General features: G+C 47.6%; 1 protein-coding gene across 1 annotated transcript; it reads right to left on the bottom strand.

The window, feature by feature from the left end:
• Nucleotides 1–21643: 21643 nt before the first annotated feature.
• On the bottom strand, nt 21644–104672 carry WDR54 (WD repeat domain 54). Its single transcript, XM_088466014.1, has 10 exons — nt 104591–104672; nt 96654–96886; nt 72669–72731; nt 72500–72566; nt 66766–66822; nt 66183–66310; nt 66016–66116; nt 37483–37645; nt 22639–22713; nt 21644–22555 (listed from the first exon to the last, which is right to left on the bottom strand). Exons 2-10 carry the CDS (start codon nt 96876–96878, stop codon nt 22424–22426), a joined length of 1011 nt encoding a protein of 336 aa, XP_088322140.1. The 5' UTR covers nt 96879–96886; nt 104591–104672; the 3' UTR covers nt 21644–22423.
• Between the last annotated feature and the right edge of the window lie 37828 nt (nt 104673–142500).

The following is a 142500-nucleotide window of genomic DNA, read 5'->3' as shown; positions in this document are numbered from 1 at the left end:
CCAGGGCAATTCCCTTGATAGCGCTGGGGGAAGGGAGTATCCTGTGAGGGATGTAAGGAAGGAACCACTGCAACACACTTCTAGGATATAATAAACAAAACAGAGCATTGCATGTTTTCCTCTTTTACTGATTATTTTTATTATAACAGTTAATTATATAGCTCCAGCATTTTCAGTTATACTATACAACCAGCGAGATGGAGCCGCTCCCAGAGTGTATTACAGATGCAGCAACACACCCCTCACAGCGTATCACAGAGGGGGCAACACACCCCTCACAACGTATCACAGAGGCGGCAATACACCGCTCACAGCGTATCACAGACGCAGCAACACACCCCTCACAGCGTATCACAGAGGCGGCAACACACCCCTCACAGCGTATCACAGAGGCGGCAACACACCCCTACCAGCGTATCACAGACGCAGCAACACACCCCTCACAGCGTATCACAGACGCAGCAACACCCCTCACAGCGTATCACAGAGGCGGCAACACACCCCTCACAGCGTATCACAGATGCGGCAACACACCCCTCACAGCGTATCACAGACGCAGCAACACACCCCTCACAGCGTATCACAGAGGCGGCAAGACACCGCTCACAGCGTATCACAGATGCGGCAACACACCGCTCACAGCCCCGGCAACACACCCCTCACAGCGTATCACAGACGCGGCAACACACCCCTCACAGCGTATCACAGACGCGGCAATACACCACTCACAGCGTATCACAGAGGCGGCAACACACCCCTCACAGCGTATCACAGAGGCAGCAACACACCCCTCACAGCGTATCACAGACGCGGCAACACACCCCTCACAGCGTATCACAGAGGCGGCAACACACCCCTCACAGCGTATCACAGACGCGGCAACACACCCCTCACAGCGTATCACAGAGGCGGCAATACACCCCTCACAGCGTATCACAGAGGCGGCAAACACCCCTCACAGCGTATCACAGAGGCGGCAACACACCCCTCACAGCGTATCACAGAGGCGGCAATACACCCCTCACAGCGTATCACAGAGGGGGCAATACACCCCTCACAGCGTATCACAGAGGCGGCAATACACCCCTCACAGAGTATCACAGAGGCGGCAACACAGCGTATCACAGAGGTGGCAACACAGCGTATCACAGAGGTGGCAACACACCCCTCACAGCGTATCACAGAGGCGGCAACACACCGCTCACAGCGTATCACAGAGGCGGCAACACACCCCTCACAGTGTATCACAGAGGCGGCAACACACCACTCACAGCGTATCACAGAGGCAGCAATACACCCCTCACAGCGTATACCGCTCACAGCGTATCACAGAGGCGGCAATACACCCCTCACAGCGTATCACAGAGGGGGCAATACACCCCTCACAGCGTATCACAGAGGGGGCAATACACCCCTCACAGCGTATCACAGAGGGGGCGACACACCTCTCACAGCGTATCACAGAGGGGGCGACACACCCCTCACAGCGTATCACAGAGGGGGCAATACACCCCTCACAGCGTATCACAGAGGGGGCGACACACCTCTCACAGCGTATCACAGAGGGGGCGACACACCCCTCACAGAGTATCACAGAGGCGGCAATACACCGGAAATGGTAAATGACTTTCATCCTTTGATACATTTATCACACAGTGACAGAATATCTATGTAGAATAACCAGCGATAGTAATCGCTTTCCTCTTCCTGCAATATTCAGGAAATCAGGAAAAACAAACACTTTATCCCCAGAAGTGAAGACACACAAGAGACAGTCTCAGGGACATATCACAGGAAGCGCAGACACACAAGAGACAGTCTCAGGGACCTATCACAGGAAGTGCAGGCACACAGGAGACAATCTCAGGGACATATCACAGGAAGTGCAGACACACAGGAGACAGTCTCAGGGACATCACAGGAAGTGCAGACACACAGGAGACAATCTCAGGGACATATCACAGGAAGTGCAGACACACAGGAGACAGTCTCAGGGACATCACAGGAAGTGCAGACACACAGGAGACAATCTCAGGGACATATCACAGGAAGTGCAGACACACAGGAGACAGTCTCAGGGACATCACAGGAAGTGCAGACACACAAGAGACAGTCTCAGGGACATATCACAGGTAGTGCAGACACACAAGAGACAGTCTCAGGGACCTATCACAGGAAGCGCAGACACACAAGAGACAGTCTCAGGGACCTATCACAGGAAGTGCAGACACACAAGAGACAGTCTCAGGGACCTATCACAGGAAGCGCAGACACACAGGAGACAGTCTCAGGGACATATCACAGGAAGTGCAGACACACAAGAGACAGTCTCAGGGACATATCACAGGAAGCGCAGACACACCAGAGACAGTCTCTGGGACCTATCACAGGAAGTGCAGACACACAAGAGACAGTCTCAGGGACCTATCACAGGAAGCGCAGACACACAAGAGACAGTCTCAGGGACCTATCAAAGGAAGTGCAGACACACAAGAGACAGTCTCAGGGACATATCACAGGAAGTGCAGACACACAAGAGACAGTCTCAGGGACCTATCACAGGAAGCGCAGACACACAGGAGACAGTCTCAGGGACATATCACAGGAAGTGCAGACACACAAGAGACAGTCTCAGGGACATATCACAGGAAGTGCAGACACACAAGAGACAGTCTCAGGGACCTATCACAGGAAGTGCAGGCACACAGGAGACAATCTCAGGGACATATCACAGGAAGTGCAGACACACAGGAGACAGTCTCAGGGACATCACAGGAAGTGCAGACACACAGGAGACAATCTCAGGGACATATCACAGGAAGTGCAGACACACAGGAGACAGTCTCAGGGACATCACAGGAAGTGCAGACACACAAGAGACAGTCTCAGGGACATATCACAGGTAGTGCAGACACACAAGAGACAGTCTCAGGGACCTATCACAGGAAGCGCAGACACACAAGAGACAGTCTCAGGGACCTATCACAGGAAGTGCAGACACACAAGAGACAGTCTCAGGGACCTATCACAGGAAGCGCAGACACACAAGAGACAGTCTCAGGGACCTATCAAAGGAAGTGCAGACACACAAGAGACAGTCTCAGGGACATATCACAGGAAGTGCAGACACACAAGAGACAGTCTCAGGGACCTATCACAGGAAGCGCAGACACACAGGAGACAGTCTCAGGGACATATCACAGGAAGTGCAGACACACAAGAGACAGTCTCAGGGACATATCACAGGAAGCGCAGACACACCAGAGACAGTCTCTGGGACCTATCACAGGAAGTGCAGACACACAAGAGACAGTCTCAGGGACCTATCACAGGAAGCGCAGACACACAAGAGACAGTCTCAGGGACCTATCAAAGGAAGTGCAGACACACAAGAGACAGTCTCAGGGACATATCACAGGAAGTGCAGACACACAAGAGACAGTCTCAGGGACCTATCACAGGAAGCGCAGACACACAGGAGACAGTCTCAGGGACATATCACAGGAAGTGCAGACACACAAGAGACAGTCTCAGGGACATATCACAGGAAGCGCAGACACACCAGAGACAGTCTCTGGGACCTATCACAGGAAGTGCAGACACACAAGAGACAGTCTCAGGGACCTATCACAGGAAGTGCAGACACACAAGAGACAGTCTCAGGGACCTATCAAAGGAAGTGCAGACACACAAGAGACAGTCTCAGGGACCTATCACAGGAAGTGCAGACACACAAGAGACAGTCTCAGGGACCTATCACAGGAAGCACAGACACACAAGAGACAGTGTCAGGGACCTATCACAGGAAGCGCAGACACACAGGAGACAGTCTCAGGGACATATCACAGGAAGCGCAGACACACAAGAGACAGTCTCAGGGACATATCACAGGAAGTGCAGACACACAAGAGACAGTCTCAGGGACATATCACAGGAAGCGCAGGCACACAGGAGACAGTCTCAGGGACATATCACAGGAAGTGCAGACACACAGGAGACAGTCTCAGGGACATATCACAGGAAGCGCAGACACACAAGAGACAGTCTCAGGGACATATCACAGGAAGTGCAGACACACAAGAGACAGTCTCAGGGACATATCACAGGAAGCGCAGGCACACAGGAGACAGTCTCAGGGACATATCACAGGAAGTGCAGGCACACAGGAGACAGTCTCAGGGACATCACAGGAAGTGCAGACACACAGGAGACAGTCTCAGGGACCTATCACAGGAAGCGCAGACACACAAGAGACAGTCTCAGGGACCTATCACAGGAAGCGCAGACACACAAGAGACAGTCTCAGGGACCTATCACAGGAAGTGCAGACACACAAGAGACAGTCTCAGGGACCTATCACAGGAAGCGCAGACACACAAGAGACAGTCTCAGGGACCTATCAAAGGAAGTGCAGACACACAAGAGACAGTCTCAGGGACATATCACAGGAAGTGCAGACACACAAGAGACAGTCTCAGGGACCTATCACAGGAAGCGCAGACACACAGGAGACAGTCTCAGGGACATATCACAGGAAGTGCAGACACACAAGAGACAGTCTCAGGGACATATCACAGGAAGCGCAGACACACCAGAGACAGTCTCTGGGACCTATCACAGGAAGTGCAGACACACAAGAGACAGTCTCAGGGACCTATCACAGGAAGTGCAGACACACAAGAGACAGTCTAGGGACATATCACAGGAAGCGCAGACACACAGGAGACAGTCTCAGGGACCTATCACAGGAAGCGCAGACACACAAGAGACAGTCTCAGGGACATATCACAGGAAGTGCAGACACACAAGAGACAGGTCTCAGGGACACATCACAGGAAGTGCACACACACAGGAGACAGTCTCAGGGACCTATCACAGGAAGTGCAGACACACAAGAGACAGTCTCAGGGACATATCACAGGAAGCGCAGACACACAAGAGACAATCTCAGGGACATATCACAGGAAGTGCAGACACACAAGAGACAGGTCTCAGGGACTTATCACAGGAAGTGCAGACACACAAGAGACAGTCTCAGGGACATATCACAGGAAGTGCAGACACACAAGAGACAGTCTCAGGGACATATCACAGGAAGTGCAGACACACAGGAGACAGTCTCAGGGACCTATCACAGGAAGCGCAGACACACAAGAGACAGGAAGCGCAGACACACAAGAGACAGTCTCAGGGACATATCACAGGAAGCGCAGACACACAAGAGACAGTCTCAGGGACATATCACAGGAAGTGCAGACACACAAGAGACAGGTCTCAGGGACACATCACAGGAAGTGCACACACACAGGAGACAGTCTCAGGGACATATCACAGGAAGTGCAGACACACAAGAGACAGTCTCAGGGACATATCACAGGAAGTGCAGACACACAAGAGACAGTCTCAGGGACATATCACTGGGAGTGCAGACACACGAGAGACAGTCTCAGGGACATATCACTGGGAGTGCAGACACACGAGAGACAGTCTCAGGGACATATCACAGGAAGCGCAGACACACAAGAGACAGTCTCAGGGACATATCACAGGAAGTGCAGACACACAAGAGACAGTTTCAGGGACATATCACAGGAAGCGCAGACACACAGGAGACAGTCTCAGGGACTTATCACAGGAAGCGCAGAAACACAGGAGACAGTCTCAGGGACATATCACAGGAAGTGCAGACACACAAGAGACAGTCTCAGGGACCTATCACAGGAAGCGCATATACACAAGAGACAGTCTCAGGGACATATCACAGGAAGATTTGGCCATTGACTCTCTTCACAGCTTCCATCCTGGTGTCTCTGGAATGCACTTCAAAGAAAGCTTTGTTACACAAAGGGTCTGACCACTATCATAGGTCAGGATAATTAACAGGAGGGTAATCCCCAGTACAATAATATACTCCTAAACCATATTCCTATAAGTGCATAGCCTATTAAATATACTCTGCTTTGAGCATTGCAGATCAGCTGCAGTGCATTACAGCAATATAAATATACTTTAATACAGTTTATTATAAGCCATGTGCAGTGTGCTTTTACACTGTGTCCTGTGACTGTAACTGTTTCTGCGCTGGTCATGGTGGGAGCTGGCTCACCCCGTCTCCCAGCATCCAGCCACACACTACCTACACTCCCCCAGTGCAGCCACACTCTACCCACACTCCCCCAGTGCAGCCACACTCTACCCCCACTCCCCCAGTGCAGCCACACTCTACCCGCACTCCCCCAGTGCAGCCACACTCTACCCGCACTCCCCCAGTGCAGCCACACTCTACCCGCACTCCCCCAGTGCAGCCACACTCTACCTGCACTTCCCCAGTGCAGCCACACTCTGCCTACACTCCCCCAGTGCAGCCACACTCTATCCACACTCCCCCAGTGCAGCCACACTCTACCTACACTCCCCCAGTGCAACAGGTCCAGGCCGCGGCATATAGAACACTAAAAGCACACTTATCAAAACTCATCACCTAGCGCAGAGTACACGTTTACAATGGGCGCCTGGCGCCTTTTGTCCTTTTAAAAATTGTGCCACAGTACGGGGGTTAACCCCTTCAGTGCTGCGGCCGCCATTATACACGTGGGGCCAGCCTACGGGCACACTACACATAGACCGTGTTCCCTGTGTATCGCCGGTCAGGAACGTGCGTCACTGAATAATTAATGATAGAGAGACGTGGAGACAGAAGAGACAACTCACTGAGATGGAAAGAGAAACTAATTCCAACAATACAACATAGAGACCTGAGAGAGGGCAAAGTGACCGGTCACCCTGATGATTCGGCACACAGCCCACATGGTGATCAGAATGAGCGACCAAAAGCATCTGTGTATTAGAGCTTCAGGGATATTCCCCAATTCTGTCATTGTGATGCAAATTCTACATACAGGGCTGGTTGTGGCCTAAGCCGTATTATATGACTTATTATCAATCCAAATCCAGATACTGAGAGGACAGAGCTGAGGATACTGGGATCTGACTGTCCAGAACTTTTCAGTTATAAAAAAGGGCTGGATAACCCGGGCTATGCAACACCTCTGGCGATTGTCCAACGAGGGATGATCCGGTCTCAAAGTGCCTGCGCACACTGCAATCTACATGGACAGTTAGGACACCGTTCTCCATCAGCCACTGATAAGGCACCATCAGATTTTAGGGTGGCTGGTAAATGTGACAGTAAACAGGCCTTGTATGGGGTCACTGTGTTAGGCCATACAGCAGAACCTGAGGTCTGTTCCCTCCGTATCGTACGGACAAATGGGACAGTAAACAGGCCTTGTATGGGGTCACTGTGTTAGGTCCTGCTGTGCGGCCTGAGGCTGGATCTTTCCCTATTGTACAGACATATGTGACAGTAAACAGGCCTTGTATGGGGTCACTGTGTTAGGTCCTGCTGTGCGGCCTGAGGCTGGATCTTTCCCTATTGTACAGACATATGTGACAGTAAACAGGCCTTGTATGGGGCCACTGTGTTAGGTCCTGCTGTGTGGCCTGAGGTCTGTTCTCTCCGTATCGTATGGACAAATGGAACAGTAAACAGGCCTTGTATAGGGTCACTGTGTTAGGTCCTGCTGTGCGGCCTGAGGTCTGTTCTCTCCGTATCGTACAGACAAATGTGACAGTAAACAGGCCTTGTATGGGGTAACTGTGTTAGGTCCTGCTGTGCGGCCAGAGGTCTGTTCTCTCCGTATCATATGGACAAATGGGAAAATAAACAGGCCTTGTATGGGGTCACCATGTTAGGTCCTGCTGTGTGGCCTGAGGCTAGATCTTTCCCTATTGTACAGTGTGACTGGACGCCTTTTCGCCTAGGCCGGCCCTGGTCACAAGTTAGCGCTTTTGGACTCCCAATCACCGCCAGTGACCGCCTGTCACTGACTCCGCCCACTGCGGCGTGGGCGTTTAACGATGCTGCCACCACCAAACTCTGCCATCGGCGTTTGGAACCGCTTTTTAAGTTACCCTCAGGCTCCTCCCTCGGCACCTGGAACCGCTTCTGCTGCGTATGCGTTTGACTAGCTGTGGCCACACCTACTGTTTGGTATCGGCTGTTCCCACCTGATCCCTCACAATGGCCCAGGTCTGCAGGGTAGCTTGGCAGAGGGCTTGAACTTGGAGACACGGAGCTCTTACCCAGAACAGCTGGAGAACGGAATAGCGTTTGGCGCAATTCTTTTGGTCGCAGGATCAAGGCAATTGAAGTAAAGGCAAACAGTGTTTTATTGCTCAATGTCTTAAAGAAGACTCAACCTTCCAAATGAAGGGGTACATTACATTGCATACAGGAATCTTATCAGCAGCTCTTCTCCTCAAAGAAGTTACAGGGGTGTACACATACAGGGCTCACAGTCCCTCTTTTTATGTCATTCTTACACACAACATCACAGGGGGGCAAATCCACCCGGTGTTCCTTCTAGCCAATCAGGCTAAGAAAACATAAATAAAGACGTCTTACATTTCACAGAAATTAAATCAATTTCCTTGATACCACCCAAAAACATTTGGTTTCCTAAGCACAAACAGCTTGTCTTTTACAACTTTGCTTGGTATCGTACACAGACACACAGGAGTCTCCCTAGCACGCATTACATAGGAAAGGCTTCTTCAGTCACCACCTAACCCTCCACTGCCAGGCTAGGGTAATTACCATATCCATCCCCACTGCCAGGCTAGGGTAATTACCATATCCATCCCCACTGCCAGGCTAGGGTAATTACCATATCCATCCCCACTGCTAGGCTAGGGTAATTACCATATCCATCCCCACTGCTAGGCTAGGGTAATTACCATATCCATCCCCACTGCTAGGCTAGGGTAATTACCATATCCATCCCCACTGCCAGGCTAGGGTAATTACCATATCCATCCCCACTGCTAGGCTAGGGTAATTACCATATCCATCCCCACTGCCAGGCTATAGGGTCATTACCATATCCATCCCCACTGCCAGGCTAGGGTAATTACCATATCCATCCCCACTGCCAGGCTAGGGTAATTACCATATCCATCCCCACTGCTAGGCTAGGGTAATTACCATATCCATCCCCACTGCCAGGCTAGGGTAATTACCATATCCATCCCCACTGCCAGGTTAGGGTAATTACCATATCCATCCCTACTGCCAGGTTAGGGTAATTACCATATCCATCCCTAGGTGAGGACGTCTAACCAGCAGTTTGTCTCCAAAGGTCAGGACATGTTACATTTCTATAAGTGCATTTAAACCCAGTTTACATTTACATCATACATTTTAAATACATATCCTGGCTCAGTGCTGCACATACCATCTTGAATACGTTTTTATGTATAAACACTTGGCGCCTAGCGCCGATAATACATTTAAACATGGCGCCAAGCGCTCTGTCTCTTTAAATATGACGCCGCAGCACAGGGGGTTAACCCTTTCAGCATCGTGGCAAACATTTTAAACACGTGTGGTCAGCCTCCGGCCACACTTCTCCCCTCCCCCTCAAGCGGGCTACCAGAGGGCCATGTCCCAACGATTTGGCTTCTGGTCCCGCAGTCTCTTGGGGGGTTCAGGGAAGCTACCTTGGGGGCTTTGGCTCTGGCCTTGACAGATCATCCATATTGCAGTGGGCCTTTCCTTGTCTGTGCACAAGGTTCAAATAGTCACACTGAAGTCCAAGGCTCCACCACAACAGTCTGTCCGTTACCCTTTTGGGGGACCAGTCGCACACATAGTGCTGAAGGTGGTCCAATGCCCAAACAATTGCCAACCACTGTGTTCCAATTGTGGCATACCCCACCTCCCACCGTAGCAATATACGGCTCAAACAAGCCAAAGGCTGCTCCTGCCCATCTGGCTCCTCCTGGCTCCATACTGCTCCCGTCCATGCAATGACGCATTAGTTCGTACCACAATGTCCTGGTCCTGAAATTGCGCCATCTGCACTGGAGCTGGTATCAGAGCCTCCTTCAATGACTGGAATGCCAACTCACAAGCACGTATCCAGTCCACTGACTTGGGAAGTCCCTCTCTGGTCAACTCTGTAAGGTGTGTCACTACATCACTAAAGTAAGGGACAACTCGTCCGTAGGGCCTTACAGTTTCTAAGGTCAGTACCTGTCTTGGGGTTGTGGGCTGGGGACAGTTTCTGGTTGCCTCCACCCCCACTGGTCTAGGCCTACCACTGTCTCCCCCCACACTATACCCTGGGCACTGCACCTCGGTCATCTCCACCTGGCATCTGTCTGCACTACCTGTCAGACCTGCCCTACAATCCTCCTCCAATGACCTATGACTAGGGGAACCTACCCTGTCACCTAGGTCTTGTCTCACCACCTCGTCCGCTACCTGTTCCACAGTGATGGCGGACAGATCACCATCCTCTGAACTCCGTGTGACATCCACCATGGGTAGGCTGCGTGTCTTCCCCAATCTACTTGGCACAAGCAGGGGACCTTGCTCCCTAACTGGCCTATCCGCCTCTACCTTCCTGGCTACCCTGTACCTTAACCCTCCCCACCAGGTCACACTCACTGCCGCTATCCCTGAAATGCCGCTGTCAGCTTGGCACGATATGCCTTCCAGATATGGATCAGCAAGCTGAGCTTCCCTGAACTCCTGTCTGGGGCCCTCACTTCCTTCTAAGTAGGGACAGTCTACAGGGGGATATGGGTTGGGATCGCTAGGGTCAGTCTGGTTGAGGTCAGTCAAAGGGAAGTCAGTGTGGTCATTCCTAGTCACCACCGGAGTTGGCAAACCACTAGGGACAGGAGCATCACTGGGCACCCCCACAGGATCCAACGTGTCGGAACCAACATCCTCTGCGTTGCTAGGGGAAGTAGGCATACCAGAGGCAAAAGGCATGCTGGGTAGATGTGCTGATCTAGCCGCTGTAATCTTTTCCTCTGGGCTGGTTGATGCTGTGGTAAGCTGCGCTGGCAGTTGTCTAGTCGCTGTGGTCTTTTCCTCTGGGTTGGGCTGTTCTGGTGCAGTTGATGTAGACTGTGATCCGGAAACTTGACTCCGGGCGATGGCGTCAGCAAACGTGGTAATGATTCCACCACCAAGGTCATTCCCCAGGACCACATCAGTTGGAAGGCCATCCAAGACAGCAACATCCCTCAACTCTGGGCCAGCTCCCCAGTCCAGGTAGACTCTCGCCACAGGTACCTCTCGCTTTGGGGGGTGATGAGCAGAAGAGGGGTGTTCCCCTGGTTGTACAGTCCATTGGGGTCGGCTACAAGTTGGGTGCTTCTGCCCTTGTGGCCGAATTGCCGCATACTTGTCCGCTAACTGGGCCGCCATCTTCAAGCTGGGTGGCTCCCGGTCTAACACCCACTCCACCTCTGGGGCGCACCTGCGGTAGAACTGCTCTTGACACAGCAGATCAATCAGTGTGTCCCAGGTAGTGGCACCAGATCCCTTCACCCACTTCACCACGTACTGCCTTAGCTGGGTGGCGAACTGCTCATGGGTGCTGGTAGGGTTCTTGGGCAAGTCCCTGAACTTTTTCCTGTAGGACTCAGGAATGACAAAGTATCGCTGTAGGAGGGCCCTTACGACTTTGTCATAGTCACCGCAGTCCTCGGTGGCCACTCCCCGATAGACCTCCAGGGCCTCTCCATGCAGTGTGGGCACCAGGTGTCTGACCCACTTCTGCTTGGGTAAATCGTGTAGTTTACAAGTCCTTTCAAATACTTGGCAAACTGTATACGATCTGATCCCAGTACAGCAGTGTGCAACGGTGCTTGGGGTACCACGGCCCGTGGTGCCCGCTCGTCATGCCACATCCGAATGATGAGCATACGTTCTTGTTCCATTGCCTTTTCTCCCAATTCCGCTAGCCGTTCCACTAGGGTATCCATTCGTTGAGATCCCTGCCATGCTGGGGAATGCTGAGAAACATAACTGCTATGAGAGGGGGCGGGACTTGTTGCTCTCACCACGTTCTGAGGGGCGTCCATTGTTACGCTGGCCGCACTTTCCACCTCCGTCTGATGCAACTCCATTCCGCTGTTATCAGTCATCCTGCGCGTTCTCCTGAACTGCAGTTACTCCTCTCCAGAGTAACTCGGCTTCTCTCGTCGGGTGACCGAAAAGCCTCCTGGGATTATCCTACCGCTATGCCACCAGATGTGACCGGACGCCTTTCACCTAGGCCGTCCTGGTCACGGGTTAGCGCTTTCAGACTCCCAATCACCGTCAGTGACCGCCTGTCACTGACTCCGCCCACTGCGTCATGGGCGTGTAACGATGCTGCCACCACCAAACTCTACCATCGGCGCTTGGAACCGCTTTTTACATTACCCTCAGGCTCCTCCCTCGGCACCTGGAACCGCTTCTGCTGCGTATGCGTTTGACTATGTCATTCTTACACACAACATCACAGGGGGGCAAATCCACCCGGTGTTCCTTCTAGCCAATCAGGCTATCTCAGAAAACATAAATAAAGACGTCTTACATTTCACAGAAATTAAATCAATTTCCTTGATATCACCCAAAAACATTTGGATTCCTAAGCACAAACAGCTTGTCTTTTACAACTATGCTTGGTATCGTACACAGACACACAGGAGTCTCCCTAGCACGCATTACATAGGAAAGGCTTCTTCAGTCACCACCTAACCCTACACTGCCAGGCTATAGGGTCATTACCATATCCATCCCCACTGCCAGGCTATAGGGTCATTACCATATCCATCCCCACTGCCAGGCTATAGGGTAATTACTAGGGGTGCGCAACGGCCACTTTTCGTGTTTTGTGTTTTGGTTTTGGATCTGGATCTTTCTTCGTGTTTTGGATCTGGATTGGTTTTGCCAAAACCACCCTTCCGTGTTTTGGGTTCTGGGTTTTGTGTTTTGGATCTGTATTTTTTTTTAAAAAAGCATAAAAGCAGCTAAAATCACAGAATTTGTGGGTTTTTCTGCTCCTATGCTATTACTAACCTCAATAACCTTAATTTCCACTCATTTCCAGTCTATTCTGAACACCTCACAATAGTGTTTTTATGTCCAAAAGGTTGCACCGAGGTAGCTGGATGACTATGCTAAGCGACACGAGTGGGCGGCACAAACACGTGGCCCATCTAGGAGTGACACTGCAGTGGCAGACAGGATGGCAGTTAGAAAAACTAGGCCCCAAACTGTACATAATGCAAAGAAAAAAAAGAAGTGCAAGATGGAATTGTCCTTGGGCCCTCCCACCCACCCTTATGTTGTATAAACAGGACATGCACACTTTAACAAATCAATCATTTCAGCGCCAGGGTCTGCCACACAACTGTGGCTGAAATGATTGGTTCGTTTGGGCCCCCACAAAACAAGCTGGCAATTAATGTGTCCCTGCACAAACTGGCTCTACGGAGGCAAGATGTCATCCTCATCCTCCTCATCCACCGATTCCTCACCCTCTTCAGTGTGTACATCCTCATCCTCACAAAGTATTAACTGGTCCCCACTTGAATCCACCACCACAGGTCCCTCTGTACCTTCTGGAGGCTGGTCTCCCTGGAAGAGCTGATAATTCATTTTGATGAACATCATCTTCTCCACATTCTGTGGAAGCAACCTCCTACGCCTTTCGCTGACAAGGTTCCCGGCTGCACTAAACACTCTTTCGGAGTACACACTGGAGGGGGGGCAACTCAGGTAAAATAGAGCCAGCTTGTACAGGGGCCTCCAAATTGCCTCTTTTTCCTGCCAGTACAGGTATGGACTGTCTGACATGCCTACTTGGATGCTGTCACCGATGTAATCCTCCACCATTCTGTCAATGGTGACAGTATCATATGCAGTGACAGTAGACATGTCAGAAATTGTTGCCAGGTCCTTCAGTCCGGACCAGATGTCCAAACTTGGTCCTGCCTGCCCTGCATCACCGCCAGCGGGTTGCTTAGGATACCTAAGTTTTTTCCTGGCAGCCCCAGTTGCGGGAGAAAATGAAGAAGGAGCCGTTGATGTGTCACGTTCCGCTTCAGCTGACAGTGTGTTCACCAGCAGGTCTTTGCACCTCTGCAGGCTTGTGTCGGCCGGAAAGAGAGACACCACATAGGCTTTAAACCTAGGATCAAGCACGGTGGCCAAAATGTAGTGGTCTGATTTCAACAGATTGACCACCCTGGAATCCTGGCAAAGCGAATGAAGGGCTTCATCCACAAGTCCCACATGCCGAGCGGAATCGCTCCGTCTTAGCTCCTCCTTCACTTTCTCCAGCTGCTTCTGCAAAAGCCTGATGAGGGGAATGACCTGACTCAAGCTGGCTGTGTCTGAACTGACTTCACGTGTGGCAAGTTCGAAGGGCTGGAGAACCTTGCACAACACGGAAATCATTCTCCACTGTGCTTGAGTCAGGTGCATACCCCCTCCTTTGCCTATGTCATAGGTGGATGTATAGGCTTGTATGGCCTTTTGCTGCTCCTCCATCCTCTGATGCATATAGAGGGTTGAGTTCCACCGCGTCACAACCTCTTGCTTCAGGTGATGGCGGGGCAGGTTCAAGAGTGTTTGCTGGCGCTCCAGTCTTCGGCACGCAGTCGCTGAATGGCGAAAGTGGCCAGAAATTTTTCGGGCCACCCAAAGCGTCTCCTGCACGCCCGTCGCTTTTCAGAAAATTCTACACCACCAAGTTTATTGTGTGAGCAAAACATGGGACGTGCTGGAATTTGCCCAGATGTAATGCCCGCACAATATTGGTGGCATTGTCAGATATCACAAATCCCCAGGAGAGTCTAAGTGGGGTAAGCCACTGGGCGATGATTTCCCTCAGTTTCTCTAAGAGGTTGTCGGCGGTGTGCCTCTTACTGAAACCGGTGATACACAGCGTAGCCTGCCTTGTAACGAGCTGGCGTTTCTGAGATGCTGCTACTGGTGACGCTGCTGCTGTTGCTGCGTAAGGTGATACATCTACCCAGTGGGCTGTCACAGTCATATAGTCCTTAGTCTGCCCTGTTCCACTTGTCCACATGTCCGTGGTTAAGTGGACATTGTGTACAACGGCATTTTTCAGGACACTGAGGACACTTTTTCTGACGTTTCTGTACAGTCTCGGTATCGCCTGCCTAGTGAAGTGGAATCTAGACGGGATTTGGAACCGGGGACACACTACCTTCATCAATTGTCTAAATCCCACTGCACTAATGGCGGATACCGGACGCACGTCTAACACCAACATAGCAGTCAAGGCCTCAGTTATACGTTTTGCTTCAGGATGACTGCTGTCGTACTTCATTCTCCTCGCTAAGGACTGTTGGAGGGTCAATTGTTTAGTAAAAGTAGTGGTGTTCCTACTTCCTCTCTGGGATGATGAACGACTCCCAGCAGCAGCAACAGCAGCAGCAGTAGGCGTAGCAATGCAGGATCCTCCAGAGGAATCCCGGATAGGAGAGTCAGTCATGCCAGTGACATGGCCTGCAGGACTACTTCCGATCCTGACTAAGGAAGAAATTGACGAGGAGGGAGTTGACGGTGTGGTTTGCAGGCGCTTGGATACAACAGGACAACGGGATTTAGGTGTCCCTGGACTGCTTACGGTCTTAGCCAAAGTTTCTGAACTTGACAGTAACTTTTTATGAACGCGCTGCAGGTGCCGTATAAGGGAGGATGTTCCTAGGTGGTTGACGTCCCTACCCCTACTTATTTCACCTTTACATATGGTACATATGGCAAGACAGTTGTCCGGATTTGGATAGAAATATTGCCAGACCAAAGAGGTGGAATGTTTGGTCTTCTGCCCAGGCATGACCGTGATGGGCTTTTTCATCCCACGGACAACAACTGTCTCCCCCGGAGCCTGATTTAAACAAACCACATCACCATCAGAATCCTCCTCTCCAACTTCCTCCTCAGCGCCAGCTACACCAGTATCCTCATCCTGTTGTACTTCAACAGTGACATCTTCAATTTGCATATCAGCAAGTGGACTGTGGGTGCTCCTTTCAGCACTTGCAGGGGGCGTGCAAATGGTGGAAAGAGCCACCTCTTCCCGTCCAGTGCTGGGAAGGTCAGGCATCGCAACCACCACCACACTTGGACTCTCCTTGGGGATTTGTGATATCTTCTTAGAAAGCACAGTTCTTCGCTGTGCTTTTGCCAGCTTAACTCTTTTGATTTTTTTAGTGGGAGGAGGGCTTCCATCGTCATGTGAAGCTGAACCACTAGTCATGAACATACTAGGGATCGACCTTAGCCGTTCCTTGCCACTCCGTGTCGTAAATGGCATATTGGCAAGTTTACGTTTCTCTTCAGCTGATTTAAATGTCTTTTTCAAGGTCATTTTCCTGAACTTTGCCATTTGGGATTGTATGTGCCCTCTACTATGACATTGGGCATCGGCCTTGGCAGACGACGTTGATGGCATGTTATCGTCTATATGTCATGACTAGTGGCAGCAGCTTCAGCACTAGGAGGAAGTGGTTCTTGATCTTTCTCTATTTTATTTTTATCGGAGAAAGTTTGGTCCTCCATTTATGTTATATCGATTTGATATATACGTGCGGCTAAACACAGAAAATAATTTTTTTTTTGGTTTGGACTGGAGTGTACTTTCGGGGGTTACAGCACCCTTTAACGGTCAAGCCAGCCGGCCCTTTACTTATGACACAGGCGCACGCTTGGCACTACTTTGTTGATGCACGTGCGGCTACTGCGCACACAATTCACAAACACAGAAAATAATTTTTTTTTTGGTTTGGACTGGAGTGTACTTTCGGGGGTTACAGCACCCTTTAACGGTCAAGCCAGCCGGCCCTTTACTTATGACACAGGCGCACGCTTGGCACTACTTTGTTGATGCACGTGCGGCTACTGCGCACACAATTCACAAACACAGAAAATAATTTTTTTTTGGTTTGGACTGGAGTGTACTTTCGGGGGTTACAGCACCCTTTAACGGTCAAGCCAGCCGGCCCTTTACTTATGACACAGGCGCACGCTTGGCACTACTTTGTTGATGCACGTGCGGCTACTGCGCACACAATTCACAAACACAGAAAATAATTTTTTTTTTGGTTTGGACTGGAGTGTACTTTCGGGGGTTACAGCACCCTTAACAGTCAAGCCAGCCGGCCCTTTACTTATGACACAGGCGCACGCTTGGCACTACTTTGTTGATGCACGTGCGGCTACTGCGCACACAATTCACAAACACAGAAAATATATTATTTTTTTAGCACTTGGGGGGAGCACCCCTGATGGACAGAGCACCCCCTGGACAACACTACAGCACCTCTTTAGGACTGGGACACTGCACAGGACTTTGGAGTGGACACAGCCCCTATGGAGAACTGACTGCACAACACAGTCCAGCCAGCCCCTATGGACTTTGAAGTAGTGGACACAGCCCCTATTAACAACAGCAGCACAGCACAACACAGCCAGCCCCTATGGACTTTGAAGTAGTGGACAACAGCAGCACTACACTACACTACACTACACAGCCCTTACTCCCACCCTCCCTCTTCACTGTCCACAGCCGAGTGAGAAAATGGCGCCGACGCGGGTACCTTATATAGGATCCAAAACCCGCGAGACTCGGAAGGCGGGATGATGACGTTTTGCCTCGATTTCAGATCCGAGTCAGGCGGGAAAAGTCGAGCCTGACTCGGATTGGACTCGGATCGGGGGGGCTCGGGGGGGGTTCGGATTTCAGAAATCCAAACCCGCTCACCCCTAGTAATTACCATATCCATCCCCACTGCCAGGCTATAGGGTAATTACCATATCCATCCCCACTGCCAGGCTAGGGTAAGTACCATATCCATCCCTAGGTGAGGCTGCCAGGCTATAGGGTAATTACCATATCCATCCCCACTGCCAGGCTATAGGGTCATTACCATATCCATCCCCACTGCCAGGCTATAGGGTAATTACCATATCCATCCCTAGGTAAGGCTGCCAGGCTATAGGGTAAATACCATATCCATCCCTAGGTGAGGCTGCCAGGCTAGGGTAATTACCATATCCATCCCCACTGCCAGGCTATAGGGTAATTACCATATCCATCCCCACTGCCAGGCTAGGGTAATTACCATATCCATCCCCACTGCCAGGCTATAGGGTAATTACCATATCCATCCCTAGGTGAGGCTGCCAGGCTATAGGGTAATTACCATATCCATCCCTAGGTGAGGCTGCCAGGCTATAGGGTAATTACCTTATCCATCCCTAGGTGAGGCAGCCAGGCTATAGGGTAATTACCATATCCATCCCTAGGTGAGGCTGCCAGGCTAGGGTAATTACCATATCCATCCCCACTGCCAGGCTATAGGGTAATTACCATATCCATCCCTAGGTGAGGCTGCCAGGCTAGAGTAATTACCATATCCATCCCCACTGCCAGGCTATAGGGTAATTACCATATCCATCCCCACTGCCAGGCTATAGGGTAATTACCATATCCATCCCTAGGTGAGGCTGCCAGGCTAGGGTAATTACCATATCCATCCCCACTGCCAGGCTAGGGTAATTACCATATCCATCCCCACTGCCAGGCTAGGGTAATTACCATATCCATCCCCACTGCCAGGTTAGGGTAATTACCATATCCATCCCCACTGCTAGGCTAGGGTAATTACCATATCCATCCCTAGGTGAGGACGTCTAACCAGCAGTTTGTCTCCAAAGGTCAGGACATGTTACATTTCTATAAGTGCATTTAAACCCAGCTTACATTTAAAATCATACCTTTTAAATACATGTCCTGGCTCAGTGCTGCACATACCATCTTGAATACGTTTTTAGGTATAAACACAATTGGCGCCTAGCGCCGATAATACATTTAAACATGGCGCCAAGCGCACTTTGTCTCTTTAAATATGACAGGGGTTTACACTTTCAGCGCCGTGGTAAACATTTTAAACACGTGTGGTCAGCCTCCGGCCACATACAGACAAATGTGACAGTAAACAGGCCTTGTATGGGGTCACTGTGTTAGGTCCTGCTGTGCAGCCTGAGGCTGGATCTCTCCCTATCGTACAGACATATGTGACAGTAAACAGGCCATGTATAGGGTCACTGTATGAGGTCCTGCTGTGCAGCCTGAGGATGGATCTTTCCGTATCGTACAGACATATGTGACAGTAAACAGGCCATGTATGGGGTCACTGTGTTAGGTCCTGCTGTGCGGCCTGAGGCTGGATCTTTCCCTATCGTACAGACATATGTGACAGTAAACAGGCCTTGTATGGGGTCACTGTGTTAGGTCCTGCTGTGCGGCCTGAGGCTAGATCTTTCCGTATCATACAGACATATGTGACAGTAAACAGGCCATGTATGGGTTCACTGTGTGAGGTCCTGCTGTGTGGCCTGAGGCTGGATCTTTCCGTATCATACAGACATATGTGACAGTAAACAGGCCTTGTATGGGGTCACTGTGTGAGGTCCTGCTGTGTGGCCTGAGGCTGGATCTTTCCCTATCGTACAGACATATGTGACAGTAAACAGGCCTTGTATGGGGTACTGTGTTAGGTCCTGCTGTGCAGCCTGAGGCTGGATCTCTCCCTATCGTACAGACATATGTGACAGTAAACAGGCCTTGTATGGGGTCACTGTATGAGGTCCTGCTGTGCAGCCTGAGGCTGGATCTTTCCGTATCGTACAGACATATGTGACAGTAAACAGGCCATGTATGGGGTCACTGTGTTAGGTCCTGCTGTGCGGCCTGAGGCTGGATCTTTCCCTATCGTACAGACATATTGACAGTAAACAGGCCTTGTATGGGGTCACTGTGTTAGGTCCTGCTGTGCGGCCTGAGGCTAGATCTTTCCGTATCGTACAGACATATGTGACAGTAAACAGGCCATGTATGGGTTCACTGTGTGAGGTCCTGCTGTGTGGCCTGAGGCTGGATCTTTCCGTATCATACAGACATATGTGACAGTAAACAGGCCTTGTATGGGGTCACTGTGTGAGGTCCTGCTGTGTGGCCTGAGGCTGGATCTTTCCCTATCGTACAGACATATGTGACAGTAAACAGGCCTTGTATGGGGTACTGTGTTAGGTCCTGCTGTGCGGCCTGAGGCTAGATCTTTCCGTATCGTACAGACATATGTGACAGTAAACAGGCCTTGTATGGGGTCACTGTGTGAGGTCCTGCTGTGCAGCCTGAGGCTGGATCTTTCCCTATCGTACAGACATATGTGACAGTAAACAGGCCATGTATGGGTCACTGTGTTAGGTCCTGCTGTGCAACCTGAGGCTAGATCTTTCCGTATCGTACAGACATATGTGACAGTAAACAGGCCATGTATGGGGTCACTGTGTTAGGTCCTGCTGTGCGGCCTGAGGCTGGATCTTTCCGTATCGTACAGACATATGTGACAGTAAACAGGCCTTGTATGGGGTCACTGTGTTAGGTCCTGCTGTGTGGCCTGAGGCTAGATCTTTCCGTATCGTACAGACATATGTGACAGTAAACAGGCCATGTATGGGGTCACTGTGTTAGGTCCTGCTGTGTGGCCTGAGGCTGGATCTTTCCGTATCGTACAGACAAATGTGACAGTAAACAGGCCATGTATGGGGTCACTGTGTGAGGTCCTGCTGTCTGGCCTGAGGCTGGATCTTTCCCTATCATACAGACATATGTGACAGTAAACAGGCCATGTATGGGGTCACTGTGTTAGGTCCTGCTGTGTGGCCTGAGGCTGGATCTTTCCCTATCGTACAGACATATGTGACAGTAAACAGGCCTTGTATGGGGTCACTGTGTTAGGTCCTGCTGTGTGGCCTGAGGCTGGATCTTTCCTTATCGTACAGACATATGTGACAGTAAACAGGCCATGTATGGGGTCACTGTGTTAGGTCCTGCTGTGTGGCCTGAGGCTGGATCTTTCCGTATCGTACAGACATATGTGACAGTAATCAGGCCATGTATGGGGTCACTGTGTGAGGTCCTGCTGTCTGGCCTGAGGCTGGATCTTTCCCTATCATACAGACATATGTGACAGTAAACAGGCCTTGTATGGGGTCACTGTGTTAGGTCCTGCTGTGCAACCTGAGGCTGGATCTTTCCGTGTCGTACAGACATATGTGACAGTAAACAGGCCTTGTATGGGTCACTGTATTAGGTCCTGCTGTGTGGCCTGAGGCTGGATCTTTCCCTATCGTACAGACATATGTGACAGTAAACAGGCCATGTATGGGGTCACTGTGTTAGGTCCTGCTGTCTGGCCTGAGGATAGGACTCTCACATATTGGCCAATGATCTAAAAAAAAAAATCATGATTAGAATTTGATTTCCCCTCACTGACACCGTACATAAATACACTGCATATATAGTATATACGTAGCCCGGTGGAGAGATGGTAGTAATATAGGCATATATATCACTGAGATTACAGGTGCGCATTTTGGCACATCATCCCAATGATTATCCCCGCTCAGCTTCCTATGGCAATTGCTCAGCGAAACGCGTTGAGACTTTTTACCCTTTATCCGCACTCCTAGGACCTGTTGGACGTGTGCTGGACTCTTTCTTCTCCTCTTGGAAGTCTTTGCAGCTTTGGATGACACCTTGTGGATTGTGCTTCAGCCCATACATCGTTGGATGGCAGAGGACTTCCTGAAAGCTATTTAAGCCATCTATTGGTAATGTTATGCCACTAAATACACCCTGAGGCGAGAGCCCTAATTTCAATACCAGTAATACAGGAGCGCATTTTAGTGGATTCATATTATTTTAATTCTTATTTATTTTCTATATGTCTATACACTAGTATGTCGTTTTTACACAAACATTATACGAGATATTTTCTTGCAGATTTTAGTGAATTAAACCGTCCATCACTTCAGATTTTTTTGTAGCGCTGGTCTTTTTTGATTATTATTGGGACTGACAACCCCACTTACCAGCAGCATTTATGACAGCGCGTTAGAACTGTGTATTCATTATAAATGCACATATCTGATAGTCAGTAATCGTAAATGCTGTGAACCTAAATAGGAATACTGTATGTCCGGTGTGTAGATGTCCTATCTATCTCAGGTGGATCATAGTCCTGTCATCCTAGATGTTCTATCCTGTAATCCTAGATGTTCTCTCTACTCCAGGTGGCTCAATGTTCTGTAATTTTAGATGTTATCTTTATCCTAGGTGGATCATAGTCCTGTCATCCTAGATGTTCTCTCTATCGCAGGTGGCTCATTGTTCTGTAATCATAGAGGTCATCTCTATCCCGGGTGGCTCATAGTCCTGCAATTCTAGATGTCCTCTTTACTGCAGGTGGCTCATATGAATGTGAATTAGAATATGGTCAGTGTCTACATGTTCTAAGTCTATCTATTCCAGGAGGCTCCAGAGCTGGTATAGCCTCTAGCCGATCAATGTTCTGATGGTAACAGCATGAATATGGTCAGTGCCCACATGTTGTGACTCCAGGTGCTCCAGTTACAGCTCAGTGTCCTCCATGGCCACCCAGTAATCCTTCCTATACACGCAAAAGTCTATGGGACTCAGACCTGGATGTATCGAATAATTTCACTCAGATCATAGCCAGTCACAGCGAAGGAGGTTCCCTGAGGGTCGCAGAATCGTGCCCCACATATCTGGGTGTCTGTCACACACTCCGAGTGACGGTGTTGTACCTGTATACAAGGAATGACCAGGTGACTAGAACAAGGAAATGTCAGATACAATAACCAGTACGAGCACAGTAACGAGAACTCACCTCAATGGTGTCCGACTCTGTGCAGCGACTCAACTGCCAGATCTGCACAAACGAATCCTCTGCCCCAGACAGCAACTGCAGGAATAAAGTACAGAGTGATGATACATACAGATACAGGAGTGATGCTACATACAGATACAGGAGTGATGATACATACAGATACAGGAAAGATGATACATACAGATACAGGAGTGATGACACATACAGATACAGGAGTGATGCTACATACAGATACAGGAGTGATGCTACATACAGATACAGGAGAGATGATACATACAGATACAGGAAAGATGATACATACAGATACAGGAGTGATGATACATACAGATACAGGAGTGATGCTACATACAGATACAGGAGTGATGCTACATACAGATACAGGAGTGATGCTACATACAGATACAGGAGTGATGATACATACAGATACAGGAAAGATGATACATACAGATACAGGAGTGATGACACATACAGATACAGGAGTGATGCTACATACAGATACAGGAGTGATGCTACATACAGATACAGGAGAGATGATACATACAGATACAGGAAAGATGATACATACAGATACAGGAGTGATGATACATACAGATACAGGAGTGATGCTACATACAGATACAGGAGTGATGCTACATACAGATACAGGAGTGATGCTACATACAGATACAGGAGTGATGACACATACAGATACAGGAGTGATGCTACATACAGATACAGGAGAGATGATACATACAGATACAGGAAAGATGATACATACAGATACAGGAGTGATGATACATACAGATACAGGAGTGATGACACATACAGATACAGGAGTGATGATACATACAGATACAGGAGTGATGATACATACAGATACAGGAGTGATGACACATACAGATACAGGAGTGATGATACATACAGATACAGGAGTGATGCTACATACAGATACAGGAGTGATGATACATACAGATACAGGAGTGATGATACATACAGATACAGGAGTGATGATACATACAGATACAGGAGTGATGCTACATACAGATACAGGAGTGATGACACATACAGATACAGGAGTGATCATACATACAGATACAGGAGTGATGATACATACATATACAGGAGTGATGATACATACAGATACAGATACAGGAGTGATGACACATAACATACAGATACAGGAGTGATGACACATAACATACAGATACAGGAGTGATGCTACATACAGATACAGGAGTGATGCTACATACAGATACAGGAGTGATGATACATACAGATACAGGAGTGATGACACATACAGATACAGGAGTGATGCTACATACAGATACAGGAGTGATGCTACATACAGATACAGGAGTGATGCTACATACAGATACAGGAGTGATGCTACATACAGATACAGGAGTGATGATACATACATATACAGGAGTGATGACACATACAGATACAGGAGTGATGCTACATACAGATACAGGAGTGATGATACATACAGATACAGGAGTGATGCTACATACAGATACAGGAGTGATGATACATACAGATACAGGAGTGATGATACATACAGATACAGGAGTGATGATACATACAGATACAGGAGTGATGCTACATACAGATACAGGAGTGATGACACATACAGATACAGGAGTGATCATACATACAGATACAGGAGTGATGATACATACATATACAGGAGTGATGATACATACAGATACAGATACAGGAGTGATGACACATAACATACAGATACAGGAGTGATGACACATAACATACAGATACAGGAGTGATGCTACATACAGATACAGGAGTGATGACACATACAGATACAGGAGTGATGACACATACAGATACAGGAGTGATGCTACATACAGATACAGGAGTGATGATACATACAGATACAGGAGTGATGATACATACAGATACAGATACAGGAGAGATGATACATACAGATACAGGAGTGATGACACATACAGATACAGGAGTGATGACACATACAGATAGAGGAGTGATGATACATACAGATACAGGAGTGATGATACATACAGATACAGGAGTGATGATACATACAGATACAGGAGTGATGATACATACAGATACAGGAGTGATGCTACATACAGATACAGGAGTGATGCTACATACAGATACAGATACAGGAGTGATGACACATACAGATACAGAAGTGATGCTACATACATATACAGGAGTGATGCTACATACAGATACAGTAGTGATGATACATACAGATACAGAAGTGATGCTACATACAGATACAGGAGTGATGATACATACAGATACAGGAGAGATGATACATACAGATACAGGAGTGATGATACATACAGATACAGGAGTGATGATACATACAGATACAGGAGTGATGACACATACAGATACAGGAGTGATGATACATACAGATACAGATACAGGAGTGATGATACATACATATACAGGAGTGATGATACATACATATACAGGAGTGATGATACATACAGATACAGGAGAGATGATACATATAGATACAGGAGTGATGATACATACAGATACAGAAGTGATGACACATACAGATACAGGAGTGATGACACATACAGATACAGGAGTGATGATACATACAGATACAGATACAGGAGTGATGATACATACAGATACAGGAGAGATGATACATACATATACAGGAGTGATGATACATACAGATACAGGAGTGATGCTACATACAGATACAGGAGTGATGATACATACATATACAGGAGTGATGCTACATACAGATACAGATACAGGAGTGATGACACATACAGATACAGAAGTGATGCTACATACATATACAGGAGTGATGCTACATACAGATACAGATACAGGAGTGATGACACATACAGATACAGAAGTGATGCTACATACATATACAGGAGTGATGCTACATACAGATACAGATACAGGAGTGATGATACATACAGATACAGTAGTGATGATACATACAGATACAGAAGTGATGATACATACAGATACAGTAGTGATGATACATACAGATACAGGAGTGATGACACATACAGATACAGGAGTGATGACACATACAGATACATACAGATACAGTAGTGATGATACATACAGATACAGGAGTGATGACACATACAGATACAGGAGTGATGCTACATACAGATACAGGAGTGATGATACATACAGATACAGGAGTGATGATACATACAGATACAGGAGTGATGATACATACAGATACAGGAGTGATGATACATACAGATACAGTAGTGATGATACATACAGATACAGAAGTGATGCTACATACAGATACAGGAGTGATGATACATACATATACAGGAGTGATGCTACATACAGATACAGATACAGGAGTGATGACACATACAGATACAGGAGTGATGATACATACAGGTACAGATACAGGAGTGATGATACATACAGATACAGGAGTGATGATACATACAGGTACAGGAGTGATGACACATACAGATACAGGAGTGATGATACATACAGATACAGGAGTGATGATACATACAGATACAGGAGTGATGATACATACAGATACAGGAGAGATGATACATACAGATACAGGAGTGATGACACATACAGATACAGGAGTGATGATACATACAGGTACAGATACAGGAGTGATGATACATAACATACAGATACAGGAGTGATGATACATACAGGTACAGGAGTGATGACACATACAGATACAGGAGTGATGATACATACAGGTACAGGAGTGATGACACATACAGATACAGGAGTGATGATACATACAGATACAGGAGTGATGATACATACAGATACAGGAGTGATGATACATACATATACAGGAGTGATGATACATACAGATACAGGAGTGATGATACATACAGATACAGGAGTGATGATACATACAGATACAGGAGTGATGATACATACAGATACAGGAGTGATGATACATACAGATACAGGAGTGATGATACATACAGATACAGGAGTGATGATACATACAGATAGAGGAGTGATGATACATACAGATAGAGGAGTGATGATACATACAGATAGAGGAGTGATGATACATACAGATACAGGAGTGATGATACATACAGATACAGGAGTGATGCTACATACAGATACAGGAGTGATGATACATACATATACAGGAGTGATGATACATACAGATACAGGAGTGATGACACATACAGATACAGGAGTGATGATACATACAGATACAGGAGTGATGATACATACAGATACAGGAGTGATGATACATACAGATACAGGAGTGATGATACATACAGATACAGGAGTGATGATACATACAGATACAGGAGTGATGATACATACAGATAGAGGAGTGATGATACATACAGATAGAGGAGTGATGATACATACAGATACAGGAGTGATGATACATACAGATACAGGAGTGATGATACATACAGATACAGGAGTGATGACACATACAGATACAGGAGTGATGATACATACAGATACAGGAGTGATGATACATAACATACAGATACAGGAGTGATGATACATACATATACAGGAGTGATGATACATACAGATACAGGAGTGATGATACATACAGATACAGGAGTGATGATACATACAGATACAGGAGTGATGATACATACAGATACAGGAGAGATGATACATACAGATACAGGAGTGATGACACATACAGATACAGGAGTGATGATACATACAGGTACAGATACAGGAGTGATGACACATACAGATACAGGAGTGATGATACATACAGGTACAGGAGTGATGACACATACAGATACAGGAGTGATGATACATACAGATACAGGAGTGATGATACATACAGATACAGGAGTGATGATACATACAGATACAGGAGTGATGATACATACAGATACAGGAGTGATGATACATACAGATACAGGAGTGATGATACATACAGATACAGGAGTGATGATACATACAGATACAGGAGTGATGATACATACAGATACAGGAGTGATGCTACATACAGATACAGGAGTGATGCTACATACAGATACAGATACAGGAGTGATGACACATACAGATACAGAAGTGATGCTACATACATATACAGGAGTGATGCTACATACAGATACAGTAGTGATGCTACATACAGATACAGAAGTGATGCTACATACAGATACAGGAGTGATGATACATACAGATACAGGAGAGATGATACATACAGATACAGGAGTGATGATACATACAGATACAGGAGTGATGACACATACAGATACAGGAGTGATGATACATACAGATACAGATACAGGAGTGATGATACATACATATACAGGAGTGATGATACATACATATACAGGAGTGATGATACATACAGATACAGGAGAGATGATACATACAGATACAGGAGTGATGCTACATACAGATACAGAAGTGATGCTACATACAGATACAGGAGTGATGATACATACATATACAGGAGTGATGCTACATACAGATACAGATACAGGAGTGATGACACATACAGATACAGAAGTGATGCTACATACATATACAGGAGTGATGCTACATACAGATACAGATACAGGAGTGATGACACATACAGATACAGGAGTGATGATACATACAGATACAGTAGTGATGATACATACAGATACAGTAGTGATGATACATACAGATACAGAAGTGATGATACATACAGATACAGAAGTGATGCTACATACATATACAGGAGTGATGACACATACAGATACAGGAGTGATGACACATACAGATACAGGAGTGATGATACATACAGATACAGTAGTGATGATACATACAGATACAGGAGTGATGATACATACATATACAGATACAGGAGTGATGACACATACAGATACAGTAGTGATGATACATACAGATACAGAAGTGATGCTACATACAGATACAGGAGTGATGATACATACATATACAGGAGTGATGCTACATACAGATACAGATACAGGAGTGATGACACATACAGATACAGGAGTGATGATACATACAGGTACAGATACAGGAGTGATGATACATACAGATACAGGAGTGATGATACATACAGGTACAGGAGTGATGACACATACAGATACAGGAGTGATGATACATACAGATACAGGAGTGATGATACATACAGATACAGGAGTGATGATACATACAGGTACAGGAGTGATGACACATACAGATACAGGAGTGATGATACATACAGATACAGGAGTGATGATACATACATATACAGGAGTGATGATACATACAGATACAGGAGTGATGATACATACAGATACAGGAGTGATGATACATACAGATACAGGAGTGATGATACATACAGATACAGGAGTGATGATACATACAGATACAGGAGAGATGATACATACAGATACAGGAGTGATGATACATACAGATACAGGAGTGATGATACATACATATACAGGAGTGATGATACATACAGATACAGGAGTGATGATACATACAGATAGAGGAGTGATGATACATACAGATAGAGGAGTGATGATACATACAGATACAGGAGTGATGATACATACATATACAGGAGTGATGATACATACAGATACAGGAGTGATGACACATACAGATACAGGAGTGATGATACATACAGATACAGGAGTGATGATACATACATATACAGGAGTGATGATACATACAGATACAGGAGTGATGATACATACAGATACAGGAGTGATGATACATACAGATACAGGAGTGATGATACATACATATACAGGAGTGATGATACATACAGATAGAGGAGTGATGATACATACAGATAGAGGAGTGATGATACATACAGATACAGGAGTGATGATACATACAGATACAGGAGTGATGATACATACAGATACAGGAGTGATGACACATACAGATACAGGAGTGATGATACATACAGATACAGGAGTGATGATACATAACATACAGATACAGGAGTGATGATACATACATATACAGGAGTGATGATACATACAGATACAGGAGTGATGATACATACAGATACAGGAGTGATGATACATACAGATACAGGAGAGATGATACATACAGATACAGGAGTGATGACACATACAGATACAGGAGTGATGATACATACAGGTACAGATACAGGAGTGATGATACATAACATACAGATACAGGAGTGATGATACATACAGGTACAGGAGTGATGACACATACAGATACAGGAGTGATGATACATACAGATACAGGAGTGATGATACATACAGATACAGGAGTGATGATACATACAGATACAGGAGTGATGATACATACAGATACAGGAGTGATGATACATACAGATACAGGAGTGATGATACATACAGATACAGGAGTGATGATACATACAGATACAGGAGTGATGATACATACAGATACAGGAGTGATGATACATACAGATACAGGAGTGATGATACATACATATACAGGAGTGATGATACATACAGATAGAGGAGTGATGATACATACAGATAGAGGAGTGATGATACATACAGATACAGGAGTGATGATACATACAGATACAGGAGTGATGATACATACAGATACAGGAGTGATGACACATACAGATACAGGAGTGATGATACATACAGATACAGGAGTGATGATACATACATATACAGGAGTGATGATACATACAGATACAGGAGTGATGATACATACAGATACAGGAGTGATGATACATACAGATACAGGAGTGATGATACATACAGATACAGGAGTGATGATACATACAGATAGAGGAGTGATGATACATACAGATACAGGAGTGATGATACATACAGATACAGGAGTGATGATACATACAGATACAGGAGTGATGATACAGGAGTGATGATACATAACATACAGATACAGGAGTGATGATACATACATATACAGGAGTGATGATACATACAGATACAGGAGTGATGATACATACAGATACAGGAGTGATGATACATACAGATACAGGAGAGGTGATACATACAGATACAGGAGTGATGATACATACATATACAGGAGTGATGATACATACATATACAGGAGTGATGACACATACAGATACAGGAGTGATGCTACATACAGATAAAGGAGTGATGCTACATACAGATACAGGAGTGATGATACACACAGATACAGGAGTGATGATACATACAGATACAGGAGTGATGATACATACAGATACAGGAGTGATGATACATACAGATACAGGAGTGATGATACATACAGGTACAGGAGTGATGACACATACAGATACAGGAGTGATGATACACACAGATACAGGAGTGATGATACACGCAGATACAGGAGTGATGATACATGCAGATACAGGAGTGATGATACATACAGATACAGGAGTGATGATACACACAGATACAGGAGTGATGATACACACAGATACAGGAGTGATGATACACGCAGATACAGGAGTGATGACACATGCATATACAGGAGTGATGATACATACATATACAGGAGTGATGATACATACATATACAGGAGTGATGATACATACAGATACAGGAGTGATGATACATACAGATACAGGAGTGATGATACATACATATACAGGAGTGATGATACATACAGATACAGGAGTGATGATACATACAGATACAGGAGTGATGCTACATACAGATACAGGAGTGATGACACATACAGATACAGGAGTGATGATACATACAGATACAGGAGTGATGATACATACAGATACACACAGATACAGGAGTGATGCTACACACAGATACAGTAGTGATGATACATACAGATACACACAGATACAGGAGTGATGATACATACATATACAGGAGTGATGATACATACATATACAGGAGTGATGATACATAACTAACAGATACAGGAGTGATGATACATACAGATAGAGGAGTGATGATACATACAGATACAGGAGTGATGATACATACAGATACAGGAGTGATGCTACATACAGATACAGGAGTGATGATACATACATATACAGGAGTGATGATACATACATATACAGGAGTGATGATACATACAGACACAGGAGTGATGATACATACAGATACAGGAGTGATGATACATACAGATACAGGAGTGATGATACATACAGATACAGGAGTGATGACACATACAGATAGAGGAGTGATGATACACACAGATACAGGAGTGATGCTACACACAGATACAGTAGTGATGATACATACAGATACAGGAGTGATGATACATACAGATACAGGAGTGATGACACATACAGATACAGGAGTGATGCTACATACAGATACAGGAGTGATGATACATAACATACAGATACAGGAGTGATGCTACATACAGATACAGGAGAGATGACACATACAGATACAGGAGAGATGATACATACAGATACAGGAGTGACGATACATAACATACAGATACAGGAGTGATGACACATACAGATACAGGAGTGATGCTACATACAGATACAGGAGTGATGATACATAACATACAGATACAGGAGTGATGCTACATACAGATACAGGAGAGATGACACATACAGATACAGGAGAGATGATACATACAGATACAGGAGTGATGATACATAACATACAGATACAGGAGTGATGACACATACAGATACAGGAGTGATGCTACATACAGATACAGGAGTGATGATACATAACATACAGATACAGGAGTGATGATACATACAGATACAGGAGTGATGCTACATACAGATACAGGAGTGATGATACATACAGATACAGGAGTGATCATACATACAGATACAGGAGTGATCACACATACAGATACAGGAGTGATGATACATACAGATACAGGAGTGATGATACATACAGGTACAGGAGTGATGATACATACAGATACAGGAGTGATGATACATAACATACAGATACAGGAGTGATGATACATAACATACAGATACAGGAGTGATGCTACATACAGATACAGGAGTGATGATACATACAGATACAGGAGTGATGATACATACAGATAGAGGAGTGATGATACATACAGATACAGGAGTGATGATACATACAGATACAGGAGTGATGATACATACAGGTACAGGAGTGATGATACATACAGATACAGGAGTGATGACACATACAGATACATACAGATACAGGAGTGATGACACATACAGATACAGGAGTGATGATACATACAGATACAGAAGTGATGCTACATACAGATACAGGAGAGATGATACATACAGATAGAGGAGTGATGATACATACAGATACAGGAGTGATGATACATACAGATACAGGAGTGATGATACATAACATACAGATACAGGAGTGATGATACATACAGATACAGGAGTGATGATACATACAGATACAGAAGTGATGCTACATACAGATACAGGAGTGATGATACATACAGATACAGGAGTGATGACACATACAGATACAGGAGTGATGATACATACAGATACAGATACAGGAGTGATGATACATACAGATACAGGAGAGATGATACATACAGATACAGGAGTGATGATACATACAGATACAGGAGTGATGATACATACAGATACAGGAGTGATGACACATACAGATACAGGAGTGATGATACATACAGATACAGAAGTGATGCTACATACAGATACAGGAGAGATGATACATACAGATACAGGAGTGATGATACATAACATACAGATACAGGAGTGATGATACATACAGATACAGGAGTGATGATACATACAGATACAGGAGTGATGATACATACAGATACAGGAGTGATGATACATACAGATACAGGAGTGATGATACATACAGATACAGGAGTGATGATACATACAGATACAGGAGTGATGATACATACAGATACAGGAGTGATGATACATACAGATACAGGAGTGATGATACATACAGATACACACAGATACAGGAGTGATGATACATACATATACAGGAGTGATGATACATACATATACAGGAGTGATGATACATACAGATACAGGAGTGATGATACATACATATACAGGAGTGATGATACATACAGATAGAGGAGTGATGATACATACAGATACAGGAGTGATGATACATACATATACAGGAGTGATGATACATAACATACAGATAGAGGAGTGATGATACATACAGATACAGTAGTGATGATACATACAGATACGGGAGTGATGATACATACAGATACACACAGATACAGGAGTGATGATACATACAGATACAGGAGTGATGATACAGGAGTGATGATACAGGAGTGATGACACATACAGATACAGGAGTGATGATACATACAGATACAGGAGTGATGATACATACAGGTACAGGAGTGATGATACATACAGATACAGGAGTGATGATACAGGAGTGAAAATACATACAGATACAGGAGTGATGATACATACAGATACAGGAGTGATGATACATACAGATACAGGAGTGATGATACATACAGATACAGGAGTGATGACACATACAGATACAGGAGGAATGATACATACAGATACAGGAGTGATGACACATACAGATACAGGAGGGATGATACATACAGGTACAGGAGTGATGATACATACAGATACAGGAGTGATGATACATACAGATACAGGAGTGATGATACATACAGATACAGGAGTGATGATACATACAGATACAGATACAGGAGTGATGACACATACAGATACGGGAGTGATGCTACATACAGATACAGGAGTGATGATACATACAAATACAGGAGTGATGATACATACAGATACAGGAGTGATGATACATACAGATACAGGAGTGATGCTACATACAGATACGGGAGTGATGCTACATACAGATACGGGAGTGATGCTACATACAGATACAGGAGTGATGATACATACAAATACAGGAGTGATGATACATACAGATACAGGAGTGATGATACATACAGATACAGGAGTGATGCTACATACAGATACGGGAGTGATGCTACATACAGATACAGGAGTGATGCTACATACAGATACGGGAGTGATGCTACATACAGATACAGGAGTGATGATACATACAAATACAGGAGTGATGATACATACAGATACAGGAGTGATGATACATACAGATACAGGAGTGATGCTACATACAGATACGGGAGTGATGCTACATACAGATACAGGAGTGATGCTACATACAGATACAGGAGTGATGATACATACAGATACACACAGATACAGGAGTGATGATACATACAGATACAGCAGTGATGATACATAACATACAGATACAGGAGTGATGACACATACAGATACAGGAGTGATGATACATACAGATACAGGAGTGATGATACATACAGATACAGGAGTGATGATACATACAGATAGAGTAGTGATGATACATACAGATACAGGAGTGATGACACATACAGATACAGGAGTGATGATACATACAGATAGCGGAGTGATGATACATACAGATAGAGGAGTGATGATACATACATATACAGGAGTGATGATACATACAGATACAGGAGTGATGATACATACAGATACACACAGATACAGGAGTGATGATACATACAGATACAGGAGTGATGATACATACAGATACACACAGATACAGTAGTGATGATACATACATATACAGGAGTGATGATACATACAGATACAGGAGTGATGATACATACATATACAGGAGTGATGATACATACAGATACAGGAGTGATGATACACACAGATACAGGAGTGATGATACATACATATACAGGAGTGATGATACATACAGATACAGGAGTGATGATACATACAGATACACACAGATACAGTAGTGATGATACATACATATACAGGAGTGATGATACATACAGATACAGGAGTGATGATACATACAGATACACACAGATACAGTAGTGATGATACATACATATACAGGAGTGATGATACATACATATACAGGAGTTATGATACATACAGATACAGGAGTGATGACACATACAGATACAGGAGTGATGACACATACAGATACAGGAGTGATGCTACATACAGATACAGGAGTTATGATACATACAGATACAGGAGTGATGACACATACAGATACAGGAGTGATGACACATACAGATACAGGAGTGATGATACATACATATACAGGAGTGATGATACATACATATACAGGAGTGATGATACATACAGATACAGTAGTGATGATACATACAGATACAGGAGTGATGATACATACAGATACAGGAGTGATGATACATACAGATACAGGAGTGATGATACATACAGATACAGGAGTGATGATACATACATATACAGGAGTGATGCTACATACAGATACAGGAGTGATGATACATACAGATACAGGAGTGATGACACATACAGATACACACAGATACAGGAGTGATGCTACACACAGATACAGGAGTGATGATACATACAGATACAGGAGTGATGATACATACAGATACAGGAGAGATGCTACATACAGATACAGGAGTGATGCTACATACAGATACAGGAGAGATGCTACATACAGATACAGGAGTGATGCTACACACAGATACAGGAGTGATGATACATACAGATACAGGAGTGATGATACATACAGATACAGGAGAGATGCTACATACAGATACAGGAGAGATGCTACATACATATACAGGAGTGATGATACATACAGATACAGTAGTGATGATACATACAGAAACACACATATACAGGAGTGATGATACATACAGATACAGGAGTGATGACACATACAGATACAGGAGTGATGCTACATACAGATACAGGAGTGATGATACATACAGATACAGGAGTGATGACACATACAGATACAGGAGTGATGCTACATACAGATACAGGAGTGATGATACATACAGATACAGGAGTGATGATACATACATATACAGGAGTGATGATACATACAGATACAGGAGTGATGACACATACAGATACAGGAGTGATGATACATACAGATACAGGAGTGATGCTACATACAGATACAGGAGTGATGATACATACAGATACACACAGATACAGGAGTGATGATACATACAGATACAGGAGTGATGATACATACAGATACAGGAGTGATGCTACATACAGATACAGGAGTGATGATACATGCAGATACAGGAGTGATGATACACACAGATACAGGAGTGATGATACATACAGATACATGAGTGATGATACATACAGATACAGGAGTGATGATACATACAGATACAGGAGTGATGCTACATACAGATACAGGAGTGATGATACATACAGATACAGGAGTGATGATACATACAGATACAGGAGTGATGCTACATACAGATACAGGAGTGATGATACATACAGATACAGGAGTGATGATACATACAGATACAGAAGTGATGATACAGGAGTGATGATACATACAGATACAGGAGTGATGATACATACAGATACAGGAGTGATGATACAGGAGTGATGATACATACAGATACAGGAGTGATGCTACATACAGATACAGGAGTGATGATACATACAGATACAGGAGTGATGATACATACAGATACAGGAGTGATGACACATACAGATACAGGAGTGATGCTACATACAGATACAGGAGTGATGATACATACAGATACAGGAGTGATGATACATACAGATACAGGAGTGATGACACATACAGATACAGGAGTGATGACACATACAGATACAGGAGTGATGCTACATACAGATACAGGAGAGATGATACATACAGATAGAGGAGTGATGATACATACAGATACAGGAGTGATGATACATACAGATACAGGAGAGATGATACATACAGATACAGTAGTGATGATACATACAGATACAGGAGTGATGATACATACAGATAGAGGAGTGATGATACATACAGATACAGGAGTGATGATACATACAGATACAGGAATGATGATACATACAGATACAGGAGAGATGCTACATACAGGTACACACATACATCACCCATGTACAGAGTATCGATGCACACAGGAACGGGAACATACTCTGCCAGATTCTGGAGCTATGTCCAGAGTGTAGATCCACCTGGCATGGGCATCAAGCTCTGCAGTTATATCCCCAGTGGCGGCATCATACAACCGGATCTGTCCACTCCCATAGGCTGCGGCAACCATCCCGTCCCACAGCTTCACCGAGGAGCAGGTGACGCTGCAGAACATAAGGGGGGGGTGAGGAGAAATGCCTGACTAATGGCAAATTTACAGAAAGAGGATATAAAAGTTATAAAGTTCATGAAATCTGCCCATTTCTGGCTCCATCACCTCATTCCTGACCATTGCCCAAGGCTCTGTATACATGGCGCTTATATAGAGCACGGGCACTTTGGCCAATCAGAAGCACATAATGAAGCTGAAATGACTCCAAGGCTCATTGATTAAGCTGTAACATGTCAGGGCTAATAATCTGCTCATCTTCATGTGACTGTCCCCATCTCTATGGTCACATATAGCGGCCAAAGAAAGAGGAAATGGTCAAAAAAAATGCAATGTAGCGGTAATAACAGTATCAATAATAATTATATACAGTAACATTAGAAGACTCAAAGGAATAGACCAACCTGAGAGCCAATCACAGCACTGCAACACTCACAGGAATAGACCAACCTGAGAGCCAATCACAGCACTGTAATACTCACAGGAATAGACCGAACAGAGGGCCAATCAAAGCACTACAACACTCACAGGAATAGACCAACCTGAGAGCCAATCAAAGCACTACAACACTCACAGGAATAGACCGACCTGAGAGCCAATCATAGCACTGCAACACTCACAGGAATAGACCGACCTGAGAGCCAATCACAGCACTGCAACACTCACAGGAATAGACCAACCTGAGAGCCAATCACAGCACTGCAACACTCACAGGAATAGACCAACCTGAGAGCCAATCATAGCACTGCAACACTCACAGGAATAGACCAACCTGAGAGCCAATCATAGCACTACAACATTCACAGGAATAGACCAACCGGAGGGCCAATCATAGCACTGCAACACTCACAGGAATAGACCAACCTGAGAGCCAATCATAGCACTGCAACACTCACAGGAATAGACCAACCTGAGAGCCAATCATAGCACTGCAACACTCACAGGAATAGACCAACCGGAGGGCCAATCATAGCACTGCAACACTCACAGGAATAGACCAACCGGAGGGCCAATCATAGCATTAGAACAGTGACAGGAATAGACCAACCCGAGGGCAAATCAGAGCATTAGAACAGTGACAGGTATAGACCGACCCGAGGGCCAATCAGAACACTACAACACTCACAGGAATAGACCAACCCGAGGGCCAATCATAGCACTGCAACACTCACAGGAATAGACCAACCTGAGAGCCAATCACAGCACTACAACACTCACAGGAATAGACCAACCTGAGAGCCAATCATAGCACTGCAACACTCACAGGAATAGACCAACCGGAGGGCCAATCATAGCACTGCAACACTCACAGGAATAGACCAACCCGAGGGCCAATCATAGCACTACAACACTCACAGGAATAGACCAACCTGAGAGCCAATCACAGCACTGCAACACTCACAGGAATAGACCAACCCGAGGGCCAATCATAGCACTACAAGACTCACAGGAATAGACCAACCGGAGGGCCAGTCATAGCACTGCAACACTCACAGGAATAGACCAACCTGAGAGCCAATCACAGCACTGCAACACTCACAGGAATAGACCAACCTGAGAGCCAATCATAGCACTGCAACACTCACAGGAATAGACCAACCTGAGAGCCAATCACAGCACTACAACACTCACAGGAATAGACCAACCCGAGGGCCAATCATAGCACTGCAACACTCACAGGAATAGACCAACCTGAGAGCCAATCACAGCACTACAACACTCACAGGAATAGACCAACCCGAGGGCCAATCACAGCACTGCAACACTCACAGGAATAGACCAACCGGAGGGCCAATAATAGCACTGCAACACTCACAGGAATAGACCAACCTGAGAGCCAATCATAGCACTGCAACACTCACAGGAATAGACCAACCGGAGGGCCAATCATAGCACTGCAACACTCACAGGAATAGACCAACCGGAGGGCCAATCATAGCACTGCAACACTCACAGGAATAGACCAACCGGAGGGCCAATCATAGCATTAGAACAGTGACAGGAATAGACCAACCCGAGGGCAAATCAGAGCATTAGAACAGTGACAGGTATAGACCGACCCGAGGGCCAATCAGAACACTACAACACTCACAGGAATAGACCGACCTTAGAGCTAATCACAGCACTACAACACTCACAGGAATAGACCGACCCGAGGGCCAATCACAGCACTGCAACACTCACAGTAATAGACCAATCAGAGCATAATTGTGCGCAACAAAGCGAAACAACTATAACCATAGACACTAGAAAGTACTAATATATATATATTGGAGGCAGGCATAGTGACCACAGGTAAGGTGAGGTGGTAATCAGAGGAGGGGGCACTGCGGGAGAGATATTGGAGGCAGGCATAGTGACCACATGAGAGGTGAGGTGGTAATCAGAGGAGGGGGCACTGCGGGAGAGATATTGGAGGCAGGCATAGTGACCACAGGAGATGTGAGGTGGTAATCAGAGGAGGGGGCACTGCGGGAGAGATATTGGAGGCAGGCATAGTGACCACAGGAGAGGTGAGGTGGTAATCAGAGGAGGGGGCACTGCGGGAGAGATATTGGAGGCAGGCATAGTGACCACAGGAGAGGTGAGGTGGTAATCAGAGGAGGGGGCACTGCGGGAGAGATATTGGAGGCAGGCATAGTGACCACAGGAGAGGTGAGGTGGTAATCAGAGGAGGGGGCACTGTGGGAGAGATCTTGGAGGCAGGCATGGGAGGAGGTCACCAGAGTAGAGGTGAGGAGGGGGCAGTGATGGGACCCTGCATCGGCAAGTGAGATATAGGATGCTGTGCTGTAATATTAAGGCGCACATCCACTAGATGATTAAATTGAGCAATTGAACGTTAACAATATTGTTATCATTCCATCGTTCGATAATCATTTGCAGATTGTTTAAAAAATGTCTCAAATGACCATCGATGCACCCTCCCGCTGGTCATTTAGACATCTATCATCGGGAAAACATGATAGGAAATGATTGATGAGCCTACGCTGAGCGACTGCTCGTCACATCACAGACAAACGACTGCTCGTCACATCACAGACAGACAATCGACTGCGCGTCACATCACAGACAGACAAACGTCTGCGCGTCACATCACAGACAGACAAACGTCTGCTCGTCACATCACAGACAGACAAACGTCTGCTCGTCACATCACAGACAAACGACTGCTCGTCACATCACAGACAGACAAACAACTGCTCGTCACATCACAGACAGACAAACGACTGCTCGTCACATCACAGACAGACAAACGACTGCTCGTCACATCACAGACAGACAAACGTCTGCTCGTCACATCACAGACAGACAAACGACTGCTCGTCACATCAAACAAGACAAACGACTGCTCGTCACATCACAGACAGACAAACGACTGCTCGTCACATCACGGACCGACAAACGACTGCTCGTCACATCACGGACCGACAAACGACTGCTCGTCACATCACGGACCGACAAACGACTGCTCGTCACATCACGGACCGACAAACGACTGCTCGTCACATCACAGACAGACAAACGACTGCTCGTCACATCACAGACAGACAAACGTCTGCTCGTCACATCACAGACAAACGTCTGCGCGTCACATCACAGACAGACAAACGACTGCTAATTACATCACAGACAGACAAACGACTGCTCGTCACATCACAGACAGACAAACGACTGCTCGTCACATCACGGACCGACAAACGACTGCTCGTCACATCACGGACCGACAAACGACTGCTCGTCACATCACAGACAGACAAACGACTGCTCGTCACATCACAGACAGACAAACGACTGCTCGTCACATCACGGACCGACAAACGACTGCTCGTCACATCACGGATCGACAAACGACTGCTCGTCACATCACAGACAGACAAACGACTGCTCGTCACATCATAGACAGATGACTGCTCGTCACATCACAGACAAACGACTGCTCGTCACACCACAGACAGACGACTGCTCGTCACATCACAGACAGACAAATAACTGCTCGTCACATCACAGACAAACGACTGCTCATCACATCACAGACAAACGTCTGCGCGTCACATCACAAACAGACAAACGACTGCTCGTCACATCACAGACAGACAAACGTCTGCTCGTCACATCACAGACAGACAAACGTCTGCGCGTCACATCACAAACAGACAAACGTCTGCTCGTCACATCACAGACAAACAACTGCTCGTCACATCACAGACAGACAAACGACTGCTCGTCACATCACAGACAGACAAACGTCTGCGCGTCACATCACAGACAGACAAACGTCTGCTCGTCACATCACAGACAGACAAACGTCTGCTCGTCACATCACAGACAAATGACTGCTCGTCACATCACAGACAGACAAACAACTGCTCGTCACATCACAGACAGACAAACGTCTGCTCGTCACATCACAGACAGACAAACGACTGCTCGTCACATCACAGACAAACGACTGCTCGTCACATCACAGACAGACAAACGTCTGCTCGTCACATCACAGACAAACGTCTGCGCGTCACATCACAGACAGACAAACGACTGCTCGTCACATCACAGACAAACAAACGACTGCTCGTCACATCACAGACAGACAAACGACTGCTCGTCACATCACGGACTGACAAACGACTGCTCGTCACATCACGGACCGACAAACGACTGCTCGTCACATCACAGACAAACGTCTGGTCGTCACATCACAGACAAACGTCTGCGCATCACATCACAGACAGATAAATAACTGCTCGTCACATCACAGACAGACAAACGACTGCTCGTCACATCAGACATACAAACGACTGCTCGTCACATCACAGACAAACGACTGCTCGTCACATCACAGACAGACAAACGTCTGCTCGTCACATCACGGACAGACAAACGTCTGCTTGTCACATCACAGACAGACAAATGACTGCTCGTCTCATCACAGACAAAGGACTGCTCGTCACATCAGACATACAAACGACTGCTCGTCACATCACAGACAAACGACTGCTCGTCACATCACACAGACAAACGTCTGCTCGTCACATCACAGACAGACAAACGTCTGCTCGTCACATCACGGACAGACAAACGTCTGCTTGTCACATCACAGACAGACAAATGACTGCTCGTCTCATCACAGACAAAGGACTGCTCGTCACATCACAAACGACTGCTCATCACATCACAGACAAACAAACGTCTGCTCGTCACATCACAGACAAACGACTGCTCGTTACATCACAGACAAACGACTGCTCGTCACATCACAGACAAACAAACGTCTGCTCGTCACATCACAGACAGATGACTGCTCGTCCCATCACAGACAGACAAACGACTGTTCATCACATCACAGACAAACGTCTGCGCGTCACATCACAGACAGACAAATGACTGCTCATCACATCACAGACAGATAACTGCTCGTCACATCACAGACAGACAAACGTCTGCTCGTCACATCACAGACAGACAAACGTCTGCTCGTCACATCTCAGACAGACAAACGTCTGCTTGTCACATCACAGACAGACAAACGACTGCTCGTCACATCACAGACAGACAAATGACTGCTCGTCTCATCACAGACAGACAAAGGACTGCTCGTCACATCACAAATGACTGCTTGTCACATCACAGACAAATGACTGCTCGTCACATCACAGACAAACGACTGCTCATCACATCACAGACAAATGACTGCTCGTCACAGCACAGACAAACAAACGTCTGCTCGTCACATCACAGACAAACGACTGCTCGTCACATCACAGGCAGACAAATGACTGCTCGTCACATCACAGACAGACAAACAACTGCTCGTCACATCACAGACAAATGACTGCTCGTCACATCACAGACAGACAAACGTCTGCTCGTCACATCACAGACAAACGACTGCTCGTCACATCACAGGCAGACAAATGACTGCTCGTCACATCACAGACAGACAAACAACTGCTCGTCACATCACAGACAAATGACTGCTCGTCACATCACAGACAGACAAACGTCTGCTCGTCATGTCACAGACAGACAAACAACTGCTCGTCACATCACAGACAGACAAACGTCTGCTCGTCACATCACAGACAAAGGTCTGCTCGTCACATCACAGACAAACGTCTGCTCGTCACATCACAGACAGACAAATGACTGCTCGTCTCATCACAGACAGACAAAGGACTGCTCGTCACATCACAGACAGACAAACGACTGCTCGTCACATCACGGACTGACAAACGACTGCTCGTCACATCACAGACAGACAAACAACTGCTCGTCACATCACAGACAAACGACTGCACGTCACATCACAGACAAACGACTGCTCGTCACATCACAGACAAACGACTGCTCGTCACATCACAGACAAACGACTGTTCGTCACATCACAGACAAACGTCTGCTCGTCACATCACAGACAAACGACTGCTCGTCACATCACAGACAAACGACTGCTCGTCACATCACAGACAGATGTCCGTACGTCACATCACAGACAGACAAACGTCTGCTGGTCACATCACAGACAGAGAAACGACTGCGCGTCACATTACAGACAGACAAACGACTGCTCGTCACATCACAGACAGACGACTGCTCGTCACATCACAGACAGACAAACGACTGCTCGTCACATCAAACAAGACAAACGACTGCTCGTCACATCACAGACAGACAAACGACTGCTCGTCACATCACGGACCGACAAACGACTGCTCGTCACATCACGGACCGACAAACGACTGCTCGTCACATCACGGACCGACAAACGACTGCTCGTCACATCACGGACCGACAAACGACTGCTCGTCACATCACAGACAGACAAACGACTGCTCGTCACATCACAGACAGACAAACGTCTGCTCGTCACATCACAGACAAACGTCTGCGCGTCACATCACAGACAGACAAACGACTGCTAATCACATCACAGACAGACAAACGACTGCTCGTCACATCACAGACAGACAAACGACTGCTCGTCACATCACGGACCGACAAACGACTGCTCATCACATCACGGACCGACAAACGACTGCTCGTCACATCACAGACAGACAAACGACTGCTCGTCACATCACAGACAGACAAACGACTGCTCGTCACATCACGGACCGACAAACGACTGCTCGTCACATCACGGATCGACAAACGACTGCTCGTCACATCACAGACAGACAAACGACTGCTCGTCACATCATAGACAGATGACTGCTCGTCACATCACAGACAAACGACTGCTCGTCACACCACAGACAGACGACTGCTCGTCACATCACAGACAGACAAATAACTGCTCGTCACATCACAGACAAACGACTGCTCATCACATCACAGACAAATGTCTGCGCGTCACATCACAAACAGACAAACGACTGCTCGTCACATCACAGACAGACAAACGTCTGTGCGTCACATCACAGACAGACAAACGTCTGCTCGTCACATCACAGACAGACAAACGTCTGCTCGTCACATCACAGACAGACAAACGTCTGCGCGTCACATCACAAACAGACAAACGTCTGCTCGTCACATCACAGACAAACAACTGCTCGTCACATCACAGACAGACAAACGACTGCTCGTCACATCACAGACAGACAAACGTCTGCGCGTCACATCACAGACAGACAAACGTCTGCTCGTCACATCACAGACAGACAAACGTCTGCTCGTCACATCACAGACAAATGACTGCTCGTCACATCACAGACAGACAAACAACTGCTCGTCACATCACAGACAGACAAACGTCTGCTCGTCACATCACAGACAGACAAACGACTGCTCGTCACATCACAGACAAACGACTGCTCGTCACATCACAGACAGACAAACGTCTGCTCGTCACATCACAGACAAACAAACGACTGCTCGTCACATCACAGACAGACAAACGACTGCTCGTCACATCACGGACTGACAAACGACTGCTCGTCACATCACGGACCGACAAACGACTGCTCGTCACATCACAGACAAACATCTGCTCGTCACATCACAGACAAACGTCTGCGCATCACATCACAGACAGATAAATAACTGCTCGTCACATCACAGACAGACAAACGACTGCTCGTCACATCAGACATACAAACGACTGCTCGTCACATCACAGACAAACGACTGCTCGTCACATCACAGACAGACAAACGTCTGCTCGTCACATCACGGACAGACAAACGTCTGCTTGTCACATCACAGACAGACAAATGACTGCTCGTCTCATCACAGACAAAGGACTGCTCGTCACATCAGACATACAAACGACTGCTCGTCACATCACAGACAAACGACTGCTCGTCACATCACAGACAGACAAACGTCTGCTCGTCACATCACAGACAGACAAACGTCTGCTCGTCACATCACGGACAGACAAACGTCTGCTTGTCACATCACAGACAGACAAATGACTGCTCGTCTCATCACAGACAAAGGACTGCTCGTCACATCACAAACGACTGCTCGTCACATCACAGACAAACAAACGTCTGCTCGTCACATCACAGACAAACGACTGCTCGTTACATCACAGACAAACGACTGCTCGTCACATCACAGACAAACAAACGTCTGCTCGTCACATCACAGACAGATGACTGCTCGTCCCATCACAGACAGACAAACGACTGTTCATCACATCACAGACAAACGTCTGCGCGTCACATCACAGACAGACAAATGACTGCTCATCACATCACAGACAGATAACTGCTCGTCACATCACAGACAGACAAACGTCTGCTCGTCACATCACAGACAGACAAACGTCTGCTCGTCACATCTCAGACAGACAAACGTCTGCTTGTCACATCACAGACAGACAAACGACTGCTCGTCACATCACAGACAGACAAATGACTGCTCGTCTCATCACAGACAGACAAAGGACTGCTCGTCACATCACAAATGACTGCTTGTCACATCACAGACAAATGACTGCTCGTCACATCACAGACAAACGACTGCTCATCACATCACAGACAAATGACTGCTCGTCACAGCACAGACAAACAAACGTCTGCTCGTCACATCACAGACAAACGACTGCTCGTCACATCACAGGCAGACAAATGACTGCTCGTCACATCACAGACAGACAAACAACTGCTCGTCACATCACAGACAAATGACTGCTCGTCACATCACAGACAGACAAACGTCTGCTCGTCATGTCACAGACAGACAAACAACTGCTCGTCACATCACAGACAGACAAACGTCTGCTCGTCACATCACAGACAAAGGTCTGCTCGTCACATCACAGACAAACGTCTGCTCGTCACATCACAGACAGACAAATGACTGCTCGTCTCATCACAGACAGACAAAGGACTGCTCGTCACATCACAGACAGACAAACGACTGCTCGTCACATCACGGACTGACAAACGACTGCTCGTCACATCACAGACAGACAAACAACTGCTCGTCACATCACAGACAAACGACTGCACGTCACATCACAGACAAACGACTGCTCGTCACATCACAGACAAACGACTGCTCGTCACATCACAGACAAACGACTGTTCGTCACATCACAGACAAACGTCTGCTCGTCACATCACAGACAAACGACTGCTCGTCACATCACAGACAAACGACTGCTCGTCACATCACAGACAGATGTCCGTGCGTCACATCACAGACAGACAAACGTCTGCTGGTCACATCACAGACAGAGAAACGACTGCGCGTCACATCACAGACAGACAAACGACTGCTCGTCACATCACAGACAGACGACTGCTCGTCACATCACAGACAGACAAATAACTGCTCGTCACATCACAGACAAACGTCTGCGCGTCACATCACAAACAGACAAACGTCTGCTCGTCACATCAGACATAAAAACGACTGCTCGTCACATCACAAACAGACAAACGTCTGCTCGTCACATCAGACATACAAACGACTGCTCGTCACATCACAGACAGACAAACGTCTGCGAGTCACATCACAGACAGACAAACGTCTGCGAGTCACATCACAGACAGACAAACGTCTGCGAGTCACATCACAGACAAACGACTGCTCGTCACATCACAGACAAACGTCTGCGCGTCACATCACAAACAGACAAACGTCTGCTCGTCACATCACAGACAGACAAACGACTGCTCGTCACATCACAGACAAACGACTGCTCGTCACATCACAGACAGACAAACGTCTGCTCGTCACATCACAGACAGACAAACGTCTGCTCGTCACATCACAGACAGAGAAACGACTGCTCGTCATATCACAGACAGACAAACGTCTGCACGTCACATCACAGACAGACAAACGACTGCTCGTCACATCAGAGACAGACGACTGCTCGTCCCATCACAGACAAACAAACGTCTGCTCGTCACATCACAGACAGACAAACGACTGCTCGTCACATCACAGACAGACAAATGACTGCTCGTCTCATCACAGACAGACAAAGGACTGCTCGTCACATCACAAATGACTGCTTGTCACATCACAGACAAATGACTGCTCGTCACATCACAGACAAACGACTGCTCGTCACATCACAGACAAATGACTGCTCGTCACATTACAGACAAACAAACGTCTGCTCGTCACATCACAGACAGAAGACTGCTTGTCACATCACAGACAGACAAACGACTGCTCATCACATCACAGACAAACGTCTGCGCGTCACATCACAGACAGACAAATGACTGCTCGTCACATCACAGACAGATGACTGCTCGTCACATCACAGACAAACGACTGCTCGTCACATCACAGACAGACAAACGTCTGCTCGTCACATCACAGACAGACAAACGTCTGCGAGTCACATCATAGACAAACGACTGCTCATCACATCACAGACAAACGTCTGCGCATCACATCACAAACAGACAAACGTCTGCTCGTCACATCACAGACAAAGGACTGCTCGTCACATCAGACATACAAACGACTGCTCGTCACATCACAGACAGACAAACGTCTGCTTGTCACATCACAGACAGACAAACGTCTGCTTGTCACATCACAGACAGACAAACGTCTGCTCGTCACATCACAGACAGACAAACATCTGCTCGTCACATCACAGACAGACAAACGTCTGCTCGTCACATCACAGACAGACAAACGACTGCTCGTCACATCACAGACAGACAAATGACTGCTCGTCTCATCACAGACAGACAAAGGACTGCTCGTCACATCACAGACAAACAACTGCTCATCACATCACAGACAAACGACTGCTCGTCACATCACAGACAAACGACTGCTCGTCACATCACAGACAAACGACTGCTCGTCACATCACAGACAAACAAACGTCTGCTCGTCACATCACAGACAGACAAATGACTGCTCGTCACATCAGACATACAAACGACTGCTCGTCACATCACAGACAGACAAACGTCTGCTTGTCACATCACAGACAAACATCTGCTCGTCACATCACAGACAGACAAATGACTGCTCGTCACATCACAGACAGACAAATGACTGCTCGTCTCATCACAGACAGACAAAGGACTGCTCGTCACATCACAGACAAACAATTGCTCGTCACATCACAGACAAACGACTGCTCGTCACATCACAGACAAACGACTGCTCGTCACATCACAGACAAACGAATGCTCGTCACATCACAGACAGACAAACGTCTGCTCGTCACATCACAGACAGACAAACGACTGCTCGTCACATCACAGACAGACAAAGGACTGCTCGTCACATCACAAATGACTGCTTGTCACATCACAGACAAATGACTGCTCGTCACATCACAGACAAACGACTGCTCATCACATCACAGACAAATGACTGCTCGTCACAGCACAGACAAACAAACGTCTGCTCGTCACATCACAGACAAACGACTGCTCATCACATCACAGGCAGACAAATGACTGCTCGTCACATCACAGACAGACAAACAACTGCTCGTCACATCACAGACAAATGACTGCTCGTCACATCACAGACAGACAAACGTCTGCTCGTCATGTCACAGACAGACAAACAACTGCTCGTCACATCACAGACAGACAAACGTCTGCTCGTCACATCACAGACAAAGGTCTGCTCGTCACATCACAGACAAACGTCTGCTCGTCACATCACAGACAGACAAATGACTGCTCGTCTCATCACAGACAGACAAAGGACTGCTCGTCACATCACAGACAGACAAACGACTGCTCGTCACATCACGGACTGACAAACGACTGCTCGTCACATCACAGACAGACAAACAACTGCTCGTCACATCACAGACAAACGACTGCACGTCACATCACAGACAAACGACTGCTCGTCACATCACAGACAAACGACTGCTCGTCACATCACAGACAAACGACTGTTCGTCACATCACAGACAAACGTCTGCTCGTCACATCACAGACAAACGACTGCTCGTCACATCACAGACAAACGACTGCTCGTCACATCACAGACAGATGTCCGTGCGTCACATCACAGACAGACAAACGTCTGCTGGTCACATCACAGACAGAGAAACGACTGCGCGTCACATCACAGACAGACAAACGACTGCTCGTCACATCACAGACAGACGACTGCTCGTCACATCACAGACAGACAAATAACTGCTCGTCACATCACAGACAAACGTCTGCGCGTCACATCACAAACAGACAAACGTCTGCTCGTCACATCAGACATAAAAACGACTGCTCGTCACATCACAAACAGACAAACGTCTGCTCGTCACATCAGACATACAAACGACTGCTCGTCACATCACAGACAGACAAACGTCTGCTCGTCACATCACAGACAGACAAACGTCTGCGAGTCACATCACAGACAGACAAACGTCTGCGAGTCACATCACAGACAAACGACTGCTCGTCACATCACAGACAAACGTCTGCGCGTCACATCACAAACAGACAAACGTCTGCTCGTCACATCACAGACAGACAAACGACTGCTCGTCACATCACAGACAAACGACTGCTCGTCACATCACAGACAGACAAACGTCTGCTCGTCACATCACAGACAGACAAACGTCTGCTCGTCACATCACAGACAGAGAAACGACTGCTCGTCATATCACAGACAGACAAACGTCTGCACGTCACATCACAGACAGACAAACGACTGCTCGTCACATCAGAGACAGACGACTGCTCGTCCCATCACAGACAAACAAACGTCTGCTCGTCACATCACAGACAGACAAACGACTGCTCGTCACATCACAGACAGACAAATGACTGCTCGTCTCATCACAGACAGACAAAGGACTGCTCGTCACATCACAAATGACTGCTTGTCACATCACAGACAAATGACTGCTCGTCACATCACAGACAAACGACTGCTCGTCACATCACAGACAAATGACTGCTCGTCACATTACAGACAAACAAACGTCTGCTCGTCACATCACAGACAGAAGACTGCTTGTCACATCACAGACAGACAAACGACTGCTCATCACATCACAGACAAACGTCTGCGCGTCACATCACAGACAGACAAATGACTGCTCGTCACATCACAGACAGATGACTGCTCGTCACATCACAGACAAACGACTGCTCGTCACATCACAGACAGACAAACGTCTGCTCGTCACATCACAGACAGACAAACGTCTGCGAGTCACATCATAGACAAACGACTGCTCATCACATCACAGACAAACGTCTGCGCGTCACATCACAAACAGACAAACGTCTGCTCGTCACATCACAGACAAAGGACTGCTCGTCACATCAGACATACAAACGACTGCTCGTCACATCACAGACAGACAAACGTCTGCTTGTCACATCACAGACAGACAAACGTCTGCTTGTCACATCACAGACAGACAAACGTCTGCTCGTCACATCACAGACAGACAAACATCTGCTCGTCACATCACAGACAGACAAACGTCTGCTCGTCACATCACAGACAGACAAACGACTGCTCGTCACATCACAGACAGACAAATGACTGCTCGTCTCATCACAGACAGACAAAGGACTGCTCGTCACATCACAGACAAACAACTGCTCGTCACATCACAGACAAACGACTGCTCGTCACATCACAGACAAACGACTGCTCGTCACATCACAGACAAACGACTGCTCGTCACATCACAGACAAACAAACGTCTGCTCGTCACATCACAGACAGACAAATGACTGCTCGTCACATCAGACATACAAACGACTGCTCGTCACATCACAGACAGACAAACGTCTGCTTGTCACATCACAGACAAACATCTGCTCGTCACATCACAGACAGACAAATGACTGCTCGTCACATCACAGACAGACAAATGACTGCTCGTCTCATCACAGACAGACAAAGGACTGCTCGTCACATCACAGACAAACAATTGCTCGTCACATCACAGACAAACGACTGCTCGTCACATCACAGACAAACGACTGCTCGTCACATCACAGACAAACGACTGCTCGTCACATCACAGACAGACAAACGTCTGCGAGTCACATCACAGACAAACGAATGCTCGTCACATCACAGACAGACAAACGTCTGCTCGTCACATCACAGACAGACAAACGACTGCTCGTCACATCACAGACAGACAAATGACTGCTCGTCTCATCACAGACAGACAAAGGACTGCTCGTCACATCACAGACAGACAAACGTCTGCTCGTCACATCACGGACAGACAAACGTCTGTTTGTCACATCACAGACAGACAAATGACTGCTCGTCTCATCACAGACAAAGGACTGCTCGTCACATCACAAACGACTGCTCGTCACATCACAGACAAACAAACGTCTGCTCGTCACATCACAGACAAACGACTGCTCATCACATCACAGACAAACGTCTGCGCGTCACATCACAGACAGACAAATGACTGCTCGTCTCATCACAGACAGACAAACGTCTGCTCGTCACATCACAGACAAACGACTGCTCGTCACATCACAGACAAACGACTGCTCGTCACATCACAGACAGATGTCCGTGCGTCACATCACAGACAGACAAACGTCTGCTGGTCACATCACAGACAGAGAAACGACTGCGCGTCACATCACAGACAGACAAACGACTGCTCGTCACATCACAGACAGACGACTGCTCGTCACATCACAGACAGACAAATAACTGCTCGTCACATCACAGACAAACGTCTGCGCGTCACATCACAAACAGACAAACGTCTGCTCGTCACATCAGACATAAAAACGACTGCTCGTCACATCACAAACAGACAAACGTCTGCTCGTCACATCAGACATACAAACGACTGCTCGTCACATCACAGACAGACAAACGTCTGCTCGTCACATCACAGACAGACAAACGTCTGCGAGTCACATCACAGACAGACAAACGTCTGCGAGTCACATCACAGACAAACGACTGCTCATCACATCACAGACAAACGTCTGTGCGTCACATCACAAACAGACAAACGTCTGCTCGTCACATCACAGACAGACAAACGACTGCTCGTCACATCACAGACAAACGACTGCTCGTCACATCACAGACAGACAAACGTCTGCTCGTCACATCACAGACAGACAAACGTCTGCTTGTCACATCACAGACAGAGAAACGACTGCTCGTCATATCACAGACAGACAAACGTCTGCGCGTCACATCACAGACAGACAAACGACTGCTCGTCACATCAGAGACAGACGACTGCTCGTCACATCACAGACAAACAAACGTCTGCTCGTCACATCACAGACAGACAAACGACTGCTCGTCACATCACAGACAGACAAATGACTGCTCGTCTCATCACAGACAAAGGACTGCTCGTCACATCACAAATGACTGCTTGTCACATCACAGACAAATGACTGCTCGTCACATCACAGACAAACGACTGCTCGTCACATCACAGACAAATGACTGCTCGTCACATTACAGACAAACAAATGACTGCTCGTCACATCACAGACAGATGACTGCTCGTCACATCACAGACAAACGACTGCTCGTCACATCACAGACAGACAAACGTCTGCTCGTCACATCACAGACAGACAAACGTCTGCGAGTCACATCACAGACAAACGACTGCTCATCACATCACAGACAAACGTCTGCGCGTCACATCACAAACAGACAAACGTCTGCTCGTCACATCACAGACAGACAAAGGACTGCTCGTCACATCAGACATACAAACGACTGCTCGTCACATCACAGACAGACAAACGTCTGCTTGTCACATCACAGACAGACAAACGTCTGCTTGTCACATCACAGACAGACAAACGTCTGCTCGTCACATCACAGACAGACAAACATCTGCTCGTCACATCACAGACAGACAAACGTCTGCTCGTCACATCACAGACAGACAAACGACTGCTCGTCACATCACAGACAGACAAATGACTGCTCGTCTCATCACAGACAGACAAAGGACTGCTCGTCACATCACAGACAAACAACTGCTCGTCACATCACAGACAAACGACTGCTCGTCACATCACAGACAAACGACTGCTCGTCACATCACAGACAAACGACTGCTCGTCACATCACAGACAAACAAACGTCTGCTCGTCACATCACAGACAGACAAATGACTGCTCGTCACATCAGACATACAAACGACTGCTCGTCACATCACAGACAGACAAACGTCTGCTTGTCACATCACAGACAAACATCTGCTCGTCACATCACAGACAGACAAATGACTGCTCGTCACATCACAGACAGACAAATGACTGCTCGTCTCATCACAGACAGACAAAGGACTGCTCGTCACATCACAGACAAACAACTGCTCGTCACATCACAGACAAACGACTGCTCGTCACATAACAGACAAACGACTGCTCGTCACATCACAGACAGACAAACGTCTGCGAGTCACATCACAGACAAACGTCTGCTCGTCACATCACAGACAAACGACTGCTCGTCACATCACAGACAGACAAACGACTGCTCGTCACATCACAGACAGACAAACGTCTGCGAGTCACATCACAGACAAACGTCTGCTCGTCACATCACAGACAAACGACTGCTCGTCACATCACAGACAGACAAACGTCTGCTCGTCACATCACAGACAGACAAACGACTGCTCGTCACATCACAGACAGACAAATGACTGCTCGTCTCATCACAGACAGACAAAGGACTGCTCGTCACATCACAGACAGACAAACGTCTGCTCGTCACATCACAGACAGACAAACGACTGCTCGTCACATCACAGACAGACAAACGACTGCTCGTCTCATCACAGACAGACAAAGGACTGCTCGTCACATCACAGACAGACAAACGACTGCTCGTCACATCACAGACAGACAAACGACTGCTCGTCACATCACAGACAGACAAATGACTGCTCGTCTCATCACAGACAGACAAAGGACTGCTCGTCACATCACAGACAGACAAACGACTGCTCGTCACATCACAGACAGACAAACGTCTGCTCGTCACATCACAGACAGACAAACGACTGCTCGTCTCATCACAGACAGACAAAGGACTGCTCGTCACATCACAGACAAACGACTGCTCGTCACATCACAGACAGACAAACGACTGCTCGTCACATCACAGACAGACAAACGACTGCTCGTCACATCACAGACAGACAAACGACTGCTCGTCACATCACAGACAGACAAACGACTGCTCGTCTCATCACAGACAGACAAACGACTGCTCGTCACATCACAGACAGACAAACGACTGCTCGTCACATCACAGACAGACAAACGTCTGCTCGTCACATCACAGACAGACAAATGACTGCTCGTCACATCACAGACAGACAAATGACTGCTCGTCTCATCACAGACAGACAAAGGACTGCTCGTCACATCACAGACAAACAACTGCTCGTCACATCACAGACAAACGACTGCTCGTCACATCACAGACAAACGACTGCTCGTCACATCACAGACAGACAAACGTCTGCGAGTCACATCACAGACAAACGTCTGCTCGTCACATCACAGACAAACGACTGCTCGTCACATCACAGACAGACAAACGACTGCTCGTCACATCACAGACAGACAAATGACTGCTCGTCTCATCACAGACAGACAAAGGACTGCTCGTCACATCACAGACAAACAACTGCTCGTCACATCACAGACAAACGACTGCTCGTCACATCACAGACAAAAGACTGCTCGTCACATCACAGACAAACGACTGCTCGTCACATCACAGACAAACAAACGTCTGCTCGTCACATCACAGACAGACAAATGACTGCTCGTCACATCAGACATACAAACGACTGCTCGTCACATCACAGACATACAAACGTCTGCTTGTCACATCACAGACAAACATCTGCTCGTCACATCACAGACAGACAAATGACTGCTCGTCACATCACAGACAGACAAATGACTGCTCGTCTCATCACAGACAGACAAAGGACTGCTCGTCACATCACAGACAAACAACTGCTCGTCACATCACAGACAAACGACTGCTCGTCACATCACAGACAAACGACTGCTCGTCACATCACAGACAAACGACTGCTCGTCACATCACAGACAGACAAACGTCTGCGAGTCACATCACAGACAAACGTCTGCTCGTCACATCACAGACAAACGACTGTTCGTCACATCACAGACAGACAAACGTCTGCTCGTCACATCACAGACAGACAAACGACTGCTCGTCACATCACAGACAGACAAATGACTGCTCGTCTCATCACAGACAGACAAACGACTGCTCGTCTCATCACAGACAGACAAAGGACTGCTCGTCACATCACAGACAGACAAACGACTGCTCGTCACATCACAGACAGACAAACGACTGCTCGTCACATCACAGACAGACAAATGACTGCTCGTCTCATCACAGACAGACAAAGGACTGCTCGTCACATCACAGACAGACAAACGACTGCTCGTCACATCACAGACAGACAAACGACTGCTCGTCACATCACAGACAGACAAACGACTGCTCGTCACATCACAGACAGACAAATGACTGCTCGTCACATCACAGACAGACAAACGACTGCTCGTCTCATCACAGACAGACAAACGACTGCTCGTCACATCACAGACAGACAAACGACTGCTCGTCACATCACAGACAGACAAATGACTGCTCGTCACATCACAGACAGACAAACGACTGCTCGTCTCATCACAGACAGACAAACGACTGCTCGCCACATCACAGACAGACAAACGACTGCTCGTCACATCACAGACAGACAAACGACTGCTCGTCACATCACAGACAGACAAACGTCTGCTCGTCACATCACAGACAGACAAACGACTGCTCGTCACATCACAGACAGACAAACGACTGCTCGTCACATCACAGACAGACAAACGACTGCTCGTCACATCACAGACAGACAAATGACTGCTCGTCTCATCACAGACAGACAAAGGACTGCTCGTCACATCACAGACAGACAAACGACTGCTCGTCACATCACAGACAGACAAACGACTGCTCGTCACATCACAGACAGACAAATGACTGCTCGTCACATCACAGACAGACAAACGACTGCTCGTCTCATCACAGACAGACAAACGACTGCTCGTCACATCACAGACAGACAAACGACTGCTCGTCACATCACAGACAGACAAACGACTGCTCGTCACATCACAGACAGACAAACGTCTGCTCGTCACATCACAGACAGACAAACGACTGCTCGTCACATCACAGACAGACAAACGACTGCTCGTCACATCACAGACAGACAAACGACTGCTCGTCACATCACAGACAGACAAACGACTGCACGATAATAATGTCTTCTAGTGGATGTGCGCCCTTACACGATATCTTGTGATTGGCCAAGCAGCACAGCCACAACATATCACATGCGACTGCGGGAGCGCGCAAATTCGCCATACACACTTGATGATACGCTCAGCTTGTCCTGATTTTCACGGAAATTACAATTTGAGCTGATATCGTTTTAGTGTGAACCCACCTTATTGTAATAATAGATTGTAATAGACACTACCGAACATTCTTATTATATTTATCTACTATTATACAGGTCAGAAATTAACACTTTTTATGTTAACGATATGATTTATATTATTAAAAGTAAAGTGCCCCAATAAGAGACCTCAGGGGACTTTCTGGTGTTGAGGTTTTGAATGTCGTCATTTTGTTATAAGAGAACTACAGAGAAATAAACACGTATGGAGCTAAAACACGATAGAAATAAGGAACAGGTGCGATAAGAGGACAGTTTCCGGGGACTATATAGTACATAACACCTGGGCTGAAGGTGTTACAGTGAATAACGAGCAGAAATCCTCCATAATAAAGAGCTCAAGCGCCTGAAGAGATAAAATATCATTATTCTATAACAATAGACCTAATCGGGATGTGAGGAGCAGGAATTATTACACAGACTGATTGTATTTTATACTAAACTTTGCAGACAGATTATCAGGCAGCACAGAGTGTATATACTGCACTAAGCTTTGCAGACAGATTATCAGGCAGCACAAAGTGTATATACTGCACTAAGCTTTGCAGACAGATTATCAGGCAGCACAAAGTGTATACACTGCACTAAGCTTTGCAGACAGATTATCAGGCAGCACAAAGTGTATATACTGCACTAAGCTTTGCAGACAGATTATCAGGCAGCACAAAGTGTATATACTGCACTAAGCTTTGCAGACAGATTATCAGGCAGCACAAAGTGTATATACTGCACTAAGCTTTGCAGACAGATTATCAGGCAGCACAAAGTGTATATACTGCACTAAGCTTTGCAGACAACCACTCAGCACAAAGTGTATATACTGCACTAAGCTTTGCAGACAGATTATAAGGCAGCACAGAGTGTATATACTGCACTAAGCTTTGCAGACAGATTATCAGGCAGCACAAAGTGTATATACCGCACTAAGCTTTGCAGACAGATTATCAGGCAGCACAAAGTGCATATACTGCGCTAAACTTTGCAGACAGATTATCACTCAGCACAAAGTGTATATACTGCGCTAAGCTTTGCAGACAGATTATCAGGCAGCACAAAGTGTATATACTGCACTAAGGTTTGCAGACAGATTATCACACAGCACAAAGTGTATATACTGCACTAAGCTTTCCAGACAGATTATCAGGCAGCACAAAGTGTATATACTGCGCTAAGATTTGCAGACAGATTATCACACAGCACAAAGTGTACATACTGCGCTAAGATTTGCAGACAGATTATCACACAGCTCAAAGTGTATATACTGCGCAAACATTTGCAGACAGATTATCAGGCAGCACAAAGTGTACATACTGCACTAAGCTTTGCAGACAGATTATCACTCAGCACAAAGTGTATATACTGCACTAAGCTTTGCAGACAGATTACCAGGCAGCACAAAGTGTATATACTGCACTAAGCTTTGCAGATAGATTATCAGGCAGCACAAAGTGTATATTCTGCAATAAGCTTTGCAGATAGATTATCAGGCAGCACAAAGTGTATATACTGCGCTAAACTTTGCAGACAGATTATTAGGCAGCACAAAGTGTATATACTGCGCTAAGCTTTGCAGACAACCACTCAGCACAAAGTGTATATACTGCGCTAAGCTTTGCAGACAGATTATCACACAGCACAAAGTGTATATACTGCACTAAACTTTGCAGACAGATTATCAAGCAGCACAAAGTGTATATACTGCGCTAAGATTTGCAGATAGATTATCAGGCAGCACATAGTGTATATACTCAACTAAACTTTGCAGACAGATTATCAGGCAGCACAAAGTGTATATACTGCGCTAAGATTTGCAGACAGATTATCAGGCAGCACAAAGTGTATATACTGCACTAAACTTTGCAGACAGATTATCAGGCAGCACAGAGTGTATATACTGCACTAAATTTTGCAGACAGATTATCACACAACACAAAGTGTAGATACCGCACTAAGCTTTGCAGACAGATTATCAAGCAGCACAAAGTGTATATACTGCGCTAAGCTTTGTAGACATTATCACACAGCACAAAGTGTATATACTGCGCTAAGCTTTGCAGACAGATTTTCACACAGCACAAAGTGTATATACTGCGCTAAGCTTTGCAGACAGATTATCAGGCAGCACAAAGTGTATATACTGCGCTAAGCTTTGCAGACAACCACTCAGCACAAAGTGTATATACTGCACTAAGCTTTGCAGACAGATCAGGCAGCACAAATTGTATATACTGCACTAAGCTTTGCAGACAGATTATCAGGCAGCACAAAGTGTATATACTGCGCTAAGCTTTGCAGACAGATTATTACTCAGCACAAAGTGTATATACGGCGCTAAACTTTGCAGACAGATTATCACACAGCACAAAGTGTATACACTGCACTAAGCTTTGCAGACAGATTATCACTCAGCACAAAGTGTATATACTGCGCTAAGCTTTGCAGACAGATTGTCACTCAGCACAAAGGGTATATACTGCACTAAACTTTGCAGACAGATTATCAGGCAGCACAAAGTGTATATACTGCACTAAGCTTTGCAGACAGATTATCACACAGTACAAAGTGTATATACTGCGCTAAACTTTGCAGACAGATTATCAGGCAGCACAAAGTGTATACACTGCGCTAAGCTTTGCAGACAGATAATCAAACAGCACAAAGTGTATATACTGCACTAAAGTTTGCAGACAGATTATCAGGCAGCACAAAGTGAATACACTGCACTAAGCTTTGCAGACAGATTATCAGGCAGCACAAAGTGTATACACTGCGCTAAGCTTTGCAGACAGATTATCAGGCAGCACAAAGTGAATACACTGCGCTAAGCTTTGCAGACAGATTATCAGGCAGCACAAAGTGTATATACTACGCTAAACTTTGCAGACAGATTATCCAGCAGCACAAAGTGTATATACTGCGCAAATTTTGCAGACAGATTATCAGGCAGCACAAAGTGTATATACTGCACTAAACTTTGCAGACAGATTATCAGGCAGCACAGAGTGTATATACTGCACTAAATTTTGCAGACAGATTATCTGGCAGCACAAAGTGTATACACTGCACTAAACTTTGCAGACAGATTATCACACAGCATAAAGTGTATATACTGCGCTAAGATTTGCAGACAGATTATCACACAGCACAAAGTGTATATACTGCGCTAAGATTTGCAGACACAAAGTGTATATACTGCACTAAGATTTGCAGACAGATTATCAGGAAGCACAAAGTGTATATACTGCACTAAGCTTTGCAGACAACCACTCAGCTCAAAGTGTATATACTGCGCTAACATTTGCAGACAGATTATCAGGCAGCACAAAGTGTATATACTGCACTAAGCTTTGCAGACAGATTATCACTCAGCACAAAGTGTATATACTGCACTAAGCTTTGCAGGCAGATTACCAGGCAGCACAAAGTGTATATACTGCACTAAGCTTTGCAGATAGATTATCAGGCAGCACAAAGTGTATATTCTGCGATAAGCTTTGCAGATAGATTATCAGGCAGCACAAAGTGTATATACTGCGCTAAACTTTGCAGACAGATTATTAGGCAGCACAAAGTGTATATACTGCGCTAAGCTTTGCAGACAACCACTCAGCACAAAGTGTATATACTGCGCTAAGCTTTGCAGACAGATTATCACACAGCACAAAGTGTATATACTGCACTAAACTTTGCAGACAGATTATCAAGCAGCACAAAGTGTATATACTGCGCTAAGATTTGCAGATAGATTATCAGGCAGCACATAGTGTATATACTCCACTAAACTTTGCAGACAGATTATCAGGCAGCACAAAGTGTATATACTGCGCTAAGATTTGCAGACAGATTATCAGGCAGCACAAAGTGTATATACTGCACTAAACTTTGCAGAAAGATTATCAGGCAGCACAGAGTGTATATACTGCACTAAATTTTGCAGACAGATTATCACTAAGCACAAAGTGTATATACTGCGCTAAGCTTTGCAGACAGATTAACAGGCAGCACAAAGTGTATATACTGCGCTAAACTTTGCAGACAGATTATCACACAACACAAAGTGTATATACCGCACTAAGCTTTGCAGACAGATTATCAAGCAGCACAAAGTGTATATACTGCGCTAAGCTTTGTAGACATTATCACACAGCACAAAGTGTATATACTACGCTAAGCTTTGCAGACAGATTATCAGGCAGCACAAAGTGTATATACTGCGCTAAGCTTTGCAGACAACCACTCAGCACAAAGTGTATATACTGCACTAAGCTTTGCAGACAGATCAGGCAGCACAAATTGTATATACTGCACTAAGCTTTGCAGACAGATTATCAGGCAGCACAAAGTGTATATACTGCGGTAAACTTTGCAGAAAGATTATTACTCAGCACAAAGTGTATATACAGCGCTAAACTTTGCAGACAGATTATCACACAGCACAAAGTGTATACACTGCGCTAAGCTTTGCAGACAGATTGTCACTCAGCACAAAGGGTATATACTGCACTAAGCTTTGCAGACAGATTATCAGGCAGCACAAAGTGTATATACTGCGCTAAACTTTGCAGACAGATTGTCACTCAGCACAAAGGGTATATACTGCACTAAGCTTTGCAGACAGATTATCAGGCAGCACAAAGTGTATATACTGCACTAAGCTTTGCAGACAGATTATCAGGCAGCACAAAGTGTATATACTGCACTAAGCTTTGCAGGCAGATTATCACACAGTACAAAGTGTATATACTGCGCTAAACTTTGCAGACAGATTATCAGGCAGCACAAAGTGTATACATTGCGCTAAGCTTTGCAGACAGATTATCAAACAGCACAAAGTGTATATACTGCACTAAGCTTTGCAGACAGATTATCAGGCAGCACAAAGTGAATACACTGCGCTAAACTTTGCATACAGATTATCAGGCAGCACAAAGTGTATACACTGCGCTAAGCTTTGCAGACAGATTATCAGGCAGCACAAAGTGAATACACTGCGCTAAGCTTTGCAGACAGATTATCAGGCAGCACAAAGTGTATATACTGCGCTAAACTTTGCAGACAGATTATCAAGCAGCACAAAGTGTATATACTGCGCTAAATTTTGCAGACAGATTATCAGGCAGCACAAAGTGTATTTACTGCACTAAACTTTGCAGACAGATTATCAGGCAGCACAGAGTGTATATACTGCACTAAATTTTGCAGACAGATTATCTGGCAGCACAAAGTGTATACACTGCACTAAGCTTTGCAGACAGATTATCACACAGCACAAAGTGTATATACTGCGCTAAGATTTGCAGACAGATTATCACACAGCACAAAGTGTATATACTGCGCTAAACTTTGCAGACACAAAGTGTATATACTGCACTAAGATTTGCAGACAGATTATCAGGCAGCACAAAGTGTATATACTGCACTAAACTTTGCAGACAGATTATCAGGCAGCACAGAGTGTATATACTGCACTAAATTTTGCAGACAGATTATCACTAAGCACAAAGTGTATATACTGCGCTAAGATTTGCAGACAGATTAACAGGCAGCACAAAGTGTATATACTGCGCTAAACTTTGCAGACAGATTATCACACAACACAAAGTGTATATACTGCAGTAAGCTTTGCAGACAGATTATCAAGCAGCACAAAGTGTATATACTGCGCTAAGCTTTGTAGACATTATCACACAGCACAAAGTGTATATACTACGCTAAGCTTTGCAGACAGATTATCAGGCAGCACAAAGTGTATATACTGCGCTAAGATTTGCAGACAGATTATCAGGCAGCACAAAGTGTATATACTGCACTAAGATTTGCAGACAGATTATCACTCAGCACAAAGTGTATATACTGCGCTAAGCTTTGCAGACAACCACTCAGCACAAAGTGTATATACTGCACTAAGCTTTGCAGACAGATCAGGCAGCACAAATTGTATATACTGCACTAAGCTTTGCAGACAGATTATCAGGCAGCACAAAGTGTATATACTGCACTAAGCTTTGCAGACAGATTATCAGGCAGCACAAAGTGTATATACTGCACTAAGATTTGCAGACAGATTATCACTCAGCACAAAGTGTATATACTGCGCTAAACTTTGCAGACAGATTATTACTCAGCACAAAGTGTTTATACTGCGCTAAACTTTGCAGACAGATTATCAGGCAGCACAAAGTGTATATACTGCACTAAGCTTTGCAGACAGATTATCACACAGCACAAAGTGTATATACTGCACTAAGCTTTGCAGACAGATTATCAAGCAGCACAAAGTGTATATACTGCACTAAGCTTTGCAGATAGATTATCAGGCAGCACAAAGTGTATATACTGCGCTAAATTTTGCAGACAGATTATCACACAGCACAAAGTGTATATACTGCGCTAAAATTTGCAGACAAATTATCACACAGCACAAAGTGTATATACTGCACTAAGCTTTGCAGATAGATTATCAGGCAGCACAAAGTGTATACACTGCTCAAAACTTTGCAGACTGATTATCACTCAGCACAAAGTGTATATACTGCGCTAAACTTTGCAGACAGATTATCAGGCAGCACAAAGTGTATATACTGCACTAAGCTTTGCAGACAGATTATCACACAGCACAAAGTGTATATACTGCACTAAGCTTTGCAGACAGATTATCAAGCAGCACAAAGTGTATATACTGCACTAAGCTTTGCAGACAGATTATCACACAGCACAAAGTGTATATACTGCACTAAGATTTGCAGATAGATTATCAGGCAGCACAAAGTGTATATACTGCGCTAAGCTGTGCAGATAGATTATCAGGCAGCACAAAGAGTATATACTGCGCTAAACTGTGCAGATAGATTATCAGGCAGCACAAAGTGTATATACTGCACTAAGCTTTGCAGACAGATTATCACTCAGCACAAAGTGTATATACTGCGCTAAACTTTGCAGACAGATTATCACTCAGCACAAAGTGTATATACTGCGCTAAGCTTTGCAGACAGATTATCACTCAGCACAAAGTGTATATACTGCGATAAACTTTGCAGACAGATTATCAGGCAGCACAGAGTGTATATACTGCACTAAGCTTTGCAGACAGATTATCACTAAGCACAAAGTGTATATACTGCACTAAGCTTTGCAGACAGATTATCAGGCAGCACAAAGTGTATATACTGCACTAAGCTTTGCAGACAGATTATCAGGCAGCACAAAGTGTATATACTGCACTAAGCTTTGCAGACAGATTATCACACAGCACAAAGTGTATATACTGCACTAAGCTTTGCAGACAGATTATCAAGCAGCACAAAGTGTATATACTGCACTAAGCTTTGCAGATAGATTATCAGGCAGCACAAAGTGTATATACTGCGCTAAATTTTGCAGACAGATTATCACACAGCACAAAGTGTATATACTGCGCTAAAATTTGCAGACAAATTATCACACAGCACAAAGTGTATATACTGCACTAAGCTTTGCAGATAGATTATCAGGCAGCACAAAGTGTATACACTGCTCAAAACTTTGCAGACTGATTATCACTCAGCACAAAGTGTATATACTGCGCTAAACTTTGCAGACAGATTATCAGGCAGCACAAAGTGTATATACTGCACTAAGCTTTGCAGACAGATTATCACACAGCACAAAGTGTATATACTGCACTAAGCTTTGCAGACAGATTATCAAGCAGCACAAAGTGTATATACTGCACTAAGCTTTGCAGACAGATTATCACACAGCACAAAGTGTATATACTGCACTAAGCTTTGCAGATAGATTATCAGGCAGCACAAAGTGTATATACTGCGCTAAGCTGTGCAGATAGATTATCAGGCAGCACAAAGAGTATATACTGCGCTAAGCTGTGCAGATAGATTATCAGGCAGCACAAAGTGTATATACTGCACTAAGCTTTGCAGACAGATTATCAGGCAGCACAAAGAGTATATACTGCGCTAAGCTTTGCAGACAGATTATCACTCAGCACAAAGTGTATATACTGCACTAAGCTTTGCAGACAGATTATCACTCAGCACAAAGTGTATATACTGCGCTAAACTTTGCAGACAGATTATCACTCAGCACAAAGTGTATATACTGCGCTAAGCTTTGCAGACAGATTATCACTCAGCACAAAGTGTATATACTGCACTAAGCCTTGCAGACAGATTATCACTAAGCACAAAGTGTATATACTGCACTAAGCTTTGCAGACAGATTATCAGGCAGCACAAAGTGTATATACTGCACTAAGCTTTGGGTTATTTAGCAGAAACAGGTGTAAAAGTAAATTTATTAAAGTTACAGAACACTGCGCAGTAATAGCGTAGCGAACATTCCTCGGATCTCCCCGTCTCTGGCACAGGGGCACCTCTATATACACTCACCCATAGGCCGATATCTTTGTCACCAGTTTGAAATCTTCTCCAGACTTCCAGACACAGAGGACCCCGGAGTCATCGGCAGTCACCAGGTCGGCTGCCCTGTCCTGCGGGAGAGACAGGGTCAGTGCAGGCTGGGTGACAGGGCTGCAATGTGGGGTCTGGTCTCTCACCTTGCCCTGGCAGGTCTCACACGCTATGTCAGTAATGGGGTCTCTGTGCTCCGCCAGCACCTCAGCCAATGTAATGTTAGTGCCCTTAGCTGGAATGTCAAACACCAGGACCAGGCCGGAGGAGGTTCCTGCGGAGAGATGGAGACGCTCACAATTCTCCTATCCCGGCGTTACTGGGGGCGCCGCTAATAAAAGTCTATGGGGACGGATAGGAGAACCGGTGTAATGATTTGTGCTGCGATTGTTCCTAAATCTGGCCACAGCGATTATGGGTGTGCTGGGCGTAATATGCAGGGTTACCGGGCTGTGATCATCCTGTGTGTGCTCTCACTCTCTCCTAATACAGGTATAATATATATATATATATATATATATATATATATATATATATTATACACACACACACATTTATGTGTCCTACACAGCAGAAGCAGAGATGTATGGCCCAGAAGCTAGCATAGTCTGTTGTGCACACGGGAATAAGTAGACTCTCTGGGACATGTTTAATTTACTAATAACATAGTGCACAATACGTTATGTAATACAGGAGGTAATACAGGAGATGATACAGGAGAGTACAGACCTACACAGATATACCGTCCTCCAGCCGGGGCAATACCACGAGCAAACACGGCCTGAGCTGTACAAAGAGCAGAGAGAACATGTAACACATCCTGCTGTATGACCAACGTCCCCATACTGACTCCCACTGCAGGGTGACACAGACAGAGATAGGAGCTATGAGACATGCAGGCTGCCCCTCCCACTGCAGGGTGACACAGACAGGAGGGAACTACGAGACATGCAGGCTGCCCCTCCCACTGCAGGGTGACACAGAGGGGAGCTATGAGACATGGAGACTGCCCCTCCCACTGCAGGGTGACACAGACAGGAGGGAGCTATGAGACATGCAGGCTGCCCCTCCCACTGCAGGGTGACACAGACAGGAGGGAGCTATGAGACATGCAGGCTGCCCCTCCCACTGCAGGGTGACACAGACAGAGATAGGAGCTATGTGACATGCAGGCTGCCCCTCCCACTGCAGGGTGACACAGAGGGGAGCTATGAGACATGGAGACTGCCCCTCCCACTGCAGGGTGACACAGACAGGAGGGAGCTATGAGACATGCAGGCTGCCCCTCCCACTGCAGGGTGACACAGACAGGAGGGAACTACGAGACATGCAGGCTGCCCCTCCCCCTGCAGGGTGACACAGACAGGAGGGAGCAATGAGACATGCAGGCTGCCCCTCCCACTGCAGGGTGACACAGAAAGGAGGGAACTATGAGACATGCAGGCTGCCCCTCCCACTGCAGGGTGACACAGAAAGGAGGGAACTACGAGACATGCAGGCTGCCCCTCCCCCTGCAGGGTGACACAGACAGGAGGGAGCTATGAGACATGCAGGCTGCCCCTCCCACTGCAGGGTGGCACAGACAGGAGGGAACAACGAGACATGCAGGCTGCCCCTCCCCCTGCAGGGTGACACAGACAGGAGGGAGCTATGAGACATGCAGGCTGCCCCTCCCACTGCAGGGTGACACAGAAAGGAGGGAACTACGAGACATGCAGGCTGCCCCTCCCCCTGCAGGGTGACACAGACAGGAGGGAGCTATGAGACATGCAGGCTGCCCCTCCCACTGCAGGGTGACACAGACAGGAGGGAGCTATGAGACATGCAGGTTGCCCCTCCCACTGCAGGGTGACACAGACAGAAGGGAACTACGAGACATGCAGGCTGCCCCTCCCCCTGCAGGGTGACACAGACAGGAGGGAGCTATGAGACATGCAGGCTGCCCCTCCCACTGCAGGGTGACACAGACAGGAGGGAGCTATGAGACATGCAGGCTGCCCCTCCCACTGCAGGGTGACAGAGGGGAGCTATGATACATGCAGGCTGCACCTCCCCCTGCAGGGTGACACAGACAGGAGGGAGCTATGAGACATGCAGGCTGCCCCTCCCACTGCAGGGTGACACAGACAGAGGGGAGCTATGAGACATGCAGGCTGCCCCTCCCACTGCAGGTTGACACAGACAGGAGGGAGCTATGAGACATGCAGGCTGCCCCTCCCACTGCAGGGTGACACAGACAGAGAGGAGCTATGAGACATTCAGGCTGCCCCTCCCACTGCAGGGTGACACAGACAGAGAGGAGCTATGAGACATGCAGGCTGCCCCTCCCACTGCAGGGTGACACAGACAGAGGGGAGCTATGAGACATGCAGGCTGCCCCTCCCACTGCAGGGAGACACAGACAGAGGGGAGCCATGAGACATGCAGGCTGCCCCTCCCACTGCAGGGTGACACAGACAGAGGGGAGCTATGAGACATGCAGGCTGCCCCTCCCACTGCAGGGTGACACAGACAGGAGGGAGCTATGAGACATGCAGGCTGCCCCTCCCACTGCAGGGGGACACAGACAGAGGGAGCTATGAGACATGCAGGCTGCCCCTCCCACTGCAGGGTGACACAGACAGGAGGGAGCTATGAGACATGCAGGCTGCCCCTCCCACTGCAGGGTGACACAGACAGAGATAGGAGCTATTTGACATGCAGGCTGCCCCTCCCACTGCAGGGTGACAGAGGGGAGCTATGAGACATGCAGGCTGCACCTCCCCCTGCAGGGTGACACAGACAGGAGGGAGCTATGAGACATGCAGGCTGCCCCTCCCACTGCAGGGTGACACAGACAGAGGGGAGCTATGAGACATGCAGGCTGCCCCTCCCACTGCAGGTTGACACAGACAGGAGGGAGCTATGAGACATGCAGGCTGCCCCTCCCACTGCAGGGTGACACAGACAGGAGGGAGCTATGAGACATGCAGGCTGCCCCTCCCACTGCAGGGTGACACAGAGAGGAGGGAGCTATGAGACATGCAGGCTGCCCCACCCACTGCAGGGTGACACAGACAGGAGGGAGCTATGAGACATGCAGGCTGCCCCTCCCACTGCAGGGTGACAGACAGAAGGGAGCTATGAGACATGCAGGCTGCCCCTGCCCCTGCAGGGTGACACAGACAGGAGGGAGCTATGAGACATGCAGGCTGCCCCTCCCCCTGCAGGGTGACACAGACAGGAGGGAGCTATGAGACATGCAGGCTGCCCCTCCCACTGCAGGGTGACACAGACAGAGGGGAGCTATGAGACATGCAGGCTGCCCCTCCCACTGCAGGGTGACACAGACAGAGGGGAGCTATGAGACATGCAGGCTGCCCCTCCCACTGCAGGGGGACACAGACAGGAGGGAACTACGAGACATGCAGGCTGCCCCTCCCCCTGCAGGGTGACAGACAGGAGGGAACTACGAGACATGCAGGCTGCCCCTCCCACTGCAGGGTGACACAGACAGAGGGGAGCTATGAGACATGCAGGGTGCCCCTCCCACTGCAGGGTGACACAGACAGAGAGGAGCTATGAGACATGCAGGCTGCCCCTCCCACTGCAGGGTGACACAGACAGATGGGAGCTATGAGACATGGATCTGCCCTCCCACTGCAGGGTGACACAGACAGGAGGGAGCTATGAGACATGCAGGCTGCCCCTCCCACTGCAGGGTGACACAGACAGAGGGGAGCTATGAGACATGCAGGCTGCCCCTCCCACTGCAGGGTGACACAGACAGAGGGGAGCTATGAGACATGCAGGCTGCCCCTCCCACTGCAGGGTGACACAGACAGAGGGGAGCTATGAGACATGCAGGCTGCCCCTCCCACTGCAGGGTGACACAGACAGGAGGGAGCTATGAGACATGGAGACTGCTCCTCCCACTGCAGGGTGACACAGACAGGAGGGAACTACGAGACATGCAGGCTGCCCCTCCCACTGCAGGGCGACACAGACAGGAGGGAGCTATGAGACATGCAGGCTGCCCCTCCCACTGCAGGGCGACACAGACAGAGGGGAGCTATGAGACATGCAGGCTGCCCCACCCACTGCAGGGTGACACAGACAGAGGGGAGCTATGAGACATGCAGGCTGCCCCTCCCCCTGCAGGGTGATACAGACAGGAGGGAGCTATGGGACATGCAGGCTGCCCCTCCCACTGCAGGGTGACACAGACAGAGGGGAGCTATGAGACATGCAGGCTGCCCCTCCCACTGCAGGGTGACACAGACAGAGGGGAGCTATGAGACATGCAGGCTGCCCCTCCCACTGCAGGGTGACACAGACAGGAGGGGAGCTATGAGACATGCAGGCTGCCCCTCCCACTGCAGGGTGACACAGACAGGAGGGAACTACGAGACATGCAGGCTGCCCCTCCCCCTGCAGGGTGACACAGACAGAGGGGAGCTATGTGACATGCAGGCTGCCCCTCCCACTGCAGGGTGACACAGACAGGAGGGAACTACGAGACATGCAGGCTGCCCCTCCCACTGCAGGGTGACACAGACAGAGAGGAGCTATGAGACATTCAGGCTGCCCCTCCCACTGCAGGGTGACACAGACAGAGAGGAGCTATGAGACATGCAGGCTGCCCCTCCCACTGCAGGGTGACACAGACAGAGGGGAGCTATGAGACATGCAGGCTGCCCCTCCCACTGCAGGGTGACACAGACAGGAGGGAACTACGAGACATGCAGGCTGCCCCTCCCCCTGAAGGGTGACACAGACAGAGGGGAGCCATGAGACATGCAGGCTGCCCCTCCCACTGCAGGGTGACACAGACAGAGGGGAGCTATGAGACATGCAGGCTGCCCCTCCCACTGCAGGGTGACACAGACAGGAGGGAACTACGAGACATGCAGGCTGCCCCTCCCCCTGAAGGGTGACACAGACAGAGGGGAGCTATGTGACATGCAGGCTGCCCCTCCCACTGCAGGGTGACACAGACAGGAGGGAACTACGAGACATGCAGGCTGCCCCTCCCACTGCAGGGTGACACAGACAGAGGGGAGCTATGAGACATGCAGGCTGCCCCTCCCACTGCAGGGTGACACAGACAGGCGGGAGCTATGAGACATGCAGGCTACCCCTCCCACTGCAGGGTGACACAGACAGAGAGGAGCTATGAGACATTCAGGCTGCCCCTCCCACTGCAGGGTGACACAGACAGAGAGGAGCTATGAGACATGCAGGCTGCCCCTCCCACTGCAGGGTGACACAGACAGGAGGGAGCTATGAGACATGCAGGCTGCCCCTCCCACTGCAGGGTGACACAGACAGAGGGGAGCCATGAGACATGCAGGCTGCCCCTCCCACTGCAGGGTGAAACAGACAGGAGGGAGCTATGAGACATGCAGGCTGCCCCTCCCACTGCAGGGTGACACAGACAGGAGGGAGCTATGAGACATGCAGGCTGCCCCTCCCACTGCAGGGTGAAACAGACAGGAGGGAGCTATGAGACATGCAGGCTGCCCCTTCCACTGCAGGGTGACACAGACAGGAGGGAGCTATGAGACATGCAGGCTGCCCCTCCCACTGCAGGGTGACACAGACAGGAGGGAGCTATGAGACATGCAGGCTGCCCCTCCCACTGCAGGGGGACACAGACAGAGGGAGCTATGAGACATGCAGGCTGCCCCTCCCACTGCAGGGTGACACAGACAGGAGGGAGCTATGAGACATGCAGGTTGCCCCTCCCACTGCAGGGTGACACAGACAGGAGGGAGCTATGAGACATGCAGGCTGCCCCTCCCCCTGCAGGGTGACACAGACAGAGGGGAGCTATGAGACATGCAGGCTGCCCCTCCCACTGCAGGGTGACACAGACAGGAGGGAGCTATGAGACATGCAGGCTGCCCCTCCCACTGCAGGGTGACACAGAGAGAGGAGCTATGTGACATGCAGGCTGCCCCTCCCACTGCAGGGTGACACAGACAGGAGGGAGCTATGAGACATGCAGGCTGCCCCTCCCACTGCAGGGGGACACAGACAGAGGGAGCTATGAGACATGCAGGTTGCCCCTCCCACTGCAGGGTGACACAGACAGGAGGGAGCTATGAGACATGCAGGTTGCCCCTCCCACTGCAGGGTGACACAGACAGGAGGGAGCTATGAGACATGCAGGCTGCCCCTCCCCCTGCAGGGTGACACAGACAGAGGGGAGCTATGAGACATGCAGGCTGCCCCTCCCACTGCAGGGTGACACAGACAGGAGGGAGCTATGAGACATGCAGGCTGCCCCTCCCACTGCAGGGTGACACAGACAGGAGGGAGCTATGAGACATGCAGGCTGCCCCTCCCACTGCAGGGTGACACAGAGAAGGAGCTATGAGACATGGAGACTGCCCCTCCCACTGCAGGGTGACACAGACAGAGGGGAGCTATGTGATATGTATATGTCCCTATGGGTTATATGTCACAGTGAGCGACTTACCCTGTGGGGTCTCTAGAGCGTCCAGTGCATGCCAGTACACCATTATGGAGCCGTCAGACTCGTACATCTACACAGAGACAATGGGAAGAAAAGACGTAACATGTATGTGACATGTATGTGACATGTAAGCTGTACGGTACACACAGCATATAAGCCCCATTATCTTTACCTGAATCCCTTTCTGTGATGTGAGTACCAGCAGCACCCGGGAGGGCAGAACGCACCAGGATGCCTGCAATGGGAGACACTGGTTAATGAGCACAGATCTCGGAGAATGACAGACTACTCAACATTACACTTCACTTGCATAAAGTCCTAGCTGGGGCCACTGGAGATGATGAGAGTTATGGTAAAACTTACATTTTATTTATAATAATATTATATATAAAACAGATGCAAAAAGAATGAAAAACACACAATGGAGCCTACACAGAGGATCTAAATTACAAAATACAAACTTGAGATCTCGTGTAATAAATCTTCTTATACACAACATTCTCATCCAGATTTTTTTGTAGTTAACAAAGGTAAAAAGAGACAAAAGTAAGTAGAGAGAAGAGCGTCGTGTGGTGACCACATAGGGAAAAGGAGAGACGTAAACCCAAATGGACTGTGGTTCAATTCTCTCTGTGTCTGTAGGAGTCCTTTATCGGAATGCTGAGGGTGTTTGGAAACTCGAGGTCCCATATTTTAATAAAACTTTTGGAGGAGTTATGTAATATACTTGTCATATACTCCATAGAATATACAGTACTCCATAGAATATACAGTACTCCATAGAATATACAGTACTCCATAGAATATACAGTACTCCATAGAATATACAGTACGTGCCATACCTTAGTTGTGAGCTCATGTATCGCGGGGACTTCAGATGTTTTCCACATTGTTGCAATACTACAGGCAGCAGCCGAAATAACATGTCTAATAAGTTTGTGCTGGTGATGAGTGGCATCTGGGGCATGAAGGGGCAGTAAAAAATATTGAGGACTAAACGGGATATGTAACCCGACCAAGGGGTGAAGGAGAGATCTAATTTCCTCCCAAAAAGACACAAGTTTTGTACAGGACCACAAGGTGTGTAAAAAAGTTCCAATATCAGAATCACATCTCCAACACAAATGTGAAGTATCAGGGAACATTTTATGCAGTCGTGATGGTACATAGGCCCTGATTCAGAGCCGGACGCTCTGAGCAGAGCGCACGCTCTGAATGAGTGCCGGCCTCCATGAAAATGGAGCGTCCTCCTGGACGCTCGTATAGCTGTGGGTTACCACCCACAGGCTATACGAGTGTGCAGTTTGATGGCCGCGATGGTCTTGACCATCGCGACCATCGAAACTGCGAGCCGGAGCCTGCGGTTGAGGTTTTCAACCGCAAGCTCCGGAGTGATTTTGGCTCTATCAGAGCCAAAATCACTCCCACTGACATCACTAGTGATGTCAGTGGGCCGGCTTCTGACGGGAGGCGTTCCCGTGGGAACGCTCCCGTCAGGGAGGCACGCCCCCGGCACGCCTACCAAAGGGGGCGTGCTGTCAAACAACATCGACAGCACGCCCCCTTTGATCAGACACAACGAGCGAAGGACTTTCCTTCGCTCGTCGCATCTGGCGCATGCGCACGACGGAGCTCCCTCCATCGTGCGCATGCTCAGTCCAGAACATCGACCCACTTGCGAGCAGACAGCCGCTCGCGAGTGGGTCTGAATCAGGCCCATAGGCCCTGATTCAGAGCCGGACGCTCTGACTAGAGCGCTCGCTCTGAATCAGGGCCCTCCTCCATTAATATGGAGCGTCCTCCTGGACGTTCGTATAGCTGTGGGTCACCACCCACAGCATATACGAGCGTCCAACAAGATGGTCGCGATGGTCTTGACCATCGCGACCATCGGACTTGCGAGTGAAACCCTGCGGTCGGGTTTCTCAACCACAAGCCCTGGAGTGATTATGGCTCTATCAGAGCCAAAATCACTCCGTCTGACATCACTAGTGATGTCAGTGGGGCCGGCTTCAGACGGTAGGCGTTCCCATGGTAACGCCTCCGTCTGGCAGGCACGCCCCCGGCACGCCCACCAAAGGGGGCGTGCTTTCAATCAACATCGACAGCACGCCCCCTTTGGTGCGAGACCCCGAGCGATGGAAAGTCCTTCGCTCGCCGGGTCTCGCGCATGCGCACGACGGAGCTCCCTCCGTCGTGCGCATGCGCAGTGGGGAACATCAACCCACTTGCGAGCGTACTGCCGCTCGCGAGTGGGTCTGAATGACCCCCATAGTACCATCGGTAGAAAAGTTTATAAGCATTTTCCTTTATGCAGACACATATAGAGCTAGACTACATTAGCAGGAATGTCTGCCCAATCCTCACTATCTAGAGTTCCGTCTATATCCGCCTCCCAGGCTAATTCATGTGGGTCTATTAAATCAGTGCTAGACTGTGAGACCTGAGTATAACGTTGAAATAAGACCTTTGGAACTCGTGCTATGAAGGGATAATGATTCGCAGATGGTTAATGATCTACTAATGAGCTGATTTTTCATAATGGAATGAAAGTGTCTTAGCTGTAAATACTGATAGAAGAGCTTAAGTGGAATGTTAAAATTGGTTTGTATGTCCGTAAATGTAGGGAATATTGAATCATGGGTAATAAATCCCCTTGTCTTGCCAGTGCCTAAAGGAAGCAGGACGACAACCTGGTAAAAAAAAAATCAGGGTTATCGAACAGAGGAACTATGGGGCTTGGATACGGAGCAATGTGAAATCGACGATTGTCAAAATCCAAAATTTCTAAAGAAAGTGAGATGACTGGGTGGGCTGAGACGAGTTTAGGTCTAGATAACCGAGGAAGCCATAATAAAGTAGAAAGCGATTCTACTCTGATAGCATTTGCTTCGAGTAAAACCCATATTCTTTCCGATTTTGGTTGACTCCACATGAAACATTCAGCAAGCCTGGCAGCGATGTAATAAAGTTTGAAGTTTGGGAGACCTAAGCCACCTCTAGATGTATGTTTTTGCAAAATGTCACGTCTGATCCTTGGACGTTTTTTGGACCATATAAATTGGTCAGAGACTTACTGATATGAAGTAATATGAAGCAAATATTTAAATACATATGGAGGAATCCGCACCGGTAATGTTTGAAATAAATACATTAAGCGCGGCAATAGGTTTATCTTCACTGCGTTGATCCGAAAAATCCATGAAATATAGCAGCCATCCCAAATGTCAATATCTTTCTTAAATTGTGTTAGAAGCTTGGGATAGTTAGCTTGGAATAATTGATGATCATTTTTAGTAAGATTAACACCTAAATATCCGATATGCCGTCTGTGCCATTGATATGGGTAACTACGCTCTAGTACATGTTTAAGATCTCCAGGAATATAAAAGTCAAGAGCCTCCGTTTTTTGAGTATTGACTTTGTAACCAGAGTGGCTCCATATTCTAGATGAGGGAGGGAAAAGATCGGATCAGAAACAGTCAAAACATCATCAGCGTATAACACAATTTTATGTTCAACATTATTTACTCTAATACCCTTGATATTGGGATTAGACCGAATTTTAGCTCAATGACTAGTGCAAATAGAGGAGACAAGGGGCAACCTTGTCTTGTACCATTGGAGATGTCAAAGACAGGCGAGGCCACCCCGTTGGCCAACACTGAAGCTTTAGGAGCAGCATAAAGTGCCGCAGTACCATCATAGAATCTCCCTCCGAAGCCCATCGATCTGAGGACACCAAACATTAACGGCCAAGAAATACGGTCAAATGCTTTTTCTGCATCTAATCCTAGTGCCACAGCTGGGAGCATTTGACCGTGTATGGAGTGGATCAGATCAATGGACCGTCGAGTGTTATCAGATGCTTGGTGACCAGATATAAACCCCACCTTGTCCGGGTGAATCAGAGAAGGCAAGAGGGGGCTTAATCTATTTGCTAAAATTTTTGCGTATATTTTTATATCCACGTTCAATAAAGAAATGGGTCTAGAGTTGGTACAGAGTTCCGGGTCTCGGCCCGGTTTAGGAATAACCACAATGTTAGCCAAGGAGGTCACTGCATAAGAAGAGTTCCCATCAAGAAGTTTATTAAAGAAAACTTTCAGGAAGGGAGTTAAAGAATTAGCAAGTTTTTTTGTAATATTGTGGTGTAAAACCCATCAGGGCCTGGGGCAGCTGAGGGTTTACGCTCTTTAATGGCTGTCAAAATCTCTTCATTAGTGATATCAGCGCTGCTGTTCATGAATAGATGGAAGTAGGCTATCAGATAGGTATGATCAGGAAGAGACATCTAAGTGAGCCATAGGAGAGAAATGTTGGGGTAAATTATAAAGACTTTTATAGTAATCAAAGAACTCTTTCACTATGTCTTCCGGATCATAAGTAGAGGAGCCTGAGTGACGAAGTTTGAGCTTATTACTCAACCCCGAAGCTCTCTTTTGTCTAAGGATGCTCGCCAAGACGGAATCTGCCTTATCTGACTTATCATAAAATTTTTGTTGCAATTCTTTTTAGTGTAGGTGCAGATCTGCGCTAAAGAATGGTGTTTAAACGACCTTTGAGAGACCCAGGGGGCCCCCCACAGAGCATGCGCACGACGACGCCGTCGTGCGCATGCGTGAGACCCGCTACGACCGACAGCGCCGGTCGTAGCGGGTCTCGATCCAAAGGGGGCGAGCTGTCGATGTTGATTGACAGCTCGCCCCGTTTGGAAGGTGGGCCGGGGGGGTGGCAGCCCAAACGGAGGCGTTTCCATGGGAACGCCTACCGTTTGGGGGCGGCCCCACTGACATCACTAGTGATGTCAGTGGAGAGCTCATACATCACTAGTGATGTCAGTGGAGAGCTTCCCGCTCAGACAGAGCCAGAAGCTCTCCGGGGCTTACGACAAGGGAGACCCTACCCTAGGGTCTTGTCGTAAGCCCCAATGGTTGCGATGGTCAGAGACCATCGAGACCATCACCGGAGCGGTCGTTAGAGCTGTGGGTGTTAACAGAGACGGGCGGTCAGGATGCAAGTGGCCGCCCAGTTTCTGAGTGACCACTTGCATCCTCCGACCGCCTCTGAATGAGGCCCTCAATCCGCACAAGCTAGCCAGACGAGGGCCGTAACTTGTGCTGCGTTAAAAGTTGAACAATCTCCTCTTCCAAAGAAGAGATTTTGCGCTGTGATTGCTTTTTAAGAAAAGTTGCCTTGCCTCTTATTGTGGCCTTGTGAGCTTCCCAGACCGCACCACAAGATACTTCCTCTGAGGAGTTACACTCAAAATAGTCAGCGATGGCGGACTTTATATCATTACAAATAGAAGCGTTTAGCAGTAAAGCATCATCTAGCCGACATTTCATTATTCCCCGAGAAAACTTACATAGATCAACCGTTATATATGTGCCAGCATGATCCGTCCATGAGAATGGTGTGATGCCAGCTCGGGTAGTAATGTGGGCAAGAAAACGTGAAATTAGTACCATATCTATTCTAGAGTAAATTTGATGCGGGCCGGAGTAGTGAGCGTAGTCCCTTGCTGTGGAATTTTTAAGTCTCCAAGAATCTATTAAGTCCAATCTAGTGATACCATTACACAGAGAGCGAGTCGCACAAGGGGTGTCTTGAGCTTTCTTAAGGTGAAAGGGGGGAAGACTTATCTAAAGCAGGATCAAGTTCTGTATTAAAATCACCTCCAATGATGAGGTGACCTTGAGGAACTCGCTCGATACGCTTGAAAATGTCAGCGAAAAAGGCACATTGACCACTAATCGGGGCATAAATATTAATAAGAGAAATTGTTTCAGAGCGAAGTGTACAAACCAGGATAAGATAACGACCCTCAGGATCAGCTATGGACTTGGAAGGTACAAACGGAACCTTGCTACCAATCAGAAGAGCTACCCCCAGTTTTTTACAGTCTGTAGAAGCAAAATAAGTTTGGGAGAAGCGCTAACCTCGTAACAAAGTATGTGCACCAGTCAAATGAGTCTCTTGAAGTAATACAATATCTGCTTTCTCTTTTCTACAGGCCCCTAAAACTTTTATGCGTTTTCTAGGAGAATTTAGACCATTAATGTTAATGGAAAGAATTTTTAGAGACGTGTGTAGGAAAATGTATTAACTGCTCAGTCAAAAACACAATTGGTTGTATAAATGTAGAGAGGAAGATCCAAATGGGCTTAGAAAAAAAAAATGCCACAGAAGAAGAGAGAAAAAAAAGAAAAGAAAGGCCTAAGAAGGCCATAACCCTCAAAGAAACAGACCCCAATAAGGAATCTATACATTAGAGATGCTACATAAATTGCTAACATGTAAACATGGGGGGGGCGCGGTGGAAAATAATTTTTCAGTCAGAGGCCATTCAAGACCCAGGGCCCTAAAACAGATAATAATATATCTCAAAATAGATGAAAAATAAAAAATAAATGAAAATAAATGGATCTGTGTCGATCCCGTAAATATAATTTACCAAAACTTTGTAGATCTAATAATAAAAAGAAAAAGAGCAAAAACAAAAGACAACCTTCACATTAGACATATTAAATCTAACACTAAAATAGAATTATAAAAATATCAACAACAAAAAAAATGGGCAATACTATTCTAAGTTACCTAAAGTACAATATCTGCCATTTGAACCATGAAAAGCGGATTCTATGTTTAAACCCATACTCAATCCGCTAGGAAACTAAAACCATACTATTAAATCTAGGCGGAGTAAGAGAACATATCAAATAGATTGTAAGAGTCAAAACATATTCAGATATGGAAACTAGAAAGAGACAATATTCCAAACATATTAATCAACCTGAATTATTTAGCCTCAAGGCGGGTGAGTGTGTCCATCACGACGACCATTAACCGTAGACCAGTCCGCTGAAGGTGGCCTAAGTCGTTGAGGCTTAGGAGATGCATTTGAGGCAGAGATGGCAGTGGGGTCTGGAAGTATTTCTAAAGTTTCCAAAATTTTTTGGCCCTTGCTCCACTGTTGAGTTGTGTCATTAGCAAAAACCTGTAACTGAAAGGGAAAGACATTATGTTGTCGTAAGACTTTAGCGATTGGTTGAAGGTTCCTACGTTTCTGGATCGTTGACGAAGCAAGGTCCTGAAAGATCTGTATATCTTGGAAGTCAATAAAGGGAGTATCCCTTGTGGCGGCAACAATTTTCTCTTTGGTGCGAAAGTAGTGCAATGTCACACTATGTCTTGGGTTTTGCCCAGGAGACGGTTTGGATCGTAAGGCTCTGTGTTCTCTGTCCAGGAGTAGGTCACAGTCTGTAAGGTCAGGGAGTTTATGTTGGAAAAGTCCCCTCAAAAAGGATGGTAGAGATGGTGGTAAAAATGTCTCCGGTACATTTCTGATCCTGAGATTGTTTCTCCGAGATATCATTGATCTCAGTCCTTAATAGGGTGAGCTCCCTGTCCACCACAGATTGATAGCTACAAAGATCGTCCGTTTTGAACTCAAGCGCATCTGTTCGGGTACCCAGAGCGGTGAGTTCGGATTTGAAGTCATCTACAGCCTTTTTTAATTCTTGTTGGAAAGTTATCCTAATACCATCTACCAGGGTGGAAAGGACTGCTTGTATGTTAGGGTCTACAGTATATCCATCTCTGAAGATGAGGCTCATTATGGTGAGCCTGAGTGATCAATAGATTGAGTAGATGCCCTAGCCCTGGTATTGAAAATACTCGGTGTCGTCGTTGCCGCCGATTTCTTGTTTTTGTGAGACATTGCACTAGAGACTTCTGGGACAAATTGACAAAATGAAATTGCTAGGATAAGTAAAGACCGTAATGATAGCTTTAAATGAGACACGGATCCACAGCAGAGATTAAGGGGAAGGGCCCATTGAGTCCAGAATCAGGCCATCAATGACCAAACATCTTTTATACAGCAAAAGTGATTAACTTTAGTCCAGTTAATAAAGGTGTTTTCAGGAGCTGTGTGTGTAGTATGGAGTAATTACTAGACGAGAAGTTGGTAATATAATAATCACATATACTGCAACATAGAGAATATTGGAAAATGATAGTTTGGTGCCCTCCAGTGGTGAAAAAGCTATGGTGCAGCTGTTGGAGAGTCTGAGGAAGTTCTTATAATCAAAAACAAAATGTGGCTAAATAAATAGATAGAGCCCACCAGGTACAACAAGCTCTGACTGTGTATCCTAAGTGGGGATTCCAGCCGCTAAATGCTGACAGGTAAGAGAACTGCACAAATGCTGACAGCCAGGCAGGCACAGCCAACACAGCAGTGGACTCCCTCCAAGATGGCCGCCGCTCTGCCTCCTCCAGCACCACACCACTTCACAGGTACTACTTGTTACGTTCTGGGTTGTTTGTGGACCCGGGGTGGTAGCAGGAGCGATCACAGAAGCAGATTTGAAAATAAAACTAGGATTTTTAATAAGTGCTCGAGTAGACATATAATGTGGCAGTAAATAAAAGTCCAGGAATATATAATGTGCACAAGAGTTCTGTGGTGGGAGCAAAAGGGTTAATGTCCAAGTAGAAACAATTAGAGCTGTCCAGGTGTGCAGGTAGTGAACTGAAAATAATCAAGCCAGGTTTGCAGGTAGTGAACAGAAGCGCAGGATGTCAGCAGGCTCAGGCACTCAGGTATGGGCAAGGGTGGTGGAGGAAGCGGGGTAGTCCAGTGGGAGCTAGGAGCTGACATGCAGACTGGCAGACAGCGGATTCACAGGAACAGGAAAGCACAGAGAACTCCCTCTCAGCTAGGCTGAGATACACGTTGCACTGGCAAAGAAGGAAGGCACTGACCCTTCCTAAATACCCCATGCCGTGCTGTTACTGGCCAGAGGGAACATGTGACTCACCAGGATTGGCCAGCCGCATCGATTGAGCAGCTGCCATTTTTGTTTGTTTGTTATGAGTTGCATGAAGGAGCCAGCATTAGTAGGGCATGCTGGTTCTAGTAGTGCTAGTTGGAGTTCCCAGGGGTGACTCCCAAGTAAGCTGGCTCTCAATTTGGATGCACTTATGTATGTGCCTTTATCATGAGGCCTTACATTTGTCAAAATTATATATGTACCTTTATCATGAGGCCTTATAATTGGTATATTTTACATTTGGGGTGAGCGTTTGGGCGTAGGGCCCCCGGGACTGGTCTGGCTGGGCCTCCTCAGGGCATCACCACTTAATACACATAGTTGCTTTTCACATCACCTTTTAAGTTTGTTTATTATTCATGTATTTTTTCACATATATTTTAACCTCTCATTCCACACTTAATGATTACTCACACACAGCTATACTTTACACTGCACTGTCACTCTTTTTCCATTTTCGTGTGATGCCCTGGGGGGGTCCTGGGCTGGACGTTTTTTGGGGTGCACTGCGCCCCGGACGTGAACCCCTTAGTGTTAGGGACTGCTGGTAACAGAGAAGCCGTGACGTGGCCCAGCAGCCTCCCATGTATTTGCAAATGCATGCAACTAATATCTCTGAATTTCTATGACCATATAGTCTTCATATATTGTTGCAGGTATTATTCAGTGTGCTGAGGTACAATAGGGGGTTAAATCCCCCTCCTTTTTCTACTTGGCCAGCCGCATCACATGGCCAGAAGGCAAGATGGCGGCGCCCATGCCAAACGGAATGCAGACGCCGCCAGGCCTTACCAGCGCAGAGTGACAACAGGCCCGCACAACAACGCACGCAGCCAAAGCCCCCCTCCAGACACCAGCTCCGCCACCAGACATCCCGCGCCACAATGACCTCACAGGTAACACTCGCCTAGCGCCATGCCGAAATACCCTGGCCGTGACAGTACCCCCCCCTTTTGGGGTGGCCTCAGGACACTCAACAGGCTTCTCCGGATGGGCAGAATGGAATCTCCTGATGAGCGTGGACATCACGAGCATCGGTCCAGCAACGTTCCTCTGGACCGTAACCTTTCCAGTCCAGCAAATACTGTAGATGACCTCTGCGTAGACGAGAATCCAAGATCTGGGCGACCTCAAACTCAACTCCTCTCTCCGTCTGGACTCGAGGAGAAGCAGGTAGAGCACTATGGAATTTATTCAGGACCAGGGGCTTCAATAAGGAAATATGGAAGGAATTAGGGATTTTTAGGTATGGGGGTAACTGTAGACGATAGGCCACTGGATTAATGACTTCTGTTATGGAGAAGGGACCAATGAAGCGTGGTGCAAATTTCATAGAAGGAACCCTCAGACAAAGATTCCGGGTGGATAACCAGACCTGGCTTCCAACTTGCATGCGTGGAACTATTCTACGCTTTCTATCGGCCTGGGTCTTATAGCGAGAGGATGCCTTCAACAAATCAGACCGTACTTGAGTCCAGATGGCAGCAAAATTCCGCACCGTGTCCTCCACGGCCGGAACATCGAAAACAGGCAGGCTTCGGAATTCGGGAACACGAGGATGAAGGCCATATACAACCTGAAATGGCGTTTGGTTAGTTGACGAGTGGTAGGAAGCATTATGTGCAAACTCAGCCCACGGCAGCAAGGCAGCCCAATTGTCCTGGGAAGATGACATAAAAATTCTTAAGAGAATAGATCAGTATATGTATATGGAAGACCTCTCATTGTCTAAATCCTCTCCCCTAGATTTTACTGACATTTGGTATTGCTGGCTGAATTTTAAAGAGACTGCTGAGTACAAAATAAATATTTAAATGCTTCTTAGGATATTGCGACATCCTCTTTTATTTTTCCCTATTATTTTGTTATCTTTCTATATATTATTATTTATTTAGTTATTTTGATTTTTGTTTTTATATTGTTTATTTTTGTTTTTATATTGTTTATGTTTGTTTATCATTCTATTTCAGTTAGTAATATTTGAAAGCACGTTCAAAATTAAGCGATTTGAGACTTATTCTTTCTTGCTCCTATATTTCATGTTGTATGAGTATATTTGTCCACTGAATCCATATTGTTATTTGATTTTATTTGCTGTTTTTGTGGGACGTTGTAGGCCATATATGTACTGTGCTTTTTTCATTTTCAATAAAAATAGATTACATAAAAAAAAAAAAAAATTCTTAAGAAAGTCTCTAGCTCTTGATTAACTCTCTCGGTGGAGCCGTTGCTTTGCGGATGGTAGGCCGTGGAAAAGTTTAACTTCACTTGAAGAACAGAACACAAAGCCCTCCAGAATTTTGCAGTAAACTGCACACCACGGTCAGAGACAATTTCAGCAGGAAGGCCATGTAGACAAAATATGTGTTGGACAAACAACTGTGCCAGGTCAGGGGCAGAAGGTAACTTCTTCAACGGTACATAGTGGACCATCTTAGAAAATCGGTCTATTACAACCCAGATAGATAGTGTTGAAACTTTGAGAGACTGGCAGGTCTGTGACGAAATCCATGGAGAGATGCGTCCATGGACGTGATGGAGTAGGTAATGGAAGCAATTCCCCAGCTGGAGCTTGTCGTGATGATTTATGCTGGGCACAGGAGGAGCAGGAAGAGATGAACTCCATTATATCTGCCTTCATAGAAGGCCACCAATAGTGTCTTTTCAGGAACTCCAAGGTCTTCCGAGTGCCTGAGTGCCCTGCGAAGCGAGAGGAATGTGCCCAAGTGAGAAGCTGCTTCCTTAATTCCGGGGCCACAAATGATTTTCCCGTAGGAGGCTGAAGTTGTAATGCGGCGAAAACTCTTGATTCCAAGACAGGGGTATTGCTTTGATTTTCAGATTGATGATCACAGAGGAGAGCTCTCGATAGGGCATCAGCCTTCTGATTAAGTGCTCCAGACCGGAAGGTCAGGGTGAACTGAAACCTGGCAAAGAATATTGCCCAGCGGGCCAAACGAGGACTCACACATTGGAGGTTTTTGAGAAATAGGAGATTTCTATGGTCCGTAAATACAGTAAATGGAAACTTGGCGCCTTCTAGCAAATATCTCCATTCCTTCAACGACAACTTTACAGCTAGTAGTTCTTCCTCACCTATGGCGTAGTTCCTTTCGGCAGGTGAGAATGTTTTAGAAAAGAACCCACATGGATGGACTCGGTTGTCCTCATAACGTAGAGACAAGACTGCTCCCACAGCTTAAGATGATGCGTCTACTTCCAACAAAAAAGGCCTGGTTGTCGAAGAACTGGTGCTGAGATAAAGGCCTGTTTTAGAAGATGAAAGGCAGACTCTGCCTCAGGTGACCATTAGGCAGGATTAGCACCTTTGCGGGACAAGGCTGTAATGGGAGCCAGCAGTGTAGAAAATCCCTTAATGAAGCGTCTATAATAATTGGCGAAGCCCAACAATCTCTGGATGGCCTTCAGTGTCTGAGGTCGGGTCCAATCCAGAATTGCCTGTACCTTCTTGGGGTCCATTTCTAAACTGGAGCCAGATATTACATAGCCGAGAAAAGGTACACTGGGCACTCCAAAGACGCACTTCTCCAGTTTGCAGTAAAGGTGGTTTCTCTCAAACGGGTCAGAACTTCTTTAACATGTTCTTGATGTTTAGCCACAGAGGGTGAAAAAATCAGTATGTCATCCAGATAGACAACAACCGAAATATATAACAGATCCCGGAAAATCTCATTAACGAAACTTTGAAAGACAGCAGGGGTGTTACACAATCCAAAAGGCATTACTAAATACTGGAAATGTTCATCTCTGGTATTAAAAGCGGTCTTCCATTCATCGCCAGCTCGGATACGAATGAGGTTGTAAGCCCCTCTCAGATCTAATTTAGAAAAAATGACAGAGCCCTTGACCCTATCAAACAACTCAGTAATCAGGGGAAGAGGGTATAGATTCTTTACAGTAATGTCATTAAGGCCTCGATAATCGATATATGGTCTTAGACCACCGTCCTTCTTGCCAACGAAGAAAAACCCAGCTCCGGCAGGTGAAGTAGAGGGGCGAATGAACCCCTTTGCCAGATTGTCCCGGATGTACTCGGTCATGGCTTGAGTCTCAGGCAAGGACAGCGGATAGGTACGACCACGAGGTGGTATCTTATCAGGTATCAATTCAATTGGACAGTCCCATTCCCTATGAGGGGGTAAGATATTTGCTTGTTGTTCAGAGAAAACATCGGCGAACATCTGATATTCCTTGGGAATGGCAGAAGAAACTAATGGAACTGTCTTTCTCACAGGTCGAATTTTTGGAAGACAGGATTTCTGACAGTCCATACCCCATGACAGAATCTGCATAGAACTCCAATCAATCCTGGGATTATGTCGACGTAACCAGGGTAGACCAAGAACAATTTCTTGAGAGGCCTCTGATATCACCAGGAATTTTAAGGACTCAGAATGAAGTGCCCCAATTCGGACCAATACTGGTTGAGTCTCTTTGGTGACTATCCCGTTAGTTAGAGGGCGTCCATCTATAGAGGTCAGAGAGATGGCATGGTTGAGAGACAAACAAGGAATCTGAAATTTATCTATGAAACTAGACGTTATGAAATTTCCGGCTGCTCCCGAGTCAAGTAGAGCAGTAGCAAAGACAGGTTTGGGTTTAAGATCCAAGGCTAGGGTAATCGTGAAATCTTTAATTTTTGGAGACGGGTTCATAACTCCTAACTGGATGTCTCCAGGGTCAGTTAGGATTTGGCATTTCCCGGTTTACTGGGGCAGGAGATCAGCAGGTGACCGGACTCTCCGCAGTACAGACAGAGGTTCTTTTGCATTCTTCTCTGACGTTCTTCTTTGGAGAGGTGTGTATGATTCACCTGCATAGGCTCCTCTTCAGTAGGAGAAGGAATGGGACGGGTAGAAATGGAGGGGGTAAATGACCTTTGCCGGTCAGTTCTGTTTTTTTCAGCCTGACCTTCTCTGCAGTGTAGGTCAACTTTGATACACAACGAAATCATGTTGTTCAGATTAGTAGGAAGCTCTTGAATGAGTAGATCATCCTTTAGTCGGTCTGACAACCCATGCCAGAAGGCCGAGGTGAGGGCTTCCTCATTCCATTTGAGCTCTGAATCTAAAATTTGAAATTGCACGGCATATTGACTGACAGGACGGACCCCTTGTCTCAGTGTCATGATGTTTGATGATGCTGATCCGTGGCCGGCTCCGTGGGGCCAGTGCAAACTGTTATGTTCTGAGTTGTTTGTGGACCCGGGGTGGTAGCAGGAGCGATCACAGAAGCAGATTTGAAAATAAAACTAGGATTTTTAATAAGTGCTTGAGTAGACATATAATGTGGCAGTAAATAAAAGTCCGGGAATATATAAATGTGCACAAGAGTTCTGTGGTGGGAGTAAAAGGGTTAATGTCCAAGTAGAAACAATTAGAGCTGTCCAGGTGTGCAGGTAGTGAATCTGAAAATAATCAAGCCAGGTTTGCAGGTAGTGAACTGAAAATAATCAAGCCAGGTTTGCAGGTAGTGAACTGAAGCGCAGGATGTCAGCAGGCTCAGGCACTCAGGTATGGGCAAGGGTGATGGAGGAAGCGGGGTAGTCCAGTGGGAGCTAGGAGCTGACAGGCAGACTGGCAGACAGCGAATTCACAGGAACAGGAAAGCACAGAGAACTCCCTCTCAGCTAGGCTGAGATACACGTTGCACTGGCAAAGAAGGAAGGCACTGACCCTTCCTAAATACCCCATGCCGTGCTGTTACTGGCCGGAGGGAACATGTGACTCACCAGGATTGGCCAGCTGCATCACATGGCCAGAAGGCAAGATGGCGGCGCCCATGCCAAACGGAATGGAGACGCCACCAGGCCTCACCAGCGCAGAGTGACAACAGGCCCGCACAACAACTCGCGCAGCCAAAGCCCCCCGCCAGACACCAGCTCCGCCACCAGACAGCCCGCACCACAATGACCTCACAGGTAACACTCGCCTAGCGCCATGCTGAAATACCCTGGCCGTGACACTACTGAGGCTAGAGGACAGGTATAGGGATGCCAGGGAGCTCACCTACAGGGAGAGGAAGGCATCCATCATGTCAGGGTGCAGGGGAGCCGCGATCGCACCGGCGCTGACTTCCGGTTGCTCCAAAATTTAGTCCCCGGCTTCTGCCTAGGTATAGGCCCCGAACATGGAGCTCACTCACAGCCGCGGTTCCAGACTCCAGATGGACGCTGGGTGAGTGCAGGGACAGCAGGAGCCTGGGAGACCCGTCTGCCAGTAAGCCTGTGAGATAGCCATGAGAATTCATCTGGCCAGGGTCTGTTTGTTAGCTGGCCAGCCCTTCTTGTGGAATCCATAGGAGGACAAATAGAGAATCTGTTTTCCTAAAAGAACAGGTACGGTCCATGTAGATCCTGAGGGCAGAGACCACATCCAAGGAAGCCTCACCAGCCGAAAGGTCGGGTGAACAGAATGCCGGGACTACAATTTCCTCATTGATATGGAACTGAGAGACCACCTTGGGAAGAAAACTAGGGCGAGTACGAACAACTGCCCTATCTGGATGAAAATTCAGAAATGGAGAGCGACACGACAGTGCCCCGAAGTCTGACACCCTACAGGCAGAGGCAATAGCCAGAAGATAGTCTTCGCTGTTAATTATTTGAGATCCATTGATTCCAGGGGTTCAAACAGAGGGTCCTGCAAGGCCTGAAGAACCACAGACAAATCCTGGAGAACCACAGACAGGAGCCACTGGAGGGACAAAGAGAGGTTGAATGCGGAGAACACCCTGTACAAAAGGTGTGAACATCCGGTAGTGTAGCAATTTTGCATTGGAACCAGATGGACAAAGCAAAGACATGAACTTTAAGTGAGGTCAGGCGAAGTCCAAGGTCCAGTCCAGCCTGAAGAAAGGCAAGGACTCGAGACCCTAAAAATATGCGGGTCATAACTTCTGGAGTTACGCCACTGGAAGTATGCCACACTCTGTGATAGATCCGGGCATAAGCTGGTTTATGCGCCCTGAGCATAGTCTGTACTACTGCTCAAGAAAATCGCTTAGATATTAAGAGGAATGTCTCAAGAGCCACGCTGTCAAAGACAGACGACCCAAGTCCGGGTGTAGACAAGGACCCTGAGATAACAGATCCGACCGTTTAGGCAGCAGAAGAGGAGCATCGATGGAGAGGCTCTGAAGGTCTGAGTACTAATGTCGTCTGGGCCACGCTGGAGCCACCAGAAGGACAGTACCTCCATCTTGTTTGAACTTCCGAAGGAATTGAGGAAGGAGGGAGACCAGTGGAAACAGATATGCCAACCGAAAGGTCCACCGAAAGGTCTACGAAGGCTGCCGTGGCATCCCTTGTTCTTGATCCGTAGCACCATCAATTTGTGATTGTGACGAGCGGCCATGAGGACCTCTGGTAGGCTCCACTTGTCCACAAGGAGTTGCAACACATCTGGGTGGAGAGACCATTCCCTGGCATGTACATCGTGATGGCTGAGGAAGTCCGCTTCCCAATTCAGAACTCCGGGAATGAACACGGCTGAGATTGGCGTAAGGTTTTTTTGTTTTTTTTCTGCCCATGTGAGAATGTGAGCCACATCTGACATGGCTGCCTGACCTTGAGTGCCTCCTTGGTGATTGAGGTAGGCTACTGCCGTGGCGTTGTCAGACTGTACCTGTACAGGTCGTCCCTGAAGAATATGTTTCGCCAGAGTGAGGGCTTTGTATAGTGCTCGGAGTTCCACGTTCATTGGTAGAGCTGCCTTGACCAGTGTCCAGCGGCCCTGGAAGGAGTGCGGCCTGGTCATCACGTCCCTTCCCCGGAGACTGGCATCCGTCGTCAGGATCACCCAGTCCAGGTCCCATAAGGGGTGTCCTCTGGTTAGGCGAGACGTCTGTAACCACCATGAGAGGGACAGACGACCCTTTGTTTGGGACTTTAATCGTTCCACCTGGAAAGGATCAGGAGTTGCAGAGATCTTGAGTGGAATTGCGCATATTCCACCATGTCGAAGGCGGAGACCATGGATCCCAGGACCTGCATTGCTGAGTGAATGGACACTCGGCGACTGTGGAGTAGTCTGCGCACACGTTGTTGCAGTGCGGAGATCTTGTCTGCTGTTAGGAAGATTCTTTGAGCAAGAGAATCTAGGAGAGCCCCCAGATGGACCATTCTTTGTGAAGGAACCAGGGAGGATCTCTTCCAATTGATTAACCAGCCGTGATGCAGCAGAAAGGCAATGGTAACCTGCAGATGTTGTTGAAGAACCTCTGGGAAGCGTGCTAATAGCAAGAGGTCGTCCAGGTATGGTAGCAGTCTGACTCCCTGACAACGCAGGTGAGCTGCCATAAGTGCCATAATCCTGGTAAAAACCCGTGGGGCTGTAGAAAGTCCAAAGGGCAGAGCCTGGAACTGGAAATGTTGCTGTAGAACAGCAAACCTGAGAAATATCTGGTGAGAAGGCGCTATAAGTACATGTAGGCAAACGTCCTGAATATCCAGCGACACCATAAAGTTCCCAGGCTCCATAGCTAGGACTATAGAGTACAGGGTATCCATCCGAAATCTGGGCACCCTGATGAATTTGTTCAGGGATTTGAGGTTGAGAATAAGCCAGTAAGACCCATTTGGCTTCTGAACCAGAAACAAGGCGGAATAATACCCTGTCCCTCTCTGAGATAGAGGGACCGGAACTATCACTCCCGCCTGCAGTAATGACTGAATAGTCTTTTGTATAAGCAGGGCCTTGATTGGGTCAGAGTAAGGGCCTATGCAGAAAAACTGGTGGGGTGGTCGTCTTAGTAAAGAGAGGGCATACCCGTAAGAGACCACTTCCTGTACCCAAGCATCTGAGGTAATTTGACGCCAGCGTTGGGCAAAGAAAAGGAGTCAGCCTCCTACCCTGGGATCCCCCAGAGGGAGGCCCGCCCTGTCAGACGGCCAGTTTATCCTCTGAATTTGCAACAGGACAGCGGGTGGCCCAGGCCTGCTTGGACCGAGGTTTGGCTGACTTAGTGGAAGCCTGCTGTCGAGTAAAGGACTGACCTCCAGGTTTTCCTTGGGGATGAGACTTCCAGATGTTGTTCATTTAGCAGCCGTTGCAGATGGCAGAAAAGCACTCTTGGAGGCCGCGAAAGAGGTGACAATCTTGTTCAAGTCAGGTCCAAAAATGAATGTCACCCATGTAAGGGAGCAATTCTAAGGCCTTCTTAGAGTCTGCATCCGCCTTCCAGGACCATAGCCAGAAAGAACGATGGACAGACACTGACATGGATGATATTCTGGAGGTTAGGAGACTCACATCCAGTGTAGCATCCCCTATGTATGAAGCTGCATCTCTAATGTGAGCCACCAGGGAAATCATGTCCTGAGAGGCATCCTCAGGGAGGAGCTCCTCGAGGGTGTCTGTCCAGCCTTTAATTGCTTTAGTCACACCAGCAATAGCCATGGATGGGCCAGCAGAGGCTCCTGAAAGAGAATACATACATTTCAGGCCAGCTTCTACCTTTTTATACGAGGGATCCTTCAGCGAGGAAGCAGACGGAAAAGGTAAAGTAGAACTCTCGATCAACCGCATGATATGTTTAGAGAAGGCGCCTAGGCCGTTTAGGCTGTTAGGACGTTTAGTTTCTGAAGTGTTTAGTTCTAAAGTGTATTGAGCATTTAAAATTAATATCAGCGTTACATCGGTGTTAAACTGAAGGAAAACATACCGGAAGCCAACACTTACACAGATGGACTACACTCAAGGAACTCAGTAAATCAACAAAATAACTCCAGCAGTCTGCATACCCTGCACACTCTACACTGATCACCCTGGTATGGACACTGCATAACCTACACACTCTACACTGATCTCCCTGGTATAGACACTGCATAACCTGCACACTCTACACTGATCACCCTGGTATGGACACTGCATAACCTGCACACTCTACACTGCTCTCCCTGGTATGGACACTGCATAACCTGCACACTCTGCACTGATCTCCCTGGTATGGACGCTGCATAACCTGCACACTCTACACTGATCTCCCTGGTATGGACGCTGCATAACCTGCACACTCTACACTGATCTCCCTGGTATGGACGCTGCATAACCTGCACACTCTACATTGATCTCCCTGGTATGGACACTGCATAACCTGCACACTCTGCACTGATCTCCCTGGTATGGACACTGCATAACCTGCACACTCTACACTGATCTCCCTGGTATGGACACTGCATAACCTGCACACTCTGCACTGATCTCCCTGGTATGGACACTGCATAACCTGCACACTCTACACTGATCTCCCTGGTATGGATGCTGCATAACCTGCATAACCTGCACACTCTACACTGATCTCCCTGGTATGGACACTGCATAACCTGCACACTCTACACTGCTCACCCTGGTATGGACAATGCATAACCTGCACACTCTACACTGCTCACCCTGGTATGGACGCTGCATAACCTGCACACTCTACACTGATCTCCCTGGTATGGACGCTGCATAACCTGCACACTCTGCACTGATCTCCGTGGTATGGACACTGCATAACCTGCACACTCTGCACTGATCTCCGTGGTATGGACACTGCATAACCTGCACACTCTGCACTGATCTCCGTGGTATGGACACTGCATAACCTGCACACTCTGCACTGATCTCCGTGGTATGGACGCTGCAGAACTTTTCTCCTCAGTAGCAGCTAATTGCATTTGAAATTTCAGTTTCTGAGAAACATCTGCTTGCACATCCCAAACAATGTAATTTTGCTCTTTATAAATGTGATTTGTCTGAATTTCCTGCCAGCTTATTATTTACTACTCTTCATTTGACTTTTATTCCTCCAACACTATTTACCTACTCTCTTTCACTACTTCACCGCCGTATTACACCGCCTTATTGTCTGCCTCCCCTCTAATTGTCTGCATCCTCTGCTCTGCTTTCCTGCCCACCTCCTATTGCTCACTTGTCATCCTTCGCTCTCGCTTTCCTACCTCCACCCTGAGTCAGCCACCATAGCTCCTCACCCCTGCCCCATACCAACCATCTCAAACCTTCTCCATAGATCTAGCCCACCTTCGCTCACCTACAACCCAGCCAATCTCATCCACATATCCCCCATCCCCTCCTTCCCATTCTCTTGTGCTCTCTGAAATACCAGATCCATCTGCAATAAACTGCCCGCTATTCACGACCTCTTTATTTCCTACTCTCTAAATCTTCTCATCATCACCGAAACCTGGCTCTCCTCCTCGGACACTGCTTCCCCTGCTGCCCTCTCCTATGGGGGTCTCGCCTTCACCCACTCTGTCAGACCTGACAACCGCCAAGGTGGCGGAGTGGGCATCCTCTTATCCCTCAACTGCACCTTTCACATTATCCCACCTGAGCCCTCCCTTTCTTTCTCCACCTTTGAGGTCCACTCTATCCGTCTCTTCTACCCATTCATCTCCATGTTGCAGTCATCTATCGTCCCCCAGACTCCCCCACCCAATTCCTCAGCAACTTTGCTGCCTGGCTTCCCCACTTCCTCTCTGCTGACCTTCCCTCAATAATCATTGGTGACCAACATCCATATTGACATTACGAATCCTGCATCCACCAATCTTCTTCCCCTCTCCTCATCTCTTGGTCTTTCTCAATGGACCTCCGCCACTACCCACTTTCTCGGCCACTCCCTTGACCTCGTTTTCACCCATCTGTGTGCTCTCTCGGACTTCTCCAACTCTCCCTTCCCCCTCTCTGACCCCCATCTACTCTCCTTCACTCCCTGAACTCCTCCACCTCTCCTCACCCAAAGCCACCATCACCAGACGCAATCTTGAGACTCTTGTCCTGTCTTCCTCACTTGACACTCTCCCCTATCAACCATGGCCTGCCCTAACCAGGTGGCCTCCTTCTACAACATCACCCTCACTTCTGCACTTGACTCCGTTGCCCCCACCTCCTCTGTCCCCCTTCGTCAGTCCAAACCCCAACCCTGGCACTCCAAACTGACCCGGTTTCTCAAAAAAATGCTCACGCACCGCCGAGCGCCTCTGGAGGAAATCTCGCTCTCTGGCGGACTTCCTTCGCTTCAAGTTTGTCCCCTCTTCCTACAGCTCGGCCCTCTCCCTCACCAAGCAATCCTTCTTCCGGCCGCTCATCTCCTCTCAGTCCTCCAATCACTGCTGCCTCTTTGGTACTTTCAATACTCTCCTTCGCCCCCCCCCCTCACTCCATTTGACTTTGCCTCCTTCTCTTTTAAAATTGAGGCAATCCATCACATTATATCCTCCAATCTTCCTGCTGCAACCCCACCTCCCCCACCATCCGCACCTCCCGATCACCCCACAATGTGCTCCCACAGCCCCACCAACGGGTGATGAGGTCCACTCCCTCATCTTGTCCTCTCCCCCCTCCACCTGCTCCCTTGAACTCCTCCCTCCTCGCCTTCTATGCTCCCTCTCCTCCACCGCCTGCTCCCACCTTGCTCACCTTTTCAACTTATCTCTCTCCACCGGCATCTTCCTCTCCTCATTCAAACATGCTCTTGTCACACCTATTCTTAAAAAACCCAACCTCGACCTGTCTTCACCCGCCAAATACCGCCCCATTTCTTTTCTGCCTTTCGCCTCCAAACTACTTGAGCGGCTTGTCTACAGCCGCCTCACCAGCTATCTCTCTGACAACTCCATCCTTTCGCCCACTTCACTCCACTGAAACTGCCCTGGCCTAAGTCACCAATGACCTGCTTGCAGCCAAATCCAGGGGCCACTTCTCTCTGCTCATCCTCCTGGACCTCTCTGCAGCCTTCGACACTGTGGATCATCCTCTTCTCCTCTGCACCCTTCAGACCTTTGGCATCTCTAACACCGTCCATGCCTGGTTCACATCTTACCTCACCAACCGCTCCTTCTCTCTGTCTGCCTCCGGCTCCACCTCCCCCCCTTCCACCCTTTCCATTGGTGTCCCGCAGGGCTCTGTCCTGGGCCCGCTGCTCTTCTCCCTGTACACCTCTGCACTAGGAGAACTAATCAGCTCCTTCGGCCTCCAATATCACCTCTATGCCGATGACACGCAACTATACATCTCCTATCCTGGACTCTCCCCTTCTGTCCTCTCTCAGGTATCGAGTTGCCTCTCCGCCATCTCTTCATGGATGTCCGAGCACTCTCTGAAGCTCAACATGGACAAAACCAAACTCATCATCTTTCCCCCTAATAGTCTCCACTCCAACCAATCTCTCTATCACTATTGATAACACCATCATCTCTCCTCTCCCCCAACTTCACTGTTTGGGTGTCACCCTTGATTCCACACTCTCCTTCACCCCCCACATTCAATCTCTGACTCAAACCTGTCGGTTCCAGCTATGCAACATCGCTCGCATTAGGCCTTTCCTCTCCCAGAATGCTACCAAACTGATTATTCATTCATTAATCATTTCTCGGCTCGACTACTGCAACCTTCTCCCTACTGGCCTCCCACATTGCCATCTTGCCCCCCTCCAGTCTGTTCTCAATGCTGCAGCTAGACTTATCTTCCTCTCCCGCTGTTACACTTCCGCTGCTCCCCTCTGCCAAAACCTGCACTGGCTCCCATTCCCCTACAGAATCCTTTTCAAACTCCTCACCCTCACATACAAGGCCCTCTCTAACTCTACTGCTCCCTACATCTCCAACCTCATCTCCTTACACACTCCCTCCCACTCACTCCGGTCTGCCAATGACTGTTACCTCTCCTCTACCCTGGTTACTTCATGTCATGCTCGTGTCCAAGATTTTGCCCATGCAGTCCTCTTCACTGGAATGAGCTCCATCGCTCGATCAGGCTCTCCCCGACCTTGCAGAGCTTCAAACATGCAATGAAAACCCACCTGTTCACCAAAGCATACCCTTCCCCTACATAACCGTGTCACCAGGTCTCTGTCCCTCCCACCTCAGCCATCTCTACCTCGGATCGAATCTGAGAGGAGTGTGGACTGAGGGGGAACCAGAGGACGCTTATTTTTACTGGGTAGTGATTTCTCACCCTGTAATATATTTTTAACAGCCGTGGATACCATAATTTCTAGGGTAGTGGGCAGAGGAGGCACTGGTGTAGTCTGTACCTGCTGTGGTAACCCCAAAGGAGAAACTACTGCCGGGACCGTTAGATGGTCCACAAGTGTATTTAGCACCTTAGTAAAGGAAGCCCCGGGGGGCTCTTGGACAGGGGCTGGGGGACCGGATGGGCCAGGTGTGTTATAACAGGTGGCACAAAGTCCCTCTTGGATTAAATGGGTGCAGCAGCTATTTTGTTACTCTTGCCTGTGGAATGGCGCCCTGAGCTGGGGGAGAGGCCACTTAAACAGGGAAACCTGGCCTCTCTGACTGATTACTGACCCCAGGGACGCTGGTTTCCCGCACTATGTGTACCCTGGTGGTCTAAGTGGAGCACACGGACCACCCCGGTGTACACACTCAGCATCCTCCGGTCCATCCCCTGAGACCGGAGGAAAGACTGCCCGCAAGCAGTATCCCGCCTTACATGTCCCCTGTGTCCGAGTTGCAGTCTATGGTCATCCCGCAGGGCCAGCTAGCAAGGTCCCCGGAGAGCCCGTCGAGAGTACCAGACGGAACTGGAGTGGCAACGCCCGTGTGGTGATGGAGTGCCAGCACAGACGTGTCATGGACAGTCTGATGCTGGACACTCAGTGGTAAAATAAATAAAAACTACAAATCAAATAAATAAAAGCTTATAGGCTACCTAACGCACCCACTGTCTAATGGCGATCTGACTCTGCAGACACCAGAACTAACTACAGGGCCTCTGGCTTAGGGGTGGGGTATAGGGGGAAGGACCAGTGCATCCTGGGAGTCAACAGCTTTAACTGTCTGGTCCTAACCTCCACCTAAACCCCCAAGGTATCCCTATGGTCCCTGAAGAAGAAATATAGGAGGGAGCAGTACCTATGTCTGACCTCTAGGAGGACAGGTAATCATAAGATGTAGGGTGCAGTACCTATGTCTGACCTCTAGGAGGACAGGCAATCATGAGATGTAGGGTGCAGTACCTATGTCTGACCTCTAGGAGGACAGGCAATCATGAGGTGCACACCTATGTCTGGCCTATAGGAGGACAGGTAATCATGAGATGTAGGGTGCAGTACCTATGTCTGACCTATAGGAGGACAGGTAATAATGAGATGTAGAGAGCAGTACCTATGTCTGTCCTCTAGGAGGACAGGTAATAATTAGGGATGTGCAGGCTCGGATAGGTTCGAGTTTGCACGTTGAGTTCGGATTTTTCCCTCCAAAAAAACGGAACTCAGAACGAGGCAAAACGTCATCTTACATGGACGAACATCATCATTCCTGGACTGACCTGGGTGATTAGGGATGAGCTGAGGGCCACACTTTCCTCCTTGGATTGCAGCTGACGGTGGGAGAAGTTGAGGCCATCGGCAGAGGCGCTGACCATGTTGACGGTGTTGCCATGGACGACAGTAAAGTAGGTGAGACTCTTGTTGCCGATCGGCAGTACGCTGAGGTTATTGTATAGCGCGGAGGCGCTGCTCTTCATCTGTATACTCTTGTCTTTACGGTACATGGCGATCTCTGCAAACCAGATAACAATCGTTACCCACCTACAAGATTTACGGCCTGTCAGACCCATGCGGGTTATTGCGCCCCAGCAGTGCGTGCGAACACCAAGCAACGTTATCCTACCGTACAGTGATAACCCGATATGTGCGCAGCTGCGTGGGAACCTGGCGCTCGACTAAATCAGCCTCTACGGGTCGTTTACTAACTGCAGAATGAGAAAGTCACTACAAAGCGCGTCCATGGTGTACAGTGCGGCCGAATGTGCTGAGACGCCCGCAGTCAGCGCCCGTGCACGCAGTAATACCGTCTGGTGCCTCTTTACATGCCATCATCAGTCGCATCTGCAAATTATATGCTAATTGTTGCTTACCCGCGTATAAGGACGCCCACTGCTGCCTTCTTACATGCGTACAACGTCATTTACCTGCGTAAATATCGGTAACAGCAACGCCATCGAGCAGCCATCTTGCCTTGCAGCAGGACTCACCAGCTCTATTCACACGCCGAGAGCTCTCACGCTGCGTAGGAGATCGCAGTGACCATGATACAGCGATCACACGGACAGACGCGCCTGCATTTTTCTAACCACCCCCGTACGCTGACAGCCGGTCGCTCACTCTGCGATGGGATCCCCTGTGCAGCCGTAATCACAATGAGACCGCTGCGTACGTGCAATCTATATGCTTGTGCAATGGCAATCGCTCCATCTGCGTCTATAATCGCCATTTGCATCCAGCTCTGAACCAGGACGAGTGAGAGACAGAGATATATATATATCACACACGGGAATGTGGACATGGTATAGATGTAGGTACACACAGACGTGGTATAGATGTAGGTACACACAGACGTGGTATAGATGTATGTACACACAGACGTGGTATAGATGTAGGCACACACAGATGTGGTATAGATGTAGGCACACACAGACGTGGTATAGATGTATGTACACACAGACGTGGTAGAGATGTAGGCACACACAGACGTGGTATAGATGTAGGCACACACAGACGTGGTATAGATGTATGTACACACAGACGTGGTATAGATGTAGGTACACACAGACGTGGTATAGATGTAGGTACACACAGACGTGGTATAGATGTATGTACACACAGACGTGGTATAGATGTAGGCACACACAGACGTGGTATAGATGTAGGCGCACACAGACGTGGTATAGATGTAGGCGCACACAGACGTGGTATAGATGTAGGCGCACACAGACGTGGTATACATGTATGTACACACAGACGTGGTATAGATGTAGGCACACACAGACGTGGTATAGATGTAGGCGCACACAGACGTGGTATAGATGTAGGCGCACACAGACGTGGTATAGATGTAGGCGCACACAGACGTGGTATAGATGTAGGCGCACACAGACGAGGTATAGATGTATGCGCACACAGACGTGGTATAGATGTAGGCGCACACAGACGTGGTATAGATGTAGGCGCACACAGACGTGGTATAGATGTAGGCGCACACAGACGTGGTATAGATGTAGGCGCACACAGACGTGGTATAGATGTAGGCGCACACAGACGTGGTATAGATGTAGGCGCACACAGACGTGGTATAGATGTAGGCGCACACAGACGTGGTATAGATGTAGGCGCACACAGACGTGGTATAGATGTAGGCGCACACAGACGTGGTATAGATGTAGGCGCACACAGACGTGTATAGATGTAGGCGCACACAGACGTGTATAGATGTAGGCGCACACAGAAGTGTATAGATGTAGGCGCACACAGACGTGGTATAGTTGTAGGCGCACACAGACGTGGTATAGATGTAGGCGCACACAGACGTGGTATAGATGTAGGCGCACACAGACGTGGTATAGATGTAGGCGCACACAGACGTGGTATAGATGTAGGCGCACGCAGACGTGGTATAGATGTAGGCGCACGCAGACGTGGTATAGATGTAGGCACGCGCAGACGTGTATAGATGTAGGCACGCGCAGACGTGGTATAGATGTAGGCACGCGCAGACGTGGTATAGATGTAGGCACGCGCAGACGTGGTATAGATGTAGGCACGCGCAGACGTGGTATAGATGTAGGCACGCGCAGACGTGGTATAGATGTAGGCACGCGCAGACGTGGTATAGATGTAGGCACGCGCAGACGTGGTATAGATGTAGGCACGCGCAGACGTGGTATAGATGTAGGCACGCGCAGACGTGGTATAGATGTAGGCACGCGCAGACGTGGTATAGATGTAGGCACGCGCAGACGTGGTATAGATGTAGGTACGCGCAGACGTGGTATAGATGTAGGTACGCGCAGACGTGGTATAGATGTAGGCGCACACAGACGTGGTATAGATGTAGGCGCACACAGACGTGGTATAGATGTAGGCGCACACAGACGTGGTATAGATGTAGGCGCACACAGACGTGGTATAGATGTAGGCGCACACAGACGTGGTATAGATGTAGGCGCACACAGACGTGGTATAGATGTAGGCGCACACAGACGTGGTATAGATGTAGGCGCACACAGACGTGGTATAGATGTAGGCGCACACAGACGTGGTATAGATGTAGGTATGCACAGACGTGGTATAGATGTAGGCACGCACAGACGTGGTATAGTTGTAGGCACGCACAGACGTGGTATAGTTGTAGGCACGCACAGACGTGGTGTAGATGTAGGCACGCACAGACGTGGTATAGATGTAGGCACACACAGACGTGGTATAGATGTAGGCACACACAGACGTGGTATAGATGTAGGTACACACAGACATGGCATAGATGTAGGTACACACAGACATGGTATAGATGCTTGTACACATACATGCGGTTACAGGGGGGGGGAGGAGATGTGGGTACAGGGGGAAGGAGATGCGGGTATTTCTGCAGGGAATCAGATGTCGGTATAGGGTATGGGATATGATGAGTTGTTGGGGGCAGATCTCGGTATATGGGGTAGGAGATATTTGTAAAGGTAGTAAGTGATTTCAGTAGGGGAGTAGGAGATATCGGTAAAGGGGGCAGGAGATCACGGTATAGGGGTTAGGAAATCATGGAATGAGGAGAAGAGGGTCTGTAGAAGGGCATATCTCGGTATAGGGGGTAGGAGGGACTGTATGGAGTCAGATCTTGGTATAGGAGGGTAGGATATGCAGTATGGGGTCAGATCTTGGTATAGGGGATAGCAGATCTTGGTATAGAGGGTAGGATATGCTGTATGGTGTCAGATCTTGGTATAGGGGATAGCAGATCTTGGTATACGAGGGTAGGATATGCAGTATGGGGTCAGATCTTGGTATAGGAGGTAGGATATGCAGTATGGGGTCAGATCTTGGTATAGGAGGGTAGGATATGCTGTATGGTGTCAGATCTTGGTATAGGAGGGTAGGATATGCTGTATGGTGTCAGATCTTGGTATAGGAAGGTAGGATATGCAGTATGGGGTCAGATCTTGGTATAGGAGGGTAGGATATGCAGTATGGGGTCAGATCTTGGTATAGGGGATAGCAGATCTTGGTATAGAGGGTAGGATATGCTGTATGGGGTCAGATCTTGGTATAGGAGGGTAGGATATGCAGTATGGGGTCAGATCTTGGTATAGGAGGGTAGGATATGCAGTATGGGGTCAGATCTTGGTATAGGGGATAGCAGATCTTGGTATAGAGGGTAGGATATGCTGTATGGTGTCAGATCTTGGTATAGGAGGGTAGGATATGCTGTATGGTGTCAGATCTTGGTATAGGAGGGTAGGATATGCAGTATGGGGTCAGATCTTGGTATAGGAGGGTAGGATATGCAGTATGGGGTCAGATCTTGGTATAGGGGATAGCAGATCTTGGTATAGAGGGTAGGATATGCTGTATGGGGTCAGATCTTGGTATAGGAGGGTAGGATATGCAGTATGGGGTCAGATCTTGGTATAGGAGGGTAGGATATGCAGTATGGGGTCAGATCTTGGTATAGGGGATAGCAGATCTTGGTATAGAGGGTAGGATATGCTGTATGGGGTCAGATCTTGGTATAGGAGGGTAGGATATGCTGTATGGGGTCAGATCTTGATATAGGGGATAGCAGATCTTGGTATAGAGGGTAGGATATGCAGTATGGGGTCAGATCTTGGTATAGGGGGTAGAGGAGGTTGGTAAAGGGGATAGCAGATCTTGGTATAGAGGGTAGGATATGCTGTATGGTGTCAGATCTTGGTATAGGAGGGTAGGATATGCTGTATGGGGTCAGATCTTGGTATAGGAGGTAGGATATGCAGTATGGGGTCATATCTTGGTATAGGAGGGTAGAGGATGTTGGTAAAGGGGATAGCAGATCTTGGTATAGGGGGTAGGATATGCTGTATGGTGTCAGATCTTGGTATAGGAGGGTAGGATATGCTGTATGGGGTCAGATCTTGGTATAGGAGGGTAGGATATGCAGTATGGGGTCAGATCTTGGTATAGGGGATAACAGATCTTGGTATAGGGGGTAGGAGATTGTGGAATTAGGAGCAGAAGGGCTAAGGGGCAGATCTTGGTATAGGGGGTAAGATGGTATGTAGAAGGGCAGATCTTGGTATAGGGGGTAGGATATGCTGTATGGGGTCAGATCTTGGTATAGGGGTAGAGGAGGTTGGTAAAGGGGATAGCAGATCTTGGTATAGGGGGTATGATATGCTGTATGGTATCAGATCTTGGTATAGGGGGTAAGAGGGTCTGTAGAAGGGCAGATCTCTGTATAGGGGTAGGATGGGCTGTATCAGGTCAGATCTCGGGATAGGGAGAAGGATATGTTGTATGGGATTAGATTTTGGTATAGGGAATAGGATGGGCTGTATGGGGTCAGATACAGGGGGGTATAGGGGGTAGGATGGGCTGTATGAGGTCAGATCTCGGTATAGGGGGTAGGAGGGGCTGTAGGGTTAGATCTCGGTATAGGGAGTAGGATATGATGTATGGGGTCAGATTTTGGTATAAGGAATAGGATGGGCTGTATGGGGTCAGATCTTGGTATAGGGGGTAAGAGGGACTGTAGGGGGGCAGATCTTGATACAGTGGTAGTATGGAGCAGATCCTCGAATAGGGGGCAGGGAGTCAGATCCTGATATAGGGGGAAGGAAGGAATGTATGGGGGGCAGATCTAGGTATAGGGAGCAGTAGGGGGAGATCTCGGCATAGGGGGTAGGTTGGGATGTATGCGGTCAGGTCTCAGTATAGGGGGGTAGGATATGCTGTATGCGGTCAGATCTTTGTATAGGGGATAGGAGATTGTGGAATAAGGAACAGAGGGGCTGTAAGGGGCAGATCTTGGTATAGGGGGTAAGAGGATCGGTAGAAGGGCAGATCTCTGTATAGGGGTAGGATGGGCTGTATGAGGTCAGATCTCATAAGGGACAAGAGGGGCTGTAGGGGGCAGATCTTGATATAGAGGTAGTATGGAGCAGATCCTGGTATAAGAGGAAGGAAGGGATGTAGGGGCAGATCTAGGTATAGGGAGTAGTAGGGGCAGATCTCGGTATAGTAGGCAGGAATGGCAGAAAAGGAGCAGATCCTGGTATAGGGGGTAATACGCGGCAGATCTCGATATAGGGGATAGTAGAGGTTGTAGGAGTCACATCTCGGTATAAATGGCAGGAGGGTCTGTAGGAGGTTGAACTCAGTTTAGGGGGCAGGAAAGGATGTAGGGAAAGCAGATCTAGGTATGGGGCAGGAGGTGGCAGATCTCGGTATAAAGGGCAGGAGTCTGTAGGGGCAGATCTCGGTATAGGTGGCAAGAGGGTCTGTAGCGGGTAGATCTCAGTATAGGGGGCAGAAAAGCATGTAGGGAAAGCAGATCTAGGTATGGGGCAGGAGGTGGCAGATCTCGGTATAGGGGACAGGAAAGGATGTAGGGAAAGCAGATCTCGATATAGGGACAGAAAAGAATGAAAGAATGTAGATGGGGCAGAAAGGAATGTTGGGGGTGCAGATCTCGGTATATGGGGCAGAAAGGAATGTAGGGGCAGATCTCGGTATATGGGGCAGATCTCGGTATAAGGGGCAGGAAAGGATGTAGGGAAAGCAGATCTCGATAAAGGGACACAAAAGAATGAAAGAATGTAGGTGGGGCAGAAAAGAATGTTGGGGGTGCAGATCTCGGTAAATGGGGCAGAAAGGAATGTAAGGGGGAAGATCTCGTATATATGAGGCAGAAAGGAATGTAGGGGGCAGATCTTGGTATATGGGGCAGAAAGGAATGTAGGGGGGCAGATTTCAGTATATGGGGTAGGAAAGGAATGTAGGAAGGCAGATCTCGGTATAGGGGACAGGAAAGGAATGTAGGGGGGGCAGATCTCGGTATATGGGGCAGAAAGTAAAGTAGGGGCAGATCTCGGTATATGGGGCAGGAAGGGAATGTAGGGGGCATATATTGGTATAGGGGGCAGGAAAGGAATGTAGGGGGCAGATCTCGGTATAGGGGGGCAGGAAAGGAATGTAGGGGGCAGATCTCGGTATAGGGGGCCAGATCTTGGTATATGGGGCAGGAAAGGAATGTAGGGGGCAGATCTCGAATACATGGGGCAGAAAGGAAAGTAGGGGGGCATATCTCCGTATATGGGGCAGAAAGGAATGAAGGTGGGCAGATCTCAGTATATGGGGCAGGAAAGGAATGTAGGGGGCAGATCTCGGTATATGGGGCAGAAAGGAATGTAGGGACAGATCTAGGTATATGGGGCAGAAAGGAATGTAGGGGAGGAAGATCTCGGTATAGGGGGCAGGAAAGGAATGTAGGGGGCAGATCTCGGTATAGGGGGCAGGAAAGGAATGTATGGGGGCAGGTCTCGGTACAGGGGACAGGAAAGGAATGTATGGGGGCAGGTCTCGGTATAGGGGGCAGGAAAGGAATGTAGGGGAGCAGGTCTCGGTACAGGGGACAGGAAAGGAATGTAGGGGGCAGATCTCGGTATAGGGGGCAGGAAAGGAATGTAGGGGGGCAGATCTCGGTATAGGGGGCAGGAAAGGAATGTATGGGGGCAGATCTCGGTATAGGGGGCAGGAAAGGAATGTAGGGGGCAGATCTCGGTATAGGGGGCAGGAAAGGAATGTAGGGGGGCAGATCTCGGTATAGGGGGCAGGATAGGAATGTAGGGGGCAGATCTCGGTATAGGGGGCAGGAAAGGAATGTAGGGGAGGAAGATCTCGGTATAGGGGTCAGGAATGTAGGGGAGGAAGATCTCGGTATAGGGGGCAGGAATGTAGGGGGGCAGATCTCGGTATAGGGGGCAGGAATGTAGGGGGGGCAGATCTCGGTATAGGGGGCAGGAATGTAGGGGGGGCAGATCTCGGTATAGGGGGCAGGAATGTAGGGGGGGCAGATCTCGGTATAGGGGGCAGGAATGTAGGGGGGGCAGATCTCGGTATAGGGGGCAGGAATGTAGGGGGGGCAGATCTCGGTATAGGGGGCAGGAATGTAGGGGGGGCAGATCTCGGTATAGGGGGCAGGAATGTAGGGGGGGCAGATCTCGGTATAGGGGGCAGGAATGTAGGGGGGGCAGATCTCGGTATAGGGGGCAGGAATGTAGGGGGGGGCAGATCTCGGTATAGGGGGCAGGAATGTAGGGGGGGCAGATCTCGGTATAGGGGGCAGGAATGTAGGGGGGGCAGATCTCGGTATAGGGGGCAGGAATGTAGGGGGGGCAGATCTCGGTATAGGGGGCAGGAATGTAGGGGGGGCAGATCTCGGTATAGGGGCAGTTACCGGTCTCGATGCTGTCTCCTCTGTGCAGTGATCTCGTTTCTATGGAAGCAGCCGGTGATGACGTCACCACTAAGCGTCCAGACGTCACATGAGAGCGACACAAAGATCCCGTCACCTGGCAACAGCTCTAACAGCGGTGACGTCACGTAACCCGGCAACAGCAGAGACGCCCGGAGCCCGGACACCCCACAGCGGCCCCATGAGCAGCAAGACCGGGACATCGAGACAGGTGACCCGGCTACCCCCCCCCCCCTCCATATATATCTATATACACCCCCCCCCCCCTCCATATATATCTATATACACCCCCCCTCCTCCATATATATCTATATACACCCCCCCCTCCTCCATATATATCTATATACACCCCCCCTCCATATATATCTATATACACCCCCCCTCCATATATATCTATATACACCCCCCCTCCATATATATCTATATACACCCCCCCTCCTCCATATATATCTATATACACCCCCCCTCCATATATATCTATATACACCCCCCCCCCTCCATATATATCTATATACACCCCCCCCCTCCATATATATCTATATACACCCCCCCTCCATATATATCTATATACACCCCCCCCTCCATATATATCTATATACACCCCCCCCTCCATATATATCTATATACACCCCCCCCCCTCCATATATATCTATATACACCCCCCCTCCTCCATATATATCTATATACACCCCCCCTCCATATATATCTATATACACCCCCCCTCCATATATATCTATATACACCCCCCCCCTCCATATATATCTATATACACCCCCCCTCCTCCATATATATCTATATACACCCCCCCTCCATATATATCTATATACACCCCCCCCCCTCCATATATATCTATATACACCCCCCCCCTCCATATATATCTATATACACCCCCCCTCCATATATATCTATATACACCCCCCCCTCCATATATATCTATATACACCCCCCCCTCCATATATATCTATATACACCCCCCCCCCTCCATATATATCTATATACACCCCCCCTCCTCCATATATATCTATATACACCCCCCCTCCATATATATCTATATACACCCCCCCCTCCATATATATCTATATACACCCCCCCTCCTCCATATATATCTATATACACCCCCCCTCCTCCATATATATCTATATACACCCCCCCTCCATATATATCTATATACACCCCCCCCCCTCCATATATATCTATATACACCCCCCCCTCCATATATATCTATATACACCCCCCCTCCATATATATCTATATACACCCCCCCTCCATATATATCTATATACACCCCCCCCTCCATATATATCTATATACACCCCCCCTCCATATATATCTATATACACCCCCCCCTCCATATATATCTATATACACCCCCCCTCCATATATATCTATATACACCCCCCTCTGTATATCATATCTATATACACCCCCCTCTGTATATCATATCTATATACACCCCCCTCTGTATAATATTATATCTATATACACCCCCCTCTGTATATCATATCTATATACACCCCCCTCTGTATATCATATCTATATACACCCCCCTCTGTATATCATATCCTATATACACCCCCCTCTGTATATCATATCTATATACACCCCCCTCTGTATAATATTATATCTATATACACCCCCCCTCCATATATATCTATATACACCCCCCTCTGTATAATATTATATCTATATACACCCCCCCTCTGTATAATATTATATCTATATACACCCCCCTCTATATATTATATCTATATACACCCCCCTCTGTATATCATATCTATATACACCCCCCTCTGTATATCATATCTATATACACCCCCCTCTGTATAATATTATATCTATATACACCCCCCTCTGTATAATATTATATCTATATACACCCCCCCCTCCATATATATCTATATACACCCCCCTCTGTATATTATATCTATATACACCCCCTCTGTATATTATATCTATATACACCCCCTCTGTATGTTATATCTATATACACCCCCCTCTGTATAATATATCTATATACACCCCCCTCTGTATATTATATCTATATACACCCCCCTCTGTATGTTATATCTGTATACACCCCCCTCTGTATAATATATCTATATACACCCCCCTCTGTATATCATATCTATATACACCCCACTGTATAATATTATATCTATATACACCCTGCTCTGTATGTTATATCTATATACACCCCCTCATATATTATATCTATATACACCCCCCTCTGTATGTTATATCTATATACACCCCCCTGTATAATATTATATCTATATTAGGGGTGTGCACCGGCCACTTTTCGTGTTTTGTGTTTTGGATCTGGATCTTTCTTCGTGTTTTGGATCTGGATTGGTTTTGTCAATACCACCCTTCCGTGTTTTGGGTTCTGGGTTTTGTGTTTTGGATCTGTATTTTTTTTTTTAAAAAGCATAAAAACAGCTAAAATCACAGAATTTGTAGGTTTTTCTGCTCCTATGCTATTATTAACCTCAATAACCTTAATTTCCACTCATTTCCAGTCTATTCTGAACACCTCACACCTCACAATAGTGTTTTTATGTCCAAAAGGTTGCACCGAGGTAGCTGGATGACTATGCTAAGCGACACGAGTGGGCGGCACAAACACGTGACCCATCTAGGAGTGGCACTGCAGTGGCAGACAGGATGGCAGTTAGAAAAACTAGGCCCCAAACTGTACATAATGCAAAGAAAAAAAAGAAGTGCAAGATGGAATTGTCCTTGGGCCCTCCCACCCACCCTTATGTTGTATAAACAGGACATGCACACTTTAACAAACCAAACATTTCGGCCCCAGGGTCTGCCACATGACTGACTGAAATGATTGGTTCGTTTGGGCTCCCACAAAACAAGCTGGCAATTAATGTGTCCCTGCACAAACTGGCTCTACGGAGGCAAGATGTCATCCTCATCCTCCTCATCCACCGATTCCTCACCCTCTTCAGTGTGTACATCCTCATCCTCACAGAGTATTACTTCGTCCCCGCTGGAATCCACAACCATTAGTCCCTCTGTACGTTCTGGAGGCTGGTCTCCCTGGAAGAGTTGATAATTCATACATTTTGTGGAAGCAACCTCCTACGCCTTTCGCTGACAAGGTTCCCGGCTGCACTAAACACTCTTTCGGAGTACACACTGGAGGGGGGGCAACTCAGATAAAATAGAGCCAGTTTGTACAGGGGCCTCCAAATTGCTTATTTTTCCTGCCAGTACAGGTACGGACTGTCTGACATGCCTACTTGGATGCTGTCACCGATGTAATCCTTTAACAGACAGATGCACGCTTGTCGCTGCTGCTTTGAGGATGCAAGTGCGGCTACAGCCCACACAATTCACAAAGACAGAAAAAAAAATAATAATTTTTTAATTGTTTGTGTAGCGCACTTTGAGGGTTACACCACCCTTTAACAGACAGACGCACGCTTGTCGCTGCTGCTTTGAGGATGCTGGTGGAATCTAGACGGGATTTGGAACCGGGGACACACTACCTCCATCAATTGTCTAAATCCCACTGCACTAATGGCGGATACCGGACGCACGTCTAACACCAACATAGCAGTCAAGGCCTCAGTTATACGTTTTGCTTCAGGATGACTGCTGTCGTACTTCATCCTCATCGCTAGGGACTGTTGGAGGGTCAATTGTTTAGTAAAAGTAGTGATGTTCCTACTTCCTCTCTGGGATGATGAACAACTCCCAGCAGCAGCAACAGCACTAGGAGGAAGTGGTTCTTGATCTTTCCCTATTTTATTTTTATCGGAGAAAGTTTGGTCCTCCATTTATGTTATATTGATATATACGTGCGGCTAAAGCGCACACAAACACAGAAAATATTTTTTTGTTTTTGCTGGAGAGTAGTGCACTTTGTGGGTTACACCACCCTTTAAGAAATGAGCCAGCCGGCTCTTTACTTATGGGACACAGGCGCACGCTTGGCGCTGCTCCTTTGTTGATGCACGTGCAGCCACAGTGCACACAAGTCACAAACACAGAAAATATATTTTTATTTGGTTTGGACTGGAGTGTACTTTGGGGGTTACAGCACCCTTTAACGGTCAAGCCAGCCGGCCCTTTACTTATGACACAGGCACACGCTTGGCACTACTTTGTTGATGCACGTGCGGCTACTGCGCACAAAATTCAGAAACACAGAAAAAATATTATTTTTTTTAGCACTTGGGGGGAGCACCCCTGATGGACAGAGCACCCCCTGGACAACACTACAGCACCCCTTTAGGACTGGGACACTGCACAGGACTTTGGAGTGGACACAGCCCCTATGGAGAACTGACTGCACAACACAGTCCAGCCAGCCCCTATGGACTTTGAAGTAGTGGACACAGCCCCTATTAACAACAGCAGCACAGCACAACACAGCCAGCCCCTATGGACTTTGAAGTAGTGGACACAGCCCCTATTAACAACAGCAGCACAGCACAACACAGCACAACACAACACTACTCTGCACTACACTACACTACACAGCCCAGCCAGCCCTAACTCCCACCCTCCCTCTTCACTGTCCACACCCGAGTGAGAAAATGGCGCCGACGAGGGTACCTTATATAGGATCCAAAACCCGCGAGACTCGGAAGGCGGGATGATGACGTTTTGCCTCGATTTCAGATCCGAGTCAGGCGGGAAAAGTCGAGCCTGACTCGGATCGGCCTCGGATCGGGGGGGTTCGGATTTCAGAAATCCGAACCCGCTCACCCCTGATCTATATACACCCTCCTGTATAATATTATATCTATATACACCACCCTGTATAATATTGTATCTATATACACCCCCCCTCTGTATAATATTATATCTATATACACCCCCCTCTATATATTATATCTATATACACCCCCCTCTGTATATCATATCTATATACACCCCCCTCTGTATATCATATCTATATACACCCCCCTCTGTATAATATTATATCTATATACACCCCCCTCTGTATAATATTATATCTATATACACCCCCCCCTCCATATATATCTATATACACCCCCCTCTGTATATTATATCTATATACACCCCCTCTGTATATTATATCTATATACACCCCCTCTGTATGTTATATCTATATACACCCCCCTCTGTATAATATATCTATATACACCCCCCTCTGTATATTATATCTATATACACCCCCCTCTGTATGTTATATCTATATACACCCCCCTCTGTATAATATATCTATATACACCCCCCTCTGTATATCATATCTATATACACCCCACTGTATAATATTATATCTATATACACCCTGCTCTGTATGTTATATCTATATACACCCCCTCATATATTATATCTATATACACCCCCCTCTGTATGTTATATCTATATACACCCCCCTGTATAATATTATATCTATATTAGGGGTGTGCACCGGCCACTTTTCGTGTTTTGTGTTTTGGATCTGGATCTTTCTTCGTGTTTTGGATCTGGATTGGTTTTGTCAATACCACCCTTCCGTGTTTTGGGTTCTGGGTTTTGTGTTTTGGATCTGTATTTTTTTTTTTAAAAAGCATAAAAACAGCTAAAATCACAGAATTTGTAGGTTTTTCTGCTCCTATGCTATTATTAACCTCAATAACCTTAATTTCCACTCATTTCCAGTCTATTCTGAACACCTCACACCTCACAATAGTGTTTTTATGTCCAAAAGGTTGCACCGAGGTAGCTGGATGACTATGCTAAGCGACACGAGTGGGCGGCACAAACACGTGACCCATCTAGGAGTGGCACTGCAGTGGCAGACAGGATGGCAGTTAGAAAAACTAGGCCCCAAACTGTACATAATGCAAAGAAAAAAAAGAAGTGCAAGATGGAATTGTCCTTGGGCCCTCCCACCCACCCTTATGTTGTATAAACAGGACATGCACACTTTAACAAACCAAACATTTCGGCCCCAGGGTCTGCCACATGACTGACTGAAATGATTGGTTCGTTTGGGCTCCCACAAAACAAGCTGGCAATTAATGTGTCCCTGCACAAACTGGCTCTACGGAGGCAAGATGTCATCCTCATCCTCCTCATCCACCGATTCCTCACCCTCTTCAGTGTGTACATCCTCATCCTCACAGAGTATTACTTCGTCCCCGCTGGAATCCACAACCATTAGTCCCTCTGTACGTTCTGGAGGCTGGTCTCCCTGGAAGAGTTGATAATTCATACATTTTGTGGAAGCAACCTCCTACGCCTTTCGCTGACAAGGTTCCCGGCTGCACTAAACACTCTTTCGGAGTACACACTGGAGGGGGGGCAACTCAGATAAAATAGAGCCAGTTTGTACAGGGGCCTCCAAATTGCTTATTTTTCCTGCCAGTACAGGTACGGACTGTCTGACATGCCTACTTGGATGCTGTCACCGATGTAATCCTTTAACAGACAGATGCACGCTTGTCGCTGCTGCTTTGAGGATGCAAGTGCGGCTACAGCCCACACAATTCACAAAGACAGAAAAAAAAATAATAATTTTTTAATTGTTTGTGTAGCGCACTTTGAGGGTTACACCACCCTTTAACAGACAGACGCACGCTTGTCGCTGCTGCTTTGAGGATGCTGGTGGAATCTAGACGGGATTTGGAACCGGGGACACACTACCTCCATCAATTGTCTAAATCCCACTGCACTAATGGCGGATACCGGACGCACGTCTAACACCAACATAGCAGTCAAGGCCTCAGTTATACGTTTTGCTTCAGGATGACTGCTGTCGTACTTCATCCTCATCGCTAGGGACTGTTGGAGGGTCAATTGTTTAGTAAAAGTAGTGATGTTCCTACTTCCTCTCTGGGATGATGAACAACTCCCAGCAGCAGCAACAGCACTAGGAGGAAGTGGTTCTTGATCTTTCCCTATTTTATTTTTATCGGAGAAAGTTTGGTCCTCCATTTATGTTATATTGATATATACGTGCGGCTAAAGCGCACACAAACACAGAAAATATTTTTTTGTTTTTGCTGGAGAGTAGTGCACTTTGTGGGTTACACCACCCTTTAAGAAATGAGCCAGCCGGCTCTTTACTTATGGGACACAGGCGCACGCTTGGCGCTGCTCCTTTGTTGATGCACGTGCAGCCACAGTGCACACAAGTCACAAACACAGAAAATATATTTTTATTTGGTTTGGACTGGAGTGTACTTTGGGGGTTACAGCACCCTTTAACGGTCAAGCCAGCCGGCCCTTTACTTATGACACAGGCGCACGCTTGGCACTACTTTGTTGATGCACGTGCGGCTACTGCGCACAAAATTCAGAAACACAGAAAAAATATTATTTTTTTTAGCACTTGGGGGGAGCACCCCTGATGGACAGAGCACCCCCTGGACAACACTACAGCACCCCTTTAGGACTGGGACACTGCACAGGACTTTGGAGTGGACACAGCCCCTATGGAGAACTGACTGCACAACACAGTCCAGCCAGCCCCTATGGACTTTGAAGTAGTGGACACAGCCCCTATTAACAACAGCAGCACAGCACAACACAGCCAGCCCCTATGGACTTTGAAGTAGTGGACACAGCCCCTATTAACAACAGCAGCACAGCACAACACAGCACAACACAACACTACTCTGCACTACACTACACTACACAGCCCAGCCAGCCCTAACTCCCACCCTCCCTCTTCACTGTCCACACCCGAGTGAGAAAATGGCGCCGACGAGGGTACCTTATATAGGATCCAAAACCCGCGAGACTCGGAAGGCGGGATGATGACGTTTTGCCTCGATTTCAGATCCGAGTCAGGCGGGAAAAGTCGAGCCTGACTCGGATCGGCCTCGGATCGGGGGGGTTCGGATTTCAGAAATCCGAACCCGCTCACCCCTGATCTATATACACCCTCCTGTATAATATTATATCTATATACACCACCCTGTATAATATTGTATCTATATACACCCCTCTCTGTATGTTATATCTATATACACCCCCCTGTATAATATTATATCTATATACACCCCACTCTGTATGTTATATCTATATACACCCCCCTGTATAATATTATATCTATATACACCCCCCTCTGTATATTATATCTATATACACCCCCCTGTATAATATTATATCTATATACACCCTCCTGTATAATATATCTATATACACCACCCTGTATAATATTATATCTATATACACACCCCCTGTATAATATTATATCTATATACACCCCCCTGTATTATATTATATCTATATACACCCCCCCTGTATAATATTATATCTATATACACCCCCCTCTGTATATTATATCTATATACACCCCCCTCTGTATGTTATATCTATATACACCCCCCTCTGTATATCATATCTATATACACCCCCCTCTGTATATCATATCTATATACACCCCCCTCTGTATATCATATCTATATACACCCCCCTCTGTATATCATATCTATATACACCCCCCTCTGTATATCATATCTATATACACCCCCCTCTGTATATCATATCTATATACACCCCCCTGTATAATATTATATCTATATACACCCCCCTGTATAATATTATATCTATATACACCCCCCTCTGTATATCATATCTATATACACCCCCCTCTGTATATCATATCTATATACACCCCCCTCTGTATATCATATCTATATACACCCCCCTCTGTATATCATATCTATATACACCCCCCTCTGTATATCATATCTATATACACCCCCCTCTGTATAATATTATATCTATATACACCCCCCTCTGTATAATATTATATCTATATACACCCCCCTCTGTATATTATATCTATATACACCCCCCTCTGTATATCATATCTATATACACCCCCCTCTGTATATCATATCTATATACACCCCCCTCTGTATAATATTATATCTATATACACCCCCCTCTGTATAATATTATATCTATATACACCCCCCTCTGTATATTATATCTATATACACCCCCCTCTGTATATCATATCTATATACACCCCCCTCTGTATATCATATCTATATACACCCCCCTCTGTATAATATTATATCTATATACACCCCCCTCTGTATAATATTATATCTATATACACCCCCCCCCTCCATATATATCTATATACACCCCCCCTCCATATATATCTATATACACCCCCCTCTGTATATTATATCTATATACACCCCCCTCTGTATATTATATCTATATACACCCCCTCTGTATGTTATATCTATATACACCCCCCTCTGTATAATATATCTATATACACCCCCCTCTGTATATTATATCTATATACACCCCCCTCTGTATGTTATATCTATATACACCCCCCTCTGTATAATATATCTATATACACCCCCCTGTATAATATTATATCTATATACACCCCCCTCTGTATAATATATCTATATACACCCCCCTGTATAATATTATATCTATATACACCCCCCTCTGTATAATATATCTATATACACCCCCCTGTATAATATTATATCTATATACACCCCCTCTCCATATATATCATATCTATATACACCCCCCTCTGTATATCATATCTATATACCCCCCCCCTCTGTATATCATATCTATATACACCCCCCTCTGTATATCATATCTATATACACCCCCCTCTGTATAATATTATATCTATATACACCCCCCTCTGTATAATATTATATCTATATACACCCCCCTCTGTATATTATATCTATATACACCCCCCTCTGTATATCATATCTATATACACCCCCCTCTGTATATCATATCTATATACACCCCCCTCTGTATATCATATCTATATACACCCCCCTCTGTATAATATTATATCTATATACACCCCCCTCTGTATAATATTATATCTATATACACCCCCCTCTGTATATTATATCTATATACACCCCCCTCTGTATATCATATCTATATACACCCCCCTCTGTATATCATATCTATATACACCCCCCTCTGTATAATATTATATCTATATACACCCCCCTCTGTATAATATTATATCTATATACACCCCCCCTCCATATATATCTATATACACCCCCCCCCTCCATATATATCTATATACACCCCCCTCTGTATATTATATCTATATACACCCCCCTCTGTATATTATATCTATATACACCCCCCTCTGTATGTTATATCTATATACACCCCCCTCTGTATAATATATCTATATACACCCCCCTCTGTATATTATATCTATATACACCCCCCTCTGTATGTTATATCTATATACACCCCCCTCTGTATAATATATCTATATACACCCCCCTGTATAATATTATATCTATATACACCCCCCTCTGTATAATATATCTATATACACCCCCCTGTATAATATTATATCTATATACACCCCCCTCTGTATAATATATCTATATACACCCCCCTGTATAATATTATATCTATATACACCCCCCTCTGTATAATATTATATCTATATACACCCCCTCTCCATATATATCATATCTATATACACCCCCCCTCTGTATATCATATCTATATACACCCCCCTCTGTATATTATATCTATATACACCCCCCTCTGTATATCATATCTATATACACCCCCCTGTATAATATTATATCTATATACACCCTGCTCTGTTTGTTATATCTATATACACCCCCCTGTATAATATTATATCTATATACACCCCCTCATATATTATATCTATATACACCCCCCTGTATAATATTATATCTATATACACCCCCTCATATATCATATCTATATACACCCCCCTGTATAATATTATATCTATATACACCCCCTCTCCATATATATCATATCTATATACACCCCCCTCTGTATATTATATCTATATACACCCCCCTCTGTATATCATATCTATATACACCCCACTGTATAATATTATATCTATATACACCCTGCTCTGTATGTTATATCTATATACACCCCCTCATATATTATATCTATATACACCCCCCTCTGTATGTTATATCTATATACACCCCCCTGTATAATATTATATCTATATTAGGGGTGTGCACCGGCCACTTTTCGTGTTTTGTGTTTTGGATCTGGATCTTTCTTCGTGTTTTGGATCTGGATTGGTTTTGTCAAAACCACCCTTCCGTGTTTTGGGTTCTGGGTTTTGTGTTTTGGATCTGTATTTTTTTTTTTAAAAAGCATAAAAACAGCTAAAATCACAGAATTTGTAGGTTTTTCTGCTCCTATGCTATTATTAACCTCAATAACCTTAATTTCCACTCATTTCCAGTCTATTCTGAACACCTCACACCTCACAATAGTGTTTTTATGTCCAAAAGGTTGCACCGAGGTAGCTGGATGACTATGCTAAGCGACACGAGTGGGCGGCACAAACACGTGACCCATCTAGGAGTGGCACTGCAGTGGCAGACAGGATGGCAGTTTGAAAAACTAGGCCCCAAACTGTACATAATGCAAAGAAAAAAAAGAAGTGCAAGATGGAATTGTCCTTGGGCCCTCCCACCCACCCTTATGTTGTATAAACAGGACATGCACACTTTAACAAACCAAACATTTCGGCCCCAGGGTCTGCCACATGACTGACTGAAATGATTGGTTCGTTTGGGCTCCCACAAAACAAGCTGGCAATTAATCTGTCCCTGCACAAACTGGCTCTACGGAGGCAAGATGTCATCCTCATCCTCCTCATCCACCGATTCCTCACCCTCTTCAGTGTGTACATCCTCATCCTCACAGAGTATTACTTCGTCCCCGCTGGAATCCACAACCATTAGTCCCTCTGTACGTTCTGGAGGCTGGTCTCCCTGGAAGAGTTGATAATTCATACATTTTGTGGAAGCAACCTCCTACGCCTTTCGCTGACAAGGTTCCCGGCTGCACTAAACACTCTTTCGGAGTACACACTGGAGGGGGGGCAACTCAGATAAAATAGAGCCAGTTTGTACAGGGGCCTCCAAATTGCTTATTTTTCCTGCCAGTACAGGTACGGACTGTCTGACATGCCTACTTGGATGCTGTCACCGATGTAATCCTTTAACAGACAGATGCACGCTTGTCGCTGCTGCTTTGAGGATGCAGGTGCGGCTACAGCCCACACAATTCACAAAGACAGAAAAAAAAATAATAATTTTTTAATTGTTTGTGTAGCGCACTTTGAGGGTTACACCACCCTTTAACAGACAGACGCACGCTTGTCGCTGCTGCTTTGAGGATGCTGGTGGAATCTAGACGGGATTTGGAACCGGGGACACACTACCTCCATCAATTGTCTAAATCCCACTGCACTAATGGCGGATACCGGACGCACGTCTAACACCAACATAGCAGTCAAGGCCTCAGTTATACGTTTTGCTTCAGGATGACTGCTGTCGTACTTCATCCTCATCGCTAGGGACTGTTGGAGGGTCAATTGTTTAGTAAAAGTAGTGATGTTCCTACTTCCTCTCTGGGATGATGAACAACTCCCAGCAGCAGCAACAGCACTAGGAGGAAGTGGTTCTTGATCTTTCCCTATTTTATTTTTATCGGAGAAAGTTTGGTCCTCCATTTATGTTATATTGATATATACGTGCGGCTAAAGCGCACACAAACACAGAAAATATTTTTTTGTTTTTGCTGGAGAGTAGTGCACTTTGTGGGTTACACCACCCTTTAAGAAATGAGCCAGCCGGCTCTTTACTTATGGGACACAGGCGCACGCTTGGCGCTGCTCCTTTGTTGATGCACGTGCAGCCACAGTGCACACAAGTCACAAACACAGAAAATATATTTTTATTTGGTTTGGACTGGAGTGTACTTTGGGGGTTACAGCACCCTTTAACGGTCAAGCCAGCCGGCCCTTTACTTATGACACAGGCGCACGCTTGGCACTACTTTGTTGATGCACGTGCGGCTACTGCGCACAAAATTCAGAAACACAGAAAAAATATTATTTTTTTTAGCACTTGGGGGGAGCACCCCTGATGGACAGAGCACCCCCTGGACAACACTACAGCACCCCTTTAGGACTGGGACACTGCACAGGACTTTGGAGTGGACACAGCCCCTATGGAGAACTGACTGCACAACACAGTCCAGCCAGCCCCTATGGACTTTGAAGTAGTGGACACAGCCCCTATTAACAACAGCAGCACAGCACAACACAGCCAGCCCCTATGGACTTTGAAGTAGTGGACACAGCCCCTATTAACAACAGCAGCACAGCACAACACAGCACAACACAACACTACTCTGCACTACACTACACTACACAGCCCAGCCAGCCCTAACTCCCACCCTCCCTCTTCACTGTCCACACCCGAGTGAGAAAATGGCGCCGACGAGGGTACCTTATATAGGATCCAAAACCCGCGAGACTCGGAAGGCGGGATGATGACGTTTTGCCTCGATTTCAGATCCGAGTCAGGCGGGAAAAGTCGAGCCTGACTCGGATCGGCCTCGGATCGGGGGGGCTCGGGGGGGTTCGGATTTCAGAAATCCGAACCCGCTCACCCCTGATCTATATACACCCTCCTGTATAATATTATATCTATATACACCCCCCTGTATAATATTGTATCTATATACACCCCCCTCTGTATATTATATCTATATACACCCCCCTGTATAATATTATATCTATATACACCCTCCTGTATAATATATCTATATACACCACCCTGTATAATATTATATCTATATACACACCCCCTGTATAATATTATATCTATATACACCCCCCTGTATTATATTATATCTATATACACCCCCCCTGTATAATATTATATCTATATACACCCCCCTGTATAATATTATATCTATATACACCCCCCCATATATTATATCTATATACACCCGCCTGTATAATATATCTATTTACACACCCCCTGTATAATATTATATCTATATACACCCCCCTGTATAATATTATATCTATATATATACCCCCTGTATAATATTATATCTATATACACCCCCCTTATAATATTATATATATATATATATATATATACACCCCCCATATATTATATCTATATTAGGGGTGAGCGGGTTCGGATTTCTGAAATCCGAGCCCGTCCGATCCGAGTCCGATCCGAGTCAGGCTCGACTTTTCCCGCCTGACTCGGATCTGAAATCGAGGCAAAACGTCATCATCCCGCCTTCCGAGTCTCGCGAGTTTTGGATCCTATATAAGGTACCCGCGTCGGCGCCATTTTCTCACTCGGCTGTGGACAGTGAAGAGGGAGGGTGGGAGTTAGGGCTGTGTAGTGTAGTGTAGTGTAGTGCTGCTGTTGTCCACTACTTCAAAGTCCATAAGGGCTGGCTGTGTTGTGCTGTGCTGCTGTTGTTAATAGGGGCTGTGTCCACTACTTCAAAGTCCATAGGGGCTGGCTGGACTGTGTTGTGCAGTCAGTTCTCCATAGGGGCTGTGTCCACTCCAAAGTCCTGTGCAGTGTCCCAGTCCTAAAGGGGTGCTGTAGTGTTGTCCAGGGGGTGCTCTGTCCATCAGGGGTGCTCCCCCCAAGTGGTAAAAAAATAATATATTTTCTGTGTTTGTGAATTGTGTGCGCAGTAGCCGCACGTGCATCAACAAAGTAGTGCCAAGCGTGCGCCTGTGTCATAAGTAAAGGGCCGGCTGGCTTGACCGTTAAAGGGTGCTGTAACCCCCAAAGTACACTCCAGTCCAAACCAAAAAAAAAATTATTTTCTGTGTTTGTGAATTGTGTGCGCAGTAGCCGCACGTGCATCAGCAAAGTAGTGCCAAGCGTGCGCCTGTGTCATAAGTAAAGGGCCGGCTGGCTTGACCGTTAAAGGGTGCTGTAACCCCCAAAGTACACTCCAGTCCAAACCAAAAAAAAAATTATTTTCTGTGTTTGTGAATTGTGTGCGCAGTAGCCGCACGTGCATCAACAAAGTAGTGCCAAGCGTGCGCCTGTGTCATAAGTAAAGGGCCGGCTGGCTTGACCGTTAAAGGGTGCTGTAACCCCCGAAAGTACACTCCAGTCCAAACCCAAAAAAAATTATTTTCTGTGTTTGTGAATTGTGTGCACAGTAGCCGCACGTGCATCAACAAAGTAGTGCCAAGCGTGCGCCTGTGTCATAAGTAAAGGGCCGGCTGGCTTGACTGTTAAAGGGTGCTGTAACCCCCAAAGTACACTCCAGTCCAAACCAAAAAAATATTTATTTTCTGTGTTTGTGAATTGTGTGCGCAGTAGCCGCACGTGCATCAACAAAGGAGCAGCGCCAAGCGTGCGCCTGTGTCCCATAAGTAAAGAGCCGGCTGGCTCATTTCTTAAAGGCTGGTGTAACCCACAAAGTGCACTACTCTCCAGCAAAAATAAAAAAATATTTTCTGTGTTTAGCCGCACGTATATATCAAATCGATATAACATAAATGGAGGACCAAACTTTCTCCGATAAAAATAAAATAGAGAAAGATCAAGAACCACTTCCTCCTAGTGCTGAAGCTGCTGCCACTAGTCATGACATAGACGATAACATGCCATCAACGTCGTCTGCCAAGGCCGATGCCCAATGTCATAGTAGAGGGCACATACAATCCCAAATGGCAAAGTTCAGGAAAATGACCTTGAAAAAGACATTTAAATCAGCTGAAGAGAAACGTAAACTTGCCAATATGCCATTTACGACACGGAGTGGCAAGGAACGGCTAAGGTCGATCCCTAGTATGTTCATGACTAGTGGTTCAGCTTCACATGACGATGGAAGCCCTGCTCCCACTAAAAAAATCAAAAGAGTTAAGCTGGCAAAAGCACAGCGAAGAACTGTGCTTTCTAAGAAGATATCACAAATCCCCAAGGAGAGTCCAAGTGTGGTGGCGGTTGCGATGCCTGACCATCCCAGCACTGGACGGGAAGAGGTGGCTCTTTCCACCATTTGCACGCCCCCTGCAAGTGCTGAAAGGAGCACCCACAGTCCACTTGCTGATATGCAAATTGAAGATGTCACTGTTGAAGTACAACAGGATGAGGATACTGGTGTAGCTGGCGCTGAGGAGGAAGTTGGCGAGGAGGATTCTGATGGTGATGTGGTTTGTTGAAATCAGGCTCCGGGGGAGACAGTTGTTGTCCGTGGGATGAAAAAGCCCATCACGGTCATGCCTGGGCAGAAGACCAAACATTCCACCTCTTTGGTCTGGCAATATTTCTATCCAAATCCGGACAACAACTGTCTTGCCATATGTACCATATGTAAAGGTGAAATAAGTAGGGGTAGGGACGTCAACCACCTAGGAACATCCTCCCTTATACGGCACCTGCAGCGCGATCATAAAAAGTTACTGTCAAGTTCAGAAACTTTGGCTAAGACCGTAAGCAGTCCAGGGACACCTAAATCCCGTTGTCCCGTTGTATCCAAGCGCCTGCAAACCACACCGTCAACTCCCTCCTCGTCAATTTCCTCCTTAGTCAGGATCGGAAGTAGTCCTGCAGGCCATGTCACTGGCATGACTGACTCTCCTATCCGGGATTCCTCCGGAGGATCCTGCATTGCTACGCCTACTGCTGTTGCTGCTGCTGGGAGTCGTTCATCATCCCAGAGAGGAAGTAGGAACACCACTACTTTTACTAAACAATTGACGCTCCAACAGTCCTTAGCGAGGAGGATGAAGTACGACAGCAGTCATCCTGAAGCAAAACGTATAACTGAGGCCTTGACTGCTATGTTGGTGTTAGACGTGCGTCCGGTATCCACCATTAGTGCAGTGGGATTTAGACAATTGATGGAGGTAGTGTGTCCCCGGTTCCAAATCCCGTCTAGATTCCACTTCACTAGGCAGGCGATACCGAGACTGTACAGAAACGTCAGAAAAAGTGTCCTCAGTGTCCTGAAAAATGCCGTTGTACACAATGTCCACTTAACCACGGACATGTGGACAAGTGGAACAGGGCAGACTAAGGACTATATGACTGTGACAGCCCACTGGGTAGATGTATCACCTTACGCAGCAACAGCAGCAGCGTCACCAGTAGCAGCATCTCAGAAACGCCAGCTCGTTACAAGGCAGGCTACGCTGTGTATCACCAGTTTCAGTAAGAGGCACACCGCCGACAACCTCTTAGAGAAACTGAGGGAAATCATCGCCCAGTGGCTTACCCCACTTAGACTCTCCTGGGGATTTGTGATATCTGACAACGCCACCAATATTGTGCGGGCATTACATCTGGGCAAATTCCAGCACGTCCCATGTTTTGCTCACACAAACTTGGTGGTGCAGAATTTTTCTGAAAAGCGACAGGGGCGTGCAGGAGACGCTTTGGGTGCCCCGAAAAATTTCTGGCCACTTTCGCCATTCAGCGACTGCGTGCCGAAGACTGGAGCGCCAGCAAACACTCTTGAACCTGCCCCGCCATCACCTGAAGCAAGAGGTTGTGACGCGGTGGAACTCAGCCCTCTATATGCTTCAGAGGATGGAGGAGCAGCAAAAGGCCATACAAGCCTATACATCCACCTATGACATAGGCAAAGGAGGGGGTATGCACCTGACTCAAGCGCAGTGGAGAATGATTTCCGTGTTGTGCAAGGTTCTCCAGCCCTTCGAACTTGCCACACGTGAAGTCAGTTCAGACACTGCCAGCTTGAGTCAGGTCATTCCCCTCATCAGGCTTTTGCAGAAGCAGCTGGAGAAAGTGAAGGAGGAGCTAAGACGTAGCGATTCCGCTCGGCATGTGGGACTTGTGGATGAAGCCCTTCATTCGCTTTGCCAGGATTCCAGGGTGGTCAATCTGTTGAAATCAGACCACTACATTTTGGCACCGTGCTCGATCCTAGGTTTAAAGCCTATGTGGTGTCTCTCTTTCCGGCCGACACAAGCCTGCAGAGGTGCAAAGACCTGCTGGTGAAAACACTGTCAGCTGAAGCGGAACGTGACACGTCAACGGCTCCTTCTTCATTTTCTCCCACAACTGGGGCTGCCAGGAAAAAACTTAAGTATCCTAAGCAACCCGCTGGCGGTGATGCAGGGTAGGCAGGACCAAGTTTGGACATCTGGTCCGGACTGAAGGACCTGGCAACAATTTCTGACATGTCTACTGTCACTGCATATGATACTGTCACCATTGACAGAATGGTGGAGGATTATATCGGTGACAGCATCCAAGTAGGCATGTCAGACAGTCCATACCTGTACTGGCAGGAAAAAGAGGCAATTTGGAGGCCCCTGTACAAACTGGCTCTATTTTACCTGAGTTGCCCCCCCTCCAGTGTGTACTCCGAAAGAGTGTTTAGTGCAGCCGGGAACCTTGTCAGCGAAAGGCGTAGGAGGTTGCTTCCACAGAATGTGGAGAAGATGATGTTCATCAAAATGAATTATCAGCTCTTCCAGGGAGACCAGCCTCCAGAAGGTACAGAGGGACCTGTGGTTGTGGATTCAAGTGGGGACGAGTTAATACTTTGTGAGGATGAGGATGTACACACTGAAGAGGGTGAGGAATCGGTGGATGAGGAGGATGAGGATGACATCTTGCCTCCATAGAGCCAGTTTGTGCAGGGACACATTAATTGCCAGCTTGTTTTGTGGGGGCCCAAACGAACCAATCATTTCAGCCACAGTTGTGTGGCAGACCCTGGCGCTGAAATGATTGATTTGTTAAAGTGTGCATGTCCTGTTTATACAACATAAGGGTGGGTGGGAGGGCCCAAGGACAATTCCATCTTGCACTTCTTTTTTTTCTTTGCATTATGTACAGTTTGGGGCCTAGTTTTTCTAACTGCCATCCTGTCTGCCACTGCAGTGTCACTCCTAGATGGGTCACGTGTTTGTGCCGCCCACTCGTGTCGCTTAGCATAGTCATCCAGCTACCTCGGTGCAACCTTTTGGACATAAAAACACTATTGTGAGGTGTGAGGTGTTCAGAATAGACTGGAAATGAGGGGAAATTAAGGTTATTGAGATTAATAATAGCATAGGAGCAGAAAAACCTACAAATTCTGTGATTTTAGCTGTTTTTATGCTTTTTAAAAAAAAAAAAAACAGATCCAAAACACAAAACCCAGAACCCAAAACACGGAAGGGTGGTTTTGGCAAAACCAATCCAGATCCAAAACACGAAGAAAGATCCAGATCCAAAACCAAAACACAAAACACGAAAAGTGGCCGGTGCACACCCCTAATCTATATACACCCCCTGTATAATATTATTTCTACTTCAGGGTCCATAGGGGGTACACAGGGTTGACCTTGGGGTATAGGTTGGGAACCAAATCCGGGCACCACGCAGTTAAAGCTTTCAGCTCCCAGGATGCACTGGGTCCACTCTCCCTATAACCCCGCCCCCAAGCCAGATGCTCCTCAGTTTAAGTTGGTGCCCGGCCGGAGTCGGGTCACCGTTATCGCAGGGGGGCTGATTAGCAGCCCCTAGGCTTATTTTATTTTATGAGTTTAAAGGTTTTTGATTTTACTTTTAGACTCTTCAGAGCGGCAGCGTCGGACTGTCCATAGGACGTCCAAGCTGCCGCTCCGTCACCCCGCCGGCGCTGAGATGCCAGTACAGATCTGGGGATCTCAGCGGGACCCCAGAGTCTGTACTAGCCGGACTCTGTGGGCGCCCAGGACTGCGGAGGATTTGACTAGGAAAGGGTTATGTATGAGGTGCCGGGCTCCTTACAGAATCCCCCGGGGGCAGTTTGTTTCTCTGGACACTGACCTCCCTTGTGGATCGCCTGGCGGCCCCCTTAGTTGCAACCCACTTTGGGTTGCTTCAGCATGCTACCCTTCCCTCTCAGGGTGTCTCGCAGTTCTTGCAGTTACCCCTGTGACACAGACTACCGCTCCCTACCGGGGTTTTTAAAATTCCCTCAGGTAACAGTCTGTCATTTCCTGGCAGGGATTACCACAACAGCCACCCTGGGTGGATGCCGTTTCTACGGTACACAAAATAGCATAATAAACGCCCGGTGGTTACTGCCTAGTTTGCACTGCTGTCTAACACAGATCGTCAGCCAAGGGTGCACTGGATGAGGTGTCGGACTCCTTCACACGAGGAGGGGGCCTAAATCATGTATTTTTTATCCTTGCCTTGGTGCTGGCGGTCATGCCCATCCTGGTTATAGAGGATGTTGAACCTGCACCTAAAATCAAAACACCCTCAGTGTAAGCAATTAAAATGTCTTCGGCTGTTTTCCCCCTCTCTGACCAGCGGGTGAATCACATGGCGGAGATCGGGCAATGGGCGGATAAGAGGTATCACAAGAGCGTTGGGCCTCATGTTTCCCATTCCCTGAGGGTCATGGCAAATAATAGGAATCTCCTCCTGGGGTGGACCCTCTTGCTATTTGTCTGATTAAGAGCGCTACTACGCCTCCCATCCTTGCCCAGACGGTTTCTACGGAACCGTAGGTGGTGACTTTACCTGAAATCAATTTACACGTTTTCAGGGGCTGGCCCATCCAACCATAGCTATTGCAGGGGTGGCTAATGCTATTGAGTGCTGGGCCGCTGCATTTGTAGAGCTTTTCTTTCTTAAAAAAATAAATAAATAAAGCTTCTGGGTATCAGACGCATTTTGTCACTCACATTTAAAAATGCAGTTTCATATGTTGGAGCCGGTCATTGCACGTTTTATGCCTGTCTCCTCCTCTTCAGGGTTTCGGCTGCGACTGTATCCGCCAGCATACCCTATGGCTGCGCTCGAGGAGCGACAGAGGTAGTCTCCATGATAGGCCTTAAAATGGACTATTTTGGGGAGATCTTGTTTGGTCCTGACCTTGATAAGATTGTAGCAATGTTGGCAGCTTCACTCGGAAAATTTCCGCCTTCAGCTACTCCCACTAGCTCCCATGACTACATCTGTTGAGTCTTTTTGTCCTCAGGGACAGCCTAAAGGCCAGTCTATTCCTAGGCTGTCGGTCTCCACAAGGGCCGCAATACCCGGTACCGAGCAGACCTGGTCATCCAGACGCCCTGCTTCTAAATTTGAAGGACGAACCTTCAGCCTGACGGAACAGGTCTTCATCTGGGGGTTCCCAGAGTGAGATTCCGACTTTCTCAGTTCGTCCAGTGCTGGTGTCAAGTCACCATGGACGTTTGGGTAAGAGGTGAAGTCTCTCACGGTGGCGCCCTCTCATTGCTCAAACGGCCTCCCCACAAAATTTGCTACACAGGCCTTTCTTCAGACCCGAACAAGGCCTTACAAGTACAGAAAGCTGTACAGTCCTTGCGTTAAGCAGGGGTAGTTATGCCAGCCCCGCTATCTCAGCGAGGGACTGGTTATTCTACCTTTCTTTCTGATGCAGAGGCCGAATGATCCTCATTGGCCTATCCTCTATCTGCAATCCCTGACCCAATTCCTAAAGGGGCCTAGGTTCAGGAGGGAACCCCTACGCTCCATCATCCAAGCTATGGGTCCTGGGGACTTTATGGTATCGCTGGTTGTTCAGGACAAATACCTACGGGTACCTATAGAGTCCTCTCATCCACGATAGCTCAGGTTTGCTGTGCCACAGCAACTCTTCCATTTTTCAGGTTCTGCCCTTTGTACTGTCCACAGCCCCACCGGGGTTTACCAGATCTGTGGCTTTGATGACAGTCCACCTGTTAAGGGTATCCGACTGCTCCTGTATACGGGCGACCTCCTGGGTTTTTTACAGGATCACCAGGATTCTTTGAAGGCATTTCCAGTTATCCATTGCTTCCCTTTACTAGCATGAAGGATTAAACAACTGGGAAAAAGTCCTCCCTGAATTCCTCACAGGATATAATTCATCTGGGAGCCCTGCTGGATTCTCAGAATCGGGGAATCTTTTCTAACATCAGACAAGATCTCCACTCTTTAACTATGAGCACGCAGATGTCTCCACAGTTGACAAGTACACTCTGTCATGTGGGTTCTGGAATCCAGGGTGTCTACCTTCAGAAGGGTGGTATATGCTCAGTTCCATTCCAGGCCTTTGCAAAGACTGATCCTCTCCAGATGAAACAGTTTTCTCCATCGGATCACTGTTTAGAGATGTTCTCTCCGGAGATGTGTTTGTCTCTATCTGGGCGGTTATAGCCATCTCATCTAGGGTAATCCTTACTACGGACGCCAGTCTCTGAGGTGCTGTGACCGGTCTGCACCCCTTTCGGGGTTGTTGGATGTCTGTTGCTTCCGCCTTGCCAATTAACTTTAAGCTGTCTGGGGCCCTCACTATGGCCTAACACAGGCTTCATGGTGAACCTGGAATGGTTCAGTCCGACAATGTCACAACAGTGGCTTATATCTAGGAGACACTGGCCGTGGTGTAGCTATGACGGGAGTGTCATACATTCTGACATATTCCGAGAGTCTCCTACCGGCCATCTCTGCAGTGTTCATTCCGGGAGTTCTCCACTGGGAAGTAGACTTCCTCAGCCGTCACGACGTTCATCCCGGGGACTGGTCTCTTCTCTAAGAGAGGTTTCAACTCCTAGTGAGCAGAGGGGGCCTCCCAGAGGGGACCCTCATGGCCTTCTGACTATCACACACTGTCGGTGTTAGAGTCCAGCTATTGAGGTACTGAAGCAACCTTCGGCCAGACATCGCGGGTACTTAGATTTTCGGAGTCTCCCCATCGATACTCCGTTCCTGCTGCTTCACTATCCGGACCTGTTGTCTCAGGGTCCTTGTTTTGCCCTGGACCTGGATCGTTAGTCTTTGACTGCGTCCCTACAGTGGTCTTACGGCTTCCCTGGCACATAGATCAGCTTTTGCTGGGACCTACCACAAACTGTGGCAGCCATAATTCTTATGGTATTGTACCTGTCGATACGTTCCTCCGGTGTCCAGGATTTCCAGATATTCTGGCATTCCTTCCGGCTGGCTTGGTTTTCACCCTTGGCCTGGCCTTCCTGACAGTGCGGATCTCTACACTGTCAGTATGGTTAAGATATGGAATTGCTCCACTCTGGTATCCATTTCATCCTTTGGAGTGTTTTCTGGATTATGCCTTCATTTGTCCTCCCTAGGGACTTCTTGGGAGTTAGTAGTGGTTCTTTGTTCCCTCCGGGGACAGTCAATGGAACCGCTGGTTGTGATAGCCATTACATGGTCTATTGTTTAGGCTCTCTCTCTTTCTCTCAGGGTGTTTATATCAACCAGGAGAGTGTCTGAATTGGGAGCGTTCTCATGTGGCTCCCTCTTCTGGTGGGTATCATGCCAGGGTGTGAGTTGCTCTCGCCCTGTGTTTTTTCCTAAAGTGGTTTTTAGGTTCCATATTATTCTGGAACTTATGGTAAGGCCATTCAGTTCCCAGTCCTCTCGGCTGGTGTGGCCTCATTGACTGTGGTCCGGCCTCTTTGGATTTATGTGATCCGTTCAAGTTCCTTACGGAAATCGGACTCCTCTGAGATTTCTGGTTTTCACAGGAAAGGATGGCTGGCCTATAACCAGATGTTGGCTGGATGGTCTCGTATGTCTTCCTCAGGGGCTTACCCATGGGTAGGCCTTTCTGTTGTTGAGGCTTGTTTTTTCTCGGCTCGCTGTGGCACCTTGGCTGTTTTGCCTTACTAGGTGGCCACGTGGTCTTCTGTCCACACCTTTTTAAGGTTCTAGGCATTGGTTTCCTTTGCCTCTCAGGATGCTTCCTTTTGGGCGACGGATTCTCCTCTCAGCACAGGAGCGTCCCCACCCTTGGTTGAATTGCTTTGGGACATCCCCAAGGTCAACCCTGTGGACCCCCTATGGACCCTGAAGTAGAAAACAAGAGATATGGTAAGAACTTACCTTTGTTATCTCTGTTTCTACGAAGTCCATAGGGTCCACAGAGCGCCCGCCCTGACGTACCTGGCTTCATATGGGCTGTGTTACTGGTCACCGGTTTCCCATCTCCTTCTCTGTGAGTATGGTTATTGCGTGTTCCAGTCTTGTCTCTCTCTTTCCTCCTCCGGCCTTTGGCTACTTACAAACTGAGGTGCCTCTGGCTTGGGGGCGGGGTTATAGGGAGAGTGGACCCAGTGCATCCTGGGAGCTAAAAGCTTTAACTGCGTGGTGCCCGGATTTGGTTCCCAACCTATACCCCAAGGTCAACCCTGTGGACCCTATGGACTTAGTAGAAACAGAGATAACAAAGGTAAGTTCTTACCATATCTCTTGTTATCTATATACACCCCCTGTATATTATATCTATATACACCTCCCTGTATAATATTATATCTATATACACCCCCCTGTATAATATTATATCTATATACATCCCCTATATATCTATATACACCCCCCTGTATAATATTATATTTCTATACATCCCCTGTATATTATATCTATATACACCCCCATATATTATATCTATATACACCCTCCTGTATAATATTATATCTATATACACCTCTGTATATTATATCTATATACATCCCCTATATATCTATATACACCCCCTATATTTTATATCTTTATACACCGCCTATATTTTATATCTATATACACACACCTATATATTATGAACAATACATATGGATTCTGCGCTTCTACATAAATATGCATTGCAATATGGCAGAGAATGAAAAGGTCAAAAACTCGATCTTAAACAATGTACATTTAATAACAAATAGAATTAAACTAAACAAAAAATATATAAATTTTTTTTTAAATATGTCAATAAAATACACATATAAAATGACAATGAATATAAACATGCAATATCAGACATCCATACTTAGAAATAAGGACTTATAGTAGCCTTATCTCAGGCACCTGCTGTAAATGTCACACCTGGATAATAGTGACTGAGGCTCATTGAATTGTCTCTGTGTGAAAGTAGATCGTCAGCTTTTGGGACCTTGGTTTAGGGAAAAAAATGTCACTTGCAGCTGAAAATCCTGCTAAGGATATATCTATCCTGTGTCCAAGGTAGTATCAGAAATGTCACCCTGGGCTCTATTATCATTATTATTACTAATATAAAGTGATAGAGGCTGTTTTGTGCTGTCACACCCTTATCACATTATGTTAGTGTCACCTATAGTTATTACAGGGCAATTGGAGTAGAATTCGTAAAATTCTACTCCAACCCCTAATTATCACTTATTTTTAGTAATCAGATCACATTTCCCATAACTGTAATGAGAAATGTGATCCCACCAAAGTTACTAAAAATAAATGTGAATAAAATACCAGGGAAAGCCCTGTGATAATAACGTTACCTGGAGGTGGCGTTATCCAGGGTCTCCCCCGGTTACCGGCCTCCTGCCCTGCTCTAACAGGGAGAGCAGAGCCGGGAGTCGGTACCAGTAATCAGCTGTGTGGTCTAAACAGACCGCAAGCTGATCACTGCTACACACACCACACGCTGATCACTGCTACACACACCACACGCTGATCACTGCTACACACACCACACGCCGATCACTGCTACACACACCACACGCTGATCACTGCTACACACACCACACGCTGATCACTGCTACACACACACCACACGCTGATCACTGCTACACACACACCACACGCTGATCACTGCTACACACACACCACACGCTGATCACTGCTACACACACACCACACGCCGATCACTGCTACACACACCACACGCTGATCACTGCTACACACACCACACGCTGATCACTGCTACACACACCACACGCCGATCACTGCTACACACACCACACGCTGATCACTGCTACACACACCACACGCTGATCACTGCTACACACACACCACACGCTGATCACTGCTACACACACACCACACGCTGATCACTGCTACACACACACCACACGCTGATCACTGCTACACACACACCACACGCCGATCACTGCTACACACACCACACGCCGATCACTGCTACACACACCACACGCTGATCACTGCTACACACACCACACGCTGATCACTGCTACACACACCACACGCTGATCACTGCTACACACACACCACACGCTGATCACTGCTACACACACCACACGCCGATCACTGCTACACACACCACACGCCGATCACTGCTACACACACCACACGCTGATCACTGCTACACACACCACACGCTGATCACTGCTACACACACCGCACGCTGATCACTGCTACACACACCACACGCTGATCACTGCTACACACACCACACTGATCACTGCTACACACACCACACTGATCACTGCTACACACACCGCACGCTGATCACTGCTACACACACCACACTGATCACTGCTACACACACACCACACGCTGATCACTGCTACACACACCACACGCTGATCACTGCTACACAGACCACACGCTGATCACTGCTACACACACACCACACTGATCACTGCTACACACACCACACGCCGATCACTGCTACACACACACCACACGCTGATCACTGCTACACACACACCACACGCTGATCACTGCTACACACACACTACACGCTGATCTCTGCTACACACACCACACGCTGATCACTGCTACACACACCACACGCTGATCACTGCTACACACACCACACGCTGATCACTGCTACACACACCACACGCTGATCACTGCTACACACACACCACACGCTGATCACTGCTACACACACCACACGCTGATCACTGCTACACACACCACACGCTGATCACTGCTACACACACCACACGCTGATCACTGCTACACACACCACACGCTGATCACTGCTACACACACCACACACTGATCACTGCTACACACACCACTGCTACACACACCACACGCTGATCACTGCTACACACACCACACGCTGATCACTGCTACACACACCACACGCTGATCACTGCTACACACACACCACACGCTGATCACTGCTACACACACCACACGCTGATCACTGCTACACACACCACACACTGATCACTGCTACACACACCACTGCTACACACACCACACGCTGATCACTGCTACACACACCACACGCTGATCACTGCTACACACACCACACGCTGATCACTGCTACACACACACCACACGCTGATCACTGCTACACACACCACACGCCGATCACTGCTACACACACCACACGCTGATCACTGCTACACACACCACACACTGATCACTGCTACACACACCACTGCTACACACACCACACGCTGATCACTGCTACACACACCACACGCTGATCACTGCTACACACACCACACGCTGATCACTGCTACACACACACCACACGCTGATCACTGCTACACACACCACACGCCGATCACTGCTACACACACCACACGCTGATCACTGCTACACACACCACACACTGATCACTGCTACACACACCACTGCTACACACACCACACGCTGATCACTGCTACACACACCACACGCTGATCACTGCTACACACACCACACGCTGATCACTGCTACACACACACCACACGCTGATCACTGCTACACACACCACACGCCGATCACTGCTACACACACCACACGCTGATCACTGCTACACACACCACACACTGATCACTGCTACACACACCACTGCTACACACACCACACGCTGATCACTGCTACACACACCACACGCTGATCACTGCTACACACACCACACGCTGATCACTGCTACACACACACCACACGCTGATCACTGCTACACACACCACACGCCGATCACTGCTACACACACCACACGCTGATCACTGCTACACACACCACACACTGATCACTGCTACACACACCACTGCTACACACACCACACGCTGATCACTGCTACACACACCACACGCTGATCACTGCTACACACACCACACGCTGATCACTGCTACACACACACCACACGCCTGATCACTGCTACACACACCACACGCCGATCACTGCTACACACACCACACGCCTGATCACTGCTACACACACCACACGCTGATCACTGCTACACACACCACACGCTGATCACTGCTACACACCACACGCCGATCACTGCTACACACACCACACGCTGATCACTGCTACACACACCACACGCTGATCACTGCTACACACACCACACGCTGATCACTGCTACACACACCACACTGATCACTGCTACACACACACCACACGCTGATCACTGCTACACACACCACACGCTGATCACTGCTACACACACCACACTGATCACTGCTACACACACCACACGCTGATCACTGCTACACACACCACACGCTGATCACTGCTACACACACCACACGCTGATCACTGCTACACACACACCACACGCTGATCACTGCTACACACACACCACACGCTGATCACTGCTACACACACCACACGCTGATCACTGCTACACACACCACACGCTGATCACTGCTACACACACCACACGCTGATCACTGCTACACACACCACACGCTGATCACTGCTACACACACCACACGCTGATCACTGCTACACACACCACACGCTGATCACTGCTACACACACCACACGCTGATCACTGCTACACACACCACACGCTGATCACTGCTACACACACCACACGCTGATCACTGCTACACACACCACACGCTGATCACTGCTACACACACCACACGCTGATCACTGCTACACACACCACACGCTGATCACTGCTACACACACCACACGCTGATCACTGCTACACACACACCACACGCTGATCACTGCTACACACACCACACGCCGATCACTGCTACACACACCACACGCTGATCACTGCTACACACACCACACGCTGATCACTGCTACACACACCACACGCTGATCACTGCTACACACACCACACGCTGATCACTGCTACACACACCACACGCTGATCACTGCTACACACACCACACGCTGATCACTGCTACACACACCACACGCTGATCACTGCTACACACACCACACGCTGATCACTGCTACACACACACCCACTGCTACACACACCACACGCTGATCACTGCTACACACACCACACGCTGATCACTGCTACACACACCACACGCTGATCACTGCTACACACACACCACACGCCGATCACTGCTACACACACCACACGCCGATCACTGCTACACACACCACACGCTGATCACTGCTACACACACCACACGCCTACACACACCACACGCTGATCACTGCTACACAGACCACACGCTGATCACTGCTACACACACCACACGCTGATCACTGCTACACACACCACCACAGCTGATCACTGCTACACACACCACACGCCGATCACTGCTACACACACCACACGCTGATCACTGCTACACACACCACACGCTGATCACTGCTACACACACCACACGCTGATCACTGCTACACACACCACACGCTGATCACTGCTACACACACCACACGCTGATCACTGCTACACACACACCACACTGATCACTGCTACACACACCACACGCTGATCACTGCTACACACACCACACGCTGATCAGCTACACACACCACCTGCACTGCACACACACACGCTGATCACTGCTACACACACCACACGCTGATCACTGCTACACACACCACGCTGATCACTGCTACACACAACCACACGCCTGATCACTGCTACACACACCACAGCTGATCACTGCTACACAACACACGCTGATCACTGCTACACACACCACACGCTGATCACTGCTACACACACCACACGCTGATCACTGCTACACACACCACACGCTGATCACTGCTACACACACCACACGCTGATCACTGCTACACACACCACACGCTGATCACTGCTACACACACCACACGCTGATCACTGCTACACACACCACACGCTGATCACTGCTACACACACCACACGCTGATCACTGCTACACACACCACACGCTGATCACTGCTACACACACCACACGCTGATCACTGCTACACACACCACACGCTGATCACTGCTACACACACCACACGCTGATCACTGCTACACACACCACACGCTGATCACTGCTACACACACCACACGCTGATCACTGCTACACACACACCACACGCTGATCACTGCTACACACACCACACGCTGATCACTGCTACACACACACACACGCTGATCACTGCTACACACACCACAGCTGATCACTGCTACACACACCACACGCTGATCACTGCTACACACACCACACGCTGATCACTGCTACACACACCACACGCTGATCACTGCTACACACACCACACGCTGATCACTGCTACACACACCACACGCTGATCACTGCTACACACACCACACGCTGATCACTGCTACACACACCACACGCTGATCACTGCTACACACACCACACGCTGATCACTGCTACACACACCACACGCTGATCACTGCTACACACCACCACCACACGCTGATCACTGCTACACACACCACACGCTGATCACTGCTACACACACCACACGCTGATCACTGCTACACACACCACACGCTGATCACTGCTACACACACCACACGCTGATCACTGCTACACACACCACACGCTGATCACTGCTACACACACACCTGATCACCACACCACACGCTGATCACTGCTACACACACCACACGCCTGATCACTGCTACACACACCACACGCTGATCACTGCTACACACACCACACGCTGATCACTGCTACACACACCACACGCTGATCACTGCTACACACACCACACGCTGATCACTGCTACACACACCACACGCTGATCACTGCTACACACACCACACGCTGATCACTGCTACACACACCACACGCTGATCACTGCTACACCACACCACCTGATCACTGCTACACACACCACACGCTGATCACTGCTACACACACCACACGCTGATCACTGCTACACACACACCACACGCTGATCACTGCTACACACACCACACGCCGATCACTGCTACACACACCACACGCCTGATCACTGCTACACACACCACACGCTGATCACTGCTACACACACCACACGCTGATCACTGCTACACACACCACACGCTGATCACTGCTACACACACCACACGCTGATCACTGCTACACACACCACACGCTGATCACTGCTACACACACCACACCGTGATCACTGCTACACACACCACACGCTGATCACTGCTACACACACCACACGCTGATCACTGCTACACACACACCACACGCTGATCACTGCTACACACACCACACGCTGATCACTGCTACACACACCACACGCTGATCACTGCTACACACACCACCACCTGATCACTGCTACACACACCACACGCTGATCACTGCTACACACACCACACGCTGATCACTGCTACACACACACCACACGCTGATCACTGCTACACACACCACACGCTGATCACTGCTACACACACCACACGCTGATCACTGCTACACACACCACACGCTGATCACTGCTACACACACCACACGCTGATCACTGCTACACACACCACACTGATCACTGCTACACACACCACACGCTGATCACTGCTACACACACCACACGCTGATCACTGCTACACACACCACACGCTGATCACTGCTACACACACCACACGCTGATCACTGCTACACACACCACACGCTGATCACTGCTACACACACCACACGCTGATCACTGCTACACACCCTGCTACACACACCACACGCTGATCACTGCTACACACACCACACGCTGATCACTGCTACACACACCACACGCTGATCACTGCTACACACACACCACACGCTGATCACTGCTACACACACCACACGCTGATCACTGCTACACACACCACACGCTGATCACTGCTACACACACACACCACACGCTGATCACTGCTACACACACCACACGCTGATCACTGCTACACACACCACACGCTGATCACTGCTACACACACACCACACGCTGATCACTGCTACACACACCACACGCCTGATCACTGCTACACACACCACACGCTGATCACTGCTACACACACCACACGACACTGCTACACACCCTGCTACACACACCACACGCTGATCACTGCTACACACACCACACGCTGATCACTGCTACACACACCACACGCTGATCACTGCTACACACACACCACACGCTGATCACTGCTACACACACCACACGCTGATCACTGCTACACACACCACACGCTGATCACTGCTACACACACCACACCTGACACTGCTACACACACACTGCTACACACACCACACGCTGATCACTGCTACACACACCACACGCTGATCACTGCTACACACACCACACGCTGATCACTGCTACACACACACCACACGCTGATCACTGCTACACACACCACACGCTGATCACTGCTACACACACCACACGCTGATCACTGCTACACACACCACACACTGATCACTGCTACACACACCACTGCTACACACACCACACGCTGATCACTGCTACACACACCACACGCTGATCACTGCTACACACACCACACGCTGATCACTGCTACACACACCACACGCTGATCACTGCTACACACACCACACGCCTGATCACTGCTACACACACCACACGCTGATCACTGCTACACACACCACACGCTGATCACTGCTACACACACCACTCTACACACACCACACGCTGATCACTGCTACACACACCACACGCTGATCACTGCTACACACACCACACGCTGATCACTGCTACACACACACCACACGCTCGATCACTGCTACACACACCACACGCCGATCACTGCTACACACACCACACGCTGATCACTGCTACACACACCACACGCCTGATCACTGCTACACACACCACACGCTGATCACTGCTACACACACCACACGCTGATCACTGCTACACACACCACACGCTGATCACTGCTACACACACCACACGCTGATCACTGCTACACACACCACACGCTGATCACTGCTACACACACCACACCTGATCACTGCTACACACACACCACACGCTGATCACTGCTACACACACCACACGCTGATCACTGCTACACACACCACACCTGATCACTGCTACACACACCACACGCTGATCACTGCTACACACACCACACGCTGATCACTGCTACACACACCACACGCTGATCACTGCTACACACACACCACACGCTGATCACTGCTACACACACACCACACGCTGATCACTGCTACACACACCACACGCTGATCACTGCTACACACACCACACGCTGATCACTGCTACACACACCACACCTGATCACTGCTACACACACCACACCTGATCACTGCTACACACACCACACGCTGATCACTGCTACACACACCACACGCTGATCACTGCTACACACACACCACACGCTGATCACTGCTACACACACCACACGCTGATCACTGCTACACACACCACACGCTGATCACTGCTACACACACCACACGCTGATCACTGCTACACACACCACACGCTGATCACTGCTACACACACCACACGCTGATCACTGCTACACACACACCACACGCTGATCACTGCTACACACACCACACGCTGATCACTGCTACACACACCACACGCTGATCACTGCTACACACACCACACGCTGATCACTGCTACACACACCACACGCTGATCACTGCTACACACACCACACGCTGATCACTGCTACACACACACCACACGCTGATCACTGCTACACACACCACACGCTGATCACTGCTACACACACCACACGCTGATCACTGCTACACACACCACACGCTGATCACTGCTACACACACCACTGCTACACACACCACACGCTGATCACTGCTACACACACCACACGCTGATCACTGCTACACACACCACACGCTGATCACTGCTACACACACACCACACGCTGATCACTGCTACACACACCACACGCCTGATCACTGCTACACACACCACACGCTGATCACTGCTACACACACCACACGCTGATCACTGCTACACACACCACACGCTGATCACTGCTACACACACCACACGCTGATCACTGCTACACACACCACACGCTGATCACTGCTACACACACCACACGCTGACGCGATCACTGCTACACACACCACACGCTGATCACTGCTACACACACCACACGCTGATCACTGCTACACACACCACACGCTGATCACTGCTACACACACCACACGCTGATCACTGCTACACACACCACACGCTGATCACTGCTACACACACCACACGCTGATCACTGCTACACACACACACACGCCGATCACTGCTACACACACCACACGCTGATCACTGCTACACACACCACACGCTGATCACTGCTACACACACCACACGCTGATCACTGCTACACACACCACACGCTGATCACTGCTACACACACCACACGCTGATCACTGCTACACACACACCACACGCTGATCACTGCTACACACACCACACGCTGATCACTGCTACACACACCACACGCTGATCACTGCTACACACACACCACACGCTGATCACTGCTACACACACCACACGCCTGATCACTGCTACACACACCACACGCTGATCACTGCTACACACACCACACGCTGATCACTGCTACACACACCACACGCCGATCACTGCTACACACACACCACACGCTGATCACTGCTACACACACCACACGCCTGATCACTGCTACACACACCACACGCTCGATCACTGCTACACACACCACACGCTGATCACTGCTACACACACCACACGCTGATCACTGCTACACACACCACACGCTGATCACTGCTACACACACCACACGCTGATCACTGCTACACACACCACACGCTGATCACTGCTACACACACCACACGCTGATCACTGCTACACACACCACACGCTGATCACTGCTACACACAACCACACGCTGATCACTGCTACACACACCACACGCTGATCACTGCTACACACACCACACCTGATCACTGCTACACACACACCACACGCTGATCACTGCTACACACACCACACGCTGATCACTGCTACACACACCACACTGATCACTGCTACACACACCACACGCTGATCACTGCTACACACACCACACGCTGATCACTGCTACACACACACCACACGCTGATCACTGCTACACAACACCACACGCTGATCACTGCTACACACACCACACGCTGATCACTGCTACACACACCACACGCTGATCACTGCTACACACACCACTGCTACACACACCACACGCTGATCACTGCTACACACACCACACGCTGATCACTGCTACACACACCACACGCTGATCACTGCTACACACACACCACACGCTGATCACTGCTACACACACCACACGCTGATCACTGCTACACACACCACACGCTGATCACTGCTACACACACCACACGCTGATCACTGCTACACACACCCACTGCTACACACACCACACGCTGATCACTGCTACACACACCACACGCTGATCACTGCTACACACACCACACGCTGATCACTGCTACACACACACCACACGCTGATCACTGCTACACACACCACACGCCTGATCACTGCTACACACACCACACGCTGATCACTGCTACACACACCACACGCTGATCACTGCTACACACACCACACGCCGATCACTGCTACACACACACCACACGCTGATCACTGCTACACACACCACACGCTGATCACTGCTACACACACCACACGCTGATCACTGCTACACACACCACACGCTGATCACTGCTACACACACCACACGCTGAACGCTGACACTGCTACACACACACCACACGCTGATCACTGCTACACACACCACACGCTGATCACTGCTACACACACCACACGCTGATCACTGCTACACACACCACACGCTGATCACTGCTACACACACCTCACCTGATCACTGCTACACACACCACACGCTGATCACTGCTACACACACCACACGCTGATCACTGCTACACACACCACACGCTGATCACTGCTACACACACCACACGCTGATCACTGCTACACACACCACACGCTGATCACTGCTACACACACCACACGCTGATCACTGCTACACACACACACACGCTGATCACTGCTACACACACCACACGCTGATCACTGCTACACACACCACACGCTGATCACTGCTACAACACCACAGCTGATCACTGCTACACACACCACGCTGATCACTGCTACACACACCACACGCCTGATCACTGCTACACACACCACACGCGATCACTGCTACACACACACCACACGCTGATCACTGCTACACACACCACACGCTGATCACTGCTACACACACCACACGCTGATCACTGCTACACACACACCACACGCTGATCACTGCTACACACACCACACGCCTGATCACTGCTACACACACCACACGCTGATCACTGCTACACACACCACACGCTGATCACTGCTACACACACCACACGCTGATCACTGCTACACACACCACACGCTGATCACTGCTACACACACCACACGCTGATCACTGCTACACACACACCACACGCTGATCACTGCTACACACACACCACACGCTCGATCCACTGCTACACACACCACACGCTGATCACTGCTACACACACACCACACGCTGATCACTGCTACACACACCACACGCTGATCACTGCTACACACACCACACGCTGATCACTGCTACACACACCACACGCTGATCACTGCTACACACACCACACGCTGATCACTGCTACACACACCACACGCTGATCACTGCTACACACACCACACGCTGATCACTGCTACACACACACCACACGCTGATCACTGCTACACACACCACACGCTGATCACTGCTACACACACCACACGCTGATCACTGCTACACACACCACACGCTGATCACTGCTACACACACCACACGCTGATCACTGCTACACACACCACACGCTGATCACTGCTACACACACCACACGCTGATCACTGCTACACACACCACACGCTGATCACTGCTACACACACCACACGCTGATCACTGCTACACACACCACACGCTGATCACTGCTACACACACCACACGCTGATCACTGCTACACACACCACACGCTGATCACTGCTACACACACCCACACGCTGATCACTGCTACACACACCACACGCTGATCACTGCTACACACACCACACGCTGATCACTGCTACACACACCACACGCTGATCACTGCTACACACACCACACGCTGATCACTGCTACACACACACACGTGATCACTGCTACACACACCACACGCTATCACTGCTACACACACCACACGCTGATCACTGCTACACACACCACACGCTGATCACTGCTACACACACACCACACGCTGATCACTGCTACACACACCACACGCCGATCACTGCTACACACACCACACGCCGATCACTGCTACACACACCACACGCCTGATCACTGCTACACACACACCACACGCCTGATCACTGCTACACACACCACACGCCTGATCACTGCTACACACACCACACGCTGATCACTGCTACACACACCCACACGCTGATCACTGCTACACACACCACACGCTGATCACTGCTACACACACCACACGCCGATCACTGCTACACACACCACACGCGATCACTGCTACACACACCACACGCGATCACTGCTACACACACCACACGCTGATCACTGCTACACACACCACACGCTGATCACTGCTACACACACCACACGCTGATCACTGCTACACACACCACACGCTGATCACTGCTACACACACCACACGCTGATCACTGCTACACACACCACACGCTGATCACTGCTACACACACCACACGCTGATCACTGCTACACACACCACACGCTGATCACTGCTACACACACCACACGCTGATCACTGCTACACACACCACACGCTGATCACTGCTACACACACCACGCCTGATCACTGCTACACACACCACACGCTGATCACTGCTACACACACCACACGCTGATCACTGCTACACACACCACACGCTGATCACTGCTACACCACACCACACGCTGATCACTGCTACACACACCACACGCTGATCACTGCTACACACACCACACGCTGATCACTGCTACACACACCACACGCTGATCACTGCTACACACACCACACGCTGATCACTGCTACACACACCACACGCTGATCACTGCTACACACACCACACGCTGATCACTGCTACACACACCACACGCGATCACTGCTACACACACCACACGCCGATCACTGCTACACACACCACACGCTGATCACTGCTACACACACCACACGCCTGATCACTGCTACACACACCACACGC

Source organism: Taudactylus pleione, unplaced genomic scaffold (assembly GCF_031769625.1).
Source record: "Taudactylus pleione unplaced genomic scaffold, aTauple2 ptg002275l, whole genome shotgun sequence".
Lineage (NCBI taxonomy): Eukaryota > Metazoa > Chordata > Amphibia > Anura > Myobatrachidae > Taudactylus > Taudactylus pleione.
Note: the sequence above shows the minus strand (reverse complement) of the source record. Positions and strands in the feature narration are given on the sequence as shown.

Coding starts and splice junctions, on each gene's coding strand:
- WDR54 (XM_088466014.1), bottom strand. CDS start 96,878: ATGTACCGTAAAGACAAGAGTATACAGATGAAGAGCAGCGCCTCCGCG. Junction 66,823..72,499: donor CGCTCTAGAGACCCCACAGG/GTAAGTCGCTCA, acceptor CTCTTTGTACAG/CTCAGGCCGTGTTTGCTCGT. Junction 22,556..22,638: donor CAGAGTCGGACACCATTGAG/GTGAGTTCTCGT, acceptor CCTTGTATACAG/GTACAACACCGTCACTCGGA.